The 144,179-nt window shown below is 43.5% G+C and overlaps 3 protein-coding genes across 6 annotated transcripts; all 3 read right to left on the reverse strand.

The window, feature by feature from the left end:
- Positions 1-2,705: 2,705 nt before the first annotated feature.
- Positions 2,706-17,600, reverse strand: IL13RA1 (interleukin 13 receptor subunit alpha 1; the record flags this gene model as incomplete). The annotated part of the gene is made up of 10 exons (XM_080352516.1): positions 2,706-2,825; positions 4,419-4,503; positions 5,100-5,196; positions 5,721-5,853; positions 7,076-7,227; positions 7,569-7,753; positions 9,906-10,026; positions 11,932-12,067; positions 14,125-14,282; positions 17,522-17,600. 10 exons carry the CDS (start codon positions 17,598-17,600, stop codon positions 2,706-2,708), a joined length of 1,266 nt encoding a protein of 421 aa, XP_080208642.1.
- A 7,742-nt stretch (positions 17,601-25,342) lies between these two features.
- DOCK11 (dedicator of cytokinesis 11) lies at positions 25,343-104,020 on the reverse strand (the record flags this gene model as incomplete). The annotated part of the gene is made up of 54 exons (XM_080352520.1): positions 25,343-25,577; positions 28,146-28,284; positions 29,518-29,618; positions 30,273-30,463; positions 30,797-31,007; positions 32,091-32,237; positions 34,020-34,133; positions 35,054-35,176; positions 36,122-36,228; positions 37,673-37,730; positions 37,812-38,027; positions 39,721-39,834; positions 40,504-40,686; positions 45,706-45,843; positions 47,445-47,560; positions 48,231-48,373; positions 48,600-48,671; positions 48,875-48,922; positions 49,635-49,701; positions 49,868-49,979; positions 51,981-52,084; positions 52,385-52,460; positions 53,171-53,287; positions 55,314-55,492; positions 58,629-58,740; positions 59,152-59,235; positions 59,743-59,889; positions 60,348-60,419; positions 60,978-61,103; positions 61,181-61,250; positions 63,412-63,530; positions 65,009-65,098; positions 66,317-66,403; positions 66,850-66,971; positions 67,604-67,727; positions 68,132-68,224; positions 68,392-68,457; positions 68,559-68,743; positions 69,720-69,796; positions 69,978-70,100; positions 71,576-71,658; positions 72,553-72,675; positions 73,031-73,240; positions 74,924-75,064; positions 77,109-77,192; positions 77,765-77,844; positions 78,295-78,472; positions 79,649-79,783; positions 82,790-82,885; positions 85,023-85,092; positions 86,228-86,310; positions 87,019-87,108; positions 87,331-87,447; positions 103,919-104,020. 54 exons carry the CDS (start codon positions 104,018-104,020, stop codon positions 25,455-25,457), a joined length of 6,288 nt encoding a protein of 2,095 aa, XP_080208646.1. The 3' UTR covers positions 25,343-25,454.
- An 8,811-nt stretch (positions 104,021-112,831) lies between these two features.
- Positions 112,832-137,189, reverse strand: WDR44 (WD repeat domain 44). Of its 4 annotated transcripts, none has more exons than XM_080352655.1 (20): positions 137,006-137,189; positions 130,999-131,032; positions 127,991-128,065; positions 126,845-127,475; positions 126,105-126,235; positions 125,918-126,010; positions 124,895-125,031; positions 123,759-123,842; positions 123,349-123,455; positions 122,548-122,699; positions 120,956-121,094; positions 120,796-120,860; positions 119,471-119,584; positions 118,766-118,888; positions 117,680-117,871; positions 117,413-117,514; positions 116,084-116,199; positions 114,570-114,697; positions 113,761-113,892; positions 112,832-113,320 (listed from the first exon to the last, which is right to left on the reverse strand). In XM_080352655.1, exons 1-20 carry the CDS (start codon positions 137,080-137,082, stop codon positions 113,226-113,228), a joined length of 2,727 nt encoding a protein of 908 aa, XP_080208781.1. In that variant the 5' UTR covers positions 137,083-137,189; the 3' UTR covers positions 112,832-113,225. The 4 variants fall into 4 exon arrangements, with proteins under 4 accessions (XP_080208781.1, XP_080208783.1, XP_080208780.1 ...); XM_080352657.1 differs by having other exon boundaries at positions 113,803-113,892; positions 114,570-114,727; XM_080352654.1 differs by having other exon boundaries at positions 114,570-114,727.
- Between the last annotated feature and the right edge of the window lie 6,990 nt (positions 137,190-144,179).

Here is a 144,179-nt window from a genome sequence, read left to right on the forward strand (position 1 = left end):
GTTCTGCATGCCTCAAATTTAGTTTCGCTCTTCCACCTCAGTTTATCTTCTCAACCCAAGAACGAAATGTCATCCAATTATATCGAAAAACATTCAGACATATTTATTCATTCTTTAAACAAACTTACAGATCAAGTAACTGCAATGAAGAACAAACAAATGATAGCAAAATTTGGGAAATTTTAAGCTAAAAAAAACCCCTAACCATAAACAAGACACTTCTAAGATAAAAATATATTCAGATACTTTACATGCCAAAACACAGGCTCAAGAAATCCATCCATTAGGAAGTGTGTCAATTACTATTATTTGGGAGACAAAGAATTACCCCAAACATTTCTATATAATGATCTAAACCATCCTCTGCATTGAAGTCTTCCTTTTGGCATAAGACCATCTGTTTTTTTCCACTCCTTTGGGTGTATGAATTTGAACAAATAAGCTTTGGGATTTTTCTACCATAAACACCAAAACAAAAGTCAAAAGAATTTAGGGTAAAGTACCGAAGATCATCTTCCTGGATGGCTTTACTGAAAGCCACAATATTGCACTGCTGTGCTTACTTATCTTGAAATCATACATTTCTGTTTGTCTAGTGGTCTATGATGAGCAACATTCTAGATGAGGTAGATTTGAGAAATATTTATATTGCTGTAATGATGTAAGTGTTGCCGGGGAGAGGGAACGCAGCTGGCACAGGAATTCAGTTACCCTTTCACCCACACTATTCCTTTACCTCTGGAATATCAGATAGTGCTGCTCGCTGACTTTGTATAACCTGAGTTTTGCTTTATCTCACTGAAATCCCTGAGGCTTTATTCTCATTTTGTCTCATTAACCAATTTTTTTTTTGTTGTTAGCCTGATTGTAATTAGAAGATTGAAGCTAATATTGGGCCTGCTAGTTCTGCTACATTTCTACCTCTTGTTACTGGTAGTAGAAAGGAGATGAGAGACGTGGAGGAATTTGTATTTGAACTGCTCAGGGGGGTTGGTTTATTGAGAAAGAGGGAATAAGTAAGAGGGTAAAGGATGTAAATCTGTAGCTAAAAAATCAAGCTCTATTGGTTCTACTTCTCACAGAACAGTATGTTCCAAAAATGTAGCATTTCATTTCAGATTTTAGATTGAATAGGGTTTGAGGACATGGCTGAACTTTAAAAGGTTAATGACTATAGAGTTTGTTCTAGCAAACTTCTTCTCAGTCTGCTTAGACTGACTATATCAATGACTAATGGGTCTGCATTTATCTTGGAGGAGCAAGAAATTCCTGAAGACTGACCATAAACAGCTTGCATGGAGCCCTTTCTCCCCATAATATTACTCCCTGCCTCCAGCACAATCAGGGTACTGCTGTTAACACCCCTGCTGCACAGGGTAGAAACTAATGCTCAAAATTCAGAGCAATGTCACAGTTATGCTAGAAAATACCTGTTGAGCTTTGCTGGGTAAAGCAACCTCAAAACAAGACCATCAAAAAACAAACAAGAAAATTCATGAATTAACAATGACCAAAAAAAAGTCATCAAGCTGCTGCAGTAAAATACAGAAGAAATTCTTTTTAAAAAAGTCAAATCAGCACCTTGTGTTACATTGCTAAGCTCTTAGAGGGGAAGGTCAAATCACAGCCTTATCACTACAGAAAGAATAAAGCTTATCCCTTAGAAAGGGTTGATTGTCATCCCCTCTTCCCACAAATCCATCAGCTCAGCAGTAAGGATGGGTCTTGAAGTCTTTGAATTAATTCAGTTTCAGTGGTTTAGCACTTGCTAATCAATTTGACCAAAGCTCCTTAGACTCATCCATCCATCCTGGTAGTTTTGCTGGACAGATTCAGGATGACTTAGCTTCCAAAAATCAGGTGTTTTCAGGCCAATATGGCCAAAGTAGAATCACAGTCTGGTTAAGACTCAATACAGTTATGTGCCACTGCACAACACAGGTAAAAAATTCTATTTATCATTTTAAACAAAACAAAATTAACCCAAGAAGCCCATGAAGGCACGATGTCTGAGGACAGGCACTTGAAAGGTTAAAAAATCAAGCTTTTTTTGTAAGTAGTATGAATACCAGCGGGAAAGTAGAGAGGCTTTTTCATAAACACTTTTGAAGAAAAAACAACCCTCTTCCATGGGGTTTGAGCAGGCCACAGCTGATGCACATCATCCAGAAGCGTAAGATGGTCAGTCAGTAAATGCCCTCTGGGAAGGCCATCCACAAATGGTCCATGCCACCAATAGTCCATGCTCTGGCATCCTGCTGGGCAGCAGTTCCATGTAGTAGCACTAACGAGCCATCTACTGTAAACAAACCTCATCTCATCTGCAGCAAAACAGAGCCGAATACTTCAGAGAAGTCACAGTGCTTACTCCAAAAAACCCTTTTACAGTCTAATGTGAGGCACAAACACAAGAGCAAATGACAAATAGTAAGGCAGAGCTGGCTGGAGCCAGAACAAGAGATACTGCTATGTCGTCAGATGAAATTTATGTACAAGCTCATCTCAAGTGATCCAAGATGAGTATTTTTAGCAGAGATGGAGGAATGGCCACTCTTAGTGATGTGTCTCCTGAATATCAGAGAAATAAGACTTAGAAAGGACTCAGTAAGGTGAAAGTTGGTGAATGTCTTGCAGGCCTCTTCACATCTACTTTGTCACCTGAGCAGGAATGAAAGCTTCCTCATCTTTCACTGGTAAAGCAGAGTTTATCGGTTTTCTTTCTCAGAATTAGTACACTCTGGAGTTTCTGTTAAAATTAAAGAATGAATTTCTTCTTCTTTAATAAATCTGTCAAAAGCATTCACAGAATCATCCTTTGCACAGCCCTGAAAAAGAACAACAACATTTTTAACAGCACTTCTTCATGCGAGCATTGTTTTTTCAACCCAGCAGGACAGACCCATTTCACAACATACAGCCTGTATTATGGTGAAAAAGCCACGGTAGCTGGGCAACAAATTGTGCTTTTTAGGGACATAGATTGGGCCTGTGGCTGACAGAAGAGTTGTCCTCTCTGGAGATGAGAAATAACTGAAGGTTGGTCCCCATTTTAAGAGTGCTTCCAACTACAGCTAATGGGCAGGAGGATGGAGAAGTGAGGATGTACACCCTTAGTGGAGTTTTCACTGAGACCCTGAGCACATAGAGAAGATCAAGATAATACTCAGAAGCAAGAACGTAGCATTACTAGGGGCAGTAACAAAACACTTCTCAAAGCATGACAAAAGCTACTATGCTTATCATCCTCATGCTGAAATATTTATCTAAAAGGTAATAAACTAGGAAGCAAGATCCATGCTTTCCACATAGTTCTGGTTTATTATTTGGTGAACTCAGAATACCCCTGTGGAAAATGGGAATACCGGATTTTGGGCTCTGGACTCTGGACTCTGACTCTACTTACATTTGGAAGTTGTGGGAGGCCACAAAAGGAGATTTATTTTCAGAGTCAGTGATTCCTGCAACTCCTGCTCAACTGAGAACATCCAATGCATGTGCAGCACCAGACAGCCAGATAGTTATTATCCTCTACAAACATTTCACAGGTGGCATCAATTTTGACATGCCACAGGGAGTCAGAAGGTCCCTTCCATACAAGGACTATGTTAAGAGAACGACATACTTTATTTCATGCCCAGGTTTGAATTAAGGCTTGTCAGTGTACTTCCCCTAGGATTTTTATGAAGAGCTACTGAGTTAGATTTGTTTAGAAATAAGGGTTTCCATAATCAGTACTATGTTTATTTTTCCTGAAATAAGGGCTCACAGCAAGCCTTTAATCAACAAAAACTTGGAGCGGCTGTAGTTAGTTCTGTTGTTATGCCAATGAGAAGCTAAGTGTCCTGATTTACTTCATAGCTAACAGGCTGTGATAAATGTGAGAGTGCTAAAAGTACAAGTTGCTGGAAGTCAAATATGAATAGCTTTATTCAACATCATAAATATGAGCAATTAGCAGAGGAAGACCTATATGTTCAGTATAAGCCGTTTAATGGAGTTGGGGGAAAAAAAAGCCACAACCAAACCCAAACCAAACAAAAAACAAACAACAAAAAACCCACAAACCAAACAAACACTAACACCACCAAAAAAAAACCCCAACAACCAGACAACCCAACCTCCAAACCAACCCAAAACACATTCAAGGGACCAGCAGTCTGTGAAATAACAGAATAATGCAATTCTACTAATGTTTCTAGAAAAAAAGTATATGCAATTTGAGAGGAAAAAAAATCCCTCTCAGCTTTGGACAATTGCTTCTGTACAACTCTTATTAGGTATGAATACTTAGTCTTCATATGGTATACTTACTTATGTACAGTTGGTTTTCAGATAAACATAGGTATTAGGAAAAAGAAAACTAGAAGCTTACAGATTCCAGTTCAATAGATTAGTTCACCCAACAGCTTCTTACTAACCTGGGAATCGTCATTCTGTTCTCCAAACATGCGCTTAAGAATTTCTCTAGGGTCTGGAACTGGTGGTAGAATTAATATCTTCAGCCTTCAGAAGATGAAAAAGAAAAGCTTTAGATGAAAGATGTATTAATTTAAGACTCACCATTTCAATTTAATACTCGGGTGTGCCAAAGAAAATTTATGGCATCAGCTTCAACATCATTGCCCAGCGTTCATTCTCTGTAATTATAGCCCGGGTCCCATTTTTACTCCCCAAATGAAAATGGAAATATTCAAACAGATTCTAAATAACTTTTGCTTTTGTCAAAGACAGCAGCAAAAGCAGATTTTTTTTTTTAATCTGGTAAAATACACTTTATACATAAGCTTAATTTTAAATGCAGACTTAATTGCTTAAAGAGAGGGGATGCAATAGCTGTGCAACAAGAATCTAACTGTAAGTATGCATAACTGATGCTACCCAGGTGAAAAGCACGTATATGAATGATAAACCTAATACTAATGACTGAGGCACAATGGTGGTGCCATTTTTGTTATGCAATGCATGTTACAGATAAAACAGATGCTATTGAAACATGCCACATCATGGACAGTTACCTGCAGAAGTGATGAATTGTAACGCAAGACAAAGACCAATCAGAATTAGTGGCTTGTAAATAAAGGGAGATGATTGTTATTTACCTTTTTAGATAAACTAGTAGAATTATTGTAGACACTGCTACTGTTACTGGAATGATGATTATTAAAACAAAATAGAATGTAGAGTCTATCTTCTCACCTGGAAAACAAAAGTTAGAAACTTAGGGGTGTTTTGGAAGGCTTTTTAGGAATAATTACAATTAATTAACTAATTCTCTAACTAATTCACAGGCAGAATATTCTTCAAATACACTAGCACTTTTGTAGGTGAGGACTCCTTTTTCAAAGCATATTATAATACAGATACATTAGGCAATGAAAATGATTTTTAAAAAGAAAAAGAAAAAGGAAAATAAATAATAATTAAAAAAATAAAATAAAATAAAAACTAAGAAAAGAAAACCAGCAAGACTCGGGGCTGAAGAACTAGTAGCACTTGAAAGGTGTTGTTGCACAACAATCCCTTCAACATATATAGCAGTACAGGCAGTAATCGATGGCACTGCTAATGGACTAGAACTCTCTTGCCCTCTTTTCACCTAAAATGAAATAGATACATAGGGAAGACGATCTTTGACTACCATTCATTTAGCAGACAAAAGGTATTACATGCCTTACGATGAATAATAGAATGCAATAAATTGCAGTAACAATTGTTCTCACCAATACTCTTTTCTTCGCTCCAATCACTATAGAGTTCGCTGCTGTAACACTCAGGCTTTGGTTTTGCTCTCACTTTGAAGATGTACTTGCTATTAGGATCAACGCTAGGAATTGACGTATAATTAGTTTCGACCTAAGGGAAAAAGAAAAGGTAATTTGGTTTGTTCAACTACCAACGTATTCTCAGTCACTTACAAGCCCATTTTCATTGTGCAGTTAATGTATTCGGAATGTTTTGATGGAAGATCTCTTTGTGAATACTGAACTTCATAAAAAAGGACACAGTAGCATTTAACCAGTACAGTCTGCCTAAATAGAGATTCCAAAGCTAAGATTTAATCTTATTCATTGCTACATGTATCATACAAGATTTGACACCAATGATTAAACTAAGTCTCTGTAACAATGTGCTTTTTCTTTTTTTTTTGAGAAATGTTTATGACTTACGCTGCCTTCCCCTGTCAGCGCAGCAAGGCTGATCCAACTTTGACCATACCAAAGTATTCTGTGATGCCTCTACAGAGAGGCGCACACACACACACACTGGCTGGGATTGAACTTTTATTTTTGATCCAAAATGCTGGTTTCCTGAGGAAAGTTGATATTATTCAAGTTTGCTAAATTTGGGGTAGGACAAACAACTACATATGCTCCGCAGGAGAAGACTGCCACCTCACTTTTAAATTTGTCACACTGTTTACTGTTCTGATCAAACAGTGTTGTCAGTTTGGCTATACAGATACAGGCATGCGCACATCCAGACACTGAAGTCAAGGCTTTTCACATGCACATTAAAATCATTTTATCTAAGAGCGCACACCTTTTTCTTTCACCCCATCCTCAGCCTTTTTATCCCTTTGCTTTCCTGTATAAAATTCCGTGTCCTTGTGTGCACCAGCAATTAATTTTGCTTTACAGTAAACAAGTCAGGTCATTCAAAAATCAAGGCAAACATCTGACCGAGCACAGACCAACACCACCAAACCTAAGTCCACGGAGAAGCAAACAGATACACGCACTGCAGTGTATTTCCTGGTGTGTGTTGTTTAGTCTAGTGTATACATCTTGGACTGTTCTGGCACATTACTGCTTTGCCATAACAAACGATGGGCCGAGAATTCAATACTTATGTGAATTGTGCTGTATAGATATTACTATCAGAAACCTACTGTATGGGAGAAAAATCTGAAGTCCACACAACACTTCCAGCTAGTGCACCAGACCTGTTCACATGCAGATTACATGACTTTTCATTTTCAAACATCCAACATTTGAGTTATTGTGAATATCAACACAAATTACAAAAGATACATAGAGAAAAAAAAATCAGTTAACCGTAAGTAATGAAAAATTACTTTAATCATCTGAGTACTGTCCACATCACCATTGTGATATCCAACTTCATAAAATAAACAATTTTGTGGAAAGGTGTCTGATTCACTCCATTCTAAATATATTTCATCATTGATCTTTGACAGCTTAACCCATCTTGGTGTAGCAGGTTTTACTGAAATGCAAAATGAAAAAAAGTAGTTAACAGTATATGTCACTGCTCACGAAAACTGTTCAAGTCCCTTATTGCATCATATTACACTTATACCAGTTTAGGAAAAGAAAAAAGCACAAAAAAGCCAGGAAATAATAAAAACAACTAAAGAATAAGAGCAAAAATGAGTGGAAAATCACCCCCTCACCCCTCAACCCCACCCCGTTCATATAATTCTCAAATAAAAGATCAATAGAAGAAGGGAACATCTAATGTTGTCACATCCACCGCATATGAGGTGCAAGCTTCTCAAACACAATTTCTTTTTAAAATTATTTTTTATAATGTGGTGTTAAACTTACCAAGGGTGGTAGGATTTTTACTTGTACACACAGGCCTAATTTCTTCAGAATCATCCCTAACCAAAATACTTATAGCTGGGTAAGTATTGGTGAGTTTTGGGAAGCTGAAATTGAAAATGCATCCAAAGGTTCCTTGGTGCATAGAATAGTTGTTGCACTTCTTATGGTTTTTCAAACCATCAAACCTATAGGAATAAAAATATATTTTTTTAAACATCAAAAGAACAGGAGGGCAAGGAGCAAGCTTGTTTTTAAACCTCTTACAAATTCTAAAGACTAAGCTTGCATTAAAGCTGTGCTATAGCATATATAAAAGTAAAGCTATGCAAAGTAAGAAGCTTCTCATTTATCTCAAGCTTTAGAAAGAATATTTTTTAAAGAGTGTCAAAGTAGCAGAAGGAGGGGCAGGTTTGCTTTATAGCTAAGCACCAAATATAACAGCTGCTTTTAGCTTTGCTTCACATTTTCCACATGGAAAAACAATTTCAAGGAACAAAAAAATATCTATTTTGAAAGCAAACTGATTTGGATCACTTCCTGCCAACAGAATGTCACTTCTGTGATGGAATGAGCTGACTGATCTCCTTCAGCAATGCCTCAGGTATCGCAGCTCTTGCTTGAGATGGTCGAGTTTCACCGATTACCTGTACTTGCTTTCCAAAATGTCCGTGTTCACTTCCAACAACAGAGAAGCTATGACAACCTTCTTCTTTCCTTCTCTTTGTTCCCCAGGCCCCAGTGAAAATATGCTGGTAGCTCTTCCTCCCAAGAAAAGTGATTATTTATTTACATAAGCGTGATAGAGAGTAAATCAGAGCTTCACTTAGGAGCACTATAGGAGTGACATTCTCCTACTTCATATCTCAATATATAGGGGCTGGGGAAGCCCCAACTGTCTGTTCTGTTTTCAGGACAGACCCTTTTTATCCACCCTTCTGAGGTCCCCACCCTGGGGCTGATGGAGCCGGAGGTGCTGGGAGCAGACAGCACCGTGCCCATGCACCAACCTGCTCTCTGTGCACTGACTGGATTCCCTTGCTCTAACCTAACATCATAGTCATGTTCACTTCAGATTAGAAGGCAGTGTTTTAGAGGAAAATATGAAAGAAGAATATGAAATGGAACTAAGCAATAAGTTTTCCGGTAACTGTTCACTCATTTCTGAGAAAAAAAACAAACCTCATCTCCCCTGCATCATGGAAAATGTATCTTTCAGTCCAAAAGTCAAGTGTTTCCTTAGTTTTCAGCTTTAAAAATCAAAAAGTATTTTTCTTTCTAAGCAGCATGAATTAAAACACTTTGCTGTCACTGCAGCTACATCTTTCATTAAAATTAAGGGGTAAGTTGAAAATACATAGCTCTAATCTAAAGCATTATTGCAGTAAGTATCCATATACCCACAAATTCAGATCTTCATTGCCTCATTGGTACTATTCTTGCAATTAAACAAAAAAATTATTTGAGTAGCAATTTAGAGAGAGAACAGTCCTCCCTGCATTTAACTAAAGCAGCACGTTTTCTGCAGTCTGCTGTCCAAATGCATTAAATCGAACAGCCAGCCCATGAGACTGCCACTGGAGAGGAAGAGGAAAACATTTATTTAGTTAGTTCAGATAAGACAGAAAGATGCTTTACAACTACTACAAGGAGGCTTTCAGAAAGAAAACTTCAATATTTCTACAGAAGCTAATGCAATGTGGCATTTCACAAGCCCCATCGACATACAGAAGTATGCATAGATAACTGTATGCAGACCTTGCTGCCAAGATTTTGCTCACAGCTCTGTTCCTTTGGAACAAGAGTCTATTTATGGCAGTCAGCTGGCAAGCATGGATGATGATAAAAATCCGTTCTCCGTAACATTCAAGATCAATCGATTATTTATGACATAGAAGATAAAAACAAAAGTATTGCTAAATGTTATTAACGCTTTCATACTGTGTCCCAATGATTTAAGAGCTGACACATTAGCGAGTGATTATGACTTAAGCAGCCCATGTTTTTGGGGCTGCAAAGAAAGCAATTAATATAACAGTCTAACCTCTTTGAATCCCTAATTAGAAAAAATTAGCAATCATGGCTGCTTGCAAGTGGGCTACAAAAAGCAGCCAGTGCTTCACAAAATAGTTACATCAACTTCCCAAAAAGACTCAGCAACAGCAACCTCTTGACCCTTCAGCAGCAAAGTTTTCTGTTGGACAGGACCCAACACTAACTTGTACACAATGCCCTGGGATCTTCCAAAGCAACAGGAAGCAGACAAGCAAAATGTATAACGTAAAACTAAACATTAGAGCTAAAGCACGTTAGAGTTGGGAATAAAAAGTTCATACAAACCAGTAGAACAACGAATAATTGGTATCACTGCCTGCATTCTCCCCAGGACGCCATGTACAAACCATGTACTCCAGATTGTGCCAAATGCAGCTTAAGTCAACAGCAGCAGTACCTGGAATACCTGCAAGGCAAGTTGGAAATGTCTCTTTAAGATTTATTTTTCCAGCAAAGTCTTCTCCTCAATTTCCAGGAGTAAATGAACATTTTTTACACAACTAAAACTGTCTGGAAGGCAAAGATGGGCTCCCAGCCTGCCTGTCTCAGCACAGCAAGGGATGAATTCCAGTTGTTTATCATTTGCAATAGCTGAAATCTCAGTAGAGTAACTTCTAAATGCAAACCAACCATAACAGTGAATCTCAGTTTCCGCCAGGTCTGAATGACTACTTAGAGATACCTGATGCTAAGGACAAGGTGTTGAGTCAGGAAAATATTTTGTCCTATAAAACTACAGATGCTTTGAAAGGAAGCTAAAGTAACTGGCTATTATAGGGATAACACTTAGCTTTGTTACAGTTATTACAGCCATCAACATTAAAAATAGTCAGCATTTAATTATAGTTATCTTCTCCAGACACAATACTAGTTTCTCAGTATTCTGAATATGGAAATACCTGTAGATCTTAAATATGGACAAAAGCAACACTGGGTAAGTTGAATTTTTAATTGAGAGCCATATGCCTCTAGATATTCAACTTCTTCAACATATTGAAAACCCAAATTACAGAACAAAATACAAAATAGTACATAGCAATTGGGAATACAGACATTAGTGTATCTCCCAGGCAGAGCAATTACAGAATAGTCTTTCATATTCAATCCCGCATTTTTGTACAGTACAAGTTCTTTATACCGTATTATCATATTACAGCATATTAGGTATTTCTTCCTTGTAACAAGTAGCAACATCTCCACAAACTAAAAAAAAAGTGCATGTTAATTTTATCAATAGTCCAGACTTATTGATGGCAAACTCCAAGCCAACTTCTACTTCCAAGCTTGCGCTCTCACTGAATTAACGACTATGTAAGAATGTAGGAAAAGGAAACTGGTTTTCCTATTCCAATAAGCATTTAAAAATATTTTATCTGCAAGCAGACTTTTAAAAGCCCCAACCCATTCAGTACATGCTGTCCTAATGATCTGCTTCCCCAGTTTTCCAAAATACCCTTCTGACAGACATGCAAACAATTCTGATATGGTCTCACATTCTCCTGTCCACATGCGATTTTCATCCCCGTCGAGTCACAAGCCTGGGTTAGGCAGACTTTTACTCCTCAAGGCAAGAGGCTCTATTTTCCTTGCCCTAACTCCCAGCATCCAGCAGAAAACAGCATGCCTTGAAGTCTGCTTCCTAACAATGTTGCTACATAGCCCTTATTTCTGGATGTCAAGAAACAACAAATAATATTTTTTCTCTATTCCTTTTGCTATGCACAGCTTTGTAGACCCCACACATATCTCTTGAAAAAGAGAGAACCCTACTATAAGAATTTAATTAGGCCACTTATTTATTCCACAAGTTGTTAAATTTACTAGATTAATTCCTCTAATATTTACAAATGTAGGTTTATTTTAGAGACTTTTACTTGTATAGAGAAATCATACAAAACAAACTGACAGATATTAGTCATGAAGGCTTATTACAACATACGTTGTGTCTTATCTCACAAGCATGACAGGGACAAGAGGAATGAAGGGAACCACATTGTTGTGTTGGAAGAGCATTTACATTTTACAAGCTTGCTCACAAAGTTTTAAGTGTCAGAAGACTGAAGTTGTATTTTCAAAGTACAGGGCATTTCAAAAAGATGGACCCAATTTGAAGTTGACTGTGACTATGCTCAGTAGTATAACAGTTCTGTTGAGGCTCTACCAATTGAACCAGCCCTTGTGCCTGCTCTCTCCCTATTTCTCTATGATATATTTCTGTGATATTTTGACACAATAGCAGAGAAAACAAGGCCATATCTCCTCAGGCCAAGACGGGCATGTCTGTTCCCAGTCTGGCCGCTGCACATGGTACCTTTTGGCAGGAGGGAGGTCTCCACCCATCGGCTGGGCTCGCTGGTGTTGTCGTACTTGCATTCACTTCTCACTTTGAAACGCATTTCCTCATTCAAGAATGTATCCGTCACACGAAAGTGATTCTTACTCCATTCCTGGGTTTAGATGTGGGGGTGAAAGAAAAGCAGAATGTTTGGCATACCATATCAGACACATGGGAATTAGTATTAATGTAAGAACATATTACGGCCCCTTCGAAAGACTGCAACTCAAAGGCAAATGAAATGAGGGTTCAACTACACTGGAAACCTCAGCATCACTTAGATTTTCTTTTTCCTCATCAGGTACACTCAGAACTCAACAAAGGAAAACTCCTTCTACTCCAGTGACCTGTAGACATGAGCAATGACCATACAGGAATAATTATAATGTGGAGGAAAACAGTTCTAGAGTAAGTCTCCATGGATGAAACAAAATAAGCCTGTTTATATTACAGCTATATAAACAGGAGCTTACAGATCTCACCTTTGTCTGTGTGTGTGCACGTGAGTGTTTGACAAACAGAAGAAAGAGCATTTGAAGACAAAACCAAAAAGCAATGAGAAGAGTTTGCTTTGATCTCAGGAGCAAAGGAAAAATTTATAAAAACGAATCCACAAGTGGCTATTAAATAGAATGACACCTCATCCCCCCAGTAGCTTATAAGCTTCCGTTTTCAGAAAAGAGTATGTGTTTGTGTGAGAAAAAGCCTTAACCTTTTCTCATACACTTTCTTGAGCACCTTTTGTTTGGCTAGGGATGTGTCTTATATTTAACTAGAAACAGGATAAAAAATGATCTTTGTGATTACCAGAGGATGGTATAATCACTCTTCTGTATGCAAAAAATAATAAATATGGGCACTAACGAGAGGGTAAGAAAATCAAACAGCTATGAACAGACTAGGTTCTACCAGTTGTAATGCAAAAAGATGCAACAAGATGATGCACAGTCTGGTTTATTGTGACATATGAAGCCACTGTCTCACAGTTCATTCAACACCACTGACCTTAACATCTGTAAGACCCTTCTAGAAACTCATCTTGGTAACCAAGTAGATTTTCAACTTGTTGATTTGTTAATGAACCCATCAGACAAGGTAAATAGGTTTCTGTGCAGTTAGTAAGTTTGACTGGCTCATCTAAAGGTCAGATGAAGTTCATTAGATAAGGTGGCGTCAAAAATGAAGTATCAACCTTTTAGCACTAAATCAGCTCAGCTGTTTGCAAAACCAGGATATCCTGGAGTTGTCAGAAAGAGTAGGGTGGTCACTGTGAAGAGGCCACTGTAAACATCAAGCCATAAAATGGTAATAGAGCTCAACAACAAAAGACTGTTTCAAGAGGTATCATATAGATTTTCATCATATCTGTAATGACAGCAATGCTGATTCCACAGTCGGTGCATATTCGAGGCTTCAAATTCTGACTGTTTGTAATTTTCCTCTTGGCAAAGAATGGTAAAAATATTTATCCTACAGCCCCTTCAGCATCATGGCAATGCTACTCTCAGTCCTCACCAAAAAGTTGTTAATCCACACCAAGGATCACATCTGGGCTGCAAATCATCTAACACAGAATAAAAACAAAAGACCAAAACAAAGAAGTTTTACAATTTCCATTCCAGGGAACAAATGTGTTCCATGTTGTATTCATAACACAACTCTTGTGGGTAACTGTATGTGCAGTGTTGGGATGGGGCAAATGTGAGAATACATTAATACTCAGCATTACCTCCCAAAGATGCTATGCTGACAAATCACAGCTACACCAAGTTTTTTTTGCACACCTCTTTCTTAAATTGATTTCAGAGTGAAGGAGATTGGCCTTTGCAAATTGCCATTCAAGTCTTAAGCATGTAGACTGCTCTGTATATATTTCAGTTTTTCTAGAAAGCTGCATAAGCCAAGACCGAAACAAGTTCTTTTCATGTTATTATTATTATACTTCTGCGTTATCAGTAGCAGCTCAATTATCAGAGAGCGACAGACAGATTTTTCCGATCTGAAGATCCCACAAGCTGGTATGACTAGTTTTTGAGGTTTTGATCACACAACAAGAATTGAAGACTGTATTAAAACTGTAGATATATATGTTTCTATGTTTATACACAGACAGGTTTATCACAATAAGACACAGGGGCATAGCAGAGTTTAAAGAGGCGATGCACTTACTCTTTTGTCCTGAGGGATCTCATCAATCACAATGTCGCTGGAATACTCCAGGTCGCAGCTACTGCTTACGTTCTCTGGGGGGTTCCACGTCCAGTTTAGGGTGCAGATTTGGATAAATGAGTAGTCCAGGTTGGATGGAGGTGGAAGAACTTTTGCTCCTAAAAGAAATAAGAAATTATCAGCATAACAGTCCTGTTGCTGTACGTTTTGCCATTAGCAATATGGATGGATTTTTAATTCTCCAACAGAAAAGAACACAAATGATTTCTCAACTTTGTCAGCTCATATTTATGATCAGATAAGCTACTGCTCACTAAATTGTTTCTACTCTTTTGCTATCTCAGTCCATTAATCATCTAAATAATTGTAAGAAACACACACAAAAAACTTTTAAATGTAACTTTTAAGTAATCACAGTATGTAATAATCTAGTGGCTGTGGTATTGAAACTTATGCTCATGAAGAGGAGACTCATTTTCCAGGTACTTTCTGCTGCCAGTTTGCATCACACATACTGAATCTTCAGTAAACATAGTATATACATTTTGTGGAGCAATTAACACTTCATTCTACCCCAAAGTTATCCATTAATGCAGCTTTAGACAGAAAACTTTAAAAAGACAAGTGATTACGTCTTGCAAGCAACAGCTCTATGTTACAACCACAATTTAGCCCAATGCAAGCGAAAACGAGAATGTTAAGAAACAACGAAGAAACCACAATGCTTTTTCAATTACTCACCTATTAAAATTTTAATGCTATGCTCTGGCACGGTGAGCAAAACCAGTGTGGGCAAATAGTAATTTACTTCTGGCACACTTCAGTAGTACATTTTTTCACCTCTCCAAAAGCAAGATAGAAGCAGAAGAGTCATGACTCAGAGATAGTTGTTGGGATAAATCCATTTGCACATTGACCCTTCCGTACTCTTGTGCACTGAGTCACAGCCTACTCAATACCCGGTCACACAGCTTGAAGGTTGTATTAGATCACAAAGAAGGGAAATATGGCAGAAAACAGAAAACTGCCAGGAAAAAATAAAGTACGTGTCAGACTCCAGTTCTATAAAAAAATTAAGAACTGGGAATTTCCTGAGAAAATGAAAGCATATTTAGTTGTTTTTTAAAGAGCTACTGAAATGTGTACTATTAGAAGGCATTAAATAAGAGGTCAAATGAGACTGCTTCTCAAGTGTCATCACTGAGGCACCACCACCTGTTCGTGTATGGAAAGCACCCTTGTTACGAAGTAGTTTTCCGAGCACTTCAAATTGACATCAACTAGCACTGCAGGTCTTGCTCATTCCAGGAAACCAGGTTCAACCTGCCCCAACATTCGGGGGAGCGCATAGGGAAGGGGCAGAATAATCCCCCCAAGATCGGTTCTCCCATACAGGTCACAGTGCAGCCTCATTGCCTTCAGCTAGCACAGGGTGGAGAGCGGATGGCAATGCAAACCAGCTTCTTTCCACAAGAATTCAGCTCAAAGAATCTGTAACACCATTATCTTACATCTCCCGAGAGCCAGAGCTGCCAAAGCTTGAAGAAAACTCAAACTCTTGGAGGATTGTCAGACCTCTGCATAGTTAAAGGACAGGCAATCATAGCAATCAACCATGATTACCATCTGTGTGTCCGTGTCTATGTGCAGATAACATATGCTTGCACAGAAAATGAGAATTATTACTAAGATTTACTGTTTTAGTCTGAATATGCTTAGCTTTTTTTATTACTTAAAACTTTGGGGATTTTTGTTTGTTTGTTCAGTTTTACAGCTGACCTGAGGAGCAGAGAAACTTCTGTTCTTACAAAAATGCAATCTCCTCTGGAACAAGTGAACTTAGCCAGAACATCTTTGCCTAATACCTTTTCCACTAACAAAACTTACGATAGGTTTAGGAATAGCGTCGGGGCATTAAGATTTCAAATACAATCCTTTGGATGATGTAAAAAAAAAGAAATATATTTATTTAACAAAATGACATAGCTCCGAGCATTCTGTTGTTTCATGATCACTCTTCTAACTACCTCCAAAAAGCCACAAACTGTTAAAAAATGTCTCACCCTTGATTGCTGTTCTGAAGTTCTACAGATTTCCTTTTAACAGGTTTTATTAGAAGTAGTTACGCTAAAGCTTGCAGATTTCTAACCACACAAAGTAAGAGCTAAGTTTAGAACTAAATGAATGATTTGTATTAGCCTAGAAAATTGAAGTCTAGTAGGTTTTATATTAATCTATACAATTCTGAAGCTCGTGCTTTAATGCTGCATTCAGCTGAAGATTTTCTCTTCTTCATAGGCTTGGCCAGTCTCATACTTTTGTTGTATAAAATATACACAGTTTAATACTTTTCTTATTAAAATCTCATCACGAGATAATTGAGCAGAACAACTCAAATACCAATTATGAACCACAGCAAAGACATTATTCCACTCTTGAAAACCAAAACCACATTGATGCTTCTAAGAAAATAAAAGTGCAGCGGGAACCAGAAATTAGCTGAGACAATCCCGCATAGAAAATATTTTATTTCGAAAAGCCATAATGTCGAAACATCGAGTATTTTAAAAGTGTTGCAACACTTTGCATTTGTATTTTGTCCTCCTGTATTTTCTTAAAGTTGATGTCATAGTTATAAACCAAATTGTAGCCAGCCTAAAAAATAACAAGTCTCTAATGGCTGCAATTCTATTTTTGCATAACATTAACTAAAACAGAATTTATAAGGCTTCTAGCCCCACCTATAAAACCCTCCGAGGCATACGCATCTCTTTCCTGCAGCTAAACGTTTGTGCTTCCAAAAGCAGGGAAACTAAAAGTAACGGCAAATGTAACGTTACAAAGTACAGAGCAAGGGAAATTAAAGCCCAGAGCCCCCGCAATCAGCAAACCCGCTCCCGCAGCGGGACCGGCGGTGCCTTCGCCTGATTTCCAGGAATCTGCCGCAAGACACGCACAGAGAGAAACGCGGTGGGCTTCTGCTTCGGTTTATAAGGCACGGACAGTCCCGGGAACCGAAGACAGAGCTTAAAAGGTTTCTGCCAACCCTGTCAAACGCTGCCTTCCAGAGAGAGAAAAGCAGATTTTTAAAAGCATCCCCGTTCCTCTGCCCGGGAAGAGGCAAGGCGCACTGCCGGCATTGCTCTTGCACACAGCTGACGCGCTTCAGGCATTTCTGCTACAAAATGAAAGCATTTCACTTAAATACACGAGGGTACCCGCACCGAGCGGGCAGCGCGGCTGCCGGACCCACGTCCGGGAAGGTCCCCGTGGCGGCTCCCCCGCGGGTGTCCCGGCTCCCGCTCCGCCGCCGGGACGAGCGCTCGGCAGAGCCCGGGAGCGGAGCGGGGCGAGCCTGGCAGCCCAGCGGTGGTCCCGCTCCCCTCCCCGCTCCTACCTGCCGCTGTCCCCGCGGTGACCACCCAGCAGACGGCGAGCAGAAGCCGGCACGGCAGCGACGCTCCGGGACGATCCATGGCTCAGGCCGTCCCAGCGCGGCCCCTCGCTCCCACTTCCCGTCGCGGGGGCCGGGCCAGACGGGAAGAGCCGCGGCGCGGCCCGCCCAGGTAACCCGAGCCGAGCGGGGAGCGGCGGGCGGGGGCAGCGATCCGCCCCGCTACCTGGGCAGGGCCGCCCCGCAGTCCTGCCCGGGGCTGGGCTCCCGGCCTCTGGCGCCGCTGGCACAGCTGGCCCACGGATGCCCACTTCAGCGGGGCTGGGCTGCGTCTTTGTTGCGAGGGGAGCTCCCTACGACACCCTCCGGCCCCACTCCCTTCCCTGCGTTGTCCACCCCTTGTGTCACCCCATGTGTCGCCTTCCTTCCGGTCTCTGCTGGCCATCGCTGCTCCTGCACCCACACCATGGAGACACTTTGCTTCCCCATGGAGCCTTCTGTGCCTCTCAGGGACCCTCTCCAAGCCCCACCACAGCCCTGTCGCAAAACCAGGGCTTCAGTGAGCGCTTCCCGCTCACCCTTTGCAGTGGCCACCACCGTGGACCACGCACCTCACTGTGCTGCTTGCCCGCTCCAGGCCGGTGCCCCACCGAGCCCTCCTGCAGCACCCAGCCAATTCCCCTCGCATTGCACTTCAGCACGACCACAAACTTGGAAGGATCCTGTTTTGGGAGTCAAAGTCATTTTCCTTTTACAACCAAATGTATACTCTGCTCCTGCAACTACTGAAATGTGCCCAAGACATTCGTATCCTCTCACCAGGAAATCAAACATGTGAGCACAACCCCTGCTAGTTCTCTTGTTGTTAGACCCCTGGCAGAAAGTCCTCGTTTCAAATTCCCTCCTGCAAATTCAGGTCATTTTTAGAGTTCTCATCTGTACTAAAAATGCATATAGTTCTTTTTCTGACCTGCTACTACAGAACCTTCTTCCTACAAACTTCCCCACGCACCCTCTGCTTCAGCCCCTGCCCAACATGATATGGTCACTTGCAGTTTTGCTCTCACTTTTATTGGTGTGACGTGGCAAGTAGTTTTTCCAAATTTCCACAGAATTGGCAATATCGAGTGATATTTTTATACATTCCAGGACAAGAAAACATTTGGGATAACGCTTTTACTTCTGAACTAGATTTTGTGGTAGCTAGCAAGCTTGCTCCTTGTTGCCACCCAAATATAGGTATTATAAACATAGTACAGATCCAACAGAGAGGAAACTTTGGCTGAGTTTCAAGGCAAACCAAACTTTACTAGTGAAAATTATTTATTCTTAAGCCAACAGAACGTTTCAGTGTTTACTCAGCTCTTCAAGAAGTTTTGCAAGAATTCATCTGCTTTTAAGACACTAGTTTTAGAAAACGGGAAGTGGATCTTTTTATGATAGGGCGGGGAATATCCTGTGTTGATTTTTTTGTTTTAGTTTGGTTTGTTTGTTGTGTGATTTTTATTTTTTTTTCCCTGCCTGTTTGTTTTTATACTCCTGGGAAAAGAAGAGGATTTAGCAAATTTCCTGGTTGCTATTAGTAAGTGCCACAGGCCTTGCAATGATAATCAAATAAAAACTGTGGCTTAAAAGTTCCAGGACATGGAACATTGAAGCTGTGTGACTGTGATCCGAGTGTACAGTATCTATAGCCAGCATGGAGCACACCTGCCAGTGATGACCTTTGTCAGTAAGGCTGATCCGAGATATTCCGATCTCTCTCCTGCTTTTGGTTTCCTTGCTAATTTTTTTTCCTTCCTTCCTTCTTTCTGTTTCATCCACTCTCTCCTGGGAGAGCCAGTGCCAAGCACACATCCAATGGTTTGCATGCTTTTGGCTGCCTGCCCATCGTCAGAGGCAGCTGAAATGTTTTTCCCCAGCTCTCTCCCTCCTCCCCAAGTGCTCGGCTTGTCATCACATTCCCGTTACAGTGCACGGCAATCAGAACTCCTGCCAAAGCCCAAAGCCTTTGATCCCTGCCACCTACCTGTGACTTGCCATTTCTCAATCTCATTGAGTCTTGTCCTGCATCTTTCTGCCGCAAACCTCATGCTCGCTCATGTTCTCAGACAATACGCCTGCGCTGTTGTGACGGGAAAACATACAGACACACCTGAGGTATCTTTAAAATAATCTGTTAAATAAGTACTTGGGATATGGCTTCATGCTTGGTGTAAACTGATTTATGATCATGCTTGTGATCTGCCCTTGGCCGAGTGTTCCTGCCGTTTCCACCCACACAACCAAAGCTGGTGATCGTGGGGCTGCACATTGAGTTTGCTGATGCATTAAAAAAGAACAACTAGCATTTTTTTTTCTGTGCATATTCCCTATCTCAGATTAAGAAACGATGCTGATGCACGGTGTGGCTGCATGATCACCAGGTCCAACAAGAGGCCGCGGTAATTAGCAGCATGACGCTGCGGGGAATTGTCCCTTTTGGGACCAGAAGAGTACTCAGTTGCCACACACTGATGGCGAGATTCCTTCTGTACCATTTCTGATTTTGTGGCAGCTTGTGTCAATATTTCAGATCTCAACGGACATAATTATGGGCTCTTCAGAAAATGGCTGGGGTCAGTTCAAAAAAGGACTCAGCCAATTAGAATATATCTGGATCCGAGGCACAAAAATCCAAAATCATGAGCTGAAAAACCCCGGTCTGACTCATGGGGCCTCTCCCTTTTCGACCTCAGTGTTCTTTGGGGAACATTCAGAGGTTTGTGATAGGTGTGTTCAAAACGGCCATGAACTCTGCCAATTCTCTCTGAGCTGCTGCCCAAGCATCACCAGAAATCAGAAATTATGCAGAATAAAAACTACGTCCTTTGAAGAGCACTTTAGGGTAGATATGGAACCATGTAACCCTCTCCAATAAATTGCTATTGCAAGTCTGTGCATTAACTCTCCTGCTCACCGTTCCCTAAACACCAAGGTCTATTTAATTCCTCTGTTTATTCAGCGAGGGAATAACTCCTTCACCAGTCAGCAGAGGCAGGGCATGAACCTGGTTCTACAGCTGTTTGGCCAAGGCTTGTGAGAGCCCCACACAGGAAGCCTCAGAGGTAAAAACAGCAGCAGAAAAAGCAGTTTGTCCTTTATCCACTGGTGAGGTAAATAGCAACACTTATACCTGACTTCCATCACATCATATAATAGCCAATACAACTGCCTGAGCTTGGCATATATATATATATTAGTATACATATATATATTAGTATACTGGCAACCGAATCTAGTCATTTGAGTTAGTTGGAGTAGAGCAACAGTAAGTACATTCCCAAAGGGCATTAGTCTGGGTTTGAAAACTGGAAATACAAACCAGAGCAAAAACTTGATCACAAACTTACTGAATATTCTTTAGGAAGGCAGGGTGATTTGCTATGACATTTCCTCACTGGTCATTCACATGTTATTTCTATTTATAAATTTGTAGGCACCTCTATGCTCGTCTTTGGTTTCCCAATGAAGTATGTTTTGGGATCCTCCGAGCTGGATGTGCAAATGCCGCACATCAGTGTTGTCCTCCTTCAGTATTTCTGAATCAGCTGCTCATATTTGCTGCTGAATATTTTAGTATTAGCAGTTTCATTTGGTGTACTTATCAGTTTGAAGACTTATTACAGTCATCTTTGGAGGCAGTGTATGTGGTAGCTCATTTGACTGGGTTTTAGTCCCATGAATCTTACACTGGTATTAGCTTCAGATCACTCACCCTGTTTTGTGAAGAGAAAAAAACCCCACCCTAATCAAAACATGTTTATTACAATGCTCATTTTTCCTGGTTTTGTAGTCTTTTATTTTCACCTGGAATAAACTCTCTTTTATCTGAAGTGACTGAAATGTGATTTTGCTCTGGTTTCTTGTCCAAGTCATTGATTCTTCAAGAAACACAAACAAGAATAAACCCAGTAATATAGGATTGCTGGTCTCAGAAGCTCTGGAGTAGCATTGTGTATTACTCGGTGTCACGGGTACATCAGTCAACAACCAAGGCAAACAGGATGTACCAGTCTGTTGTCACACACAGAAGGTTAAACAGGACTTGTACAACACACATATATACAACACACACAATAAAAGCACTTCTGTTATGAATAGGTAGTAGCAGGTGTCAAATTTACAAGAAAATAGAGTAAATTACATCAAGAATAGTGGAAATATTACATGTATATCATGAGTGGTTCACCATTGCTTGACACAAGCATATTATTTAAAGGTTAAGTACTACAGTCTGTGGTTTCATATTAGCTGTACTCAGTATTCCTAAATCCAGTAAGAACCTCTGGTTTAATTAGAAGAATTCAGCTCACTGAACATCATGGGCTCAAAAGTCTCATGAAAATGAAACTACATGCTACTCCCCTCAAGTGGGTAGACTGAATAACATGTAGTTTCATTTTTATGAGACTTTTGAGCCCATGATTTCCACTTAGGTTTTCCTCCATTCCTTTTGAGCTGCATTACATCACATTGTAGGGTCATTCTGGAGCCTGCTGTGAAGTCCGTGGGGCTCTGTCTGTACAAGAAGGGAAAACGAACATGTTTTATCTACTTTGCTTATGCAAACTCTCATTCTATATCAAAATACCACGTGGTATATGTTCAAAAGGCTTCTGGAACAAAATAAACACGTTACACACTACAAGTATCCTCACATCCATGCTTTTGCAATTGTTGACCTATCTCATGGAAATTTCAGTTATCAGAAGAAATTTAGAACATCGAGTAGTATATAGAAATATACCCCTGAATGCAGTAAATTCTGCATCCCAGATTTTTTGGGAAAAGAAACATAACTCTGAAGTTATTTGTCTTAACATACTACTTTCTAATCTCTGCAGAGAGAAAAGCAGTAAGGCAAATAAGAGAATAAATGTTTACACTTTACTTACTCTGTCTAGATGTACAAATCTCTAAATGCATGTTCTTGTACATAAAGTGTTGGCAGACCCTATGGTGCTTCGTATGTCCTACTTGCAAACAATCTGTCTCTGACACATCCAGAATAGTCCTGATAATGAGAGTAGCCAAGTGCTCTTAATCCTCATTGACAGATACTTTATCCTGTTTCTTCACCTTTTATGCAAATAATTGTGTGATTGCAAAATTGCCAATTCATCACTTCTGGAGGCTTGACATGTTAATACAGCAATTTTACAGCAAAAGGAATTGAAGGTGTATATAGAATATATACATATGTGTAGCTATATGGATATAACTAAAGAGGGCATGTGAGGTTGTAATTTGAGATATGCCTGCTAGTTTTTACAGATGAAAATCTCCCACCATTCCTTAGGTAGTATAAGAAAAATAGAAGTGTTAATGAACAATGAACATTTATATTCTTCTAAAAAAGGTAGCAAATAGGAATTACCCAATGTGAGTACCGGCTACATAAAATAGGGACATATACATTACGCTCCCTAGGTATATCTGTCAATTAAGCTATTTCAACTAGAAATAAGAAAAAATCTGGAGGGCTTCTTTAAATTGAGTCAATTATGGAGGAAAAGGATAGGAAGAGAAATGTGAACACCTTCTTGGCGCTGTTGTCCAGATACAGCTGTAAAATATCTAATGACCAGTCCCTATCATGTCTAGATTGGTGAAAATGTAAAGAAAAAACAAGGCTGGTTTGTTAAGAGTCTTTACAACTTATCTAAAAAAGACAATTTTTTCTTGTGAGATTTTTCTATGAAAAATTCAGTCAAATTATTTACCTACAGGACAGAAGATAAATCCTTAGGGCATGATCATTTTTGTTCTTCCTCAAAACTGCATGTAAGTCTGTATTCTGAACTGTACTGACTGTATATATTCTAATTGGATGGGTATTCAATATTTTCTTTCTCTTTTCCTGAATTATTGAGACAATTTTCCAGTATATTAAATTGAAGTGACAGGATGGCTCCAATACCAACAATAAATTGAGAAGTTCAGACAAATTCATCTTGGACCATTAAAGATATCTGAAGATGTAAGAATTTCACTGGAATACCAGCAAAAGTAAAGACTTGAAAATTCACCCAACAATGTTATTTCAGTACATTAAAGACATCACAACACATGAATAACAATTTCACTACAATTCTAGGGAAACTATTAGGTTGCTGTGGTATTTAAAAGAGCTACAGAGCAAGAGCTTTTGGATGTCCAGATCACATCATTGCTGACTGTATTCAAGATACACCTTTAGTACTGATATTTAGAGTTTAACTAACTCAAAAAATAATTTTGTAAATGTATCCACTATTAAACAGCTTCATAATCTTTTAGTAATTTGGAAAACTCTCACTATGTGCCTTTAAATATTATTTGTTGAAAGACAAAAATCAATAAGGTAGTGACCATATTTAAACAGACTAGTCTCTCTTCCTCTTTCTGTTAAGCTAAATTTAGAGCCTGCCTGGCATAAAAGTGCATACAAGCAGGAACGTGATCTGTTTGTTACATTGCCATGTCTGTGTTTTGGTTACAACAGCTAATAGGTGACTTCACGGATCACAACATTATTTTCTCAGCAGACCATTAATTTTAGGTATTTAGAATCACACATAAGAAACATTTTGGAATGTCATCCGGTTACTATTTGAGGATAATTTTTGTAATGGAAATCAGAAGCTTAACATTTTATAGACACTATTGCCAAGCTGAACACCCAGCTGGAGTCCTTTTATTATGACATTTTGTTACAGATCCTTAAAAAACCCACCCTTCCCATATGAACTACCGGAACCCTATTTACAATTGACATGATTTTGAAAAACACAGATGTTAAAAATGTTGCTGGATAAAAGAATTACTGATCTGCTTTCTTCTTCCTGCATCTACAAATGTCCTATTAAACGAAAGAGAGATACTGTATTAAAGATTGGCAGGGGGAAAAGGAATAAAAGAATTGTGGAAAATACATTTTCTCCAAAGACTTGAGAGATAAAAATAAAGGGCTTTCAGAAAATAGATGTGTTTAACAGAAGGGAACATGCACGTCATATGTGGTTAAAAAAACCCCTCAATTTTGTACGAGTTATTTTGATAAACTGCATTTTTTTAAAGCACGTCTCACAGATTTTTAGATTTTTTCTGAAAGGTGTTGAAGCACTTCGTAATTCTCAACTCAGTTTAAGGTGTCTTCAGATTTATATCTGTGTGAGACCATGAGTGGTAAGTAGAAAAATCATTATCAAATGCCAGAGCTCTTGGGTTGCCCTCTGTGACTACAACCCATCCTCCTGCAGCTGTGAAAAGCCAAAATTGAAATCAGCTCTAGTAATCTCAGCTCTCATGGGGTTTACTTTAGAATTATTTGTTCAGAGGCTGTACAAAAATTATCATTTCTGAATTAGGTTTTACTTATTCCAGACCAGGGCGAGTTTATTCTCCCTGTGTGCATGCAATTGGGCATCTGGACCTCAAGTCACTTTTTAGAAGGGGAAGGTCTCTTACTAGCAACTACGATTTCTCCTTCACGTTCCCTGTCCAACAAAGCTTTTAGCAGCAAATACAATAAAATGCTAATTTCTATATACTCTATGCTTCTTCTATTTACAAAGTGGTTTTACATTTTATTATATTCCATTGTACAACTTTACATAGTACCATTATCGTTTCAATTCATAGTTCAGCAATTCAATACACACTTAGATAACTGCCTTTCCATGTCCTGTTATACATTTAGCTTAAAAAAAAGAGTAGAAAACAAGCACAGTGGTGCAATGTCCAGGCACTTTCAATGTTGCTCAGCAAAATAAGCAAGCACCCTGTTTGAAAGCATGGCAACCTTTTTTGAAAAAAAACACATTGAATCTTTGCTCATCACGGATTCTTTTAAACATCCTTTTTACAGTTCCAAGTATTCCTGAGAAAGCTCTGTAAAATATGACTGATATGTTTATATTTCAGCAGTGGGTCTAAGTGAACAGTAACTTCCATCACTAGATGTTCCGCTGATTGCACAGAAGACGTGTAGGGAGTCGTGCATCCATGGCGAATGCATTGTATCTTCGTGGTAGATCTAGAGAAAACAAAACAGTCACAAATTCAGTAAAACTATCCGTTCATTACTATAATCAAGCTGTTTGAAAAGGTATGCAAAAGAGATATCCAACCTTGTCTTCAAAGCTGTTTCGCAAAGGCAGCATAATAAAAATGAGAAAGAAGAGTAATTTAGAAATTTCTGTAGCATTCATATATACACTGTCCTGTGCACTATTAGATGATTTTTAATTACAGCTATCCAGTATAGGAAAGAAACAATTCTCTATATAGCAATTTTTTACTATATCTTAGCAGCAACAGAATTTTAACCATTTCTTTGGTACGCATTTGGAGTATGTGCGACTAAATACAGCAAACACTCACTACATCCATGCCACGTGGTGAGATTTTGTTGTTTATAACCTGAAGGATGGTCTTACAGCACCGGTGGAGCTGCTCTAGAGCCAACTGTGTATTTGTTTTTCACCCTGTGGTTCACCAGTCAACAAGTTAGTTAGCCTGAATTTACATTAGTGAAACTGAGATCACTGGCCATCATAAACAGTGTCTGGACATCCGGTCTTCCACCACTCTCTGAGGCTTCCTGTAACTGTTCTGCTGCAGTTTTACCATTTTTTGTGTGTTTACATTTCTCCAACTTAAAACATCTGTAGACAGGTGACAGGCTGACCCAGTGAGTTACCCATCTGCCCTGCCAGCTCACACTAAGTACACTGCCCGTGTTGTTTTGCGGCACTGACAATATTTAGAAAAACATATGTTATTTTCAATGACAACCCTAAATTAATGCAATATGCTTTTTGTGTTTGACTGAGTAATTTTTGCAGAAGAGGAAAACATGTTCCAGTAAGTGTAATTTGTTAGATACTTAGGTCATTTGATAGCAATACAAAGTTCAAGTCAGCAGTTATCTACATCATTTGTATAACCATAAAGGATGGTGCTCATAAATGCGATCTTTTAATCTGCCTTTTGATCTAATACAAAAAGAAAGTGAAAAGTACGCCCTTCACATCGACATTTCAGTTGCTATAATATTTTGCTCATTAACCAAAGACAACATGACAGTGAATTTGCAAATCTAACAGGATAATAGGGAGTGTGATTTAACAATGCTTCTTTGTTCTAAGATAACCTTAACTATTGTACTGCGACGGTGCAGAACTGAGTGATTTGGTTTTGATTTGACTATTGCAGAATACAGAAACCAGAAACGTTCCAACAGCTGCATGCAAATTCAATGTCTTGGAAAGGTTTACTTTTGAACAACTTAGAGTAAGCAGGTGGCAACTCCTATGAACCAACATTGCTGAACGAAATTTGTATGCATGGTGGGTAATGTACATGAAAAACACTAGTGTGCAGAATGTGCAAAATTCATAGTTTGCACACTGAGAAAATGGTGGTCATGAGCAGAATAGTAGAGAAATCTAATGAAAGGGGGATGAAGCAGTCACTCTCAAATGGATCCTCTCTTATACTCCTACAACAACATTCAGCCCCATCGTAAGACTGCACATACTGTTTCCCTGAAATTAGATTGTAATCTTCCAAAGCAAGACTTCATTTGATTCCAATAAACATTATTTTATCGTAAACAAACCTAACTTACAAATATCAACCTGGTGCAGTTGTATTATTCTGCCACTTGCACATTTTTGCATTAGTGTGCAAAACTGCTCACCTTGTTGTGGAATCTGCCTACATATTTTTAGTCATTTAAAGTGTTGCATTTTTAATTAATGGTCACACATGGACTGTAGGTTGAGTAACTGGGAGATTCTGAAAACATTGTTCTGAATTTCAGGTACTGTGAACCACAATGCAGCCTGTACTGTTCATTTTATGTGCTTGATAGTGTAAATCTACACTGAGCTTTCTTTTGTCATAATCATGGCAAAATTAAAGAGCAGAGGTACAGAGATCACTTCAGAAAGCCAGTTTTCATCTAATTTCACAGCACAATACCAGATAGATGTGCAACTGTTGTTTGGATCTCTCACATCTCTGATGCTACTATTAGATCTATTTTCCTAGAAAGACTCAAGAAAACGTTAAGATATAGGTCAGATAAATGAGCACAAATGTTTTAACAGTGCCTATAAATAGTGTATTGGCATCAGGCCAAAATTAAAATAAAACATCCTTTAGGGAAAAAAATAATTAAAAAAAGGAAATTAAGCTGGACGTAACTGAGGAAATGGAAATTTTGGCAGAGAATTTTGACCTGTGACTTATCACAGGATTCTTACAATGTAGAAAACATGAGGAAAAATGTGTCACAGGATTTCTGATGAGCAGAGCAGCTAGTAAACTAATGGTTTGTGTCAGCAAAGACTCCAACCTGAAGCACACTGTACACCAACACCAGGCTGAGACCTTCCATCAACAGAAGCTGCTTTTAAGAATCCACCAAGTGCTTAGTTTACTTTTCATGTCCAGCTACTCGCCTTTTAATACTATATTTCATTAAATAACATGAAAAGTGATCAAGTTTTCAATTAGTTTTCAGTGAGTTTTGAGCATTAGCTTGTTTTCAAGCACGGAGAACCACCTCTGTGGGCTCCCGAGATGCAGTACGTGCCTGTTCGTGGATGATGTCAGAAAGCTCTTTCACCATGTCCCGGAAGTTTGATTTTAGGCCCTCATGGTACTCCACTTGATCCTCCTTAATGAGCCGCTCGTTGAGCTCCAGAGCAATTCCACAAGCTTGTATAAACTTCCTGGGGAGGAAAGGAATGAACTTTGGGCATTTGAATAACCCAGTCTTCTGCTAAAACAAACAACCAGATAGGCAAATATTTCTGTTTTCTTTTTTTCCTCTCTCTCTCTCCCCACTTTTCTCCAATGTTTGAGACAAGTCCCATTCTAGAAGCATTGCTAGCACAGTGGATCGGGGAATGGGGAGCGACTGCAACACAGGATTGCGCTTTCTGCTGGAGCTCCTTCCAGCTTGGACCCTCAGCAGATGGGACACACACACCCCCAGTGCAACACTGTGTTGTCACACCTTCTCCCCAGCCCGTTATGGTTACTCAGTTTATTTCACATGCATATTTCTCCCTTTTTACAGAATATAATGAAAATACAAGCATGACTTGGATTTTTTGCATGAAATAGAGATTGTGTTTGTCCTTCTGGTTACACTGCAAGGCTAGAAAGTAAAACAGCCTTTCCACTGTCCTGCATCCATGCACAGGATTGCAGGGATTGTTCTCTTATTTGTTTCATGGTTTGCTAGGTTACTCGATATAGTGAAGGAAAATAGGATTGGCCCCAATGCTGCTCCTTCCATACAGTAACCAATGGACAAATTGGGGTCACCAGCACCCAGTAACGAATGCAGGAGCTGATGGGCAACCAGTTTCTCCTGAGACGTCCAAAAAGTAATGTGGTGGGACCATCTGATTATATCTTGGGAGACACTTTCATGTGGGGGGTAAAACCTACCCTAAGGGACAGAAATTGTAAAAACGCCTGTGCAAGTTGTATAGTTTCAAAAATTAACAAAAGAAACAAGAATGATCATCACCCATAAACTGGAAAGGCATTTGCTTTAAAATATTTCAAGTTCATCATTATCAAGATAAAAAATCTCCCTTTGGAAAGACTGGGAAACAATGCACAATATGAAGGCTCCTCGAACACAAGGTTTTCAAACCCACTTTTTTCACACTATAACCTCAAATACCCACACAAACTATTGAAGCAGGCGGTCAAGCAAATCTTCCTATGGAGATCACAGCCCTAAGCATGGGAACTCTTGACATATATAGTTATATTGACTTTTTTCATATGTCTGAGCACCCACAGATCTTTATAAGATCCACCCTGCATCTTTATAAGGCACATCTGAGCATTCAGCATCTGCTGATTTTGGAGACAGGCAAAACATAAGCAAAGCAGGTACCATGTTCCAGCCAGCTGGCAGGTTTTTATCACATTAGAAATCCTACCTGAACATTTCTTTTAACTCATTCACCTTCTTAGTGGGATATTTGCTGGACTGGCTGTCACTTAAGAAAGCTCTGGCATAGGCCAAGGGACCAGCATTAACCTAGAATCAAAACCGAAATAAATAATTTATGTTGGAACTTCTGTTGATTTGCTAAAAGCAGTTACGAAGGCAATATACATATTATTTTTTTACAAAAACATTTAGCATACTATTTCAATGCCACCAACTCTGCATGAGTCATGTCGCCGGAGGCCCCTGAAGGTTCAAAACTTGAGTATTTGTTTCTCTGTTTAGTTTTTTTAAGACCAGAAGATAAATGGAGATTAAAAGAGGGATTCAATTCATTTCCTCATGCTTTCACCCTATTTCTGTTTGAAAAAGCAGTATGGTCTGAGTCCTAAGGTCATTTATCCAGCTTGGGAAAGATCACGTTCACAAAAAGGCTATTTGTGCTTGATATTTACAGAACAATCTTTAAGAATTAAGTATATTTCAGCATTCACCCATGGCCAACTAATGTATAATTACACTTAGACTTGACAATGTAAACATCAATGGACAAAACACTAATTACCATGAGCCACCCGCTAACGTACCACTGCATGTGGCAGGGCAAGCTGTGCTGGCAGGCTGACTGCTGCCTTGCTGCAGACGAGGTAGTTAATGATTTCTGGAGGGTAAATGTGTTATGCTGAGATGACTCACTCAGAGATGTGTAAATAAATGTAATTTTGAAAGGACGTCAAGCCTTACCTGCACAGAAACACAGCCTTGCAATTTGAGTTGCAGCTGGATCATGTCAACATCACCAGCAGAGCAGAGTTTCTGCAGCTCTGCTGTCTTGTCTCTTATTTCATCAGTAGCGACATCAATTGGTTTTAAATTAACCTGATGTTCATAATTAACTGGAATTCTCTTCTTTACGTATGGAAAGGAGTTCGAAGCTAGCAGAAACAGCAAAGGAAGTTTATAGACTGAAAAGTCATGCAGCGAATAGGAGTACTCTTCATAGAACATACACAAGCAGATCCTTGCCCTCAGGATTTTATTCCGTGTTTGTGAAATCCTGAACATGCCTATAATTACCAGTATGACTTATTAATTTGTAAAAATTTGCACACAGAAATATAAGGTAAATTCCCCTCCCAACCAGAATATTGTATCACAATTCTGATTAAGTAGCTCAGACAATTTCTCTAGGGATATTTTCATGAACTAAAATAGTCTAAAAATAGTCCCTGATACATACTGTATCATGTTCAGATGCTTGTACTTACTAGTTAGAATGGTCCTTTTTTTACACTGTTCTTCCACACTGCCATGCTTCTTTCCAGATAAAGTGTAAGGAGTTTCAAATACAAATCTGTTGATGTTATGATTTCTTTCAAATTCTGTCTTTCTTTCAGAGATTTCTTTGTCTTCGAAATAGGGCTTCACATAAGTCACTTGAATATGGGCATACTTAGGATCAAGGTCTTTAATGTTGACCTGTGAAATAACAGGGTTACTCACTAGAGGAACCAATGTTAATAACTCAATGTACAGTTGCTCAATTATCTCCAGGGATCTGTTTTAAACTGACTCCTTGCTGAACCAGCCCCGTTGCATGCAGGTGGATGACACACAAAACACTCCCCTTGACCTTAGCTGTGATGTCTAGACCACTTGCTACCAGACAGACAAGACAAGGTGGTGTAGCACAAGAAACATCTCATCTGGTGCCAAACAAGCTGCATCTGGAACAGATAGCCATCCATATCACCTCACCCATCAATGTAGCACGTGCCTGAGCAACTTGGTCCTTCTAATATGGCCCTATTGGTTCCAGGCCATGTGCTAATGTTCATCCAGTACTGGGCCACAGCAAGCAAATCTGAGGGCTTGCACAAACCAAGCTTCGGGATCACCAGTATCACCTTTGGTAACCCAGACATATCAGCAGTTGCATCACTTTTGGTAACCCAGACGCATGTGAACAGCCCTTGCAGGGAGCATTAATGGATATTCCATAGAAAAAGGAAGGAGCTACAGCTATAAGGTCACAAAAGATATTCTTTTAGACATGCAGTGTCAAAGCAACAAATAACTCTACTTCAAATCATCTGCTCCTCTGCATTGGCTCCTACTGCCTCCCAACAACAGGGTTCCTTGAGATGTGGATTGTAATTTTCCATTCATAATTCCAAATTCAGTTATTTCCACCTTGGAGCCAGATCAGCGCCAAAACTTATCCAGCTGTGCAACATGTCGACAGAGGAGCATGAGGGTGTGAGGGGCAATTGGATGCGAGGTGCCTGGAGGACGCTGAAATACGGGGCTCGCTCCTCTCTTTCTACTGGTAGAAGGAAGGGATGATCTGTTTGTTATCTCTCAGCTTCAGCTCCACAGAGCAAAGCTCATCCTTCTGTGCTCCATTTGCACAATGCTTAGAGCAGTGCAGCCCCCGGCCCTGAACAGTATTAAAATACAATCGATATTTTTGTCACGTCTGTCAGTGCCCTCTCTAGTATGTGACTCTGATGTTCACTCCTAATAGCATTTGGTTAGCTTGTTCATGCAGTGTAACTCCACCTTGTTAGAATCCTGGATAATTTTTACAGTCTCCGACCCGAACTTTTCACCATAAAGCTTAAGAAGTCTGAAGGAGATCTCTGAGAGGCCTGTCAGCTTGGGCTCCTTATAGATGTATTCCTTCCCATCTTCTTCTTCAAAGAATGCCTAGAATTAATCACAAACAAGTAGTGAGGAATAGCTGGGCTTCTTTGCTGGGAAAACTTTATTTTAGATTTGCTACTTCAAAAGCAAGTTTCTACTAACATTTCAGAAAGTCAAGAAGGTTTGGCTATAGCTTGCATAAAGTCTCATTGAACATGGCCTGTTTTAATGGGGTCCTTCAAAAATAATGTGAAAAAAAGAAACAGAAAAACCCACCACAACAAAATTCCTCAACCAACACAAACATGTCATTGCTGAGCACAAATACTTGAGTATGACCAGTGAGAAAGCTAAACAATGTGGAAGAGGGGTTTGGCCAGCAGTTGACTTTTAGGAAGGTTGGCAAGAGGCAAGCAGAAGAAAAAACACAAAAACAAGGCCCAGAGAAGGAGCAGAAAGACACATATATTGAAGAAGCTCTGATAGTAAAGCCACATGAACAGTTTAAAGAGAAGGATTTTGTGTAGGTTGAAAGGGCCTCTAGGCAATAAATAAAGACATGTGTTTCCTCTGCTTTGATTCCTCTTGTATTCAGGGAAGTGGAACTCTGTGTATTTGCTGTAAATAGAGACAAACTTGCAGGAAAGGTCGTGTCTGCATCACCAGACCTTCCTGTAATGAAAACAACAAGAAAGCTTCATGCTTTGGCAAACTGTTCCAGTCAAAAGTTGTTAAAACTATCTCATGTGTATCTGGCATACAAAACTGTCTAAAGTGCAAAAGCATGGGTTGTCAGGATGATACGTTAAACAGCTTAATTTTAGGGGCTGATCCCGTTATTTCTAGAGCTTCTAGAAAATTAAGCCAGCAGTTGTTCCCTTTTATCTATTGTTAACCTTATTTTTACATAACCAAAGTCAAAGACAAGATGAGGACAATACCAGAATGTGTGTTTGCTGCAGCCAAAGTCAATGCTCAGATACTTTCTGTGTGTAACGGCTGCGGTGTTCAAAGGCACAAACCTAAGATGGTTTCAGGGGATTCATCATCTCCCCTAAAAGAAGGAACCAGGAAAGGCACAGCTAATATCATTTACATAGCATTTTCTAAAGAGGAGTCCTGCATCACCCCATCGTTATGGGTCCACAAGCAGAAGCAGATAGTTCAGAGACACAAGGGAGATGAGAGGTAACACACTTTATTAGATTAACTGGTATAGCTGGAAAACAAAACAAAATAAAAACCAAAACAACTGCTTTCAGGCTCAGAAGACTTCATCAGATATAAGATCATGCTCCTTCCTGGGATTCTGAACTCCAAATCTTGTCCATTTTCCTGGCTACTTCAGCTAACAAATAATGCTATCAATCACTACAAGTATGTAACCAACACTGATAGGTATTTTGTCTCCAGTTTCTCCAATAACCTTTTACTCTACTAATATCTAGAAGGGAGCAGCAAACGTCTGCAGAAAAAGATGTGTTACAACTGCTGTTTGCATGCGGTGGTTATATACTGTTACTGGCTGTATACTGTACACACTAAACTGTGTTTGTGTAACTTATAATAACTATAACTAAAAAAAAGCCCTGGTGTTTTCTGAACTCACTGAGCCATTTCCTAACTGCTTAGTTGTTTTGTGAAAAGCCCACCAGCAGAATCATAAACTTGGTAAGATATCAAGCACTCCAGGAGAGAGACACAAACCGTCACCTCAAGGGTGCAATGTAGACGTGGCAGTGGCTGCACCAGAAGTGGCAGCAGGTTTTTCATCTCCAGGCCTGCCGGAGCAGTAGTTTTAGGGGCCAGAAACTAGGTAACTGCTGAGCTGGTGTATATACTTACTTGTCCATAAAAGGCCACTCTGAAAAATGTTCCAAGAAGTCTCTTCCTTGTGTGCATTACTTCCAGTATCTTAGCATACGCTCCATGAAGCGTTCTGTATAGTTGAGTAAGTTTCTGGAAATCAAATCTTGACATCATTAAAGCAGAATTTTGCAAGCATGAAAATCTAGCTAACACTTGAAGCTACTGAGATATCTGCACACAAGCCTTTGGACAATTCAAGCTTGAATTTCTAAAGAGGTTGAACTCATGCAGTTTTCTTTGAAAAGCCTCAACCTTAAGCACGTGCTTAGCTTCAGGTCTGAAAGGCACCACAGACTTCAATAAGACCACTATCCTTAGAGGGAAGGCTGAGTCTACCATCTCAGCATGCCCTGACTAAGTCTCTAAGGGTAGGGCAGCTTGCAGTATTCTACCCAGAAATTATTATTATTTTTTAATTAAAACCAGCTTTATGGTAAAAAAAAAAAATAGATCAAGGCTTCCCTTAGCTTCAATTATATAGCTGGATGATGTTCTGATGTGGAGGGGGTCACGGGAGAGGGAAGGAAAGAGGACCGCTGCTCAGCAGTCCAGCAGCAGCCCCAGCAAAGCTCGGGTCACAGCAGGTTTGGGAAGGAGCAAGGCGAGGGCTGGGATCAAATTCCTTCCTTCCTCTCCACTTGCCCCTGAATTACCTGCAGATCTGGTCCTTTCTTTGAACAGTTCTCACTTTGTTTTTAACCCTTACAATGCTCAAACATCAAAAAGAATCTGGCTTTGATGAGCATATGGAAGAACGACAGCTTTATTTTAGGGGAAGGAAGGTGGGAATTATTCACTAAATATGAGTCTTCTGTGTCTTTAGCTTTTATAATTACTGTCCAGAACATTGCTTTCACTAATTTGTTTTAAGGACCAGCAATGAAGCACAGTGTCTGCTTTACTGACACCAATTTGTTAACTCATCATTGCAAAAATAAAAAAGCCTCCTGTTTTTTGTTTAGCGATACAGGGAATTACCCGATAGATTCAAACTAGTTGAAAATGCGTACCTCAAATTCACGCCGCTTTTCATAAATAGGAATGATCAGTTTGGAAACTTCAGAAATCGTTTCGTAACGCTCTGCTTTCCACAGGCCATCTACACATTGCTCCAGCAGCTCCACCAGGACTTCCTACAAGAGCAGCCAAACGGGTGTTGTTAATAACAAAGCTAGAAAAGAAAACCATTTTAACTTCAGATACATTAACAGGTCCCAGTATAAGTAGCCACAGTTACATAAGTTTAAACCCTGTGTGCTCCTGGCCTTTCCAAAGGTATTCCAAATTTCTGGGAGAAAAAAAAAAGGACAAGTTATTTTTTAAAAGTGAATTCATTCTTAATAAATCATTAGCACAATAGCCAGCAAGTATGTCTTGGTTATTTAGCTACTCCTCCAGGAGAACGCCAAAACTCTGGGAAGGTATGGAGGTGACAGCACTGAAGTCAGAGGTGCATGTCTAAGAAACACGTCCAAGGAACACGTGTGCAATTGCAGTGGTATTTGATGCTAAGACACAAAGAGTGTAATCTTCATGAATGGGCAACTGGGCAGCCCGGCTGCAGGGCCACCTCACACAGCCACGTAGCCCACCCAACGCAGCTGTACAGGGATGGTGCAAAAGTAACTGTGAGACCTTGTGGCTCACAGGAGCATCCACCCACTTCCCCAGTGCTCTGCTATGGTTTCTGGATTGTTCTGCTAATGTGGTGCACAGCCCAAACTCAAGGGCAACCTAAGCTGACCTCTCACTTGGCACAGCTTGATTGCATTCTGTCCCTGTGCTGACAGAATTAGCATTTGCATAACGTGGCAGGCAAAGATTGTGGTGTAGCTTTTTCAGTCTCAGTGCCAGAAAAGCTTTTCAAAGGAATCAAGAATTTACACCAGTTCTAACATATATGACTTGTACACTGAAAATCCTCCAACGCAGATTTCTCATGGGAAATTGCCGTGGAACAGTCTTCCTTACAGATGTCAGTTCATAAGTGTAATTTGTTAGAGATCACATGAATGAAGTCTAAAACTAAATCCTAATCGGCTATCAAATATCCTATAGTCTGTACTACTAGACCTCACCTCACTATAATGTACATCCATCATCCCACCATCTTCTTTCATTGCACCTTCTTCATCTATGTTGGGAGTGATTTTCCTAAAGGCAGTGCAGCCACTGGGGAAGAGTTCTGTAGCAGACAAAAGCAAATTAGTGGAATAACTAACATATCTCAAATGTGTCATGCTTTAACGGCCAGGAAAGTAGTCTAGCTGTTAGCAAAGTCCTACAAGTAGCAGGGAACCTGACTCCCACTTTTGCTACTGGTTTGCTCTGTGAGACCAAACACATCAGAACTTCCCCAGCCATTTGCCATGGGAGTCATTCCTAGTATGTAACGAACATTGAGCACACCAGATTTCCCAGTGTGCACTCTGGAAATCATCTTTGACCAGCCTAACTGACTACAATGAAATGAAAGTCGGAAGGGAAGGACAAGAGTATGTTTTTGCATAGAAGATGCAAGGAGAAGGCTATTAACGGATGCTGGAGAGCTGGGTAGTAAGGGAACAAGATTATACACACCTAGCAGACATCACAGTTAGGTAACCCAAACCTTTGAGCAGTTCAGCCTTTACTGAACCCTTTTCAGCCTACATATATGTAAAGCGTGCCAGTGGCAGACATAACTCAATGTAGTCACTTGATATTCCTTTAGATTTGTTCCTCTTCTTTTTCAGAAGTTCTCCTTTACCACTTGGTTGTGGTAAGCAGCCACCAGGGTACAAACAAAGAATTACCAACTTTCAATACCCTCCCCTCTGCACTCACGTGAAATGTGTATATGTATCAGAAAAACAAGTCCCGATTTTTCCCCCTTATCTAAGAAAAAGTACAGGATTTGGAGGGACTCCAAGCCCACTGAACAAGGCACTAGAGACCTCTCCAGCCAAGGCAATGCATATAATCAGCTTCTATGCTTAAATTTCTGAAATGTTGTGTCCATTTCAACAATACTCCCTTACATGGAAATGAGAAATTAGTTCAATATATCAACCGTGGAACAGATATTCAAGGAAAATCTGCAAAGTGGTGTTATTTGAGGACACAAAAGTCCGTCCTTCCTTCCCGTTTTGCATTAAACCACAGCACTCTGATGTGTTATTTCTGATTGTTCTTTACAAATTTGTATAATTAGGCTATACTCTCATTTTTTTGACTGAATTTTGGCAAATTTTTGTCTGTAGCACCAACAGTGATACTTCTGTTGAACATATTGACAGCCAATTTTTAACACGGGCTTCCCCTGTGAGCATGGTGGCTAATGTAAAATACAACTGAACATTTAAATCGAGACATGATGTGTCAATTCTTATTTTACTCAGGAAGTGCTAACATGACTGTCTAAGCTGATCTGGCCAGTCTAGTAAATGCCTGTGTTTGAACTTTTGAATTCCTTTCTTAAAAAACACTCATCTTCTTCTGGCTTTGTCGACTGTATTATTTTTTTCCTTTTAGCTTGTTTCTAAAATAATCATTTAACATATCGAGATAAATTTATCTTTAAACATATTCTGATCTCTCCAGACCCCATCACTGCATCATTGTCCCTGTGCCTCTCAAACAGCACTTACTTTTCCTGTGCAGAAACTCTGCAACGAGGGCTGCTACATGAACATAACACATGGCTGCCTGCAAAGTACAAAGGAAAAATTAAAACGTCATCTGTACAGCTGTTTTGTTTCACATCATGTTTTTAATTAAATTAATTACCTCTGAAAAGTCTCCGTTTTTTACATGTATCTTTGCCATACTGTCCAGCCATGTTTTCCGGAGCTCTGGGGTACTTGCATAAGATTTGGCCAAACTGTATTGTAGATCTATCAACATTTCTGGATCTTTTTCATGTTCTTTCATTTGAGCTGTAGCCATAAGCACTGTACGGATTCTTTTTGTCAAATCTTTGACTTCAGAAGGAAAAGCAGTTGCCTGACACAAAACAAATCTAATTAGAAGTGAATACAGAAATAAATGGTGTTCCAGGCTTTGCCAACAAAAGACTGTTGCTGCCCTTTCAGCCAACACTCCACTTACTGCCAATCTGAAAATGTCGAGACCACAGGAGATAAGACTAACTAGCTTTTGCCTGTTGCACTCACACTGCACACAGTGTACAGTATTTCATCTGCAATTAGAGACATTTCAACCTGGGTGTGCACAGGGTCAGTCTCTCCTGGCCATGTGCAGGATGCCAGGATGGCTGTTCTCGTGCTACGGTGACGCAGGTGCTTTGGCATTCCGAGGATCTGGTGTGAGAGTGAGACAGATGTGCTTCGTGCATGCAAATGTCCCAGGATGGGACTGTAAACCATGCCCAAAGTGGCTTTCATGTCATTCAACATCCTGCTTGTTAGTCTGTGATGTGGTCACTCTTTAATTCCTAAAGCACCAAAGGCATTTGTAGAGCTTCCCACCACAGGAATGTAATAAACTGAAAAGGAAATGCAGGCTTCGGTCTGATCCCCTGCCCAGAGCAAGGCCATCATTGGGTTAGAGCAACGCTTGTTAGGCCAAGTTTTATAATCTCCAAGGACAGAAATCCCACCTGCTTTCTGGGTCCCTTTCCAGAGCTGCACCATATTCTTGGGAAATAATTTTTTCTTTAAGTAAATTTGGCCTTTCCCTTCTAGCAACGTGTGCCCATTGCCTTTTGTCCTGCCACCCTACACCTCTGTGAAGAGCCTGGCCTCCTCGTCTCTACAGTCTTCCTTTTCAGAAGTGGAAAGCAGAAGTTAGGTTCCCCCTCAGCTTTCTCTTTCATAAGCCTGGCTCATGTTCCCTCTCCTTGGGCTCCTGCTCTCAAGCTCTCCCGGTGCACGGCATCCTCTCCAGTGCACTGAAATCTCTTTTGTACTCTTGCACTTAAACTGGATATAATGATGGTCTCATGATGTAAAACACAATCAGCAAAGTGTGGCTCAGTGAAACCCTTATAAGCATCTGTGAAGAGAACTGAGGTTTTTGCCAGGTACACCCTAACTATAACTTTGTTATAGCACAACTCAACACCTGCGGGTCCCGTTCTACCTTTAAGCCATAGGGTAACCAGAGAACTGCAAAAATTCTTCCCATTTTCCCCAGTCCTACCTTGGCAGCTACACTGTGTGCTATGGAGCAAGCTGCAGTTATGATATATTGTTCAATGCATTGGGTAGAAGATGTTAATTCTAGCGCAAAGACAGATGATTATTTTCCAAACAAATATAACCATTGATCATCATGAAAGAGGGCTTCTTTAATATTACTGACACTGAATTAATTAAAATTAATTCCTGCTAATTATTACCTTCAGACGACTGAAGTACCAGACCCTCCCTTGTGGTAAGGAAAGCTGGAAATTCTTGGAAAGCGCTTTGGACACCCTTGCAAGCAGCACACTTTGCAAAGTATAACCTGAATTGCAGAGCTCCTTCCTCTTGGTGTGAGGCCTCACGGATGGAGCATGACCTGCCTGTGCAGCTGGTCCTATTGCTGTTGGCACAATACTTGTTTACTGAGCAAACACAGCGCAGTAGGAGCTTGTAAATCATAGTTCCAATCATTAGCCTTACCCTTAAACATGATTTCCTTGAGTGCATCTTCAGATGATAGCACATAATGTAATTTAACATCTCCAACTTACCTTCATAGGCCTGTCACTGTTTGCAAAGTTGTTAATGATGAGCAAGGAGTCCTGAAACCTTGTCCCACCGCTGAGTGCCACATCTGCTATTAATTGGCTCACTGCAATTATTATCTGTTGGGACAGGGTAGGTGCTTTAAATGAGTCCTGACAGAGGAGTTTTCTTGTCACAGTTACATAAAACACTCATTGGAAAACATCACATCTTTCCCACAATGTAAACAACTGTTGTTGTTGGATTTGCTGTCACATCTCACAAGGATAAATACTTCTCAGAGGACGAAACTGCTTTGCTGAACAGCAGCTTCACAGATTTAACAATATAACAACCGTAATACAAATCTCTATTTGTATATTAGTTACCTTTTTCCATGATTCGTTACAACCCAGACAGTATTCATCTGCTCCACCAGGTATCTAAATTTGCTTCAAAAAGACAAAGCTGCAAAAGCAGCTCCAGAAAAATCCCTCCTCCTGCCTCAAAGGCAGCTCTTCTTGCCATCCCTTCCACCCCATCCCGGCCAGCCGCTGGGAAACAGATGTGTCTTGTATCTGTGATTCCAAGGACTCGACAGCTTGGAGTACTTGATAGCAGTGTATTTTGCCCAAAGGGCCCCGAGCCAATCACTGGAAACAGGAATTAGGCAAAGCCTGGAAATCAAGAGGATTTTTGTCCATATAACACTAAGATCCTCTGCAGATAGGAGGTGACATAGTTATATTGATGTATCTGTTCACTAGGTCTAAGGCATCTTGCTCTCTACCTTTTCCCTGGTCACTGACCTGAAGATGGGTTCTCAGAAACGTTTTCCTTTTGGTGAACTCAAAGTTATTTCTCATCAGGAGATAGAGCAGAGCAGAGGCTTCATTCCTTGTAGAGGACACCTTGGAAGTGCAGCACTTCAGGATCTCATAGCAGAGGGCAGCGCACATGTTCACCCTTCCCTTGAAAAACGCTGAAGGAAACTTCAGAAAAGACACGCAAATATTAGAAAATACACCATAAAATTACATCCACAGGACAACACACTGGGCTCCAGCCTGGACAGCCGAAATAAAGATTCTGTCAGAGTTTTGAGCCTGAAAGTATTTGTGAGAATGAATTTGGGGCCTATTTTTAACATTGTTTCCTAGAGCAATGAGAACTTTGCTGTCACAGTTTTGGGGATGTGCTTGTGTATGTCCACATATCCGTCCCCAACAACTTTTGGGTTCAATGGTAAATTCTCACCAACTTGGACAGAAAAAAGTTATATGTTCTTACAAAAGTCATAAACAATGGCAGTGGGGCAGAGAGGAGAGGTCCCACGGACATTCCCACCAAAGGCTACCATCTAGCACACCAGAAAATCCACCAGAGCCCACCCAGATGTCCAACCCCACCAGGAAACATGACCTGTGATACTTGCACAGCTACTTCCATGTGTCCCTACAAAAAAGCCTAAAATCGTGACTTCCTTCAGGAATGCAAACAAGAGACTTGCTTGTCCCAGAGAGTCTAAAGTACACAGTGACCTCCAGATGGACCTGCGCCTAGGGAGTAGCAGGACCAAGCCAAGCTGCATTGTGAGCTGCCTCAGCTAGCAACGGGGCTCAGAAAGTTGCATCAGGGTGAAGAAAAGCAGAAGGGGAAGATCAGCACCTCATACTGCCATAGCACATCTATCACCTTACCAAACATCTACTTCCAAGCGTGTCTGCAGAGGCCAGCTCAGCCGTGCCTGAAAAGCAGACAGCGGCAGCGGTGCCTGGTCCTGGCAGGCAGCAGCCACCATGCAGGGCTCGCTGGAGCTGGGGACCACCAACATGCATCTGTCTGGCTGTGGTCATGGGCAGTGGCTGGTGGGGAGGGGGCACTGCACTTGGCTTCCTTCCACCCTGCCCGCAGTGGGCTGGGTGTAGGGAAGCAGAACAAGGAAGGGTTTTGTGCTGGCATGCAGCCACCTCCACAGCCACCACAGGGACCTGGCTGGAGAGGGGTGATGCTAACACCTCCCGGAGGGAGCAGAGGCTGCTCGGGCCTCACACAGCAGCACTCAGCTCCCTCTGCTGCAGCTGAGGACCAGCCCCGAGGGAATTTCCTGACACAGAGAGGTAATAGAGGCAACCATGTTTTTTGTCCATTCAGGGCAGAGATGTGCTCCATTCACTCAAGAGCTAATGGTCCTCATATCACACAGCCCATGAGCCACTACTATCTGCCCCACTACCTTCTCCCCATAGGAGATGACAGTAAATACTGTCAAGAGTATTCACTCACATCCTCCAAGTCAGAGCCTGGAGCTGTTGCGGTGACCCTCTAGTCCTTGCATTTAGTATATTTGATTCAGAAAAGCTATGGTACTACTGTGGCTACCACCATGGTGTGCTGGTGAAAGAGTCTCAAACAGGAATCTAGGAGCTGTAGCTCATGAGACTACACTGTTGGGATTACACCGAGACACACAGGTTCAAGGCAGTAGGAAGACACTGCCCAAATATTTGCTGTTCACTGCCTGTTGCCAAAAATACTTTCAGAAAAAAAAAAAAAAAAATGGGAGAAAGAAAAGAAGCAAATAAACATCATAGTAACACATGGCTAAGAGGATCATCTGTGCACTGGGGAAAGGAGCAATTAAGTAATTGCTGCCTGTCTGTAATGCAATCCTTCTCCCATAGCAAGATGGAGTCACAATCAGCACTGGGATTATTAGCCCAGCCAGCACATGGACACCTACAAAGACATGGCTGGCACTTGCTCCCAGCAAGGACCACTGTTCACCTGCTGAGGGTTTTCAGACATTTCCAACCCAATGCAAGGGAGAAAAATTTTGTCTGGGAATCTGCTGCAGAAGAAGCCCAAAATCTCCCCCTGCACACTCCCCTCCACACAGCACCAGCTCTGGGAGGAAAACCCGTACCCTGTTCATAGGGAACCTGTGTCCCCAGCCCGCTGCCTTCTGGAGAGCAAGCCAAGCAGATGCAATCACTCCTGATGCCGGGTTCGGGGTGGCAGACCCAAGGGTGTCTGTTTGCCTGCCGGAGATCTGGCCAGGTGCTGCCTGTGGCTCTCCAGCTGGCAGGAGAACACGAGCTGGGAAGAGTTGAGAAACAGCACGTGTGGCGATGACTCTGCATGTGCTGGAGGAGCACGTTTCTGATCCAGCCCTGACATGAAGGGCCAGAGCAGGAGTCAACACAGTGAGTAGCTCCCGAAGAGGCCGCAGCTCAGAAGGGATACGAGAACAGGGCAGACACAGTAGCGGACAGGCCAGGCCAAGTGCCCTTCACAACTGCATGGGAGGCTGTACTGGTGCTGCGTCCTGAGAGCACTGATGTCGAGGGAAAGCACAGCTTGGTGTGGTCAGGAGAACTGCTGACAGGACAGGAAAAGCATCTCAAATCAGCTGTTGCAGGAGAGGAGCAAGGCTCTGCTGCCTGGTCCTTCAGGGTCTGGGATCTGTGATGCTTCTAACATGCCCTGCAAGTGCCAACGCATGGAGGGATGCCGAGGCACGGAGCAGGCAGCTACATGGGGATTCCATCATTTTCACATCCATGTGTCTGAGCTGCTCTTAATTCAGTGCAAATTATCTTGGTCCCCTCCTCTGTGCAAGATTTTCTTTGTAACCCTTCATTTCAAGACCATTCACAAGCATGTAAATATGTAATAATCTCTAAGTTACGGTCTGAATGAAGGGTTTAGATGTTAAGAAAACTTAGAGTATAAAAACAAGAGCAATCTAGCTTCTGTTGCATATTCCTAGCTGGTAAAACAGAGATGGCTTCCTTTCCTAATTCCCAGCACACAGACATGCAAGCAGGATTCATTCCAAAACCAAAACCAAACATGCAAGCAATTATAGACCTTGTTTGTTCTTTGCTTTCTTGTGACATTTCTCTTTTTAAAAGTCTTTTGCCTATCAAGTAACCAGATTTAATGCAGAAAGCAAGCTATTTTTAAGAAAGATTTTGGGGTGCAGAATAAATCTCAGGAGTTTTTTCCTCTCCAGCAACCATTTACTGTGACCCTAGATAAGAGGGGGATTATTTTCCTTGTAGTTATTAGCTACAAAAGGTCATAAAAATGACAAATTGTCCACTCTAGCTGTACCAAAGGTATAACTTACTTTTGGTTTTCTTGTAGTTAACACTAATTTATAGCTAACAGTGATATGCAACACAAAACAAAGCAGTGCAGCTTTTATAGTTCAAAACAAACTTGCGGAAAAACATGCCATCCTTGCACTTGTTGTGAAACACAGTGATCCCTCCAGCTATTTTATTGTCGCTTTGGGCCTTAGAAAAGCCCTTCAGAGGACTTAAACGGAAGTTTGGGACTCATGTGGTTATGGAGTTAGCAAAGAAAACACTTCCTTATAGATACCATCTTCTGGGCTCATATCTTGCTTTTACAGAAGCGACACTGTGTCCTGCCATCCGGGAAATGTGAGAAATAAACTGAAATAATTCTTTCATATATTTGAAGACTCACGATGGCAAATTCAGCGCGGATTGAGGCTGGCATCAATCCAAGAAAATGAACCCACTGCCTGTTCTTGCAGCAGCTAAGAATGCAGTGTGCGTTGCTGTCATTGGCATTTTGGAAAGCGAGCGTGGAACCCCTGACAGGCTCCAGGTTTTGAAGGCTGAAGGTGAGATCAAGTTGAGCAGGTGTGCAGGTTTGGCTTCACGTTCAAACAACCACAGAACATTTGCCAGGGAGGCAAGGAAGGTCTCTTATTTACTCTAGGCACAAAATAAAGTCTTTCTGGCTAAACAAACTTTAAACTAGTAAGGGGAAGAGATGTGCAGAGAGACTGTGTCTGAGGGGAGTGAGTGCAGGTCTGCATCAGGATGCATCTCAAGGTTAAGTAGATCACAGCAAGCAGAAAACTCAAAAGAAAGGTAGAGCAATAAACATGGATTGGAGTCTGTAGAAAAACTGAGTGATTCCTGCCAGTGCCAGCTGCCAATCTGGCAGGCTTTAAGAAGCCCCCTGGAAAAATACCTCATAGGGGACCACAGTGTCTGGAGCCAGACAGGTGCCTATCGCAAGACTTCTACATTTTCTGCTCCTCATGTGTGTGCTTAGGACAAACCAAAATACTCATACTAGCTCTTAGCTTTGCCATGGAGTTATAGTAAAATGTACATAGCACGGACTTTTTCCATCTTTGAAAAACAGTTTAGCAGTTTCTTTCCTTAGTCAGGCTTTGCTTGAGAACTCATGCAAGGCCTCCCTTGGAAGTAACACACCACTGCTTATCATTGACATACTGTGCTCTGCCTGTCTGCAATCTCACACCACTTGGATCTACCTCATTAATGAAGTGTTGCACCCAAGTAATTGAGAGGTTTTAATCCATTTTGAATATATGATAACCGAGCAGCTTGGAAGGAATGGAGTTTGCATGTACATCTAGTCTCAAAAATGTACTTATGAGAAGTGGCAGGTTTTGAAAAGCACAAAGGGAAATGTCAGCAATAGCACCAGTCACTGCTCTTATGTGGTTACCTGCGGCTTTGACGCTGCTTGAGCTCAGGGGATTAAACAGCCTCACTGTGTAACAGGGCTCCGAAAAGTGTAGAAAGAGGTTCAGCCAGTAGTACCCTCTTTCAAAAGCAATGGGAGAGGAGCAGCTTGTCAGTACAAGCACTATTCACGCAATAGCTTTGTCAGCAATACCGACAGTTTGGGGCAAAGATTCAAGAAGCACCAGCTTTTGGTCAGATACTAATCTTTAACAGCAGTTTCGTGACCAAAGCAAGTGAAGCAATTCCTCATCATTTCTCCTTTTGTTTCCTGATACCCATCAAATAATAAATAATTGTTGAAATAAATAACTTAACCCAGGTTTTTTTTTAAATCCACGGAGAAGTTGTTTTCTAGAGCACATCTCCAAACTGCACACAATATCAATTTAACAGGAGTTTAAGCACACTGGTCTCTTCTGTCATACCTATATAAATTCTCCTGCACCTTTGGAGTCACGTATTACGTACCTTACTAATGAAAGCTCTCAGAGAGGCAAACACATGCTTAAGAGCTGCTTCTGATTGTCCATTTTTGAGAAAAGCCAAATGAATATCAAAAACCTTTTTCATGAGCGGATTGTGGCCATCGTTGCTTAAAAGCTGGGTCTGGAAAGCAAGAGGAGAATTTACTTTGCAGAAATGTTGTGCCCAAAGCTGGAAACAACAGAGATAATTTTGCGTAATTAATCACATCAGTTTTTAAGGCAGATAAAGATCAGTAAAAACATAACCAATAAATGTGACAACCAGTACAAACTTACACTAGTTGCTCAGATTATATTTCTCTGGCAGAGAACAGAACAAAAATATGTTACCACTTTTCCAGTACTACTTTCAAACCCTAACTGAATATTTTGTACAACTTTCACTGGTTGCCTAGAGTTATTTTAAATAAAACAGGCTGTTACCAACATAATTATCACACTGTTTTTTCCATTTCTTTATATTTATCTCAACAAGCGTTTCGTTTGCAGTCAAAAAGAGAGAGGGAAAAAAAAAAAGACTATCACATCTTTTCACTGGGCAGATTTGTAGCTGCAGTAAGTCAGTACACTCCCCTTGGCTCCCGCGAAGTTTTGACAGTTTGCACCTTTTGGAAATTTGGTAAAGTGAAATTACTTGGAGTAGATTAATACATCTTGGTATCAGAGTTAATGTGCCTGCTTGCAGCCACTGCACAGGGAGCCTGGCACAGTGTGGCCACTCAATGAGGATGTGCATACCCTATATCGATGGGAGATCAATAGTGCCCATGTCATTGCCAGTCCAAGCAATCCTCAGGTTTGTCTTTTGATATCCTGTAGACATCTTGTAGCAAGGTAAGATTAGGATCCACACTGTTAAACTGAACTCATTTACTCTGGCAGTAAGAACAGCATCAGCACTTTTACTGCAGCGCAGAGCACACTTGTGTGTGGTGACACTGTATGACCATAAAAGCAAAGCAGAAGCCCATTAAAGCGGAAGAGAATCCAGTCTATCCTGTGGTTTGAAAAATCACATTGTTTTGTGGTTCAGCGATATTCAAAAAGAGGCAACTGAAAAAGCCAAGCAAGTTTTAGCTCTTGCACGTAAATCCTTCTGCTGTTGCCAGACTTTTAAGGAGTAATTTTCTGGAACAGTATTTCAGAACATTGCTGCCAGTCTGGGGTTCTCTTCACCATCAAGTCTTTGAGTCCTATAGATGGCAATGACTGCCAGGAGTGTGAATCACTACATGGAAGAGAAGACTTCCACCAGTCCTACTGGTCCTGTCTGAACGGATAACGACAGCTGGAACACCTCAGCCCCAGAGACATTCATGTACAGCGATTCAAAGAAATCTGGGCCTCGCTTCTAGGCAATTTATGGTAGAAAACAGTGACTGTTCTAAGAATACTAGACCTTCATTTCCCTTTCCTCTAGTCCCTCCTTTCTGTATGAGGTACATTTCCTCTTACTCTATTTTTGTAATGCCTACACTCATGCTATAACATCCATGTAATTTTCACTGGTCTTGCAGTTTTGAAGAAAATACAAGATTGCGTAAGTGCATAATTATTCTGAGATCCTGTAAAACACTCAGCATTTTGGAAAATAAGCTGCAAATGATTTGGTTTTGTAACGCCTTCCATTATATGCCACTCCAGGAGAATGGATCATGAAAATCCACACACGTATAGAAATACAGCACACTTTTCTACAATACTTTTGATTTCAATGCTGACCTTGAAACTCTGAGTGAAAAAAGAGATGGTGTCCAGGACTGTCAGGCACACTTCGGTGGCAATATTGCCCTCCAGTAACGCCTGGTGCACAATATCTGCTTCTGAGGTGCCTGCATCTGTGGATAGAAAGCAAATCAGGAGGAAACAGTGTTCAACAGTCCAGCTCTCACAAGATCTCAATGCTGATATGGACAAGGTTCCCCCACTCACACTTCACTGGGTTTGGAAGATGAGGTAAAATAGCAAGTTGCTGAATTTGTCAGCTACATTAAGAGAAGCTGTATCAGCCTGATGCCAGCCAAGAAAACCAGTATTTGTACTTCCCCTTAATCTCACTGTCTTTAAAGCCAGACAGAGAATGGGGTGTCCAGGTTGCACCCACAGAGGGGAAATGGCAAGGTGCCTCAATGGGGTAAAACTCACCCATGCGAAGAGGCTCAGAGCAGGTCCTGGCCCAGGTGTCTGCACGGGGCAGCTCTCCTGCCTGCCCTGCTCACTACCCAAACCAAGGCATTGCCTACACACACCCCCAGCCAAGGAGCTGAGCCGAGGCAGGCGAGAGGAAAAAGTCACACAACTCCTAAATCCCACAGGTGATTTTTAAGGGGCTGGCTCAAATCTTTCTGGTGAACTAATCTAGGGATGCTGTAGGGAAGAGCAGTGACCACTGTAATTCTGCAGAGTTTCAGTATCTCGAAGCAATAAGCAGCATGCAGAAAATGGCTACATGCACTTTTCAGCGGGCTAATTATACTCCACGGTCCCATCTCGCTCTGCTGTACATACTGTGGTTGAGTGTGAAGGAGGTCTCCAAGCTGCCCAGATGCTGGAGCCGCACCTGCATCCCCCCAGCTCTGCTGCGGAGCGCTGGCATCGTCTGGGATTTCCTATCGGTTCCCGTGTGCTTGGATAACCAGGCATCATGCACCCTGCAAGGGGAAGCAAAGACTGCGGGTTTGGACGAGCAGCAGCGGCCACATCACAACAGGATTACAGGAGGCACCAGGATGGAAACCTGGCCTCCCTCCAGCGCACTAATCTGGCTTATCCTGGACAATCCCAGTGGGAATGACCAAGCTACCCTGCCTGTGCCAGATGGTCCTAGAGCTAACAAAAGAGCAGTGCTGCTGCTCGGGGAGCAGAGATGTGTCTCACCTGCAGCTGGCTGGGGGGGACACTGCCAACCTGCAACCGGGAGCGCGTGGGCCTGGGGGTCTCATGCAGGAGCTGGAGGGGAGGGAAGGGGCAGGGTGCTAAAGTGAGGGGACTCTGCTGGCAGCATTGGTGCTGAGCAGAGTCCCAGCCCCACGGGTTTTCTGCCTGTGTGGGTTCACCCGGTGTGGTTGTGCACACTCCCTTCGTGCCCTGGCTGTGGCAGGGAGCACAGGGATGGCCCCCCTACCTCAGCCCCGGGCAGAAGAATACAGTACCTGGCAATATTTCTCTTCCCCACATATCTGAAGTGAAATAAACACACCCTAGAAAGAAAATAAAATATGTATCAGGAATGATCCAGAACATAGGACAAGGGGTAATGGTTTTAAACATGAGGTAGAAATTTATTACAACGAGGTAATTGCCCAGAGAGGTGGTAGACGCCCCATCCCTGGAAACATCTCAGGCTGGGCTGGACTCTGAGCAACCTGATCTGGGTGAAGATGTCCCTGCTCATGGCAGGGGGGTTGGACTAGATGGGCTTTGAAGGTCCCTTCCAACCCAAACTGTTCTATGATTTAAAATCTACCCTATCCCTGTCTGCAGACACACTCCTCCATGCATGAGAGTTTGGGGTTTGTATTTACAAGGCACTTGACTCACACTCTTGGTTTCCAAACCCTATGGCCCACCCCTGTCTCCTCTCTCATCTGTTCCACCAACCTGGCTGCAAAGCACAGGTTGTGCTGGTTACGGCAGGAGGGTGGGCCACGAGCCTTGCTCATCCTGGGTGTTGGGATACCCTCTGCGCGGCATGGACTGAGCACAGGACACTGCCACTTCACCGTGTTCCCTCCATATACACCTGTTTCTCCTTAGAGGGAGGAAGAGCATTTCCTTACATCCTGCCAGACACCTCTCATGCTGCCCAGGACCATGTGTACCCAGCGAGGCACATCACTTTCATTGCTTTTTCTTGGCCAGTGCTGCCCACACAAAGGTGCAGTATTTGAATTTCAGCCTCATGATACTCACTCCAAAAGCACAAGGACATTGATCAGCTCCTGGGGTGAGAATTTGTTCCAGTAAGCTAAAAGAGTATCTGAAAGGAAAAAAAAAATAAAGAAAATAAAAGAAATATAAAACAACAAGCAAACAGTGCACTGAGATTTAAAAAAAAAAAATTAACATAGGACCTTATAGACCAAAACTGCCAGTGATGGTTTCTTGTCTTTCTGGCTGCCCTGCAGTGAGCAGGAGCCACCCACCTTCAGAAATCATCTTCACAATGTAGAGGTAGCACATCAGGAGCGTTCGGATCTCAAACTGGTCCAAGCGGCTGCAGTGTGACACGCTACTTCTCGTGGAGCTTCTGCGGATCTAAAGGCACAGGAATGTGATGCGGGGGACAGTGGCCCTGAGCGCATGGGCGCAGCAAACCCAGCACACAACAGATGCGCCAGCATTCCTCCTGTCCCCCGACATCTGCAGCCCCACTGCACCATGTGTGACATGCTTTGGAGACATCTCAGCTTCCAGGGTTGCTGCCCATCTGGTGATGGGCACTTTGGAAATGCTGGACGCATGGCTGAACACTTCTCTGCCACAAGAAAAAATGTCTGGGCAGAGAATGCTGCCTTATCCAGTGAAATGCACGGCAGCCCTGCTTTCACCTCCCCTGCTCTCTGCAGTGCCTAAGCTCCCAGATATTTTTGCAATCAGTTCTTGTCAAACAAAATAGTTCATTAGCTGTCACAGTTTAAAGCAAGAATATAACTTTTTGCTAAAGATGTACACTTCAAAATAAAATGTCGGTTACTAAAAAGCCTGGAAATTTCAGCTTAAGAACTTTTTCTTCTCTCCTGATTTTTGGAAGAGTCTCTTGTTTTCCCTCCTGCTTAGGGACTTAGACAAAGATAAGTGAAACCCTGCTGGCAAGTCAATCTGTGTGGGAAAGGCTTGGGCACTGCGTGGTGGGAAACACAACTTCTAAAGCTTTACCTTTTTTCTTTGTTTTGCATTCTCTGTGCTCACCCTAGCTGTATCCTCCAACAAATGGATACGATTAAGCTCTAAGCAGAACGCTTCTCTCAAAGCTGTGCCTCACATGTCTGGAGAACGATCCACAGATCTTATTTGTTGTTTATCCTGAGACAAGCTGTAGATATGAGTCATCATCCAACAGAATTAAACATTCAGTTTAGAGCCTGAGATACAGTGCTATAGCCAGAACTTTGCTGTTGACCATGCCAAAGTATCAAGTCACCACACAACGCACTCCAGCGGAACAAGCGATAAGCAACATGCCTGCCTCTGCAGAGCAGTGTTAAAACTGTGCTCCTCCACGGGGCATCGCCTTTCAATGGTTTTGTGGATATTACAATCCCTAACAGAAAAGCTGTTTTCAAGAGCTCTGAAAAACATGTCTTCAAGGACACAGAAGAGGCTGCCTAGCTGTGGAAAAACCTGAGCGGCAAGCAACAACGTTTTCTGCAAACCCAGCCAGGTGTTGCTGCCAGCAGAGTTGGAGCATATGCTCAGAGATTTGCTGAATATGAACAGTTTGATAGTCAAGTGTTTGGCTATACTTGGTCCTGTAGCTTTGTGATTCATGTGGGAGAGCTTGGAAGGCCACACCTCTCCTAAGCCTGTCAGGACAAAGCCAGCAGGAGCCCAGACAATCTTTGCCTTGCTTGTTGTAGGGGCCAAAGTTTTTAAGGATGCATCAATGATTCATGCCAGCCCAAGACACCTGGAAAGTGCCTTGAGGAAAACCAGGGGCTGGTCTGCACAAATACCTGATTTCCATGCCTACAATCTGCCAATAAGCAGAGTAGACGCTGTTTGAACAGTGGGGTCAGAGCTCTTTTTGATGTGACCGCAGTCTCCTTGTGCCAGCTTGGGGCAGTGGTTATTAGCCTGTGGTGATTCTCCTACAAATAACTCATCTTCTTTTAAGTCGGTGGCCACTGGCAATCTTACATCACCGTGCTTTGCCTCCCAGTCGTGTGTGGAAACCAGTTCCCAGCACTGCGCACTGAGCACTGGCCAAGCTGAGACCAATCCACGCACAGGGAGCGCATCTGAGTGTGGATAAATGCACCATAGGAGCAGAGATTTTCCCCACGGATTTTGCCTTTCATGTTTGATAAGTAATTTATCGACAGTTATATTTTTGTCTCAGAGATGTTTGAAGAGCGAAAGCATACCAGACCCCTGAGTCTGACCTCCTCTGTTAAACATGAATCTCGCCAAACAGAGGCATTTATAAGCTGGCCTTTGAGAGCATTACCACAGCAAACTCCTTTTCCCTCCCCTTATTTAACACAGCCCACAGACCGGTGCAGTGAACACCATTCTTTCTAACCCCAGATACGTTACATTTTCACTCTGATCTGGCGAACTGGTCACCCCCTCTGAGTTCAGGGATCCTTTCGAGTCCTCTCGCTTTATTGCATGGCCATTTGGAAGTGCTGCTCCACTGGCTGGGAAAAAACCAAACCCCACAATTAGCGCCTTTGCAGCTGCACTCTTCAGCGCATCACTGACAGCACCAGACAGCACAGAGAGGGATTGCCTAAACCCCATGTCGAAAGCTGATTAATCTTGAAAGGACAACTGGGTTGACACCGTGTTTGGGGAAAAGCATACAGACTCCAAGAGGTCTTCTGACAGATGGTTATTTCAGGTTTCAGGTAATGGGTCTTGGGGGCTGGTAATAGTTACTTTCAAATAGTTATGTTAAAAATAAATGGGAAAGTTAAAGTTTAGAAAAATTAATTTACCTGGATCTTTGTCTGCAATCAGGCTGGATCTGTTTGATGGGGATGCGAAACTGCACATGAATTCATCCCTGGATGTCTATAAAGCAATATAAGGTTTTTGTGACCAATGGAAAATAACACCTATTCTCTTCTAGAAGAGAATAATGAAATTAAAAAAGGCAAATTAGAGCAGCTTTTAAAAAACAGATGAAAAAAATCTGTTTTCTTTCTTCCATAACAAGGAGACAAGTGACTTGGGGAGGAATACAAAGAATAGCAGAACATATTAAATTAAGTCATAGTAGCCTTTTGCCTTTTGTTTTTCACCATTTGAGTTGAAATTTTGAATTGTTTTTTTCTCAAATGCCTTTTGTTGTTGTTGTTGTTGATGTTGTTTTGCCCAGAACAAGGTGGAACCAAGTCCAGTGTGCAAGGCTAAGCCTGCCTGGGAACCACACACAGCCCTCAGGCAGAGGCAGCTCCCCAGATCAGCTGCTGGAGTCCCAGCCTGAGCCCTGTTGCAACTCATTGCACTTGGAGGGACTTACCACACCTGATAGCACTACTCATACCATAAAGGAACACGTTAAACGACAGCAAGGAAAAGGGGGCAGTGCCAAGTCCGGAACCAAGTCACCGGAAAAGCCAAATTAAAAGAAACAAGTACATTTTGGGGCTGTGGGGAGAAGAAAAACACACTTATTTCTGCAGCTGAGCCTGGCTGCGGGCAGTGGAAGTTGCACAGGGGTGTGTGGGGAGAGGAGGATGGAGGAGAAGGGCAAAGAGGCTTCACTGGGCTTTACTCACGGGGCTGGAGGCGGCGGCGCAGGAGTAGAGAGCCTCACGGCTGGCCACGCGCTGCAGGTTCTCCAGCAGCAGCCCGAACAGCGGCAGGTACAGCTGGGCTATTTTTGCCTGCTGGTTCTGAAAAACAACAGGGAGAAGAATGTAGTTAAGAACCCAGGCTTTCAATGGGGTAAAAGGTGGAAAATATGGAGCCAAAACATATATATAGATATATTTTTTGTTACACACTTTATAGGGTGTCTGAGGACATGAATTGGCTTGGCTTCTCATCTCCACTTCCAGAGCTGCCAGGTAGGTATTACGCTTCTAGCAGCAAGCTTGGGGCATTCAGGGATTTTGGGAGCTGAATAACATTCTCAGCCATACAGGATGTGTGATAAACTAAATCCCGGATTTCCTAACTCTTTGATAGGCACTTCACTCACATGACTTGATATTCAAGTGCAACACCCAAGAGCAATGAAACAAAAATATTTGCTCCTTGCCTAGTGCTGGCTATTGCTTCCAGTCAGGAATTCTCCATAGCAAATGCTTCTAGGTAAAACAGTTTGTAGGAACAGATTAATTTGAATTAACTGATACAGATCAAACCTGGACAGGGTTGGCATGACGCAAGGCTCTCTAATATCCACTTCTCTTTTGTTAAAAACTTGTTATTCTGGACTTGATAGAAAGGTTAAAAAAATAAAGGTTTATGAATTGAATTGCATGTTTTAATTGATACAAGAGTTCAGTTTTTTCTTCTGATTCAGTATGATAAAAGATTAAAGAAATATTGAAAATGCCCAGGGGTTGAAAAAACCCTCTCTCAGCCATTGATGGAGCTGGTGTTTCCTTGGCTGGGGTGAGACTGCAGCACCAGACCCTGCCACGCTCAGCCTGTCCTGCCCGTGACATGTTTTTTTCACTTTGGTGTGCTGGGACACCAGCTGAGCATCCTGCCCTGGCTCCAGGCAGTTTCCTGCTTATGCAGCCAGGAGCACAACACACGTACAAAAATCCAGAGGGACAATTTTAAAGCCAGTGGTGTTTTTGAGGAGGCAGGAATTGTGCTGCATACCGAGGGGGCAACCAGCTCCTGAATTAGTGTGAGGGTTTTCAGGCACCCAGGAGCGCAGGAACAGGCTGCCTGTGGCTCAGGCTTGACAGACAGCTGTCAAATCTCTCCTTAAAGATCAAGTCTTGCCAACTACCACAGGTCGCAGCTTTGTTTTGATGGCAGTGCAAGTCACTGAGGATCATCATGGCAGAGAAAAGCAAGTCCAGCTCCTGCTCAGCCCTTCCAAACAGGCAGAGAAGGGAGAAAATGAGAGGAAAGAGGAGAGAGCAGAGAGGAGAGAGCAGAGAGGAGCTGGCTCTGAGTCCATGCAAAAGGCAGGAGCCCAGGGCACATTTGGGTCACTTCTCCCACCCTTTGTGTCCAGGAGGCTACCCACATTCCCAGATAAATCCCAGGAATAGAGCACACTAGGAGCAATTCAAAGAGCTGAACTCTGGACAGACATGTTTTCAGCCTAGAGCAAGGACAGGTAGTGTCTGCACAGGGAGCTCAGCCCTTTCAAGGACATGGGTCAGCAGAGAGCAGCATCAAGAACGAAAACAAGCACAACCCCAGGCTCTTTCAGCATCACCACACACTGAGCCTCTGACCAAAGAAGGCTGAAAGTTACCCAGCAGACACCCTCCATCTCATGAGAATCCACAGATCCTCTCTTCTGATTCCCTCATTAGTAAAACATGCAGCTGACTTGTAACAGGAATCAGTCCTGTTTCCTAATTACAGCATATTATTGCAGGATATTAATTTAAGTCCAAGACCAGAAGAACATTGATGTTGCTTAATTTTGTTGAACAGCCTCTTGGCTAATGACACTTTCAAGTTCCTTAATGGCTCAGGGTTTTATAATCTAAATGCTCTGCATAAATAAGAGTGCTGCAGTTATCTGATGGCATTGTTTGTGTTCCTACGTCACTTCTCAGAGCTATTACTGTAATGCCATAACAATCAGTTACTTACAACAGTTCCCTAAAAAATAAAGAGAATACCCTTAGTGTACCACACAAGACCTAAAGCTCTGACACATGCATTTTTTTCACAAAATTGAATAATATTATGTTTAAAAGCCAACAAAATATGCCTGACCTTGTGCTGGTATCTGTTGTCGAAGGCATGCTTTATCAGGAGATTTTTTAAGACTGAGATGGCTGTATATCTGATATCGTAGTTGTCCTGCAAGGCAACAGAGGCTTCTCTGAGAAGCATCCCCACCAGGAAATGATGTTTGCAATACTCATCAGTTAAGCTGTATTCAAGATTTACATCTGAAAGAAACAGCAAGGCAATGGTTAAGTGAATTAATTGTTCCAGGGATCTGTTCAGAGCAAGACATAATGGTCATGTAAGACAAAACAGCCTTCGAGTATGGTTCATCACTCTGTCTCCTACAGTGCATTGATCTTTTAATAAAGCCTGAACTGATTACAGTTTTCTCCACCATGAGTTAAGTCATATCAAAGAACTTGGCATCTTCCAGCTAATTAATTTCAGTCCTCACCACTTCAGCAGCATCTAACTGAAGGATTTGTGCAGTGTGATGCTTTGCAAAGACTAATGCTCTGAAGAGTAAAAGCCAGAGATGGATGAAATGGAAAAAGACGGCATGACTTACTGCATGGGGGTTCCTTTGCTCCTGACTGAGGGTGATCCTGTAAATCCCCCAACTGCCCAGGCAGCGGAGGTGCTAATCCCCACAGAGCAGCTATGAGGGTGGTGATGGGCAGTGGAGATGGTGGTTTTGTCACAGTGGCCCAGCCCTGGCAGTGCCTCTGCAGCTTGCTCCACATCCTCTGTGCAATCTGCATTCCTTCTCACCAGGTCAGAGAGCAGAGAAAAGGCAAATACTCCTGCTGGGATGAGGGATGCGAGCAAGGATGTAGCAACAAGTGATCGCTACTGCATCCTCCAGCAGTTTGCACAGCCGGGCTTGCCAGCTCCAGAGAGCCAGGACAGGGTTCTGGGCAGCTGTTTGCCAGAAACTGTGAGACTCCCTCAGCTTCCCACCAGCAGATATTGAACAAAATCTCCTTAACAGCTGCACTGACTGCCAGGTACTGCTCAGTACTTAATGACCTTGGTTAACTTGTACCCTGCATCTCAGATTCAGGCTATATACGGTGATCAAAGGAGCAGTTGCTATGAGGGTAAGGCGTCATTTTCACTGACTTGCCTGGATAATGCAGCAGAGAAGCGACAGAGACACAGATTTCAGCACAGGGTGTGTGCGCACTTAGGCTGCTATGAATGACCTTGACCTGACACCATTATCTCCATCAGACAATCCATATGTCTAACCAGAACCACAACAGGCACCATTTGACTGTTGCATTTTGGCACTAAGCCTCCCAGAGGGACAACCCCAAAGTGACTTCTTCCCCTAAAGGGTACAGATGTTGTTTGGTCAGCTCAGAATTTTTGATTTTTTTAACAAAAGCCCACAGATGTGAGACTATTTCTATGCTAAGACAGGATGCATACACACATCTTTGAAAAATCCCAGCCAAAGGGTTCCAACAGCTCTGTGGCTGCAAAAGGTATTTTTAGGTTTGTTGATTCATAAGTAGCATTTACTGGTTTGTGAAAGTCTGATTCAGAGGAAAGAGAAAGCAATCTGTAGCATTATCTAGCTTTCACTGTTAGTCATGTTAGCAAACGATTAAGTGTCACACATCATGGTTATCCCATTAGTTGGACACAAGCTAGTTGATTGGAAGCTGCATGTTTAATTCTACATTAGAAGATTCAGTGATCCCAGTTGGACCTACCTACTGAAGTGAACCGTTCCACAGCAAATGAAAAAAAATCTAATTCATGTGTAAAAAGAAAAGGGACAAATAAAAAGAGAGCAAAATAAACAGGAGTAAGTAATGTTCTAAATCTTGGAGAAACGAGACAGTACATCATGTTCTTACATTATCCATAAGGCTATTGCTTAACTCCTAGCTTCTGTCAATCTCTTGGGTTTTTTGCTATCACACAATTGCAAAAACAGTCCTGTGCTGCTGGTTGTGACGTCAAGCTCGGTGGTTTGCTCTGGCTGATGAAATACACATATGCCCCAGGCAAGACGGCGGGGACACAGACCAGGAACCAGCCCTATTACTTGAGATGTTTCAGAGAAACTGCTCCAGGATGCAAAGCTCCAACTGAACAGGATGTGGTCACAGGGATGTGCTCTGCCTCTGCTGCAGAAGCCCTCTTTACTCACCTTCCCAGGAGCTACTCCTTCTTTTCCCAGAAACAGAGTAGTAGGGAGCTGGCGCATCCCCTTTCTTCATTCGAGTAAGCTGACAAAGGGGTGAGGCATGCCAGCAGGATATCTCCTCACCTCTGAGCCTGCTGTCCTCTCTAATCACAGGTCTGTCCATAAAACCAGACAAGTTTGCAATGGAGATGCATCACTGCATGCCTCTGCTGGGCAGGCAGAGCACAGGCACCTCTGCAACCTGAGGACCGGCTGCTCTACTGTCAAGAGATGAGTGTGAATGACAATTGCTATCACTATTTTAAAATATGCACCTAAAAAATAAAACCTCAACTGGTAGGTCCCAGTCACAGTAAAACACGGGAGAAAAGATGAGCTACTCTTCCAGCTTTTCAGTTTAACCACCCCAAAATGCAAAGGTGAATGTTAACCAAGAAAGAGCATTCTCATGTTATTATGCCACTAGCAAGCAACGGGGAAGGCCTGTAGTTGTGTTTCTCTTTCTCAGCCTTTTCTAGCAGTGACTTTGTTAAATTATGTCAGGCAAGTAGCCAAACTGATGTAAGTGTAAGATTAGCAGCTGGTCCAGAAAGCTCTGAGTGGTCAGAAACATACCAAAATAAGGGAAACTTCACAGTTTGTGTTGCTTCTACCAACGGGATGTAAAAGGAACCACTGTGGGATTTGTATGGCTGCACCCTGAGGCACAACTAAATATCCCCTCACCTGCATCACAATAAATCCGCTGGGTTTTCACACGGGGGAATCCCAAACCTCGCTCTCCTCTCTGGTATTTATCTTGTCAGGCTATTAGCACCCAAACCTGGCAATCTTTACTGTATTTATCTAGCAGAGATGAGAAATCAGGACCCAGAGAGAATCCCCTGCTTCTCAGCGGATGCTGACACTCGCGGGGACAAAGGATTACACTTGCACAATTTGTGTATTTACTGAAATAGGGGTAATTTCTTTTGGATAGTCCCATGCAAACTTGAATATAGGAAATACTGAAAAAAACTGACCGCATATCATTCTAGAGCAAAATTGAGTAAACCAGCCAGAATAGCATAGGTTACTGTAAATCAGGCTAACCAGGAAATAAATCTCCTTGACACCAAAACAGATTCCATCTGCTCAGAAGCCATCAAGACTAATAAATTGTAGCTCTCTAGCCAGTCTCTTGAGAAAGGACATACCTTGAACTCTTTGCAGCTTGGGTTTAGAAAAGGTCATTGGTAAGTTCAGAGGAATGTAGTGCTCGTGATTGCAAATGGTTTGAAGAAATTCAAACTTGTATTCAACCAGCAGCTGAGGAAAAAATAGAAGGAAGACAAACACGAAGTATGTTTTCAGTTTGACTCTTTTGCTTCCAGTTCAATGTGTTTGCACAAGGATTGGGGAATCTAAATAGTGTTTGGTGAAACTCAGTAATAACTGGCAAATTTTTGTGTTGTTCCCCCTAAGTGTCAGTGCATATAGCTGTCACTTGGGACTTCTTTACCTTTTTAATCTAGACTATTAACATATCTCTCCTTTAGTTCTGACTCTTTACATTGTTTAAAGCTCTTGGCCCAGACAAAGAGGTCTTTGCCTCCAGAAGACTCTGCAAGAATAGTGTCTGAAAGGCCTCCATGTGTCACATAAAACAATCACTACAGAGTTTTGATGGACATACACATGTACAACTGCAAACCACCTTTCAAGAAACATACTCCTTACCTTAGGGTCTTTTGGGCTGAATCCCGAAATGTAATCATTTATCAAGTTAAAAACAAATCCTCTGTCCATAAAGGTCAAACAACGCTGGAGAAAACATAGCAACATGTGACCAATTGTTAAAAATAAAAGCAATCAGCCTAAATCATCTCCATAGTACCATCCTTCCAGCAGCCAGATTTGATCCTCTGGGCTGCTGCTGACTTTCCAAAACATACTTGATTCTATTTCTCTGAAATTATTTAGATGACATCACTTAAGTCTCCAGTGGACAACAGGAACACTTAAAAAGAGAGCATATGTATTTTTTTCAGGTTTTGAACAGTTGCTAGGCGTGACTGAAAGCCCTAGATAACATACAGAGTATCACTCTCTATGAGAAGGTTTCTTCCCTAGGAAGGTTTATCCCCTCCAGAGTTTTCATCATCTTTTCAGTTTCTTCAATGAAGAAGCACAATCACATTTGTTTGCTTGCTGCCTATTTCTAATTGTTTGTGGTTTTCTTTGTTTGATTGTTTGTTTGCAATTTTGTTTGTTTGTTTGCTTGGTTTTTTCTTCTGATAAAAGCCTGGGAGAAAGAAATAAACTGCTGACCTTCAGGAAGTTGGCCAAGCTAAAGTTGACATTCCTGGACTCTTCGGGGATTTCATTATAGCGAATGGTCACGTGAGGAATGATGGCGAGTAGCAAGGAATGCAGGGCGTGCTGGTAGGAGTCGGGGAACCGCTGGCCTCTGGGCAGCTGAAACCAAAAGCACGTCCCACACTCAGTGCTGCAAACAGCTGGGGAGAACCGCGCGCAGGCACGAGTTCCTTTTAGCATTCGTTTATGTTATTTCTTAATAAAACATCGGTACAAATGAAGTACTGGCTGAAACTGCAGTAGATAGTAACAGAAAAGAAGGCTGCACAAGCCCACTTTCGCTCTTCTCCTTTTCACTCTCAACTGTAATTTAAAAGTTCCAGATCTCTGTATGCCTCGTGCAGCCATAAGGAGATCTGGAATTTTTAAATTACAGTTGAGAGTGGAAAGAGGAAGAAGGGAAAAGTAAAGTGGAGAAAAGGGAAAGATCTGGCTAGCTGTTCAGCTTGTGAGGGGTTTTTTTAAGTAACAAGTTACATAGTTCTTCACACAAACTTTTGGAGGAGAGTTTGTTTGTGATGGCTCTGTAATGTAGCATCCAATAAATTTATTTTTACCTTGATTTTGTTTTCTTCCAGTAAGTACATTGCCATTGACTTCGCCAGTGCTTCAAAGAAAAACCACGAGTACTAGAATGAACAAAGAATACTATTATTTTTCTCAGCAGGATCAAACATGTTTGACTATGTGGGGAAACAGCAATGTGGGAGGGAAAGCTCAAATTCAAATGGCATTTTTAAAGCACGGCTGAGCTTGCACAGGGGGCTTGGCATGGGTGCATTTGCAGGAGTCCTGCCAGTCTTGGGGTGCGAATAACAACAATCCCCTCTGCACCCTGGTGTGCCCTGCAAGGAGCCAGCAGAGTTTGGAGTGCAATCCCTGTAAAGGCCCAGAGGGGCAGAAACTCAGTGAGCCACCCCTCATGTGTGGCTCAGAGAAAATAGATAAAACTGGCAAAACGAAAAGCCCTTTCTTTGCTGTGTCCTGTCAGGAGCCTTAATACAGCCAGGTTCCCTGCAAGAATTAATCTCTGCTATAAGGGGAGACCCTCAAGGATGTGGATGTGAGGAGCTGTCCTGGTAGCTTTGCTCCTGAGGTGGGTTTGGACGGGTGGAAGTGTTGGGCTTTGTACAGATCCCCTTTTCCTCCCTCGCACCCCTGGCAGCCAAGTACTGCCAATACTTCACCTTGAGTAGCTTATTGATGGCTAGAAAATCTGCTGACTGCTTCAGGATGGTGGCCATGGAAAGGACCAGGATTTCATGGGTCATCTTCGCCTGTGTGACACTGGGTTTCTCAGCTCGAAAGACGTACTGAGGCAAGAGAAACAGTGTTAGCAGTGTGCCTGCTCCCAGCAGGGAGTTTTGCAGAGTGGTGTGTCATGACTGACCTTTATGAAGGAGCGCAAGTAGTGGTCTAGACCTTCTTCATGGCACTTGGACACGATGTGCAGAAGAACCCTGAGGAGAAATGTGGTTTGTGTTCAGCATGCAATGGGAGGGCAAGTTCCTCCTGCTCGAGAAAGCAGACACCATCTGTGTCCTATCTTATCCAACCCCAAAAGCCTCACCACTGGCACAGCCTGATTTGCAGATAGCCAGTATTTGCTGGCTGGCATCCCTCACAGCTCCTGTGGCTGCCACAAGCACAGCCCCTCGACAGAGTGCTCAGAGCTAAAGTGGCCACTTTGGTACCAGACCAGATGTCGCCCACACCAGCTGCCTTCAGTGCTCCAGGCTCCCTGTGCGAGCAGCTGAGGTGGAGCATTTCTCTGTGAGGGACACATCCTCTTCTTTGGCCTGCCAAGATTAAAGCCTACAGCTACCTAAATTCACACTGCAGTGAACATTAGGCATCTGAATAGTGCTCAGGTGTTAGATAAGTCAAAACGAAAAATATTAAGTTAATCTGCTCTGCACTCCATCCTCTTTGGCTGCATCTATGGACCTGCTATATGGAGAACCAGCCCGTTTTCCCCTCCTGCACATGCTGCAAATTCATCCACACCGTACGGCTGATCATGTGTTGAGTCCATTCTCAGTGGGAGCCCTTTCCTAATGATGAAACAAGTGACAATTACTGTACTACTGCACCAAGTTTGCAAAATGAACACAAACCCCTACAGAATCTCTGTTGAGAAGGGAAGAAAAAATTCTCCATCATTATTTAATTCTGATATCTTCTTGCATCCCCTGAACATATTAATTTTGGAAGGCTCTTTTTTACTGAATTTGCAAAATTTGCTCCTTGTTACATGCACTGGGTTATTTTTGGGCTGTTGCCTTGCAGTTCACTCAGGACAGGCAGACCCTGGAGAACCTGCCAGCCCTTTGGAAGCACTCCAGGCTGCTGATGAAGGCAGCCAGTGCCTGGTTTCCCCAGCCAACACTGGGGATTTACATTCCAGTCCCAGACAGAGGGAACAACAAAGTATTACACATTGTCACAGAACCCACAGGCCAAACCACAGGGAGGAGCTTACAAGTCATTTATCAGATAAATGGAGTTTTAAATTTCACTCTGAAAGACTGGATGAGAAAACAGTTGTCATTAAACGGAAAGCTACTGATGAACTGGAAAGCAACAGGCTAAACTTTGAAAAAGTCTCTGGAAGTGAGGATGGGAGCTGGTTACTCAGGTAATGGGGGTCACTTGTTCTCCTGTCCTTGCCCTCTGCTGATTCAAGCCAAGTGGGATTAGAATGCTCCACACAAGAGAAGTCTCCACAACCTGCACTACATGGTATAGGACTGTGATTGCAATGGGCCCCGCATCCATGAGGGACCAGGGCTCAGGCTCCAACCTCTGCTTTCATGGGAGTGAGATGCTTTTGGTACACGGATGCACGGTGCCTCCTGGAGTCAGAGAAGATCTCCACGGAGTGGCATCCAGCATCTCCCTTTACACTGCAGCACTTCATCAAGGATGAGCCACGGGAGGAAGATGGATGTTGTAATGAGTGTATCCATCAGTTTAAGGGGTGTCATGGCCAGAGCTAGGCAGCAAAGATACTTTTGCACCTCTTGCTCCCTTTGGGCCCTGCACAAGCCTGCAGACAGCAGAAGCTTTCTGTGTGACCAGGCCCTGGTCGGTGCTGCCCTCTTGGGGCTGCAGGCACGGCAGAGCATCACTGAACAAACCCGCTTCTGGCTGTATGTTCTGAGCTAACACGGATGTAGTGGCTACTTGTACAGCATAACGCACCCAGCGTCAGGGTATATTTAGTAATACTTCTGACACAGGCGGCTGGTGTGCAGGGATGAGATCAGTGCATCGCTCCCATCCGCAGCTGGGTTGTGTCCGGGAGCTCTGAAGCCTTTTGACACCCAAGTAACTTGTCTTCCCACCTGTAAGCGCCTTTTCTTTGGAAAAACAAACCAGGATGACCTTTAAAATACCACATTTTTTCCAATGCAGCTCTCAGGACAGGTGCCCCATGCTGCCCCAGATGTGCCAGGAGAAGCCAGCAGCTGGTGTTTCACAGCAAGGGAGCCAGCAGCAGTGGACAGGCAATGCTGCCACTTAGCACCTTGTACCGGGAAACCACACCCTGCTTTGCACTGTAGTTTGTGGCTTTGTGTTTGTAACTGGAGAAAACTGGATGGTTCACCAGATACTCACATGGTACAGTTGACAGCTACTTCATCTTCCTGGGTCACATTTGTAAGGACTCTAAATAGTTGCATAAGAATTACAGGTAGAAACTGAATCATTACTTGGATCTCCATGGCGTGCAAACACTAAAACAAATGTTCAAAACACACTTTTAGTTCAACATTTTGCAGATGTTAAATATTTTCAGTGCACAGATATTTCTGTGGCAATAGGACAGGCATTAGCAAACGCTTCAGGGTGTGGGCTTCAGCCTGCGGAAGGACAGGAGAACTCGGACGCATAGCAGCACTTGCTGCTTGCCCTCCAGCTGCCAGATCCCAGCTGCGTGCCTTTGGGGAGCTACCTATATCACTCATGGCAGGTGTTGATCCTCCTATGAGTTAATTAGAGGCCACATGCTATTATTTGACCCCAATAACCCAGAATTTAAGTCTGAAGTTTTGCTCTCAACTCTTCTCATCACTTGTGACAGTTCTCTGAAGAGAATAAGTCCCATTTTTACAAATGCCTTTGGAGCATGGAAACCTGCTGGTCGATGACTTGCAGTGAGATTTTTCTCCAAAGGGCATAGCTTGCTATTGGAAACAGGATTTAAGTGACTTGATGAAGGTCAAGATCACCTGGTGCATACACCCTCCATGCATCTCACAGACCTCACTTGCCTGAATCTCATATAATGAGTCTAGGAAAGACAGTGTGTTTCATTTTCAGTTTTCAAATTTGCCAGTCTAACAAAAAGTTCTTAAATTTGTATCTAGGTATTTAAATTGCTGAAATTATTGCGGTATTGGTGGTAAGAAGCCCTCATGTGTGGTTCCCATGTAAACATCTCCCTGCCTGAAGGCTGCAGCGAGGTCGCTGTGGCTGCGCAGGGCTGGGACCTACCCAGTCCCTTCACGAAATGCTCACAAAGAAGTAACTGTTCTTTTTAGTGCTTGGCCTCAAAACCTGCCATTAATTCTATTTCTTAAAATATTTATACGTTATCTGAAACACATCAAATAACTTTGTGGTGATAAATCCCTGACGCTGGAAGCGAAGCTGTTGCTATGGCAGCACTCTGAAAAAGAGGCAGTTACAGGAGGAAACAAGGACAGTAAACAGCCAAGAAATATATTCCTTGAAGAAGCCTTTGCTGGACCTGCACTGAGGCCCTTACTCATGCCACAGTGATTGCCAAAAAGCTGGGTCTCGGTCACAGGTCATCTGTGGTCAAATGTAACTAATTGATAATCTCACAGATCTTTTTCAGCCTGAAAAGAAATCCTGTTTTGAATGGAAAAATTCCTGAAAATGTGAGATTGTGCTACAATTTGAAGGTTTGAATCATATCTAGGGCGGGAGGAGCGGAGAGTGCAAGCCCACCGAGAGGAGGGTTTGCCACCAGCATGGCAGGGCAATGCTGACTACTTATCGACTGTGAAAAGCGTCGGGAAGCAGCACACAGACAGCAGATCTTGTGTCAGTAAGCAAAGGTGAGGATCCTGCACAATGCACAGGTCCCCGTGCTGCAGCCAGTGTGTGCTCCTGAAGGGCAGGGGTCTGGGTATTTACTGGTGGTCTGTAAAAACACCAACAAAGCCCACTGATGAGAACTGTTCACCTTCAGGTATTTAATGAGCTCTCCTGGGACTTCCTTAGCTCCCCCCTGAACCAGCTGGCAGTATTGGAAGAATTTGTGCAAGTGCATGTCCTGGAAGAGAAGAAAAACCAGTTAAATGCAGCAGCCTCAATGTTTGTCAACATGTACTCTGCAGCATACACCCAAAAATCTGCTGACATACCTGTGGCAGTGGGCCATATCTCTAGCAAGCCCCATGCCACTACCGGTGGCACTCTTGGTCCCCAGTTGCCATCTCCCAGCCCTACAGTACTGCTCCATGCACTTTCCAATGCACCCAGCCACTGCCCATCCCCTGGCTCCCAACTAATCTTGAGATCAAGCACAAAACTGCCAGCAGTCGTAAAATTTTCATTTAGTTGCACTACCCTGAATCGCAGCGTCCATCCAACACTGGTCTGGAGAAGGGGGAGCCCTCCTATCCCAGCTGCCTCACCATCTGCCTCACCTACCTCCCACTGTCCATCTGAGGCAGAGTCTCCTTCCCATTCCTCTCCTTCCTCTTCCAACGTTAAATTTAATTACTGGGTTATTTAACTCTGAAAAGCATCTGGGAATGTAATTTGGTGAGGAGCGGAACTAGTGTGCTGTTCTCAGTGCTGTACAGAACCAGTAAGACCTTAAAACAGATTTAGATGAAGCTGAAAGTGAGTTGCTGTGAATGTAAATGCAGGTGATTCCATCCAGCACAGGACAAGCAGCCCTGCCAGGGGCATTTCCCCTGAGCAGCACTGACAGGAGGTGCCCCACAGCAGGTGCTGGGGATCTTTGCTGCACATCACATGAAGCTTGGGGAAGTCCATCACTACCATAAGATCACAGAACACAGGAAGACTTGGTAAAACTGCCTGACCGGTTTCAAAGGGAAATTGGGACTCTTGTTTTCTTGTGTCTGCTGTTGTCAGAAAACATTTTTTCCTAAACTTAATAAATAGTCTAGTATTTGGGGAAAACTCCCATTTCTACCAGTTCTTCTCTCTCTTGCATCATCAAAACAGGTCATTTGCTCAAATGTTTCCTTGGTCTTGCCAGTTGCAGTGCAATTAGCTAAGAAAACATCACCGTCTCCCTTGGTTCATTCATGTACACAACTGTCTCATCACGTCTAGACAAAGGAGCAGATTCCTGCAAGTAATCCCAGACCTGCTGCTGCATAAGCATCTCAGCCCTGCTCTGCAAACACAGGTACCTCTTTCCCACAGCACCCACGGCACAGCAGTAGTAGAGATACAGCAATTGCTTCCTCTGCTTTTGTGCTGAAAGTCTTTAAGAACAAAGTACTCAACTCACCTGGGTGTAAATGGTCGAATCCAAATGGATTCTGACTTTAAACAGTGGCTTTGCTCCATCCACCCATTTTGCATCCACACTGGGCTGCTGTGAACAGACAACATTCAAGTACTTGGTTTCAGATGGCAGTGAGACAGTGGCTCTGTGCAGACAGCCACCTGGTCAGAAGGTACAGGTTGGGGTAGGAGAACGGGACCCTCCCCAATGCAAACATCAGTGACCTCATTGCAGCCATGGCAGGGTAAAGGCATCACCGTGAGAAGGTGCACACAGAGCACGTGCCCACGCTCCTGCTCTGAACCACAAGCAACAGCCCAATCCAGCCTGCCACAAACATATACTCTGCAATCTTTACAGCCACACAAAGTGGAATTAGAAGTGTCCTGTCTCCCACCGCTAAGAACCTTAAGCTTTGGGGGCTGTCCTGCAGCAGGGATCTTTCCAGCTGCACAAGCCCAGAACTTACAGTGGTAACAAAAGCTCAGTTTTCCTTTTCCCTTTATGTTTAAGCCCATTTTAAATGGCCTTCATACCCTTCGTGACTCTGTGTCCCCAATACCCAGGTAGCCAAGCGGAAGGTTGGATGAAACGGGCAAATGCCGCTCCAGGGTGACAATCCGTCCATCTTTCAGCAAGGGGACCCAGGCGTATCCCACTGTGGAGGCAACCAGCAACAGGGTTAGCGCACACACAGTGATACATGTTTAGCTCAAGCTCCAAAAAGAGCTGTGTCATCCTGAGAAAATCCAACTCGCCATCATGCAAGTGGCTTGAATGCGACTGAAATCGGCCATGTCAGCCTTGTTAAAGCATCTTTTACCCGCTGACTCGGTGAATGAAATTCAGACACAGCGCAACCAAGATCAGGAGTGGGTTGGAGGTTCAGAAATGGTGTGTGAGTCTGGAGCATCATGACAAGGGTCCTTCAGTCGCCCAAGGACGAATCCCAACCAGTAGCACCTGGTGTCCCACACATGCCTTGTGTTGGCAGGATCAGCCTCTGAGGCCGCATTAAGTTTTTGTTGATGACTTGACTGAGAGTAGATCCATTCATACAAATCAAGGATATACAAAAACAGCTGCCAGATTGCAGCAAAAATTTGAGCTTTAGTACACACTAAAAACATTGTGTTTTACTCCAGTTTAGAGCCACGATTTGTATTAGGTTGCTTTCAAAAAAGAATTCAGATAGGTTAGTATTTCAATCTAATATTTTTTTCATGTTCCTACATTCATTTTATCTATACTCTTACACTCCAGCAGAAGTAATTTAAGCAGTGAACATACCTTGAGTTTCAACGGTGTCCTGTTTTTTCGATGTTGCCTTTGCATTAATTTCACAGCTGACATGATAGAAGGTGAAAAGCAAATGATGCTTTTGATGGAGGTGAATTGGAAGCTCAATTTTAATCTAAAATGATATCATGATAGATAAGTCTGTATTTTTAATTGTGGAGTAATATTTTAAGTTCTATTTTATTTCACAAATTCTATGTTGCATGCAGTTACACAAGACACATTCTTACCCATTTTAAATAACTCCCGGCTAACATTTTCATCATATTTGCACATTACTTATTAATGGCAGTGTGTGATTGGAGTGCACAAAGCGTGACAGTAAAGACAGCAGAAAATAAACTGGCATTAAAAATTGACAAAGTTTCTGGCTTTTGCTGAGCCCTTCTACTGAGGCAAAGGGCTCACAATTATTTTTATCTCTATTTCACCCAGCCCTGGAAAAAGAGATATCTTGAAAAGCCCCTCGGCTTTGTAGCATCCAGGAAAATGTGTTCTTTCCCATCATTTTGTTTTTACCTCATCATAGAACTCCGGACTCTGGTTGTGATGCAGCACAGCAGCGTATGCATTTGTGGTCAGGAGATGGCCTCCGGGTTTGCCATATATACACTGGAAACACAAACAAAGAGCTGGATTCAGGGTTGCTGCCATGCTAAATTAGCCAGCCAAATTAAAACAGCATGGATACTCAGTGTTTTCTCCTTGTCCTGCTCAGCCTGGCTGGCACAGAGCACACAGCAGTGAGCCCCAGGTCCTTAGAAATAACAGGTACCCACCTTTAATGGCTTGGCGTCAGCTTCATCTGAATCCCTGAACTCCACACAGACAGCAATATTCCTTGCCTGAAACAAGGGAGAATGGGAGGATGAGACACTGCCAGAGCTCAGCAGTATCACCCCAGACTACACCAAGTCCAGCTGCAGTGGCTCTCCAGGTTGCTCACCTTTGCGAACACCTTCTGGTTCTCATACTTCAAATGCAAGGGGTAGACATAGAGGTGGTTTTTGTAGACAGTGAACGGATAACAGTATTTTGCAACTTCTGGGACAAGTTCCTCCACTTCAACTGCAATGTCCTCACAGCTCTTCTCAAAGGGCTTTATAGGAATGTAAGAAGCTGTGACACAATCTAGAAGAGAAGGAAAGCTTGGGTAAGTGCATGCCCCACAAACATGGGAAGTACAGCCCACATGAAAGGGAATTTGTGGACTGGAATCCTGCCATTGCTCTCGAGCATCCAGTTCTGTTCACATCAGAGGGTTGTGCGTGTTGAGCAGGCAGCAGGACTTAGACCATTTCCATTGAAACGATTAAGGGAAAATTCTCCCCTTGATCATGCAACACCTGTGGTCCCAAACTGCATCAGCAATACTGAGAATAGACGGGTGCACAGGCACTACAGAGGCACTGCAGGGCTCTGCTCTCCTTGCCAGGGGAGACTGCAGAAATGGTACTTGCCTGTAGCTCTGGGCAAAGTCAAAGGGTCTTGTGAACTACCCATGTCTGGGCAAAGACGGCTGCTCTGTCCAGGACCTGCACCTTGGGACTTCCAGGAATTTGAGCCATTAAGTTACTGTTTTATAAATCACGCAAACATCACCTGACTGAAGCAGACAGGCTGCTGAGATGACGACTTTCCACGAGGAAAGCCTTTTGGACAGGGGACCAGACTATAGAACCTGTGATAGGAGCTGCAAAAGGTCCATGGAGTAACACTGAACACATCATGAGCGTTTTCTTTGCCTCAGTTTCTTAAAATGCAAAGTGAAGAATCATACTGACCATGTCTGTGAAGCCCTCTGGTGTTATGGAACAAAAATACTATATGAGCTTGGTGTAAAAATAACAAAAAAACCAGGCAGGTGCCTTCCTTTACATTTAGGATGTGACGGCCAAACTGCAAAGCAGATGCACCCCTCAGGTAAACCTCAGAACTTGGACCACATCCCTCCCCAGAATCCATCAGAAAGATGAGTCAAGGCTTGTGCCGATTACTCATTGAAACCCCAAATGCTCTTGTTAAGGTAACAGCAAAACTCCCCCTAGAAGCATTAACTACTGAGGCCAGAGCCATCAGTGTTTATTTTAAGACCCAAGATCCTTACTTGTGAAGTCCAGTGGGATGTCTTTGATGACGATATTTAACTGGGCTGGAATGACCTGTAGTTTTGTCTTCTCTGGTCTGCATTAGGGAGAAAAGAACAAGAGTGTGAACATTGAAAACTCAGGTGCTGAACACACCAGTAGGGCTTTTTGTTACCCTCTGTGTATTTTAGAAATTGTCGTCTCATGCTTACACTGAACTGTTTAAAAATGTATATTAAAATGCCTGCTTAGCCTCTGCACCAGCCTCTTACACTTACTTCTTATATTCTGCTAAAAGCTTCAGCATATCTTCATTTGAGATTTTGCTGCTGTCTTGCTTGTACAGAGGTGAGAATTTTCCTTCAGCATCGAGAGTGCCCTGGGAGTCTTTGAACACTGGTCTGCAGAAAAGAAGAGACACTTTTCTTAAATGTTGGTAAATATACAGACATTGAGGTCCTTGGCTCATCAGGTTGAAGGGCAGTTTATCAGGCAAGAGGTTCACTGGCCTGCGACAGCTCTGCACGCTGCCAGGTCTTCCGATCACCCTCCACACAGACTGCAATCCTGCACCTCACACAGAATTACATGGGACATCACCCATTTCTCTTCTCTCCACCCAGGTGAGAAGGACACACTCAGCCCAGACCCAAGCCTGGTCCACAATCACGAGCACCTTCAATTCTCTTCCTCTAAAACCAAGTGGTAAAGTATCTTCCTATTTGCACATAGGCTCAGAGCATGGAAATCCTCCTAGAAAAGGAGTGCGCAGTAAAGACCATTCTCGGGACATACATCAGCTTCCTCCTGAACGTAGAGCAGGAGATTGGACTCTGCCCTGGATGAATATCAGCATCTTTGCCCTTGAACAGAAAGGCTGTGGGTATCTGTATACAGCAGGAACATTAAAGCATCTGTACCCCCTTTCTGTGCAAACAGCTTCCTCTCAAACCCACAGGGATGCAGAGCAACACAGCTTGCTACATCAGGCTGTTTGCTTCTCAACTCCTTGGTCTCTAAATGCAGCTCTTTACCCAGCAGGAACAAATCTGAAGCCTAAAGAAGCCCACACAGAGCCCACAGCTATGCTGAGGCACTGCATAGGCTGTGTGCTGGCTCCCGGGAGCAAGCTGCATCCCACAAACACGATCTTGAAGCTGAGCGGCCAGTGTCACAGGAAAATTCAGCTCAAGAATACACACTGCAAGCTGCATACTACCAAATCCCATCCCATTGTGACAGCCATCTGGTGTTCCCATGTCATTACCATCCCTTTTGTCAGCACCAAACAGCAATTTAGGACTAGGAAGCAGTGGCAGAGGGATGAACTTGCCTCAGGTCTTCCTCTGATGTGAGATCTAATGGAGTTAGCACTGATGTACTTTATGAGTCCCAGTAAAAGAACAGCGAGGGAACAGGATCACTATCTCCAGTCATTCTCAAGGACATACATTAGAGTCTAGGATGGGAAACCAGGCACAGCTGATTGCGACTGCCAGGCCAGTGCATCCTCTGCCCTCATCCTGTCCCTGGCAAAGGCTGGTGCCAGGAGGGAATTTCTGCACCAATTCCTGCAGTAGCATGGGACAGGGTAATTCACCCCCAGGAACGTTCTGCCCTGATAGCAGTAGCTACAGGTCAGCAGGAAGGTTACTGCCTTCCCAGCACTGTTTACTTCTTAATATTTTGTTTCTAATTCTAGGTAGAGCATTTCAGGCCAATCCACATTCTGCCTTGGGAATGGGAGCCAGATTCTGCCCTCAGCTGTAACTTCACTGACTTCAGTCACTTGGCCCTTCGCCACTCGGACGGATCGTGTCCCAGACAACTCGCAGCAGCTCCCATCATGGCCAAAGCAGTGTCTGAGGTCACTAACCTGGCAGCCCAGCCAAAGGGCATCCTGTACTGCCCCAGACGGCTGCACACCTGCTTGGCCACCTTATGGACCTTCTGAGCAGTCTGCAAAACATAAGAGAGGTTAGTGTGTGCCCCGGCTTCTACGTGGCCCTGGAAAAGGCGTAAAGAGCACTGCACCCTCCAGGGAAAAGAAACTTCAGGCATGCAGTGCAACAGTCACCAAAGCAGCTGACAGACATCCCTGTCGCTTCATACCATGCACATTTACTACTTTTGCAAAGCAACAGTGAACATGTTGTGGGCACAGTTGTATTAAAACTGACTGTAATTGGCTCATCCTACACAAAGTGTGCTGAGGCAATGTCATCACATATCAGGTGCTCCATACATTGATTTTCCAGGGATTTTGACTGGCTGCAGCAAGGCAGCATCAGTTCCATCTAGGATGCAGAGACTGATGCCAGCAGCACCAGGGCCCCTCCCTGTACACCCTTTGCTGCCGTTCCCCTACGATCATGGCTCCCTGCGTGGAGCAAGAGAGAGGCAGGGTGAGCAGAATAAAGGGTGAAGCCCATGTTTTGCTGCTACTAAAACATCACTTTTCCCAGCTGGTGTGATCTGGGACCAGTTCAAGACACTGTGTGCAGCACTGTGTAGCAGTGCAGCCCCTTTCTCTGAGGATGAAAGGTCCCACTTTTTTACTGCCAGATCAGGCTTCGCCTTCTTGAACTGTAATGAGGAAAGGTCCCCCTGCCCCAACTGCTTGGATTTTTCTAAAAATCCTCTGCCTCCTCCCAGGGGAAGGAATCAGTTCTCCAAGGCCAGCTCAGCTGATGACAGTCTGGGAACAGCATGAGTAGCAGAATCAAAGAGAAAACAGTATTTGCCGGAAAGCAGCTAAAGAGCAGCAGAAACAACCCATGTTTTAGACTACACTACCCTCCACAGCAGCAGACAGCATCACTAAGCAAGTACTTTCATGGCCCCATCCAATACCTTCCCCGGGTCCGAGTTTTTCATATACGGTTCTGCACAGTGTGTAATGCTGCCCTGCAGCACCTTCTCCACACGGGCCACCAGGAAGATCTCCACGTGTGGGTCAGTCACAGAGAAAACACCCTGCAATAGATACAATAGGCTGTCAGAGAGCAGGACACTCCACCTGCACCTCTGGGTTTGTCCCTGATCATCTCACTGTTTCCTCCCACAACCCACACAGACCCAGCCCTGGTTGATGCAGAGGACGGGCCATGGGGCCTCACAAGGCTTGAACATGGTCAGGTCCTGGTGTTTTGTCTATGGCTGCCAGTCAGCCCGAAGTGGCAATTGGCTTGAGACACTGACCAAAACCTGCCAGCTCAAGAGAAAAGCTTACTTCTGCTTCTCCACAGGGTGGATAATAACACACCACAATGCTACTGAACAGCTACAGCCTCAACAGAGATACAGAGCAAGGACAAAGTCAGTTCTTCACCCGTTTAATGTAGCGCAGGCAAGACTCGGGGACTCCATGCACGAAGCTCTCGCCCAGCGAACGTCCCTTGGTGCTCTCTGCTCCTGATGGGGAGTTATCCAGCAGCATGTCACGGACAGATGGTGGGTTCAAGTCCACGTGGAAGTCAGCTGAAATCTTGCAATTATTCTTCAGGTCAAATAATGCCAAGCTTAGGAAAAAGGGCTCAACCTGGAAATTTGATTGAATATACGTGTCAAAAAAAATTGCATGGTACAGGCTCAAGAGTATCAGCATGCATTGCTTTCCCTGCTAGGTTTGTCTTCTGCATCTGTTTGTTCCTTTAGTTTTGTACACCAGCATTTTAGAGAATTCCTACAGACAATCCATGTTTATTTGCTTTATAAACACATAATACTATTTTTTCCTGCATGTTCCTGCATTTTGATCTAGTCAATTTGAACAAAGCTACTTTAAAACCATCAGTGAAATATAAAGAGTGAAATCTATGGGTTTGTTCATATAAGTCATAAACAATGGATTTAGGAAGAAAAGATGAACCCAATCCATCAGACCTGCTTATCCTTTGGAATGAGAAAGAAATCAATTCAGGAGTGTTTATATTCACATGCTAAAGACCACTCCAGTTATTGTCCAGAGCCAATCAGCTCTGGATGACCCGACTCAAAATGTTCCTCAGCTGCTACACACTGGGTGGCACAGGAGCAAAGTCAAGTCAGCTCTCCCAGCCAGGAGAGCTCAAATACAAGGCTAACACTGCTGAGGAGCCGCATGTGCAAAATGTGCCAGTTCTCTTGTAGCCACTGACCTTGATGGCATAAGCCAAGTGTCAACATTTCCACATATTTTTAATTCAAAGATCCCAGCAGGCATGCGTCCATGTAAAGATAAAAGAGGAGGCCTGAAGATAAGGCTGTAGTGAGTCCAAGACATTACAGCATAACTTGGAGGCATTACACCAATACTAAAAATGTGCTGATTAAGTCTGACTCTGGGCCTGATTAAGGATGAATAACAAGAATCTCTGCTATCAGCAACACATTCATCAGCTGGGCGTTACTGAGAACGAGCCTGCTGTACAAGCCATGAGCTGCCAATATGAAACCATCACAAAAAAAGCCTTGGCAATTCAAACAGGCATCAGACAAAGTCCCATCAGCAGAGATCAGTCGGTGCCAGCACTGCTGCTGCCCCTGCGATGCTCTCTGCTGCTCAGGCACCCCTGTCTAACAGCTTGACTCCAGCTAAGAGCAAGTGCAGGATGTGATAACAGGGAGTATGTTTTGGGAGGAAAGACTGGAGGGGCCTGGTCTATTCAGCCTGGCAGGACAAAGGCTGGGGAGAGATGTAATAGTTGTCTGTAAATATCAGAGGCTCAGAAAATACAAGGAAGAGCTTTTTAAGCTAAGGCACAGCTTTGGCACAATAACAAATACACATAACAAAGTGGCTGTGAATACAGTCAGCCTGGGAGTCAGAAGAAGGTTTCAGAACAGGGAAATCCCTTGCCATTAGGGGAAATGAAATAAAACACAGCCGTGAGTGGTTTGGAGACGGAGCTTAATCATTTACCAACAGGACTTTGACAGGGACCCAGAACATGGCAGACACACACTCTCCATTCCCTACACCTCTGAACTGCTGGCTTCCCAACAGCCCCAGTTCCTGTCACATCAGGACAGATCCTGTGTCCAAACATATTTTTGAAACACCAAAATACCAAGGCAGACAAACCCTGCAATGACTTGGGGCCAGCAGCCACCACCTGCCCAGGTCCCATCGGAGCTCATGGCAAAATTGGCTGGTTTTGTCCATCCAGATTAATCTGTCAAGGGCTTTTCTTGCTGCTGAGGAGAAAGAAGACAAAGCAGGAAACACCAGAGCTTCCCTTACATTGGTGGGTCCTTCTTCCGATCTGTCGCTGAGCTGAGCGAGAAGGTTGAGGGACAAGTCCTGGCAGCACACCACGAAGCGCCTGCTGCACTTTTCCTCAAAGGGCTTCACGTCAGGCTCGATCCCTGAGAAGTCTAGCCTCTAGACAGCAAACAAACAAATCTAGTCTCATTAAAAAAGAAAATAAACCCCTGAGTAATGTTAAGGGATCACATTACAGCCAATGCTATCTTAACTAATTGTTTTTTAAAGTGGTACAAAAGGTACAAGACATTCACAAATGAGTGCCATTTGGTGATGTTACACGAATGTATTCAAGACATGAATTCATGGGGATGTATCAATTTTTAGCAATCTGGTTTGCAGAGCACAGAAAACTAAACCTCAGTATGATTTCAGTTCCTTCCTGCTTTGCTGTAACCCTGGGGATCTTCCCAAACACCATTTAGAGCTTGGGGAAGAAAGCGGAACATAAAGCCGTCGTTACACTCGGAAAAGTATCTTCCACTCTGAAGATTTGACTAGTTTAAGAGATGGTCCCTGTGCCTGAAATAGAGAGAAGGCACATGCTGTTGGGATCGTGAACATCATCTCGAACTGGAAGGCATTTCTAGATGCACAGCAATAACTGGTGTGGTTAGAACCAACCAAGACTGTCTGTGGAGCCGGCTGGGAAATCCAGACAGTCTTGATTATAATCAGCTCCTTCCTAACCCAGAACACCCATGCCTGGTCTTGACATCGGCTCTTCCAGAGAGCAGACGTATGCGACCAAGATACCATCAGCCAGACAAAGACCCTCAGCCTTCACCACACGCATTGTACTGGCACTGGGGACAGAGAGCTACTAAACACCCCTAAATACCTGTACATCTCTCAGAGACAACCTGCCACAGTCCTATTCATTTTTCCCCCTCAAATCCTGCAGAAACCTGCATGCCAAACTTTGGCCGCTGATACCTCACGATCAAGTAATTTCAGCAAAATGGGCTGCAATTGTTAATCCCATTCTGGGAAACTCTTCCTATTTTTTCCCCCGTTTCTTTCTGAGGAAAGTACGTTGTGGATACACGTTCCTGCTCCCAGTTTCCTTAGCACTAAGCATAGAAGCACTCACATACACGCCAGCACTGACTGGGGCAGTGACTTTGAGTGCCCAGTGTTATAGCAGATCTGACTGACCCACAGCAGAATGAAAAGCTCTCAGTAGAGAGGGAAGGCAGTGAATTCAGCCTAACCATTTGGTTATGTAAAAATATAAATCTTAGATGCTCCACGCTGAATAATATTTCCATTCTTATTATCCGAGTAGAACATAGGAAACTTCTCAAAGCTTCTCTTGAAAAAAAAAAAAGCAGCCTCCTGGATGCTTATCTTCAAAGAAGTGCCAAGAGAAAAGTTCATTTTGTACAACTAAACCTTTTAAAGACTAATTACATTTCCTCGTTAAACCAGAATGTTCTTTTTGACAGGTGTGAACAAGCCAAAGCATGCCAGAAGGAGAACCAGAAACTATGAAGTAACTGGGAACAATTCTTTAAGACTGTGTTGACAATTGCAGCTCATTCCACTGAAATCGCACACCTGGACCTTGGCAGTGAGCTCAGCCAAGACATCAAAGTTGACAAGAAAACAAGCCAATAGTCAATGAACCTCTACTCTATTCATTGCATGAGAACAGCATGGGGTGGGTTTTTTTCCTGTTTGTATGTCCCCTACATTTGATAACTCGCTGAAGACTGAGGCTGTCCCTGTAAACCCTTGTCATGGCCTTTAGTATCACTGCTCCCTGCTCCAGACGCACTGAGCCCGCGCAGCATTGCAGGTGTCCTTGCAATATCACTTCTGCTTCTGCAACCATGAGAACCTCCCAGAGGCCCAGATGATGGCTTTAAAATCCAGTAACATCAAGATGCATCACAAAGAAGCCAGCAAAGCGAGAGGCAGGCCATGTGTGGGGCTGCTCTGAGTCCTCCCTTCATTTGAGTTATCACCTGAGCACTGACATCTTGTTCAGTGCTCACTGACAGGAACGTGGGCTGCACTTCTGTTCTCCAATCCACCGAAAACCATGTTGCCTCTGCAGGCAAATGCTGTGGTCAGACAAGGGAACAGGAGAGGGACCACCCCAAGAGAGCTCTTACAGACAGCAGAACCTCCCATTTGCAAACATGGGGATGTTTACCTGGACTTCTGGGTCAAAAGAAAAGAGGTTTTGTCTTCCTTCATTTCTGCTCAGTTTGTTCAGCTGATCTGTTTCTCTACCATACTAGGACAAAGGAAAGCATTGATGTTAGTGCCTGGCCACACAGAGGCAAACATTCATTATTTGAAAAGAATGGAAGCAAAACAAAATAAACATATTTCAGGTTCCCTTTGTGACACGTCAGACGATGTAAGGCTTCTCAGCTGCAGTCACCAACACGGTGCAGTGATGGTAAAGCGATGTGGCTCTGCCAAATGTGAAAGCAGACAGAAATAGGCAAGCACACTGTTGATCATGAATAGGAGGTGGCTGTCACCTAACTGCCCCTCAGCTCCCATGGCCAGGACGGTCACCCCTGCTGAGCAGGGACAAGCACTACCGACCACAACAGCCCTTCATTTGCTCCAAATCTGGTTCTTCCTTAAGGGCCCCACACTTGGAGGTGAGGAGCATGCAGCCTCAAAGCATGGAGCTCCCTCCATGCGACAGGCAGATGAGACAACAGAGAGCTCACAACACTTGCTGCCTGCCCAGCTGCCCCAGAGCTGAAAACAACAGAATGTGAAAAACATCTTTTAAAAACAAGGTGGAGAGAATGGCTATGGGCTGGGCGAGCATCTCTGCCAACACGATACCTTCATGAGCTCCGGATGCATGCTTCTCTCCAGGCTCTCCAGGATGTTGTCTGATTTTCCCTGCGTGCTTGATTCATCATCTGCAAGGACACAAAAAACAGATGTCCAAAACAACTGCAGGAGCACTGTTCTGCCAGAAAGCATCCTGCAATATTTGCTTACAATAGCATAGAAACATTTTATGGAGACTTTTCCATTCCTCACAAGAAAGATTTTTCCATATATTACTAGTACCAGAGTGTACTATTACAGCCCACCAGGTCCTTCCAAAGCAGAACTTCAGCACAGAGCCAATTTTCCAGGAGTCCTGAAACTCTGCCATGGATTTCCCATCCAGAGGAAGGGTCATGTTTCCCTCCACTTTTATTCCTCAGACTATTGTCTACATTATACTAAGCCCTTTTGCATGATATCATGTGTCAGCCACAATTCTTGCTATTAATCCAGAAAGAAAAGTATTCACTTCTCCAGGCACACTGCTTCCATCCTGCTGGAGAAGGGTGAAGGTAGGTGTTTATTTATAAACTGACCTTGCACAGATTCCACAGTATCTTTCTTCTCTTGCATCAAACTCTCAGTATTGCTCTGAATGATCTTTCTCAGGGTTACCAGCCACTCTTCCATCTCCTGCTCAGTCTCAGCTGCCAGGTAGTGGCTGTACTTATCTATTGTCTTCAGTTCGAAGGCATAACGGCGCATTTTAGGACACTGAAAAAAACGAACAAGAAAGAGCAAGATTTTTATTATACTTTCCTCAACGACTCAGCACAGTACCTGCCTCTCTATGGAAGCACCCTGAACTGAAATACCACCACACAGAATGCAAGCGCTTTCCTTCACACAGCAGTTCTCCTGCAGCAATCACAACGGGCTTCACGGCTGCATTCAGACAGTACTCAGCTCCACAGTTGCCAGAGTGGTGGAAAGCGAGACTGAACCACGGACATTGCACTGAGGAGCAGGAGCAAGCTCCTTCTTATGTCATTAATATTTCCCCAGAGAAGCCAGGAACTGGATTTGTCTGACACAATAAGTAACGTTGCACTCCAGGACACTTAGAGGCTTAAAAGCGAGTGGTTTCTTTTCTGAGACAATTTTCTGAGGTCCACTGGCCTTCAAACAGCATTTTCCAAACATAAGCCGAGGCAAATCTGATGCAAGTTGGGAAGCAGATCCTCTGCATCACTGAGGCGTGTGCACTACTGCTTTTACTGCATTCAGAAAGATAAATGGAAACGCACAGCTCTGACTCATCCATGCTGAAACAAACCATTGGAGTATTTGAAGCTGCCCTGTACCAGCTGCACCACACTCAGTGCTTGAAGCTCCTGCAGAGACAGCAAAGGCAGAAGGCACAGCAGCAATCCACTGCTGCACATCACTCTCAGCATAAGATTTAAGCCCCATACAAATATCTGCTCCTAAAACCTTACAATCCCTTTACAAGTCCTAAGACCCAAAGGGCTGCATGTTTGCATGGAGCTATTGGGACGTAACTTAGGAAACAAGAAGCTGGTGTGAGCAGCAAACAGAGGAGGAAGGTGCCCAAGATCAATTATTTACTGTCTTTCAAGCCTCAGGTGTCCTGGAAGGCACCTGACCTACAATAAAGGTAAAGGAGATGGACAGAGCAGGGAGACAGCAGAAGAGGTAATGAAGAAACGCTTCCATTTTACTCTGACAGCAGTTCTTCCACTTGCTGTCTTTCTAGACAAAAGTGTGAAACTCCTTGCCTGTCTTTTAATCAGACTGGCTGACAGAGCCCTGGGTTAGTTTGTAAGTCCATGTTTTCATCCCTTGATGGCATGGACCTCAAGAGAGCATGTCTGTCTTGGAGCCGGCAATGTATAAGCCCACGTACAGCCATGCAGAAAGCCCACCTACCTGAACAACGTCATTGCAAGCATCCAAGAAAATACAGCCTTTGGATTCTTTTGAAATTTTCTCGTCTTTGTAGGAATTAAGAATATAGGAACCATCTGTGAGTTGTGACAAGTAGAAATATCTCCTCTTGAATACCTGCAAAGGAACAAAGTCTTGCTCATGCAAGTAGTCACTCTGTCATATATCACAAACCACAGCCTTAGTTTCAGTATCTGCCCCCCTGCTATTGAGAAAATACCGTAACAAGAAACACCGATGACCCTAGTGTTGCAGACTCACCTCTTTGAGTATGAGTTGTTTTTGTAAAGATTTCGTCATTTTCTTTAATTTTAATGTCCTTGTTATTATTTTAAGTTTGCCCATCTAAAGGAAAGCCCCAGGGCTTCCAGCTCATCTCTCAGCTGCCTCCAGCCTCATTTATCTTTACCAAGTAATGCTGCACAGCAAATTCAGATCAGCACATGGTTTGAAGATTCATCCCACCCTAGAGAAGGTATTTCCAGAGCCTTTTTGATAAAGACCTCAATTAGAATTACAAAGCAACTCTCCAGAACAGACATGTGGAAATTCCTAGCACTCAAATGCAAGCCAAGGGACTCTGTTTTTTTGTGAATTTGATTCTTTTTTTAATACAAACCCATTTTTATGATCTGGCTTTAGCTTAGTGTTTGATTCTCACTCAAAAAGCAATGCCCTCCTCAAAAAGTGAGTTTGGGAAGAAGTGCTCCTATGTTTGAGCTACTGATTTTTATGAAAAAACAAAAGTTCTCCAGTATCTCAGAACATCTTCCTTCACATTTGTCAGCCAAAAGGCACTGGACTGTAACTCAGGAGGCAAGTGGGACCGTGAGTATTTCCACCACTCTGCATATCTGGAACATCTATCTATCTATCTAAACACAGCATTTTTCATCCCAGATGGGAGGCTACTAGCAATTTCCTGCTCCCATCTTTACTGACACTAGCACATGTTCAGTAAAACCGCTCACTTTTGCACAGAACTGGAAGGGAGCACTGTGCTCTGAATGGTAACCTAAGCCCTCTGAAAAGCAACCTCTGGCACCATTGAGATGAGTAGTTAACTGTAGAGGTGCTCCAAAGCTTGTTATGCTTTAAGTTTTATAAATTTAACTAAACCTTTAGTTCAACAAAGCATAAAAATACATGGAAAGCTACGTATGCTACGTGTTAAGCCAGCTTTAACACTGATTTAACACTTCGCTGAATCAATCTCAGAAACTTTGGCAGTGGAACCTGCAGAAACCCATGACAGATCTCTCTCTAGATAGCACAGCGCTGACATCCCTCATGGCTATGGCATTTGACGCTAAACTATTTGCATCTTTTGAATTCTGTTCAAAAGGAAATGCAGAAGCAAGCAGCAAACACTATTCCTATGATCTTCTCCCCTTGTAAACACCGCTGTCAGAAATAACTGTCAGAAGATTATGATGATTTGAAATTAATACTATAGACCTACGAAAAGAGGGGATATCCCCTCTGATCAGGCTACAGATGCTGTTGGTGAGCATTGCAATTACAGAGGGATGGCCAGAGAACTGGGCAAGTCCATTTGGGCAGAGATGGAAGAAAATAAAACAGGAACGGAAAAGGGAAAAGGAAGAAAATCCCAATGCCATGGTTCCAACACAGCATAGTGACACGCTGCAAAACAGACAGCAAGGGAGTTGGGCCAAACTGGGGAAGTTCTCTGCAAGGAAAGGTTATTCTGAAATAAGTGTTGGCAGCTGTAGCATAATTACAGTTTACTCGTGGGCTGTCCCTCCACAAAATACACTCTGCATGTGCTTAGCAATAGTGTGAGGTACCAAGAGCTCGGCACATCACCGCAATGAAAGAACCAGCACTGAAAAGACTGACGTGTCTGCCTCTGCAATAGCACAGCAGCCTCTTGAAGCAGTGATAAGGCTGAAGACGTTCAGAGTCCTCATATTTCTCGTGTGTGCCTTAGGAGGTATTTTGCAAGACACAGAAGCGACTAGGACCAGCTCAGAATATGGCTACCGATTTGCAGTACTTTGATATCCGAGTTTCATGAGAGACTCGATGGATCTTACTAATTGAACTGAAGCCAGTGTAGTTCAGACATCATCTGTGAAAGGTGGGTCTGAGGTGCTGGGCACTGAGGCCAACAATACCACAAAAGGTTCAATAATGGACCCAAATAACTGCATTGAGCAGGTATGATACCTCCCTCCAGCAGTTACAGGAGCAGAAATGGCTTCAACCTTGCTGCTCGGCAAAGCAGAGGATTAGAAACCCTGGTTCTGTCTATCACCTCCAAGCTCATGAGGAATCATTTTAAAACTCAACTTAAAATTAGCCCTATGAACTGTCCTGTTTCACGCCTCATGAAAGCATAACTAGTTGAATCGAGCCTCAGAACAACTGAGTTGTTTGAGATTTACTAATATCCTTGCAAAGCATCAAGCCTCACTGCAGCCAGCCTTCAGCTGCACAGTTGAGTGTGAGTCCCTCATGTTCTCTCTATGCTGTAATAAGGCAGCTGTGTGGTGGAGCAGCAGACGGGCTCATTGCCACAGCAAAAGCTCTGCGGTGGAACTATCAAAACCCTCCATTTCAAAATCTAAGCAATGTCATGCTGGATTATGTACAGCAGAGAACAGGAGACAATGCAGCTGTTGATTCTAGGTTGGTAATGCTCCATCTCCTCAGTGATATCACCCCTGCTTTTAAAGACTTGTCATTTTGATTTAAAGCTGGCCTCTGTACATATTTCCTACCAGCAAGGAAACTATCAATTCAGAAAGTCTTCTTTGCAAGGCAGCTGTTTCAGCTATTTGAATTGTTTTCCTCTTCTGGGCCTCAGCTGCCCATGCAGAAAACAATCTTGGTTTACTAGAACATGCCTAGCCTTTTTGCTCAGCTTGCTTGAAATGACTTGAAGTGTGTTGGTCTTATATTCTGTGAAGGGAAAGAACAAAGGCTGTTGCCAGACTCGATTTTCCAGTCCATGTTGGGAGACTCTACAAGAAGGACAGATGTCCATCCAAACCCAAACCCAAACCCACCCGCTGCAGTCCTGCTCGCTTTCGAGACGTGGTCTGAACTTAACCTGGTGCCTCGTTCACTGTTAACATACTGCTGGATTGAACTCACCTTCATGGTAACAGTGATTGTGCTATTTACATTTGCTTTGTGCAGCCAGCCTTGCTTTATCACACCACCCTTCTGGGAGCACAGGGACGAGGAATCCTGAAAGAGAGCAAAAGATCAGAAAGAGAGAAGGTCAGGTGAACTGCCTCCCATGCAAAATTCCCCTTGCACAGAAGGAGTATGTCTGCCATGGGAAGGAATACTGTTTTAACTACAGCAATACAGTAGTATATATGTGTAACCTACTGCTACACGCACAGTGTTACCATAAAAAATTTCCAGGTTACCTCTTTCCAAGAAAGAGGCAAAACTGACTAGTTTGAGTCACCTTTAAAAAGAAAGGTTACATCTACGCTGATAGAGCTGCACAGTAATTTTGCAATGAGGAAACACATGCTGGTTCTTAGGCAGTATTTCAAAAACCTGGGGAAGAAGGACATTTTCAAAATGGTCTGTTTGAACAGTTGCAAAATACAGAACTCCAGACTTATTTAGTCATTTCCTTTTGTATAAATCAACTCTCCATTTTAAATTTAGGCAAAACCCACTAAACCCCAACAGCTGAAATGGAAATGACTTGTTTCACATTTATTTAATACTGAAAGTTTCAAGTGACCCAAGCAGGCTGTTCTTGGTGCACCAGCTGGGATTCACACCTTTACTCCTGCCCTGTGGTCCCAGAAAGGGAGAATGGTTCTCGCTCCATACCGAACCGTGACCTCCGCTGGGGAGGCAGGGAAATGAGATCCCAGTCTGATGAAAACCACTCACCCTGGGACTTCCAGTGACTCAGCAGCAGAGGCGGACCTGGACTGTCTGTCGATGAGCTATGGGGGACTGGTTTATATCATCTCCTGCATCCCAAATGGCAGGTCTTCACCCTTTTCTTGTCAAACTTCCAAAGACAAAGCAAATTGTCTAATGCTTTGTTTCCATGGCTAAAACACTCCATGATTTCTCCTTCATAATGGTTCACATTTTTTTCATCAAGAGCTTTCTTTTACTTGAATTTCCATTACAGAATTCTAATGTAAATGCTCTGTCAGGAAACTGTAACAGAATCCTTTAGATATGGCCTTGCCAAAAGGTACAAATGCCAAAATATCTGACAAAGCACTTGGAATAGTCTTCTGTAACCAACATCAGTAGCTTCACTTGTTTGAGTATTCAGGACACTGACCAGAAGAAAAAGGTCTCTACTGAATTTTGATAGCATATTTTTGTCCTTTTACTTTCTCAGAAGCATGCTGATAACATACTGCACAGCTTTGTCTGCAGCCCAAATTCAATATTATTAGAGGTAACACTCAAGTTAACGACATAATGCAAACCATCAACACAGCCAAAAAAAATTAAGGCCAAACTTGAAGATACCTTTCCATTTAGACCTGAGGTGCACTGGGACACACACAGCAATTGTGAGAAATGTACATGAAACGGCTCCTAAAAATCTTCAGCTCTTCAAGCTTTCCTCTGTTAGCTCCTCAGCAGCAGCATCTTGGTGCCATGTGGATTTTAAACAGCTAGGCTAAACCCTTCCCACCATAAATTAAACCTTCTTAATGTCTCATGTGTGAATTAATCTTCACAGAAAAATGCTACCCCCTTTTATAGCAAATGCAATATGCACAGGGAAATGTGGCATCTGCATCATCCAATCTGACCATCAGGTTTGAGATGCCTCAGTTGTCCAGGGCTGCAAATCCTCCCTGCAATGAGCTGAGCACAAACATGGCAGCTTCCAGAGGAAGAAAACACCTCAACATTTGCACAGTATCTACAGAACGGGATTGACACTCCGTGAATAGAGTGGAGAAAAGTGAGTGATTAAGAATTGTTGGTTATGTGGCAGAGCACAAAACTTTTGAAGAGAAGGATCCTGATATTGCTGTACAGTTGAAAGTGAAATTGCCCTATTTCACTCTGGATATGAAGAATTTGACTTAGTAATTGCTTGGCTTCCTTTTTTTCCTCTCCTGCTGCTGCACTGTTTCAAGCAAAAAAGCCATAAGATATATTATGGTTAATGTTCCAGAAAATTTAGGAGATTCTTGGCTCTAAGAGGTTATCTTGTCATACTTTGAAAATAATCACTGTCTCAGTTTTGGTCCCATCTTCACTGTACGAAGCATCTTACAAGAAAACCACTCCTGGGAACTGAATTCTGACTTTGCCTTGTTAAATCTGCTTTTTAATAGATCTTAGAGTGGAATATATTAAAAAAAAACCTCCTTACCTCATCCTTTTCAAAGTCTTCATCAATTTCAAACACATGGCTTGGAATCTTGTCTGGCCTGAAGGATTTGCTGAAATCACAACACATTTTCATTTTTAATGCCTGGGAAATGAGGGTCCTTCAAGCCAGCATGTGGATGCTGGATCCAGAACCAACAGCCAAACTATGGACTACAGAGTGCAGTAGAACTGTCCTCCTCCAGAAGACAGACTTCAAGAGACCTACAGCCCCTTACAGCTAGAGAAAGCTAATTTTTGAGTGCATTTCATGGAAATTAAGCACAGGCAGTATGTAATTAGCTATCTCCATATTAGCTGTCTGATTCTGCAGTTTTTGCTGACTTGTAATTATGCAACACAGAGATGCAGCAGGCTGGTCTATCTTCCATCTTGCTATAAAAGAAGCAAAGTGAAACCGCAAGGTTACTCACAAATTTTAATATGATTTGATTAACAGTGTTGCCCCATTGGTGCCTTCCTTCCATGTGAGATCCTCAGAACAGACCCACTCAGCCAATTAGCAAGAAAAAACATTGTACAAGCTGTCAGCATACGAGCAGTCTGAACAGCGGTCCAGACGTGCATGGAGAGCAAGAGCAGAGCAGGCGCCACCACTGAGAAAATAACAATCCAGCAGAAATGTGAGATGCGTAAGCCCGTCTGAAAAACCCGATTCGCTTTGAGGTTGGAATCACTGGCACAGCCCAGCATTTCAGAGCATATAAGTCTCCAGCCAACATTAACAGCAATACTGGATGGGAGTGGTACAACTGTGACAAGGGGCACAAGGAGGATCTGCTCAGCACAGGAACCCCGTGTCTAGCACGCAGAGAACATCAGCTCAGGGGGACAATGAGGCTCCTGATTCGGGATGAGCAGACACTGCCAACACTATTTATCCTGCCACATGCCCAGATTGTAGTCCGTCCTCATCCCAGACGGAGGGGGCTGTTTGCACAGCAGTGGGTAGGACATGAAGTAACAACCCAAGCTGGCAATATTGTCAGCGTTTTCCTGATGGAGCTGAGCGACAACAGCATGATAACGTAAACCTCTGGCTCTTGAGTTTTCAGAGTGACATTCCTCTGGAAGGGAGGCTGCTTGTGGGACAGGCATCAGGAAAAAGGGCAGATTGTTTCTCCTAAGCCTGATCAAATTCCAGCCCTGTGACCATGCATTAGTATTCCAAGGGAGCGCGACACTTACCATGGCAACATCCGGAAGTCTCCTGAGTATTCCTCATACTTGTAGTTTACCACGTGCCAGTCTGAGCTGTAGGTTTTAATGCACTGAAAGCAAAACAATACAGATCTTTGAAAGCTGCACCAAGCAAAATAAAACCATGCACAAGTCTGAAAGGTTGCGGACTGCTGGGTGAGATAAGCACAAGTGGAAAGGGTCTCAACAAGCTGCTTCACTCTTTTTGCAGTGCAATAGAGAATTTCATAAGGAACCTTTTCAGCACAGAGACAAAACCACACAGCATCTGGTCTGCCGCACAGCTACTGGTTTTGTATTTACATTGCTCCGAGGCTTTAAAAAAGTAGTGACTTGAGAAGGAACTGTTTTCCAGAGAGCACCAATTTTCTGCCCTCAGAAATGTATTGCCTCTAACTCGACACTGCCCATTGCTTGGCATTTAGTTCCACTGCATTTGGCAGGAATGATCCTAGAGAGCAGCACTTTACAGAACAAACGTGGGGCACTCAGGATGCCTGTGGGGCTGGGTAGTCCACCCCTGCCCTGCTGCATGCCCGCACCTTGCAGCTCAGGCAGGCAGGGCAAATCCACACGCCTTGTCTGCTGCCTACAAAACCCACCGGAAAGACGCACCGCACAAGAGGTGTATACAAGAACTACCTTGTGCAGCCAGCCTGCCAGTGACTGGTGCTTCCCACACAGGAAAAACTAAGTGATCTGCAACCTCACAGCCCAGGAGCTGCAGCAGAGGATCTTGCCTAAGGCAGAAATTGCCAAAGACAGACTTTTGCTCCCACCTCTTTGACAAAGAGACTCTGAGCTTTCTTTAGAGCGTCTTCTGGCACTGTAGACTGGACAGTCCTTCTCTGTCGACTGATGACGGAGATCTGCGGGGAGAAGTAGAACATGGTTTCAGTGCTTGATGCTTCAGGGCTTGATACTTGCTTAAAATAAATGTGGTAGGCCCAAATCACCAGTGGGACATTTCGGTTTTATGTGTCAGTAATGCAGCCAAAACTAACATGTGGTTAACAGTGGAAATTTTCCAAGGTAAGCGGGACTGGAGATGAGTGAGCCTCAAACACGAGAAAAAGCCAGCACGAACTCACAGATACATCTTCAATGGGAAATATCAGCAGGTCCCGGAGGGGATCACTGTAGATCTGAACTTTGCGTTGAAGGATCACGTTCTCATAGTCCAGGGGTTCCACCACTTTAGTTTTTTCCTGCAGGAAAAACAGAAGATGATAAAATGTATATATATATATGTATATATACACACACACATGAATATATATAATAACTAACATGCTGTTCTTAATTTGGCCTGACAATTTCAAACCGTTACCTTGTTACTGATGGACTACTCGTTAATTCAGACATCTGATATTCACACGATGCAAGTAACAACTGACGTGCTTGTTTTGCAGAGAGGGAAATGAGGGGTTAAGTTATGTGTGCCTGGTAATAAGCTATGGGAAGAGACAAAGCGCTGTGCTGCTCTCGTCCAAGCACAGTCTCTAATTTCTTAATGGAGCAAGAAATCCTCCTGGACATGCCACAGCTTTAACAGCTGCAAGCTTCAGCATCTTTATGTTTGAGCAGCTCATCCATATGGCTGAGAAGAAATACGGCCTCCCACCCTGGCTGCGCTCAGCTCAAAGCTGGTTTTGCTGGAGGAGCTGATGAGAGTCGTGTTCTAAACGTGCTGTTGGCGAGATGAGAGCGAGTCGGCGGCTGTGACCTCCAGAGCAGGGGTCTGACCCCATGGAAGGAAGAGCAGCATCCCTCTGGAGAGGCAGGAAAGCCCTCTCCATAAATCACACCTCAGCCACAGCCAAAGGCTGGAAAAAATCTGGGACCTGGTTTTGCTCGCACTTACATTTCTGGGAAGCAAGAGGAACTTCTCCAAAATCCTTGGAGTCACGAGTAAAAACTATTAGAAGAACACTATTACATTCACTATCGCAGCACTTTTGTCCATGTTACAAGTCCAGAAAACAGAACTTTAAAAAAATGTGAGAAAAACATGAACTTCTGAAGTTGGAAAATGTCATCTCAGCTGCCCAGCCCTACACTTCACATTTCATAAGCAAGAGTCAGGCACTCAGCGCTGCAGTTGTGAAAATTAAACTTTACATCAAAACCAAACCCATGACTCTGTATAAATAGGAATTTTCATAATAAATCACATACATACATCGCTTGTCCTTTTGTAATAGGCCCTGCTAAAATGGCCAGGACCTGAGCTGCACAGGAATCTCATAAAAGAGACAACCTGAAAAACAGAAGTCTCTAAAATTCAACAGCTAGACAGAGAAAAAGAACCCATTTTCTCTCAGTCTCATGCTCCTTACGTGCTTAATTGGATTCAGTTAATCATCTGGAACACCAGTCTTATGTTAAGTTAACATCACGTGCTTCTGAAAGTTTGCCAAGCTTTGCAAATTATGAGCTGCTCTCCCATTTGCTGGTCTGAGGCTAGGCATCCCCAAACCTCCACCACCCCACAAGACCAGGCAGGACCCTACAGACCAGATGTAGGCTCTCTGCTGCCCTGTCCAATTTACTTTTCTCACTGCCAGTCACCGCAGCAATCCCAGCAAAACCCAGCAGCCAAAGCTGGTCAAAGCAGCACCGTGAGCCCGAGCACTTGCTTACACCAACTCCCCTGGCTTGCCTTGCCCCAGCAGCAGCTGTAACAGTAAATTAGATTCCCTCTAAAAGCCTTTCACATCAGTATGGCATTAAACAGTCGCTTTGGGTACACAGAACTCAGGTTTTCTAATTACACAGTATTTTCAGTCCTTGTTTGCAACATGGTCCTGAAACTGGGACTGTTTCTAAAGTTGTTCTTTTTAAAAGTTGGGGGTTTGAAAAAATTTATTTTCTAGCTTTGGCGTCTCTAATGACCAGCAAGACAAAGAATTAAAGTGCAAGGACTGAAAAGGATCCCACATCCTCACATGAGAAGTTTCAAAACCTGCACAGCACTGTCCACCACAGGTATGCAAAATCTCCTAAAAATAACTCACTACAGCCCTTACACTCTTGTGGATTTAGTGATATTGGACAAACCACTGGTGCTGTGATGTGCTTCCCACAAGCCTGTGCTGAGACACACAGTTGATGGTCCAGGGAGCTCCAGGACAGAGGGACATGCACTTGCAGGGCTGCCGAGAGCTGCCACCCAGATGGGCTTTGCAGCACCCACAGACAGGCATTTCTCCTTCAGAGCTGTTAGAAATGCCGTCTCTAGAGCTCTCGTTACCCAAGCTGTGTGATTCCCCTGCTTTAGCACACTGCAGGCCTCCATCACCTGCAGCACCGCGTTACACCGGCTGTGCTTGCACCCAGCACGATGCAGCCGGGCTGTCACAGGCCATGACAGGAACCACAGTAATGTCTCTAAGTGAAGGTAAAAGATGTAGGTCAAGCTGCTTGTGACCCAAGCAGCTGCTCACGGAAGGATGTAACCTCTCCTCTGCCTGCCATCGAGCAAACACAGACTCCTCCATCCACCCCGAACCGCAGTGGCTGCCGGCAGGGCCAGGCACGCTCGTGTCCCTGCAAACAGACCTGTGGAGTAAGGAGGGAGCCATCGTAAATATTTTTCACCCTTCGGCCCACCCTCGTGCCCAGTGTGCCAATAGGACTGGAGGTAAAGATCTGAGCCCTGAAAATGAGATTTCAAAGTCTTAGTTTTCCTGACAAGCTCGGTTAAAGCACAGACCTCCCAGCATCCAGGGCTCAGCCTCGCACTGCCCTGTGACTGCTGTCACAACAGCAGATGGTACCACCAAAGTCATTATGAAAGCAGAGGAAAAACTATTATGCTAAAGCAATTAGAGTCTTAGAAACCACAAATTCCTCCACAGGGAAAGCCAATATCCAAGTACAAAGAAATGCTGACAGTCTAGCAACAAAAACAACCGATTTCTGCAGGAAAAAATGAGCCATGCTGCCAAAGCAACCCTGTTCTCCAGCACACACGCAGCAGCTATTCAAGCAGGGCAGGCAGACAGGTGCACTGCGATGTTCCGCAGGTTCCTCCGACCTCTTGTGCAACAGCAGTGTGGGCAGGTTGGGGTGAGCTGCTTCTCCCACAGCCTCCATGGTTCCAGCACCCCGAGAACACCCGGCAGCAGCTCCCAGCCCAAAGCAGTGCAGCCCACTGCACAGGGATAACGGGGCCTGTGGGAAAGACCTCAGAGTGGAAAAACATAAATAAACACAGTTTAAATCAAAAGATAATAGGAGAGCAGTGGACCCTGCCAGCTGAGCCCACTCACCTCTCTTCGAAAAACAACTGGTTCAAGCCCCATGCCTTAGCCTGTTCCCAAAAACACGTTGTTCTTTCTGTCTCTCTGCTTCTGCCCGGGGGCTGCTGCTCCCCGGAGCACAGGGACATGTGGACCACGAGGAAAAGGGTCGTCTGCTGTGCTCGAGTCCCCATTCAGACTGGGTCACGAGGCTCCGCTTGGACCATGGCACAGGCAAAACAACAGCTTATCTATTAGAGTAGTGACTCTCCAGCAGCGAGCAAGTTGGCTGGCATTTTAGCAGGAAATTCAGTGAAATGACTTCAAGAGAAACATGCCCACAAACACCAACGCAAGGCTCTGCCTTCAACCAAGTGCAAGCACAAAGGGCCTGGCACAAGGAAAACCCCCAAGTAAAGGTCCTTGTCCTCAGTGCCCCGCTTGTCCTACTGTCCTCTGCCAGCCTGAGCACAAACCCCCACTGCATAGAAACCACCAGAGAGGGTTTGAAGGAAAGGGTTAGCAAGGGAATTACCCATTAACCAAAAGGAGGGAATCTTAAGAAGTCAGATTAAACTGTCACTTTTCTGTGTCCATTTGCAAAGCTTAAAAAATTCCTTATACTTGCTCTATAAACAATGGCTCACAATGGCAGCTGGAGATACTCACGTGGGGAAGTACAGGAAAGGACACGTTGAACTTTTATTGCCTGAAAAACAGTAGCCACCTGCCTTCTAGCGTTCTGCATTTGTATATCATACAAATGTGCCAATGTTTTTATTATTAGTATATAATTAATGTTATTCTGAGATACTTTTCTCCCAGAATTACAACAGGTATAATCCAAGTGATGTGAATGTACAGAAAAAAAAAATAAGGAAAAATGTTTAATTCAAGGACTTTTTAAAAACAGCAACCAAAGGAAAATTATCAGAAAGCTTTTGTATTTTCAGTCCTTTGAGGCTGGCTCTCATTTAAAACAATATTCAGAGCAGAAAATGGCAAATCCGACTGGTTTGGCTCTGCCTTAACCAATGTGTTGGTCCCTTTGCACTAACACAAGCCCTGTGTGGGCAGAAGATGAGCCCAGAAAAATTGCTGCACCACACTCGACTTTTGCTTCTCAGGGCACTCAGAGCCAGCACACACACCCGCTGCTCCATCCCCACCCGGCACTGAGAAACTTACGGGTTCATCAGCACTCGGGACTTGGTGTTTTCCCACTTCCTCAGAAACGAAGCTCAACCCAGCACATGCACCATCCACACTCACTCACAAACCAGCTAGAGAGACACAAGCAAGCCGGATACTAAAAGTGCTGGTTCTTCAGAGTAGCTAAAGAAAGAAGAGGAAATAGTCCAAACCACATGTACATGCATATGATTGCCTCAGATTGTACAACTGTTCCCCAAAACTTAACGAGCATTTTACAGCCTATTTACTGCCTCATCTGTTGCAACCCTGTAACGCACTTCTGTGAAAAGCCTGGCAAAGCTCGAGTTTTAAAACAAATGCCAAAGGACCAAGTAGGTGAAATACACTGAAAATAGGAGGCAAAATCAGTCTGGGGAATTAAGAGCTAAAGGCGTGAAAAAAAGCAAGTGTACAACTACCCTTTGGACATACTGGGCACGGTCACGTAACTTCTAAGACTGGCAACAGCCCAGGGCAGAGAAGGGACCACTTACCACCACAATGCACAGATACCTCACAGACAGCAAAGAGAATTCCTAAGTTTTTATTTTGCTCATGAATTTAAATGGGAACTGAGAAAACTCACCTTGCAAACTGTATGGGTACATGGAACTGAGGAATTCCTATCCATAGAAAATCTTTTCCAAGGCTAAAGATCTTGGATCAGGGCTCTCTCAAATAGTGTGGTCTTTAAGAGTTGTTTGTTTGCTTGCTTTTTAAATAGCACATTTGTGACTCTTCACTATTTCTGCACTGCCATCTCATCCCATTTACATGCCCTAACTCAAGCTTGCAGGAAAGCCACTGAGCTTCATTTTTAAAAGCTGAGATTCACACATAATCCATCATTCCAGGAACTTGGGCATGAGAAAGAACAATGAAAAGTGGCAAACCCTAAGCTTGACTATCCAGCACCTGGAGCTGCCATAACCCTGTGCAAAGCTGGAATAAAGTCTCTGCCCCCAAGAAGTTGCATTCAAAAGCACAGGAGAGAGAGCAGAGGTGGAAACAGAAGTGGGGAAGGAGGGGCAAACAGGGAGATAAGACAGTGTGAGTCAGCACACATGGCAGCAGTCACAACACGACGCAGCCTTGCTGCTGCCAAGAGGTTTGTGGGCTTCTCAGCAAAGCCACATTTTGGGAGGAAGTCAGAAGAGAGGCAATGAAGCAGGTGACGAGGAGCTTGTGCCCGTGAGCCTGCTGCAAACCCAGCTCTTAACTGAGGTAACAGCCGGGCCCAGGGCAAGATGCAGAGATGGGCTATGGTAAAACCACAAGGATGAAAAATAGTCAATAAAGCTGCCTATGAACAGGCCCAAAGTATTTTTACAGTGGCCAGAGAGAAGGAGGTTTAAAAACACAAGAGGAATGCCCAGACAGGAATCCTGGCTGTGCTGAAGGCACAAAAATGCTGAGCTTGAGACCACAGGGGAAACATCTGCACCTGGGACAGGGGAGGGAGGTGGGCTGTAGGGTGGACATACAAACACACTGAGCATTTTGTGAAATGCCAAGGGAAGAAACCTCCCAAAGAGATGAAGCAGGGAGAGGGAAGGGTGTCAGGAGCTGGTCCAAGGCAATGCAGGGGCAGGTGGGATGTGGGATACAGGTTTTGCTCATCTGGGAATGGGGCCACACTGGAGGCAGATGAGTGGAGAGGTGATGTGATGGGAAGTGGGGCTTGTGGAAAGGCTGGGGCTGTGTAGCTGCGAGAGGCAGAAGATGGGGACAGGGAGGCCAAGAGGTGACAGCGGAGTGGGTGTGCACTGCAGACAGGAGAGAGGAGCCCCGTGGGCAACCAAAAATGATGAAGGATGAGGTGAGGAAAAGGGGCTTGAGAAGGAGAGACTGGGTGCCAACATGGCTCAGAGCAGTGCCCTGCACAGCTATCCCACGGGTAGCAACTGAGCAACCTCCAAAATAGCACCATACCTGACAGCTCCAATGTGCCTGTCCAGCGGGCGCTGCCTGCTGCTAGACAGCCTGTCCTGCACCCCATTCCATGTTCACTCAGATCCTGCATCCCAGAGCAAAGCTGGCAGCACTACCTTGTGTGGCTGCTCATAACACACAGTTGCAAGTGGATGCTCTGTAGCCCAGAGCAGAACGATGAAAGCAGGACACAGGTGTGCACCGACCAGACCAACACGGGAACAGATTTATGGCATGTCAGACCTCCAAGGGCTCTCCTCTCCCAGCAGCAAACAGGTCCTTCCTCAGGCGGCATGGGGTCCCCAAGGAGTTGTTAGGTGATGCCTTCAGCAGGGTACCCCAGCACCTCCTTTCTCCCCTGCAGTGCTCATGCTATAGTCTGGAAGGAAATGTTTCCCCAGCTGCAGTCCAGGCAGGCAGGTTCTGCCTTCCTGAGTCCCCACCACCCCCACAATAAGCTGCAGGACTAACTTTGCTTCTTTTACACCCAGAATTGGGTACATGGGGCTAAGGGAGCCCAGTGGCTGGACAGCACAGCTGCAAGTGCATCATTTCCAGGAGTCTCATTAGATGGGGACCTGGGTGAGAGCCCCCACACTCCCACCTCCATACAGGAGTTATGTGCCTATTCGCATCATGCTCCAGCTCCTAAACATGGTGCAAACAGCACAAGGCAGAGCTCTCAGAGAAATAACAAGCCATGTGGCTGGGAAGGGGAGGATGGGTGCATAGTCTTGGCACCCTGCAAGAAAACACTTGCAGTGAAAATGACTCACACTTTCCATCTGAAAGTGCAGAGCAAGAGCCTGCCCCCTCACCTGCACTTCCCTCCACCCCGCTCAAGTCCTGTCCAAAAGCATCTCACTGACCCACACCTCCCTCCTCCTGCCTCGATGGCCCTGGGTAGCAGTAGAACCTCATCTGAGCACTAGAAATGGCAGACTGGGTTCTGGGTATTTTGTAAGTCAGATATCTCCTTTTTCAATGGAATGCCCAGTTGTCTAGTGGTAAAGTGTTTGCAGTTATCAGCTGTGTCTCTGAGAGTGGCACAGCACCAGTGCAAGATCCCAATTCGGATAAACAGTCAAAAAATTGATGTCAGTGTAGGCATACAAACATTTACCTGTCATTACTGCTTAGGCCTGGCAAATAAAACTAATTCAGGCCTTGAAACATCTTCAAACTGGCATTGAAATTACAGGAAGTCAGGATAATCAATGTATGGCTCTTCATTTCCCTTCCACTTATTTAGAAGTGGACTCCACACTTCACAGCCTTTAGCAGATCACATTTTGAAACTTAGTTCTGCAGCCATGAGGGCCAGGAATGCTGTTTTTTCCTGAACGCTTGAGATTCTTGCATAATCACTTAAGCAAAGGAAACAGCCCTTAGAAAGAAGCTGCATTGCAATGAAGCAGTGAGAGTTCCCAGCCAACCTGTGAGCGGCCCAGGCTGCCACTCCAGCCCACGTGCACTTCACCTTCGCACACCCTCTCTGAAAATGATGCCCTGCACAAGTGCAGAGTCAATACGTAAAGCACCGCCAGGGGCAAGTGGTAGCTGGAGCCATGGCCCATCTCTGGCATAAGCACCTGCTCAAGGTGATCCAGCACCGCTCCTGCACAGGGCAGTGAATTAGGGCAAGAATCTGAGATTGCTTTCAGTACCCCTGTCTTCTGTGCCCTGACCTTCCTCAGGATCGCCAAGTGCTTCTGTGTGAGAAACAGCTCAGTACAGACTGCCACAGCATCTCCAGTCCCCCAGCAACACCTGAAGTCCTGTGTGTCCCTGCCCACATAGGTAAAACCTGGCTCAAACCCAGCCCTTCTGCACGGGGAGCAGAGGGAGGGATCAGCGCATCTCTACGTCAGCGGAGCTGCACCTGCATCCAGCTGAGCATCTGCCGCAGAGCATGAGAGGTATGAAAACACAGCACAGCTTTGATTTTCTCCTCTGAAAATAATAGCGTTAATAGAAATTGGCAAAAGGGTACTGGTTTCCATGGGACAGCTGAATTTCTGCCAGATATGACTTCTCAAAACATTCTGTAAGCACAGGCATGCTAAAAAAGGAAAACAGTAATTACAATGACAATAATACGTGTTATTTATATAAGTTCTTAACTGGAGCATCCCAAATTGCTTTTCAGATGTCACTGGTATTTCATCATTTATTTATGTTGTATCAGTTTTATATTTAGCATCCAGCTCCAGAATAGCCAGCTTCAGAACATCTTAAAGCAATTAATCGCACATAAGTAGAACCCCTCCCTTTCCTGCCTGCCCTTAAAAACTTGTTTTTCACTCAAGAAACCACTTGTGCATGGGGCCAAGCCAACTGCGCAGCTCCTCCCAGGAGGCGAGCAGGCGAAACACTCCTTGGCTTCACCGGGGCGCAAAGCAAAGCCAGGCAACGGTGGAGCAACTTGCCCAAGCCCATACAGCAAAAAACAGAGCAGGAAGTCATAAGACGGTTTTGGGTTGCCTTGGCAATTGAGCAAACACACCCAGCAATGAAGTCAAACCCCGGAGATATGGGGTGGTTTAACCAGCTCAGGAAGTCAATTGTTCAACCCCCATCTCTGCTCTGGCTTGGGGCTGGAGGCATCAGCTGCAGGTGCAGACGGCTGCAGTGGCTGCAAAGTTAAACTCTTTTCTCCCCAGCGAATGCAGGAGGGCCTGTGGACAGGCTCTGCAGTGATTCAACCTACTCACAGTCAAAACGCTGCTGTCAACAGAAGCACCTCAAAGTTTCCCCCAGGTGAAGATGCCCATGCAAGCTCCAGCATTATGCAAAGGGACAAGGGACTGCTCAGGGCTCCCCAGGCACAGAAGAAACGGCAAAACCATGAAGGGAAACCTGTCTGAGTTGAATGCAACTTTCTTGGATCATTAAACTGCCACAGAAAACGGCTGTGTGTTAGCAGCTGGGTTTGCCTTAAAACCAGCTTTGTGGGCATTCAGCCCACCCCAGCCAGTATCACCTCTCCCTCCAAGAGATGGAGGCTCATCTCCCAGCTGCGCCTTTCCTACCTGCCCCTGTCATAAACCCAGCCCCTGCCAAGCCTCTCACCGCCCTGTGCCCTCCACCCCTGTCCAGCTGGCACAACCCTTCCCTCGGGTCCCCATACTCGCCAACCTTGTGTCCCCAAGGGCCAAGCCGCGGAGCCGCAGGCTTGGCAGAGCCCTGGCAGGCAGGGGGCCAGCTGCCATCCCGAGCTGTGGCTTCCTCCAGACCTGCCAGAGATGTGTCCGGCTCAACACAGACACCACAGTGCAGCTCCAATGCACATCCCAGGCTCCTGATCGCTGCCAAAATACAGTTATATATAAGAGCAATGGACAGCACTTTGACATGACCAGGTCCTAATACTGCATAGGAGAGATGTCATCTTTCTGGCTGCACCTGTGTAGTGTCCCTGCCCTGGTGATGGAGGGAACGGGCTGCAGTGGGGATGTCACCCTGCACAGAGCCAGGAGCACGATGATGTAGCAGGGACCACTCTGGATCAAAACAGGCAGGGTCTCCTTCCGCACACTCCTCAGGGACAGCCCTGCGGCAGAAGATATTAATAGGGGAGAGAAAAAATTCCATTTCAGCAAGAAAGAGAGAGGGGTGAGAAATGGGTCAGGAACGAGCAGACCTGACCCCATTAGAGAAGCAGCGGGAGGCAGGGAAAAGCTGTATAGATAAGTCACAGCCGTGCTGAAGCAAAGAGGAGCCAGCAAGGGAGAGCTTTGATTTGTACTTTTTAAGGAAATGAAAGAGAAATAGGGAGATGGTGGCAGGGAAACATACTCCAGCATTTCTAAGATGATAGCAATGCCCACAAAGGCATACGAGACTACCCTTTTCTTCCTTGGACAGAATAGGAGTGAGGAGGCCAATTAACCAGGGAAGCTAAAGCACATGTGTACCCTGAGCCTGGCTGCTGTTCAGCTGCTGTATGTGACTGTGACTTGCATTCTCAGGTCACAGAAATGTCAAAAGCTTTGTATAACTTTGCATCATTAGAGATAACAAATCAGTGTGCAAAGGGCTGAGTGAAGTGCTCTAAGAACCACCAGGCTACATATATAAAAGGATGATACAATATGCACTAGAGCAGGTAGTCCAGGTTCAAATGTTTCTGGTCCTGGGGGGGCACTCCACAAAAATCTTTAGATAACTGAAAAGGCTGAAACAAAGCCTGAGAACCATCCCCTCAATGAATTTTGAGTGCACCAAATCCCCAACCGCATTGCTGGCATTAGCTGCAGGCACCACCACCAACCATCTGTTCCAGGCGTTTCGCTGCATTGACGGTGGCAGACTGGGGCAGATGCTGTCAATGCAAGGACACCTGCATTTTCATAACACTATCCCTGGCAAAGAACAAGCCACTCTCAGCCTGGCCCAGAGAATGCTAAAACCCCAACAACGTAGCTAGCAAAATGTGATAAGAGGTATATGCATACCTGTGTAAGGGCTGGATGCTTTACTCCCTTCCTAGAGCTTTCCTGTAGTGGGTAGGAGGACACGGATATTTAAATGATGCCTTGGGAAGGACAAGATTTAGTGCCCATCAAGAGCTTATCATAAAAACCTCAAAAAAATAGACGTATTGACTACAGCTCATCCTATAATACTCGTTCCTCAGTGCACAGGCGTGTGTGGAGAAGCTTCATCTCTTCTGGGCCGGGCAATAGTAGGAGACATGCCAGACATTTGCTAAGTGGCCCCAAATAGCAGCACAGTGTACTCGGGGCCTTGCTCCTCTCCATAAAACGATGCATTTCATCCCCTGCACAACCGGTGTGTGCTCAGGCAGGAGCAAACGCGGCCATTCCCATGGCACGTGCTGCCCAGGGCCGTGCCACAGCACCCAGCCGGCGCTGAGCTAAATTCATCTCCTCACAGCACACCAGCCCCAAGTCAGGAAAGCATGTGATTAATTTCAAGAATGCGTTAAAGTGTTTTCTTGAACAAGCCCTTGTGAGCAATAACCTCTCCACAAGCACTTCCACAGAAGTCACCCGAGCCAGCTGCGGTGGCCGACTCCAGAGGCCGCCTGCCACAGCGGGCACAACCTGCCCTGCTGAGGCGACAGCACAACTCCCACCCACTTATGCAGGGGCAGAATTTCCTCCCATGTCTCATATACATCTCTTTTTCTATGAAAATTATGCAAACGCAGCATATTGACTACACCCGAGGGGGAATGTGCATAAATTCCATGTCTCTCTTGAGCACCGAGATCACTACAAATGCTGCATATAAACAGTCTTCACATTGATCAAAGTGAATTTAGCTTATTAAAAGATGATTCTATGCAGAAAGCTGATTTCCTCTGCATGAGTATAAATTCAGACATTAATAATATAGTTTAAGCTGAAAAAACCCACAGAAAGTACAAAATGCCTTTTTGCCTCCAGTCAAAACCTTCACTAGTAAGGAGCTTTTTATCTCCTATTTTGCATCTGCCTGAAACTGAGCCACACACAAGCCCAGCCCAGCCAGGATCAAACAAAACCCATCTTCTCCTGGCACGCTGCCCCCGTCTCACAGCGCGGTTTCAGGGAGCACATCCCACAGCACCACGTAACACAGGAGAGCAGACACTTGGTTTGAATACCTCTGTATAGCAAGAATCAATGAGGTTGTTTGCAAGGAGAGGTTCTCCCACATTGCAATTGTTGGGAGTTCTTGTGCTGGCAGATGAGTGGCCGAGGGCTGTGAGCGTGCCTGGGTGCCACCAAGCTGTGCCTTTGGGTGCCACCAAGCTGTGCCTTTGGGTGCCACCAAGCTGTGCCTTGGGGCATCTGGGGATGCACCACAGGGCTGGCTGACACTCAATGTGGACAAATCCTCTAGGGCTGCTGCTTCTCAGATAAGATGCTCTGGGTCTGCATCCTTTGTAAATCTCAATGGCACAGCAGTAAATGTATCTTCAGTTAATCTGTACATATATGAACTAAAAAAAATCCAAGCTATTGCGGGAGACTTAAAATTGCCACCAGATGCCTAGTTTTGGCAGCACTGTGGGAAAATGGACTGTCTGGGTTTTGTCAAGTGTTTGCTCCTCTGATCTCGTGTCTCTCACACATTTTATTTCTCTGTCATAACACAGAGAATGACACCTTTGGAAAACTTGCAACTGGGTTGAGATAGAGCCCTTTCCTTGCAGGGGCCCAGCCACTGCTGAGCATAATGCTCCCAAAGAGAGAGGGGAAACACAGGGAGGCTCTGGCTCAGCCTTGGCCTTACATGCACACAGGGAAACAAGTGACCATCTGCAGCTGATTCGGGCTCTGAGGCAGAAGGTAGAACCTTTGCTATTTTCCTGGCAGTGCCACAAGGCCAAAGATTATAGATCTCATTCCCGTGCATGTGTGCAAAAGCAACAGTGGGGTGGAGGAGAGGTGCACAGGCATCTCCATCAGACCAGAGGACCATGCACCAGATCACACGTGTGCATCCTCCTGGCGAGGCCTGAGCTCTGTCTTGCAACGCTCCTGCAGCTGCCAGGTCCCATGCCAGCCAGTGCCTCAGTGCAGGTTTCTCCTGGCTGGCCAGGTGACTTTCCCATTGATACTCAGCAACATCCCAAGTGTGGAGAGGATGGGAGGAGGGAGGTTGCACTGAAGGTCTGAGCCAAACATCACCCGGGTCTATCCAGTGCCAAAAATCCCTGGCTGCTCTCCTTGAGGCTCAGCCTAGATATTTCTCCCAGGTACCATCACCACTTTGTGCTCTGGCTCTGAAGTTACACTTCTAACACATTATTTTATGGTTGCTGCCCAAGGTTTAAGCTGCAGATAACCTCTTGGTTAAGAATAGTTTAAGTTATCACACTTAGGCTTTGACTGTTCCTCTTCTTAACCTAAACTTGCAATTTTCCTTCGTCTTTTAGCATAACATTTATCCCACCTGCCAACTTAAATGCATTTGCTACATTTGTCTGTTTATTTAAACAGTGACCTCATCTGTCAGTTATTCTGCTAAAACTCCATCCATGAGTTACAATCACTAGCACACATCAAGGACCATGCAAAGCTGAAATTGACACAAAGCTGTCCTACAGATTTACAATTGAAAGTGCACAGAGACAACCAGGGCTCACACGCGCTCTGGCTGCCTGTGGCAGCCCCGGCTCTCCCAGCTCCGCTCTGCAGGGCTGTGCGTGTTTTCAAGGGATTCTCATTGAACTCCTTTTCCTCACCAAGACCTCCCCTCCACAGCCTGTCTGTGAAGGTGATAAAAGGCCAGAATGACAGCCAGGATGCTGGGAACACCAGCGCAGTAAGAGGAAACAAAAGAGGCCCAAGCGAAAGCAGCATTTCATCCTTCCCCATCCATGGGGACCAACAAGCCCATGAGGTCCCCACCACAGCCCATGCTTACTTTCACTGCTACAGCTCCAGATTACAGCTCTGCTCATACCATGACGGGAACAGCACTGACTGCATCCTAGCAGCTGGTCAAACAGGCAATAAGTGGGACCTTGGTATCCCTGGCCACCTTGGAAAGAGACAGCTGCTGATGTCTGACCACCACCATATGCAACGCGCCCCTTTCACAGGTACGAAAAAGCAAAGCTCTGCCAGAAGTCACCAAACTCCCACCAATTTCACTCCGGCTCTGAGCACCAAAGAGAAGTGTAAATATTCTTCTGGTGCTAGACAAGCATAAACAGAAAACCAGGAACAGAAACAATATGCCATGAACTTCCCTGCACCTGAAGGACAGCACTTGCAGAGCTGCATCGAACCAGACATCACACTTGCTCAGGCTGGCTGCGCAGGAGCCCAGTGCTCCTGGCTCGAGACGCATCTCCTTCAACACACAAATTATGGCTCTATACAAGCCGACCACTTCCATGACACTAAAAGCTTTCCTCACTGACACGTTTTCATTTATCACTGACTACAAACGGCTTCTTACTCCAGACAGTTCCTTGTCTCAAGGGAGTGCCTTGAATGCCCAAAATGCCAAGCTTAATCTACACACTGGGAGAGCCTTACTGAAGTTGTGTGCTCTGGTACACACAGCATGAACTCCGCTCCCCACTCCTTCATCTCATCCATACTCACCACCGCAGATTCTCATGGTCTCAGCTACAATTTTCCACTTACCAAGCACTAGCCCTTGCTCCCCCAGTATCCATCAAGCGGCACCTGTCTCCCAGGGGCACCAGTGAGCTTGGATCTGCCCCAGGGTGGGGCAGAGCTGGGACTGCAGCCTGCTGGCACACACCTGATACCCAGACCTTCGGTCTCCCCCACTCTGCCCGTGGCAAGAAGGGGGCAGACAGGTGGGGCTGTGCTCACTCCATGCTCTGCAGCTGCCCAGCTCATTAGTGCCAAGGCTGAGCCTCGCCTTGGGAGCACAGTCAGAACCTAAGGCTTTTCAGACTCTCCCTCTCTCCACCATCATTTCATGGGATGCCCTCTCCATCCTCCCAGCAGCCAGCACACCAGCACTGAGACATCCCTTCCTCACAAGGACGATGACCTGGTAGATGGAGAGGAACCACCTTTTTCTTGGAGCAACTCGGAAAGCATGACTCTCATCCTTAATCACTAAGGTGGCAAAAGTGCCACCTGAGACAGTCCTATAAGCTTATGCCACCTCCTTCCCCGCTTCCTGAACACTGCAGTGTCTTATGGCTCTTCCTTGTGATGCAGAAGGGCTGGGATTTATCCCTTACTGCTGAACTGTCAAAAGCAGGAAACTCTGTCAAGACCTAGGAATCAGAGACACCTGCCCTCACCCTCCTGCAGCACTTGGCTGCAAACACACTGAGCAGCACAGCAACTCCGGGGGATTTGCCTGTCAGAAAGGGAGAGAAGTTGGCAGGGACAATGTGGACAACGAAACCCTAGAGAGGACCAGAAAGAGAGTGGCTGCTGATGGGTGCTGAACTCGGCTGGCTCCTTTGGGTTGCTGTCAGGGTTTTATTTATTTTCATCTGCAGTCCCACCCATCCCTTCCTTCTCTGACAGGAGCCACCTGGCATCGGTACCAAGTAACCATTTGCCTGTAGGATATCAAAGGTCTTCAGGTCCTGCACAAACAATTTCATTTTTAATGAGAGGTTCCATCAGCTTTTACAAAGCATTTGTTCCTATGTATTGTTGATGAAAGAGGGAAAGCTAATCACACTGAAGCCTGTAAGGATCCCTGAACAGCTGCATATGGGAAGCAATAACCACAGCACTAGGAAATTAGGCTGATTATCACCATAGCTTTTTTTCAGCTTTAGAAATCAGTAGATTTACAAGAAAACTCTTTCAAAAAAGAGTTGTTTAAAAACCTCCATTTATTTAACTGCACACACTGGCAGTAGAGAACTAACAGGAATTATTCATTGAACCTGTACTGCACTTTCTGTATATCCCATTGACTAACCTTCCATCAAAGTCAAGGTCAAAGTTGATTACATGCTAGAGTAATTCAATGAGCAACACTGAAATACATCCAACAAAGCCCAGGGAAGCTTTGGGCTGACCCCAGCCTCCACCCAGGGTACAGCAGCTAACGTTTGCACAGCTGTCAGAACAACAAAGGCAACCTGCTGCAGCATCCCACATGCAGGGATAAAGCACATGATTGTCACCCCAGACATTGGAGCGTGATTGCTGGGATACATCAGGCTCCTGGCTTATGCCAATGCCCACATCTCCCTCTCACCTTGCCAGGCCATGCCCTTCTCCTGCCCTATTTATTTGCCCATTTTACATTGCTTGCACCCTAAAAAGGGTGAGCTCGGTTACCCGTTTGCTCAGTGTTCTACACAGATACTCGTTAATTCCTGCTCCCATCACACAGGCACTAACTAACCCCAGGCGTGAAAAGTGCCGGCTCCCCGCGATCCTCACGTGTCTGAACGGCCCTCAGCCGGGCGCCGTGACGGCAGGTGGCAAGCGGGCGGAAGATGTGATAGTGTGACACAACACACACGGAGGGGAACCCAAAGAGCGAATTCTGCCCCTGTCCTGTTCTTCCCCATCTCAGCCGCGCCCTGCCCATCCCTTGCCCAGCGCTTCCCAGCCCCTACCCAGCCGTGCCCTGCGCATCCCCCGCTCAGCCCAGCCCCGACCGGGCTCTGCCCCCTCTCCATCCCCTGCCCAGCCCCTTCCTTTTCCTCTTCCCGCACTCTGCGCACCCCCTGCCCAACTCTGCCCCTTCTCCAGCCGCCGCCGCCCGTCCAGCCCCGCACGGCCGCTCCCGCGGGCCGGGAGCTGCCCAAGGTACCGCCGGGCCGGGCTGGGCTGGGCTGGGGCTCCCGGCCGCGGCGCCCCCTTCCCCCGAGCTCCACCGCGCTCACCAGGACGAAGGAGCTCCGCACCGCCTCCGAGACGCTCTGCCGCAGCTCGGCCGCCGTGCCCGGCTTGCTGAGCCGCTTGGTGAACTTCCTCACTTCCGACATGGCGACATGGTCCGCGCCGACCGCTCGGAGCCGCGGGTGCTGCCGCCCTCCCTCCCTCCCTCCCTGCCGGCGGGCGCGGCGGGGCCGGGCGGAGCCGCTGGGCGGGGACGGGGAGGGCTCTGGTCGGTCCGCCCAGACCCCCGGTCCGGCCCCGCTTTGTCCCCGCAGCAGCCGCTGCCCCGTGTGGCGCGCTCACCCGGACACCCGTCCTGCTCCGCGCACAAAGGCCGGGCTGGGGATCTGCGGGGGCGCGCAGCAGACCCAGGGCACCGCCGGACCGTGCCTGCGCCGGGGAGGCGCGCCCTGGCCCCACCAGAGCCGCAGGGGCTGCTCCCTTGGTGAAGCTCCGGGGACGGAACAAGGGCAGAGCGGTGCCGGGGCTCACCCGAAGGCAGCCAACCTCTAGGTGAAGTTACCGGACATTGTAACAACACTGCTCCGAGGAGGCTGGTGGTCTCCATGCAGCTCTGCCCAAGGTGTGTCCTTGCTGTGTTCATGTAAGGCTAAGCTGGATCCAGGACAAGATCTTATTACCAAGCATCTCCAACCTACCGGGTTTGCTAAAGGAAAGCGCTTTGATTATAGAGGCCATGGTCCCATGTGCCTGTCTGACTGCAAAAGCAAGAAGTAAGGATGTGGAAGGAAGGTTCCTTAGGACTGAAATTAATTCTTAGTCCTTGTTGCTTTGTCATTATGCACTGTTTTTAAGAATGTTGATTTTGAAATTATAATGGAACTAGAGAGAGCCATTAATCCTTTATGTTTTATACATTAAAGCCTTATTTTTAAAACCTTTTACTTATTTTGTGTTCTGTGTCCTCACAGCAAGATACTGAATTAGACAGAGTTGCCATACTCTTAAGGAATTTACACATATTGTGCCATATGGCTGATTAAATATTATCTACAAGGACCTCATTGGAACTACAGGCATGCTGTAAACCACACAACATATAGAGAAATTGTTTCAATTATGAAAGGAAAGCTGTAGGGGATAATGAATACAGCTATTATGATCCAAACCATTCAAAATGTTATTTGTGACTTCTAAAGCATGCAAGCCAGTTATTGTTCTGCTTTTTAGCAGTTCACTGAAGGGGCAGCAGACACCATTTCATATTAAACATTGCTCTGATTTTTTACACCAGAGGCAAAACAAATTTAAAAGTTCATTGCTAATTATCAAACATCTATTAGATGAGGGACGGGCGGGGGGGAAAAAGAGTTTATGAGCTGAAGAATTAGCTTTTCCACCAACACAAAGCTTTTCCAAATCTGTCTAAATTAAGAAGCAAAAAAACATTGTGAGGCACAACTCCAGCTGCAGTGCACTGACGTTCTCCTCCTTATCCCCACACCCATGCCCACTCCTGCAGATATTTTACCAGCCACTTCGAGCCACCACACTACGCAACTCCAGTGATTACACTACAACGAACTGGGCTATACTGGTAAGTCAAATCATTCAGTCTCATTCACCTGGTTGCAAGCGAACAGGTACCGCAATGATCCCTGTCACAGAATGGGGTAGCCCCATTCATCCTGCATGCTGTGTAGAGCCCCGACCCCAGCGGTTCCTCCGAGCAGGCTGGGCACTGCAGAAGAGCACACGCCAGCACAACACCAGTGACCAGAGGCCGACAATGAGGGCAGTGCCATTTCTGCCTACACTAGGAACAGCTCCGAGAACCAGCGTGTTTGCCAAGGGGCTGAGGAGAAGAGAGCTGTGACAGGTCACTTGACAAGAAATAAAATCATCCCTAGAGCATCCACCCCTTATTTATCCAGTCAAAAGCAAAACGTTCCCAGTAGGGTTATGAGCTTGGTTTGGTGCCAGTGAGGGATTGTCTCCAATCAGCTGCCCATCAGCATCCCACTCAACTGAGCTAAGCAGCCATGGGAGACCAGTGAACAGTGAGGCTGTTTTTTGGAGCTGAGCATGAAATCAAAAGGAAAATAGAAGCAATGGGCAGGACACATCACATGAAAACAACATGCAGAAAGCTATGACTCCCTCTCAGGAAAACCAAACATCAGAATAAGAGTCTCAAGCACAAGGAGTACTAAGGCAAGACAACAGCAGCCACAGCATCACTGTGAGAAGATAAGCCCAAGGTTTGCAAAGACTGCGGTTTTCATCTCCTTTTTCACAGGGAAGAAAAGCCAGGAGTGGTTTATCAGCATAAGAAAGGCACCCAACATGCATGGGTACTCTAGAGATGCTGAGGAATTGCACTGCCTCAGATAACCAAACTTGCTTGAACTCAGCCTGCTATGGGGAACTCACAGACTCAACTCTGCTAACATCTTCACCCCTTCGTTGACACTAGAGTCTTGAGGTCCCTGATGTCATTTTGATCCCAGGCCTTTCCAAAACACAAGCTTCATTGAAATTGCTTCCACTTTCTTCACACGTACATGCAGCTTCTCTTTTGCCTTTAGCAGATTCAATCTAGAGCAATGGAGAGCATCAGGCTCTCCAGCTGACATGCTACAGCTGATGGATTGATTGCCCTTTTCCCGGGCACGTGCATTTATCAGAAGCCCAGGATCAGCAGTGAACACCAATTCTTGAGGGAAAGGAAAAGGGAAAAAGAGGCGGGGGGAAAGGTGGGAAAGGACATGTGCTCAGAAGTCCAGTTGTGGCATCAGGACAGCTGTAAACACTATGCAAGGCTGGATATGGCAAGAGCAGCTGTTGGGACTCCATAGCTACTGCTGTGACTCTGCCTGTGCCATCTGTCCTGTCTCCTGACTCATGTCGCTGCTGCAGGTGACAATGGGACTGTCAATGAGCAGCTACTTATCATTGGCTTCTCTAGGCCTGTGACGGGAGCATTCTCCAGCTGTGCAGCAATAAACTGATGCTTAATTCAAGGCTACAAAGTCCTTGCTGTTAAAGGGCTGCCCTCTGCTGATCCAGCCAGGACTGCACAGGCACAGCTCCTCAAAGGTGGCAGGAATGCCGAGTCTAAGCACTGCCTTCCCCGTCACCACCCAGGTGAGCACCCGGCCCACTCGGCAGGATCAAACCCTGCTGCCAGGGCTGCTGTGCTCCTTGCTTCACCTGCCTCAGCTCCTGGGGATGGGAGTCGTGGCAGTCACATTGACCATAGCTGTGGGTGCATCCTGTGAGCTCCCACCAGCACCCACCTTCATGGAAGCGCAGACAAGGGTCTGCAGCCCACTTCAAGGGGCAGAGGTTTGGGTCTGTTCTAGTGTTTGACCACCCCGACGGGAAACAACCAACCAACCAACCAGCAACCCACTTTTTCCTATGTTTAAATGGAATTTCCTACATTTCATTGACGCCCATTGCTTCTTGTCTTTCCACTGGATACTACCAAGAAGAGTCTGCATCAGTCATCTTTACCCCATCAGGAATTCATACACATGGGTAAGATCCCCCGAGGTGCCTCTTTCTCCAGGCTGAACAGCCCCAGCTCTCAGGCTCTTCCTGTGTGTCAGATGCTTCAAGCCATTTATCACCTGAGTAGCCCTTTACTGGACTCTCCCCAGTATATCCATATGTCTCTTGTACTGGGGTACTCAGTACTGCACGCAGAGGAGATCATTGAGCTGTAGCCTCACCAGTGCTGAGAGAGGAAAGACCATCTCCTCTGAACTACCGGCAATGCTCTTCTGCATGCTGGCTGTCTTTTCTGTACCCTGGATCACAGCTAAGCAGATGGGAGTCATGGTATGAAAGTCGAGAATTTGGTTTAAGAAGTAGATCAATATGGTACTGAAGCAGAATCCAGCATATGAGTATTCGCCTATTTATCCTTCTCTGCTTGAAGTCTTTAAAGATTATTTACAGCAACTGTCACACAAGGGGATTATTAAGATCTCACACAACTCCCATGAGCATCTCTCTGGCTTGGACAAATACAGCAATTAAGAGGAAGATACACACAGCTGCTGGACATCTCACTTGCGGTCAAAACGCCATTGCTGCCTGGTCTCAGCCCAATATTTTACAGGACAAGTCTGTGTGAAAAGGCAGAAGAAAAAAGTGGTAAAATCTCCTTTATATTTGTTTCCTTGTACAGATATGCTAGGCCAGCTGGAAAACAGCATGAAGAGGTCACCATCCTTCAAATAAATCAATTTGGCTGTATGTTCTACAGTATGAAGTACTGCACACAGTTCAGGTCTATATAAGAACCTTTCACCTTTTCAAAAGCTCTGAACTCTGTTACTGCTCTTGAATATCTGTTTCCAGGCAGGAAAACCAAGGACCCACAAAGGCAGCTGTATGAAGAGCTTTTCCTGAGCAAGTACATACTGTAATAGTTAACAAGGCCTCCAACTGCTGAACCCTTTGACTGACAACAGTTTAGAGGAAGCTCCAGTAGTGCTGAGTATGAGGAAATATTGTGCAAGGTCTTCCAGAGATTTCCATGAATTGAAGTCCTGAGGCTAGAAACACTGAAAAGCCAGAGATGAAAATGAAGTGACTGCTAAAGACACCGATCAATACTGATCCCAGCCTTGTGTCAGACCATTTAGCAGTTACTTCCATGAAAACAGAGCCTGTTGAAGAACCGAACAATTTGGACACAAAATCACCTAAGCAAAACACAGGAGGACTAAAAAAGGCAAAAATGTCATTGGAACATTTAGATATAAAAGCAGAGGAAATAAGTGGAAAAAGAATGAAAGATGACAAGAAAGCACTTACTGTGAGGCTGCTCAAACAACAGGACAGGTTATGGAGTCTCCTTCTCTGGAGACATTCAAACCCGCCTGGACATGTTCCTGTGCGACCTCACCTGGGCGTTCCTGCTCCAGCAGGGGGATTGGACTGGATGATCTTCTGAGGTCCCTTCCAATCCCAAACATACTGTGATACTGTGACAGGTTACCTACAGAAACTGTGGAGTGTCCATCCCTGGAGATATTAAAAGCCCAACTGGACACGGTCCTGTGCAACCTGCTCAGACCCCATGGGGGTGGAATAGAGCTCCAGAGGTCTCCCTGAACCTTAAATAGTGTGTGATTCTGTAACAAGCTGTTTTGATAATCACCGTAATCTAATGACAGCCTTTATTCAGGAGGGTACTTGAATTTTTGCATGAACCCTATAAAAGTCAAAGGAGTTACAGTTATTGGTAGAACAAACTTATCAGCACAGCTCTAAGCATATGCTCGTCACTTACTGTGGTTAAAGAAAAATTTACTGACAGGCTTAAACAAGTGCTCAGGTTCTTTTCTGAATGGTCTTTTGTCTGTTCTTTTGTATGTAGCACTTGGCTTCCCTAATTTTTTGTGCTCCATTTACTTAGCATTACATTCTGATCAGATGTACACACAGAAGCTTGAAGCACTCTCACTAAAGCACGCACAGGGGCGAAAAAAAATCAACCAGCTTCTCATCATGTGAACTGAAAAGCCTCCATAACATCTCGTTAGCAGGCCAATACTATTGGCAAAATACAAGGAAAGCTGAAGCAGCAGCTGTAGCCATTAGCATAAAGAACCTGGAAACACAACCCCAGTACCACATCCTCAGAACTAGTCAACAGTTCCCTACAACCTTCCAGTTTGCTCCCACGTTCACAAAATGAAACAAGACATCCACCATATACGTAATCAAGGAGAGAAGGCACACAGAAAACAGACATTGACAAAATACAAATAAATTTGCATTGCTTGATAATCCAGTACAAAGCAGCACGCATGTTTTCTTCAGAAGAGAGCAGCTTAGCATTCCCCCACACTCAACAGTTCACTCTTCAGGTTTGAAGATGGCCAGCTTCCAACATTCCCCTGAACACACGTACAGCAAATTGTTAATGGCAGGCAAAAAAAAGCATACAGCGGCTTCCTGTGTCTGAAAAAAATCAATTCTGCCCTGCCTATGGCTAATGTCCTTATATTTAATAGTGTTAGCATCACATCAGCGGCTGAGTTCAGCACTGCTTTAAGTTAAAAAAGAAACTCAACAACCAAAAGAAACAAATACCCTTTTCCTTTTTAACATGAGAAAACATGACTTGTGCAGCATTTAAAGATCCAATTTTAGCGTTACTCATCTACTTGAACTGTCGCTATTGTCCTCTGCACATGCACTGGGCTTGGTGCCCAGTTCTGGAAGAGACAAAGGCAGCAGCGAAGCAGCTGTTTCATTCCTGGCTGCTTGCTGCCAGAACCAGCCCACAGGAGCCACCGACAGAGACGTGAGGTGTCCAAGGGAAGAGTTCAAGTGATCCACGACACTCCCATCAGCTCATTTTATTGATTCTTGGGAAGTGATTGAGTTAATTCAGACATCTCCTGTGCCAAGGTCCTGTACAATGGCAATTCCTCACTTCTGCCTCCTGGGAATCCTCAATCATAGTCTCTAAGCAGAATTTTGATTAGATAAATGTCACCAAATTCTGTTACAGGCCATTGGAAGAAGCAGTCCAGAGAGGAACCCTCCAGCACAAGGGGGAGTGTTCTATGTTAACAGACCCCCAACCCAAGCTTTTCTTGTGTTTGAGGGAACATCACTTCCCAGTGCAAGGGGATACCTGATGTATACATCACAAAGGCATTTGATTGAACAGAACAGGCTCAGCAGAGCAATTGATATTTACGTGAAAAAACAGGGGAACTTAAAGCTCTAGATAAAAGCAGAACCCAGGTGTGTATGATACCAGACAAACCTTAAGATCCAGCAGTGGGTGAGATTAGACAGGACACAGCACCACTCACACCAGAGTACCACTAACCTCATGCAGCTTTGGGAAGCAGAGAGAAAGAGGCACTGATTTCTGAAGCACAGTTCAACTGGGGAAAAAGCATAGAGTACCAGAGCACTGCAGAGGAGCACCAGACCTGAGTGCTAGAAGCTAACTATCAAGATAAATGGAAGTCAAACATCTTCCTCAAGATCAGCTTTGTTTACTGCCTGCACAAGATCCTGGATAATGAAAAACAACAATAACCTTTTTTTTTTTTATGATCACTTGAGTACTTTAAGAGGTCCAGCACAACACCTTGAGAAAGCTGCTGGCAGCTACACGGTGAAACTACAGTTCAACTTCGGTTTCCAAAGCCATAATCTTTACATCCTAAAAAAACCCCAAACATTCAAGTCACTAGGAAGTTAGGGAGGAGGCTGTTTTCATAGAACATCTAAACGTTGCAGGATCCCCCCTGAAGGCCACTGTGCTGAATTGAGGCCATTTTCCATGCAGCTACATTTTTTTTTCTTCTTAGTAGCTAGCATGGTCATTTGTTTTGGATTTAGTTTGAGAATAACGGGATAAAACCCTGGGACAGAGTTGTGTTTTCTTCCAGTAGCTTTCCAGTGTTTGGGGTTTGGTACTAAAAGAAAGTAAGAGCTCACCGATATCCTGGCTGTTGCCACAGGGATGAAGGACTTTTCACCAGTCCAGCTGTAGGTGCAAGACAGCAGCTGGGAGGCAACATAACACACCCAGATTGACATCCAGGTCGCTCAGTGAAGTATTCCATACCATCAACATCACATGCCATATGTAAGCAGGAAGTTGCTGGGGACAGTCCTTCTGTGATGGTCACTGCCTGTGACAAGTCCTGCTCCCGCTGCCAGAGCCTGATTCCCATAACTTCCTGCATCCGCTGCCATCCCTACATTTTACTGGAGTCGCTGTGCTTGCAGTGTCCGCCCTTGGGTGTTTATTGCCAGGAGCACGTGTTCCAGCATTTAAGTATTGCTCTGTATGTTTGTATACCTTTGTATTTTATTATATTCATGTTATTAACTTTTATTATTGTTTAATTAAATGTTTTGATTTCAACTCACAAGTCTTTCCTCCTTTTCCCTTCCTCCCTCACAGGGAAGGAAAGGTGAGAGAGAGCAGCTGTCTACTGTTTGGCTGCCGGCCCAGGGCAAATTCACCTGAGTAAAATCATATTAATAGAAGAGTAAGACTCATCTCCTGCCTTTCCACGTCTTCATTCTCAAACAAATAGGAAGGTGAGATTTCTTCACACACTTTCGAAGTCTCCTCCTCAAACTGAACTGTCATAACTACTCTTAATTCTGCTTAATATCCAGTTTCAGTGCCCCATTCCCCATTATTTCAGAAAGAAAATCGTCATCAAAAAAGTGAGAAGATTAGGAAAAGTAAAACTCAAAAGTTAACAAGTGCATGCAAGAGCAATGATCTGAGAAACAGGTCAAAACTACTTAGATAAAAAGCAAATTTATGAATCAAAATGGAAAAGAAGCAACAATTTCCAAGTGTGTGACCCAGTTTAATGATACATCCGTTCTCTGAAACACTTGACCATCAATAACATTTCATGGGTTATGATGCCCAGAATGTTACTTCATAGGTGTTTTATACGAATATTTACAAAGACTTTCAAAATTCAGTGGCACTAAACAAATGAGAAGAACTTAAAACTTTAAGCTACAATGCTTAAAAAATGTAAACAGTTTATTTTTACATAGTTGTAAAATATAAGAACTTTCTAATGCAGCTTAATTTTATCTGGAACGTGAATATATCCTGGTGCCCGTGAACAAGGAATGAGAGAATTTTTACACAAGTATTGTGCTCCAGTGTGCAAAAAATTGTATATAAGAAAGAAATCTAAAGTCCACAACAATTAAAAGACAACAAAAAAAATGTCACGTCCTGAAGTTGAGAAATTTATAAAAACATTTACACATGGTTGCTGACCCATCAAAAACTTGCATAACTTAAAATTCTGAACAATAGCTACTACAAATTCAAGATCTTTCTCAAATGGAATTTTGTGCAAAGATTAGACTACATCATTCAGCATTTTTCCAGCCATACCTCCAACCCTCCCTTCCCATTCCCATCCCTGACATCTAGTGGCCACAAGCACCACTAAAATCCTTTTGATATATAGTCAAATTAGTGCATGTAACCAAAAGGCACACACATGTGTGAATACGTTTTCGTGCAGAAACCTGTGCAGGTTCACAATTACGTTGCAAAACAACTGTTCATAGAAAGTTTAGAGTCTAATGTTTGGCAGGATTATTCTTACACATTTCTCTCCGTTCTACAAGCCCAGGTGTTAATAGGTAGACACAGCTTTCCAAGGAGCCAATATTTGAGTAGCCTTAAAATAAAAGATTTAAAAATAAATCACCCTGTAACATTATTATATTAGATACTTTGCTTCTGCCCACATTATTTATGGAATTTTAATCCCACAGTACCATAGCTCTATGCTGTCAGTTGCAAACCAACTAAGATACGCATTTCTTTTTGTTAATGAAGACTTTGATTGCTCCAGTAAAGTCAGCCGATAAAAGCACTTCTGTGTGATCTGTCTTCAAAGCTCCTTTTAATAAGGAAAGAGAGTAAACTGTTAGTTCATTACAAATAAATAAAGCTCTCATTAAAAGATAAACTGTCCCTGTGACACCCTTCTCCCTGTATCCCACTCCTGTTACCTAGCCAATACTTCAAGAACACATTTGCATTTCTAGGAGATGGACTTTTTTACTATATATTGATACGGCTCTACCTCCTAACAGCTCAGGTGTAAGAAAAATAATCCTAAAGTACACAGGACAACAGCTACACCCCTCACTTTGCATTCTTCCAGATTTTAAGAATGCAACAGCTGCCAAAGTGTTCAACTGCTAAGGCAGGAAAATATATTCATGCCACTGCAAGGACTTTCATCTCAAGAAACCCCCCTCCCTAATTCAAAGTGTTCTTCATAATCTTTTCCTTCTCGTACTGTGGTATCAAGCAGAGATCACCTTAAACGCCTACCAGAGGGTATGGTATCTGATGTTGCAGAATCTTCTCCCTTACTTTCAGCTTCTTGCTTTTCAGAAGTTTCCAGTGACACCATCAAACCAGGATTGGGAGCAAAAATCGCTGATGTGACCACTGCATTGTGCGCTTCAGAAAGACAATCCAATTTTTATTATTTTGTTCCAATGAATTGCTAATTTTACAAGAATAGCAGGCATAAATGTTAGTAAATATCCAAGAATCTCAGTGCTTGTGGCACTAGGTAAGCTCATCGTGCAAGGAGCTACTGTCATTGCTTTGGAAGCTTAGGGATCTCAGAAGTTTCTGTAAGTGCCCAAAACTAACTCTCAAGAGCTCCAAAACATGTTTAGTATAAACATGGTCCCACATTTCCCCAAAACTGTGTGTAGGAGGTATGAGTTGCTTATTTTGTTTTTAATCTTGACACAAAAATTAAATGTTTGCATTTGTTTTCCCGTACACTTTTCCATAAAGGATCTAAGGATTGATAATTATTTTGATTACTACACTTACACAACCAAGTTCTGCCAGGGAAACATTACATTCATTCAGAATCTCCTACTGAAGCTGGACAAACTCTTAGCTACTCTGTCTCTTGCCATCCCAATCATGCATCTGTAGAGAGTTTCCTGTGGACAAGGTTTTCTGACAGTCTACCTATGGAAAATTCAGCAGTTACAATGCATCTTGCTAATAATTTCTTCAAACTAAATGAATTGCACTGCTGAGCAAATAAAAACTAGAAAATAAAAATAATTAATTTTTTAAATAACATGACCTTCAATAAACAACCTGATTTTTACCTTTAATGCCTTCCCAGAAATCATTACGGTCTCTTCTTACAGATGTAAACTTGCTCAAGTCATGGTATGTACTCCAAATATAAACGTATTTATCTTCTGAACCACTTACAATGTAGGTAAAATCATGGCTAAGGATTCGAAGAAGGAAAAACACATCACTTTTCTTAGCTGTGCAAGCAACTGTTACAATAACTCCTCAGAGGACTTGTAGCTTTACAAATGCAATCAGGCTAAGTTCACAATTCAAACTGATCCTTTATTTTAGTGACTGTATCTCAAAAAAAGCACACAGTTCCTAAATGAGTGTGCATGCAAGCTTCCCAGTCATGAATAGCACATACAGAAGCTGTTCTCCTGCAGCTTCTGACATAGAAGAGGGTTAGTCTAACAACCATACTTAGTAAGAACAACAATCTTTAAATGCAATTTGCATCTGTTTGAGTCTGGAACCTGTCTGAACACCTGAGAGAGTAACAGAAATTGTTTACAATATAATCACAGGCAAAAAAATCCACACTGGTGTAAGATAAAAAGCATTCAACCAGATTGTAACCAGATGACTGTATAATGCACACTGACAGAGACAAAACAGTACAAGTCAAATATTTACTTTGAATTTACCTACTGATGAATATGCTACATAACTAAACTCTAACTATGCTACAGCCCTGTATCTAAAGATGACTTAATGTGAGAAATTTATCTTTAGTTTGAGGGCTGGACAAGATAACCTCCGGAAGTCCCTTCCAGCGCCAGCCATTCTGGGAAATACTGGGTTAGCCTTAAAGGGGCTTTCAAAGGCCAACAGCTGACAATCGAGATTGCATTTGGCATCATTGCTTAAGCACTGCTGCCCTTCTCTGCTCAAACATCCAGGTTAAACAGATAACCAAACATTTTTTCCCCTTTGGCTTCTGCAAGACTCAAAGAGTGAATAGAACAAATATTCTCCCCCTACTCCCTTTCTTCTACTACTTTAAACACCAGTATCTCCATGACAGTCATAGTAATATACTCAAACTCAGAAAGGCATCTTAGGCCAGCATGGAGAAAGAAGGAAAAATAATTCCAGCTCAGATTTGCAGGCTGTTTCCTGACAGTGACGGTACACGGGCAGTGACCAGCCACCTAGGACAACAGGTGGGTGACCAACACACCAGCAACAACAACTGACAAAATTAAGGAAATAAAACCTATTTATCACAGATGAGAGAAAAGATGCAGCATCCAAGCCCCACCTGTTCTAGCACAGTTCCTGTATTTACAGCAATAGTAACGGACGTGCATCATACTATCAACAGAAAAGGATTCACTTGTCCACAGAAGCTCCCTGCTCACAGGCAGCTGTGTCATTCTTGACTAGAGCCTTTAGTTACATTTGTATTGCGAGGCAAGTGACATTTCAGAGGCTCAGCTACACACTAAGGTAAACAGATTATTTAAACAAAAGCCTCTGTACTTCAGCCACAGCATTTCCCAAATCCAACAATTCCACTGCTGTAACACTGACTTACCTAAAGCTGGCTTTGATTTGGCTGCTGCTGTTGACATAACCTTTGTATTTCATAGACAAAGACAGATCTCTTAGGTCATACAACCTGATTCTGGAATCATTCGATGTCACTAGTATCTAGAAAAGAAATAAATAAAATTTAGAAGTGGAAACCATTAGCATGCCTAAGGAAGAGGAACAGAGTTCATTCAAACAGTCAGAATTCCCCATTTTTTGATTTAAAAAGTGACATAGACAAAAAATAGGTCAAAAGAAGCAAAACAAGATTCAGGACAATGACTTTTTTCTCTCTCATCTTCTGGTTTGAACCAGAACAGCTGCTCTTTACTGAAGTAAAATGGGGGCCCTAAGAATAGTCATCAATTTGCAAAGGATATTTTGGAACTCATTCCACAATAATATGGCAAAACAGCTCTTCTAGTGAGGTAAATTTCTGGAGACTCATGACCATGAAGCACAGATCAGAGGCCATTATCTGCTATATAAATGTGGTGGTTTAACCCAGCAGGTAGCTTAACACCACACAGCGCTGTCCACTCACCCTCCCCACAACGTGGCATGGGAAGAGAATGAGAAAACAGGTAAACCTCGTGAGTTAAGGTAAAAAGTTTAATAAGAGAGAAAGGGGAAATAATAACAGTGATAGTAAAGAAGTATATTAAAAAAATGATGCACAATGAATTGCTCACCACCCATCAACTGATACCCAGCCAGTTCCTGAGCAGCGGTACCCCCAACCAGCCTCCCCCAAAACATACACTGAGCATGATGTCGTAGGGTATCAAATATCCCTTTGGCCAGTTTGGGACAACTGTCCCAGCTGTGCCCCCTCCCAGCTTCTTGTGCACATGAACAGTGTGAGAAGCTGACAAGTCTTTGACTACTTAGCAACAACTAAACCATCAGTGTATTATCAACGTTATTCTCATTCTAAATCCAAAGCACAGCACTATACCAGCTACTAGCAATAAAATTAACTCTATCCCGGCCAAAACCAAGACAATAAGCAAACTGAGCTTTTCTTGGTTTATGTAAGTTTCACGTTTTTCCAAATGAATATAAAATTCAAGAGGTTGTTTATGCTAAAGAAATTTTCACTGAAAGCCATCTGTAAGTATTTTGTGACCTTTAGATTAATCAGAGTGTGTCATTTAAAAAAGTATATTTTACCACTATTTAGTATTGTATTAGTCTAAATCAGCAAAGAGTCGTGTTCATTTTAGTAGTGTTAAGATGCTGATTTAAGTCAGTGACTACAAACAAGACGTAGCACAAGCTTATTAAGCATCAGACTCCAGTACTGAGCCAAATTTGCACTGAAAGACAGTACCTTATTCTCTCCAGGCAAGGGTTCAATGCCAGTAATTTTTCTTCCAACTCTATTTCGGCCTCTGGTAGAGCGCACATGTATTTGTGTATGGTACTTCAAGTGCTGAAAAGATATTAAAATGCATCTTGATTTGAAATAATTGTGTAAAAGCTTTAAACTATTTTGCTTCAAGGTCAAATGGTTTGTTTCTTGATATTTAAATAAGCATGACTTTTAAATGTTTGTTATTTAACATGAAAAAAGAAACAGTCTCAAAAAGCTTTTTACCTCTGTGTCATAGAAGATGCATCTTCCATCATATGTGCCTATGACTGCGTATTTGCCATTCTGACAGAAGTTCGCAGCTGTAATCAATTTTGTCTGCCCATCTACTTCATTCCATAATGCCACTTTTTTGTCAGGAATGTTCCAGAGTCGGAGTTTTCCATCCAATGAACCACTTAAGAAGTACCTGTCATCCTGAGAGGACAAACTACATTAATCTCAGCTTGTGCTATGAGTATGTCCCAATTTCCTTAAAACCTTCCCGTTCCATTTCCAAACAGCTTCTCTCCAGAACCTCCCAAATAAGAGCTCTCAAACAAGTTCATCATAATGTTTAAGAAGGCTGAAAAGACAATGTTAAAATCACTGGTAAATGAAGTTCAATTTCATAGAGCTTTTTGAAAAGATTACACACATACAGTGTGTATACCTCAAGTTCAAAAACTGTTCACTGTTAGCACAATTACTTTTTACTCTCTCAAGACAAGTTAGAAAAATACTAACTTTGTCAGTGGTTGAAAGCTCCTTTCAGAGTTCCTGATGCATCTACCAGTTACGTATGTTCAGGGAACATATTACAGTATTTTTTAAAAAACATCAAATAAGACAGGTTGGAAGTAATCCGTGGAGGTCTCTGGTCCACCTCACCTGCTCATAGCAAGGAAGGCCTCAAAAGTTTGATCAGGCTATAGAGAGTTACATACTCGCAAGTTTTAAACATTCCCAAGGATTCTGTGGTTTTTGGACCATGTGCTATATTTCATTACATTTTTTTCCACTAACATTTAGTCACAATATCTGTCATTGGAAATTCAGACTTTTCACAAAGCTACTCAAAACTATATCAGCTATAATGTTATAGCCAATAGATAACTGACTTTCCAAATCATGCTTACAAGCAGTTAAACCACAGGAACACTCCTGGTGAAGTTTAATGAATACTTAAAGTTCCAGAGTGTTATCCAATAGGGATATTTTTAAAGTGCACAAACTCTATTATTCATTTTTTAAAAAACTAAAAATAAAGGGGGAATACTCCTGTAATTTCAAATTCTGCCTCCCTAGAAGTAAGACAGCAACTACACTTACCCTTGGGTGGAATGCTATAGCGGTGACAAAGTCTATATGCTGGAAACAGCAGAGACATTCTCTTCTTGATATGTGCCATAATCTGACAGTCTTGTCCATAGAAGACGAAAGCAAGAAGTAATTCTGTGAAACAAGACCATTCCATCGTTATTAATAGACTCAAAAGTAACAGAAAATACAGAAGCAATCTGATCGGCAAAGTCCATTAACTTCTCTGGTAGTTTCTTTGTTGCCATGAAATTTAACATTTTAACCTTTAACATAAAATGTTTTATCCAAATTATCATTACTAATCGGTGTTTTCCCTAAGCCGAGCACACTAATGCTCAATCACAGAAAGTCTTCTGGAAGAATCTCAACAGAAATGAATACTTGGAAAGTAGTTAAAGTATTTGGAGAAAAAAACTGGCATAACAGGCTTCTAAAGAAGAGAGGGTCACTCCCGCCTAAGATCCTTCAGCCAGACTGTTCTTAAAATTAAAACTGTATTGATTTTTTTTTTAGAATGCTTTTAATTAGAGAAGTCAGAGAAGTTTGTTCATTTTATTCCAATTATTTCAGCTGGAATAAGCATTGTCTTGAAAAATCTTTTATCTTAACTTCAATATGTTTCATATTGTTTAGATGCATGGTTCCAATGGTAATTGACAAAAGAAAACAATGAAAATACAGGAGAACCGTGTAGGTTGTATTAAGGTGCCTTACTTTAGACCAGGAAAGATCAAGAAGATCTGCTGTATGCCCTTTGTATTTGCAAAATGGTCTTTGACGAAATGGGGCATTTTTATCATCTGGGTCTTCATCAACTCCACTGCAAATCTATGAGAGAAGTGTATAGAAACGTTACAAAATGTTAACTGGAAAAAATAGCAATAAAGCAATTACTGCTTATGAAAAGTATAGGACTAATAACAATTTAAAGAACAACTCTTATGACTTTAAAATAAACAACACTGCAGTAATAAACAACCAAAGTAGATTTCAAGTAGATTTCAAGTCTGTGAATCATCATATTGAAATTCCAAAATAAAGAAGCTCCACATTTCCCATCCATACAGCTTTTATTCTATGGGACAAGCTTGACAGCAATTTAAGCAAACATTTGAAGGTAAGCTTTTGGGAAAAAATGTATCAATCTTGAAAACTGCATTCCAATTTAGAACATAAACTGCAGTTAAAGTTTCCATGTTTCTAGTGCATATCAAGAATGATAACGTCCTAATAAGAGACCCTTTCAGAATAAACAGGTGCAAAATAAAAAACCCCCTAGAAATTCCTATACAAAAGCTCTCCACCAAAAAACCACTCAAGATGACACCCCCAGTGTGTGTGCCTAAGCAAGCCCATTCACTTACCTAAGGCAAGGAAAGACTCTAGGCCCTCTCCTAGCCCCCCGCCCAAATAGTGCACATTAAATAATGCTGTTGCTTTTTCATCTATTTCTTACACTACTGGAAACCAGAAATAGAAAAAAATGTAAATAAATTAATTTTAATGGCAGGTTTACTAAAGCATCTCAACACACTACAACGAACAGTGTCTTAATACCTTCGGTCAGTTATGTTCCATTTTATTCTACACGGATGTGAAAAATTGTAAAAATGTCAGGTTTTATTATGTTTCTGAGTATCCCATTGCTGAGTTTGGCCTTCCTCAGAAAAGACATCATCAAGTCAGATGTTAACTGCAAGTAATGCTCTGAGGCAAAACATTAAGACAGGAAATTCAATAATGTAGGTTTTTCCCCTTTAGCATTTCACTTGGAAATCTACTCTGGCAAAGGGCCACAGAGAAGCTATGCACCTTTTGTAATGCACTAAGTTTAGTGTTGTACTTTCTCACTTGCACCCCATACACATGGAATAACAGTATTTGACTGAATATGTCTTTGGATAAGACAGTTTGTCCGTGCCTCAAAGACAAAGGCCAAGAACTCTTTAACGTGCGTTTGGATAAAGCAACAATCAAGATGTGGCATTAGAGACCTATGCGACCCCTCACCTCTTTCCCCCAACACCCACTGTACGTACCCCTGCATCAGTGTCAGACTTTGAGGAATTCAGACTCTCTTGAGATGGGGAGGGAGAGACACGGCCTACAATACAGGCAGAAACACCGTGGTCAACTCTACGTTCCCAAATAACTAGATTTTCTAGTGTTTCAGAGCTCTAGTGATGCATAGAAAGATACCTTCTGTGTTGTATTTCATTCGCATGTTATTGAAGTAGTCAAAAGCATTCTTTAAAACCCATATTCTTACTACGTTGTCTTGTCCTGCAGACGCAAGTAACCGACCGCAGTGAGAGAATTTCATTGTCCAAACAGCACCCTGCCCAAATAAAAATATTATTGTTTAAGTTACATGAAGAGCCTTTTTCCATACAAAAAAACCCCTTTGTGTTAATGTAAACTGACAAGATTTAGGACATATACAAGATACCACAAGTAAATAAATTGTAGATCAAAACACTGAAAAGTAATTATTAAGACAGGTGGATTGTGCAACATACTTGCAAAGATAGTTTGAAAGAAACAGCTCACAAAGCAGATTACTGTAGGAGAAGAGTTAACGGAGCTCAGTGCTACCACAGCATTCTACATAAAACTGGTACAGTTAGTAACAGTCAGCAAGTCAGGGTTCTGAGTGACTTACAACCTGCTACTCAATTAGTAAAACTGGCAAGTACTTGCAGCTGTACATGAAGTTAGCACTAGCTGTGCAAACACTCTTTTTTAATAGAAATTGTGCTTGGTTACATCAATTCTAGCAACCAACATGAATACTACATTGGTTAAATTCAGAACTGGTATGAGGATTTCGCAAAGCCTGTGAAGGCAACAATTCTTTCTTCATTGCAAAGTCCAGAGTTAGTAGTCACTAAAACACAGTACCACACAAGCAATATTCCATTTCCTCCTATTATTTACTGAACAGCTATTAGACATTTGACTCCACCAACCTACCATTCTTTTAGTATGTTTTTGGGGAATTTCCTAGGTTTGAAGAAGTCATATACTGGTATGATAGAAACTAACACAGATGGATTACCAGTAGGACTGGAAACTTAAGTTGTGGATGACAAGTTTGAACTCTCCAGTCACCAAACAGATTGCCGTAGGTCATTATCCTTAGCCTAACACTGAAAGATGTGGAACTCTTTCAATTGTCAGACAGTTGCTGTCAGCAGAAGTACCTGGGAAGTCAGGAATACTAGAATGTGTTTCAGACTCTGCAGGGGAGCTTGCACACTTCCAACAGTGATGAATAGGTAGGTTTTCTGCCTCATTCTCCACAGGCATCTCTGCGAATATCATATCCCACTCTCTCCCCTCCTTATCATCCTGATCCACACACCCTATTAATCTTTCTGCACTTTTGCCTCTAGAACCTGTGTATTATTTCTGTTCAATACGTGTGTTCACACCTCTAACAGGCAGACTAGGTCAATACTGTTGCTCTGTGCTCAGTTCTAGTAGTGGAACATGGCCTGTTTCGGCCTGAATTTGTAATTGCAGAAACTAAGAAACCAAGCACCACTCAATACCAAAACTCTTTCTAGGAAAATCTCTTGAGAATCTCTGAAGCCTGAGTATTTACAGACTTCTTTTTCCTGAAGATCTGATCAAACCAGCCAAATTTTAATTTCTTGCCAGAATGAAATTGCTCTTGAAGAATAAACTTGGCGGTAATTTCTGGAGGTCACCAAGCAGATGAAAACTAAAAGCTGAAAAGCACACTGAAGAGATTCAGTAAAACCACCGATGAAATTTCAGAGACCTACCATATGCTCTCCACTGAGATCCTGAACAACTTTAATTTGTTCAAAATCATAAGGTCCCTTGAAGCCATGTGCTGCTTTGAACTTAACTGGTCTTGTATATGGCATCCCTTCATCATCACTGGAAGAGGGGTCGTCTTGATCTGTGTGAAAGACTAAGAAGAACACAAATTCAGATGCACATATCTCAGCACACATTTAATCTATTAGTAAGCATTTGCCAATACTTTTTGGTAGCAGATTACTCTTGAATAAGCAAATTTTTATAGGCACTATTAAGCAAAACAAGAATACCAAGGTCTAAAATACATCTACACTAATTTTAGGTTGTAGTGAATCCAAATATTGAACATTCAAAGTAAGAACTGCTACCCATTTTTGTTCTGCCCCTTTCTTTACACTGGGTTTTAAATTTGGCAGATCCTGCACTAAGTGATTTACGTCAGTTTAACGTGTGCTGAAAATTATCCATTTCATTGTATTGGCTGCTTTTTGGAACATCTTTCCAAAAAGGTTCACATATTGCTACCCAGACAGCTTTCTAACAGCACGGTAAAAATTATAGTATTCAACTGGTTTAGCTGAAAAGGTCTCTCAACTAGTACTTTACAAGAATTCATCCTTGTAATTGGCAAGTTTCAGAATGCCTACCAAGCTACAAGCTTCAACTCTAAAAAGCCACCAGCTGTACAGTGGTAGTATACAGCAGCACGTGTCCCTCAGACACCTTTGAATCCTAGAAGCCCAAGGATAAACAGATTTATCCTGTTAAAAAAAAGAAATTAAAAAGTCAGCATCACCAACCTTCATCTCGAACACTCTTAACTTTGTTTACAGCACGTTCACCATATTCTTCAGCAAGGTGCTTTGCTCGCTTTACAGATTTGCCAAGGAACTTTTTCAGCTGGGTCCTTAAAAAGGAATGGCACTTTTTCAACAAATAACTCTGGCAAATTCTCATTTTTTTGCTATTATGAGTCAATAGTTTTGATTTGAAATGCAATATTATCTCTTTCCATTACTGCTCCTTAAAATAAGCATTTAATTTGCCAGCAGTAATGTAATGTTCAGTTTAACTGTAGGGCAATGGGCTTATGTAAATTCAGGTAGCACTTGTACTTAAAAGGTAACTTGTTCAAAAGTCAGAAGGAGAGCTGCAGCTTAGAAAAGCAAACCCTGCCTTTTCTTTGTAGGGACATGAAACAGCATCTTACGTTTTTTGTTTTAACCTTCCTCCATCAGAATCAGTTTGCTGCGTCTGCATTTTGTCTTCATCATCAGACTGTGCTGCATCATTACTAGGAAATACAGAAGCGATTGTTCAATATGAAATCATAATTTAACTAAATTGAATAAAACATTAGTAAAGTAGGAGCTGCATTTTAGGATTCATCTTTGTTCCTTCATGTACCACATTGGAAATACATGGATATGATGTTAATCAAGTAATAAGACACATCTTTCAGTTCTAAGGTATCTTGATAATAAAACTGCATACATACTCCAGATGCCAAAGATAACTTATTCCCATAAATTCAAAACTTTAAGCTTATTGTGATGCTCTGAGAGATAAGAGGAGATAAAATATACCACATTACTAGGAATTGGCAACATGCCACATTGTTCTCATAGATCAAATTAATACTGGTTAATTCTGAAATGGAAGTTTGTACACAGAAGAGTATAGCTCTACAGAAGTGAGCTTGCTTTGACAATACAACAAGGCAAAAAAATTAAAATTATAATAATAAATATATAAATAATATATAAATATATAAATAATAATAAAAAAATAATTCACACAAATCTAGGTTTTGAAACAAACATCTCGATTCATACAATTTCCTGATCATTAAGAAACTGTATTTTGCTACCAAAGCTTACAGACTCAGTTTTAAACATTAAAAGAGCCTAAAACCCTGTTAAGCATAGGAAAACCTCAAAGCAGTTAGCTATACTGATGACCACAGATCTTCAGAGCACTGAAGTCTACTAAATTAAACACTGAAAAAGCTGCAGGATGTGGTAGAATGAACAACATATAGTACTTGAACATGAACTCTGTTTCATTCAGTATAGAAATGACAACATTTAACATATCAATTGCTAACTGCAGTTCAGCTGGTTTTTCAGAGATTCTTGCCTATCGATTTCAAGCAATATCATCAACTTTCAGTTAACTTAAAAGAACTCAATTAACAGCCTAGTTCACAGGGAAGTGGCATTAGCAGTAAATTTGTCAGATACAAATGGATTGGGACTCTTTATTTGCGTAAGAGCTGTCTCCATGTATGCAAAAACTATGAGAGCAACAGTATCAGAAAGAGCTGAAAGCTATCATCATTCATACCTGACGTATTCTTTAGTTCTCCTCATGATATGCAAAGTTAGGGGATTAATGCCTGTTGGCAACTTTTCTTCTGCCAAACTCAAGGGTATTTCCTCACCTGTATCAAGGTTTTTTATCATTACGCTTGCTAGAATTTCCTACAGAAAAATAAGACAACTTGATCAGACTCCAAAACCTAGGGCAAAATATAAATCATCCGATCTTACAGATTTATTTCACAAAGTCTAAGTTAAAATTGCCTTTAGCATGTTAGTGCAAACATTATCAACCACTATACACAGATGATCAATTACATGTCATCACAAGCTTCGACTTCATAAATCAGAAATGCAGCTGTACAGACATGAGCCACTGCCCAACATGCTAATATCAAACATATTACGCAATTATTAGATATTTGAAGTCCTCCCGTTTCAGATATTCTAACGGCCATAGCTTAGATTTAGTCAAAGACAACCTTCACCTACAGAGAAAAAGCATTTAGAGCTAACTAGTTCTACACAAAAGAAAAGGGTTTGAGCATTTAATGATCTGCTTATGATCACACATCTGTATAGTAGCAGCAAAAAAACAACTATACACAGATATACATAAATTGGCAGCAGCTCAATAAGATCATTAGGATTAATGGAAGTTACTAACTAAAGAAACTATTTCTTAATAATAGTAAAATTATTCTCCTATAGCTGACTTCTCCTTTTAGAAACATGACAAAATGCCAACTTTGCTGGTGCTCCCACATGTTGAAATCTTGAAACATGTTTGCATAGCTACAAACACAAACTCCTGGCATTTCAGATCTACTACAGCTCACGCTTTCAAACACTAATACTACATATGACTCAGGGACCACAAAGCACCTAGGTGGACAAAGCCAGCACATCATCACTCCTGTTTGCATCCCTCATCACAACACGTAGCGGTGCAGAGTGCAAAGAGTGACGTGTGGCTACTCCAATCCATTTGACAGGCTGGAAAAGCAAGCACAAGAACGTACTATGTAGTGATCACATTCATTAATACCTCATCTGTGAGTTCTCTTCCAGAATTAGACCTGGGTCTTTGTGGTCCAAGTACTTCGTTTGTTGTCTGGCCATCAGCTGCTTTCCCATTTTCCTGAAATTTTGCAGACAGAACATGTTATCTCCAGCGTAACACTGAAGTGATAGAAAACTTTAAAGTTACTGAACTTAAAATCTTTTCCTGATACCTGTGCAGTGACTATTTTATCTCCACTAGTTGCACTTGCCAAATCCAAAGAAGGCTGAGAATCTTTGGGCATGCCTTCTGTCACTGTGCTTGGAGTTAAAAGACCACCAGCTGTGAAGTTCTCTCGAGAAACTAAAAAGACATTCATATTAGAAAGAAGAGCATAACACTTGATATAGACAGTCTACAGATAGCTAGAATCCTAACATCATACTCCTAGAACACCCTTTCTGACAATTTGCATTTTTTTTTTAAACATCAACTGTCACCAAATTTGCCTTATCAATTTTGTATTTCATTTATAGCTGGAGGCACAGGCACAATTTCACACCGAGTCCTCTCAAGTTTTATTAACAATATTTTTCTTAGTCATTCCCTACTAACCCAGGACTACTCATTTTCATGAAGCCTACACCTTGAGTTGTATTTCCATGAAAATACAGATTGCACACATTTTATTTGAAGTAACTTTTAGTTTCTGTATTGATGAGGTAATTTCTTCTTGCTACAGAAGTAGCTATTTTGGTAGGAAACATTAGTTTACAAGAAAGTCTATGAATTAGGAACACTTGTAATGCAAAAGGATATTCCTCCACTTTAAGAAGCTGAGATTGTTGAAGAATTCTTTTTCCTCATTTAGACATCAACTAAACTAAAATTACAAGATGGAATGATTCTTCCCCAAAAGACAAGAATAGTAACCACGCAGATAACTCAAGCCATCTAAAATAGAACACTTGCCTTCTAAAACAGGTTTTTGCACTTCAAAATCCAGTTCACTCTTCTTCTTCCGGGGGGGTGGAGCTGGCCTTGCAGGCGGTGGTGGTCTTGGAGGAGGAACATGTGTTGGAGGTGGTGGCCGTGCTGGAACAGGCTTCTTTGTGCTCGCAACTATATCAGGTTCTACAGTAAGCTGCCTCGGTGGTTTTGCCGGAGGCATTTCTTCTGCTGTAGAAAGGTCTTTGGTAGATAAATCTGAAACCGCTTGTTCTAAAGTATTTGCTTCTTTCTTGTCTGTTATGTCCTCATTTTTTGATGTTTCCTCCTGTGCTTCAGTTTCATCCGTTTTGTGGTCAGTTGCATCAGTTACTTTTGTTAGTTTATATGTTTCCTGTTGCTCAGAAGCAAACAAAACCTTCCCTGACTCCAATTCAGTGTCCTCAAACACACTCTGATGTACCGGTTCTCTAGAGTCTTCTTGTAATGATGTTTGAGCAGCTAATACTTCTGGAATACTACTAATGATTCCTACTCCAGAAATCCAAGCATTTGCATCTGAACTTGGAACGGTCAGTTCTTTTTCTCTAGAAGCTAAAGAATCATCATCCAATTGTTGTGACTTCTGGCTTTCTTCTATAATACTGTCAATAATCTAAAAAAAAGAAAACAAACCACAAACAAGCAAAACACCAAAGCATTCTGCTGTTAAACAGCAGGCAACTGTAGGGTACACTTACCACTCAGTCTGTACAAAACCCACAAGAACTCTTCCACTGAAGAGTTGCTTTGTGTACAAAATATATTTTGTTTAAAAATTCTGGAGACCTAGGTGTAGAAATAGGTGTAACCGACAATTGAAACCAAATTACTGATTTCCATTCCCCTACAATGTACTTTGAGAAAAACTTATGAAACAAGAGCTGTTTACTCTTCAGAGTTCTCATGCGCTGCTAAATATGACCCCGTAAATTACACAAATAATTCACCACTGCTGAAACCCAAGTCTGTTTTTAGAATTCTTAGTTTCATATTTACATTTTAGATGGACACTCTTACTAACATTAACAACAAATTCTAATCTCTGTTAGTTTCAGGATGAACACTGATTATGAAATTACTTAATATTTCTAGCGTTGTGCTGGCAGCACAAAGCAATATTTAACTAACCTCTTTTGAGTCATCTTGTTTCATTTCTTGCAGAAAGGTTTCATTTCCAGCTTTGTGTAGCTTGCTGTCCATATCCTATAGTAAAAATAAGGTAGATATCATAAGACAATTGTAGTAATTGTAGACAATTTTAGTGATCTTCAGCAAGATGATCTAACAAAAATATATCTACAGCTAATTACATAGAACAAAGGACAAGAATTCTGCTACATTTTCACATATTACTGTTGTCAGATAGATGTTTAAACAGTCATGCACATGAAGAGTATTTCATCCAACCATAGATACAGAGAAAGCCTGCACACTATTAAACAAAAAAGGCAGTTATCTTTAAGAGGCTTGAATCTTAACTGAAATAAAACTGAAGGTAGCATGAAGTTTACAGAAACATACACATTCAATAATCTGCAGCAAGGAAAATCTATATAAAATAAACTTTCCTAGAAATTTCCAGGTTAAATCAGGCAGATCTGTCAAGTGGCCACAAATATGCTTTTGATGTTCTAACATGGAATCTTAGTTTCTACAATTTATTCCTAGCACACATTGTATATTTTTGCCTTCAGTCATCTTCATGCAGATCCTTCTGAAATCTAAATAAATTGCAGCTGAACAAATGAAACAACTGGATTTAAGCACCGAACAAGAACATTTTCAGCAGATTTGGATGAAAGACTGCATGAATATTCAAAGCTGAGTGTACTATTTATTCTTTATATATGTAAAATCAACACTACCAGGATATCATGCTAGTGATGTGAAGTCAGCTTGCAGTTTCAGAAGTGTATTTTTGAGATGCACAAACAGCATCAGCACTTTAGTATATCCTACCAAATAAAGAATTACGAAAAACAGCTCACTAAAGGTGGCCTTGCATGCCAAAATAATGTAGCAAATCTTAGTAATAGTTTTAAGTCTTATTTAATAATAATTAAAAAAATAAATAAAAGCATATACATTAGCAATATCTAACGGAGAATAGGATAGTATGCTTGATGTTGGAAGGGACCTGTTGTGATCCTGTAGTCCTTAAAGCAGAGCCAACTAGAACAAGTTGCTCAGAGATATGTCCAATCAGATTTTGACTATATCCAAGTATGAAGACCACACATCATCTCCGTGCAACTTGTTCCACTGTTTGACCATCCTGCACAGCCTATTTGGTGACCAAAGCTGCTCATAAAAGCATGTATTTGTCTCACAAAAAACTCCTGACAACTGGCTCAAAGAATTAATTCACTGAGTTTAAAGCATTAAGAAAAACAAACAAAACTCAGCTGGTTCCGAGTTTAGATATAGAACTGCTGTTCTACTCCTTCCTGTGAGACACAAAACTCTCTTCTGCTGAGGTCAGCAGTCCTCACCTGTCTCTCAATGTTAAAGACCCCAAAGGCTGGCTGTTACCATTATAAACTCTTTTTGTTAGGCTATTAATTTAATTCTGCTTATACGGTTTTAGATATGCACAAGATATCCAATCTCCATAGTAAACAGGTATTTTTCAAAACATCTCCATATATTTTTGGACCTTGGCAAGGTTTAGAGTGACTGTCCAGTACAGATATCAAAGAAATTTCTCCTTAGACTTTTTTAGACACTTAGCTAGTCAAACAGAACCTTTATGGCATACTAACATACTATAACATGTTTGAAAAAACCCACACAAATCTTGTAGACATCCATCTTCGAGAGTTCTGACCTCAAGAAATATAGCATATCATACAGAGACAACTGCAGTTCCAGGAAAATTCTTCCTCCCTGCCTACTCCATCCCCAACCTTCACATTTTTTTTCTAATCTAAACGCAAGTTCTACTTTGCCTTATCACTAAAAGGTATCTTCAAAGGTATGATTAAACACTTAAGTGTAATCAGTGTCTACAGAAGTCCATGATATTAATTTCTAATTTTATTGACATTAAACTCGCACACCTGTTAAACTTTGGACTTTGGAAACATTTCTTACCCATTCCAAGGCAAACTATACCATTAGTCACACATTCACTCAATGGATATGGTACCAAGTAGAGAAGTGCTTTTTCCACCTTCAAAAACTTAGCTTTGAACAAGTGACTTATGAAATACTTAAAATTAAAAAACCTACAAGCAACATACAGAACTTCATAGCTAATACAATAATTCAGTCAACAAGATATTGTACTGAGTTTAGTCAGAATAAGTGACATTTCTTGAAAGGCTTACACATGTAATACTTAATCATCTGGACATGAACCAGAACACAAAATAGGGGATAAGTCCCTATTGCATAACAGATACCATAAGATATGGTATCACTGTAAAAATGTTATTGATTACAGCAGAGTGCTGTTGACAAATCAGAAACGCTGTTTTCACTACGATTTCCCAATACCTTGCAGACAAAACATCAAACCTTCTGTACTCTGTCTAACAGTGTTGCACAGCATCACCTTTGGCCTTTTCAGACCGGGAAATGAGACTTAATTGTACAAGGTTCCAACTCCTCACTTAGTGACAGCGCGGCTCAATCTGGCACACACTATGTGCAGATGCAGCATACCAATTACCTGCGTGGGATGCGGCAACGCTGTCTCATTAAGCTAAATATAGTGTTTTATCTTCACATAACCCAGAGGGAAGGCTTTTGAACTACAAACACTAAGATTTTTCTTATTTTGAAGCCAGAAAAGAGCAAAGACAACTATTTCATATAAATAGAGACCAAAACCCAAGTGCTGCAGAGACTTGTTCACTACTCACAAATCATTTGAAAGCCGATAGTCTAGTAATTAAGTAGAGCTCAATTAAATTGCACATATATATTTCAGATTAAAATTAGCTTTGGGATGTTAACATACCCTAAATAAAAGTTGGAACTTCAAGAGACAAACACAATTGCTACCTGTGACAAGAAAAGCCTATAATTTCCTGTCTGTGCAGATGTTAGAGCTACCACAGCACATCTGATTTAGGTAGAAATGCTCCACATTTTGTTAATCAACAAGTATTTGATTTGAAGAAGAAACTCACCTTTAGTACACAGGATCCAACTTTTGTTGGTGATCTGTTTGAAAAAGAAGACAGACTTAAATATTTAAATAGAGCTCCAAGAAAAAAATTCCCTTGACAGTAAGTTTCAAATTAAATAGTCCAGAGTACAGCCCTCCCTTATGGTGCATGTATACTTGATACATTAGACCAGCAAAGTGAACGCTTCTCTTGCCACTCCTTTACACAAAAGGCTCCAAATAAAGCGCTCAGCTATCCAGAACGCGCAGATCCACAGTTTCTACAATCCCTGAAAGCTTCTCAGCAGAATCTTCTAGCAATAATATTTCTATCACCCTTTTATAATAAACTGATGCTATTCCAAGTACAGATTTAAAAACATTTAACATTACATAGAATTTAAAGTTAGCGTATACAGGTACCACAGGGTGGACATCAAAGAAACCAAAACTCTCAGAGAGCAGAAGCACAAATACTCCAGGAGTCTGCAAACCAAGTACCTGAACCCTACTCTGTAAAGTCAACACTATTACAGCCACTCTGCCCTTCAGCCTCTCCAGTAAACATAAGGTCTTGTTTCTAATCATGACACTGGGTATAAACGTAAGTATTTACATTATAACAAGAGGGAACTAGTTTTGCACTACTTTCCAAAATGCATACTCTGAAACAGTGAATGTGCATTAGCATTCACTCACATAACCTCTCATTTCACTAATTACATCAAAGAACAGGGTATCTTAGGGGAATGCTATCAGATAATTACTTCTCTTCAAGTCACCACTCAATCCAATCAGTGAATGATCAACTCTTACTATAACCTGAACTTACATTTCCCACAAGATTTCAAGAATTCTAGAACACGTTTAAATATTGAGTTACACTGCTTACTCTGACTACAGGATCTTACTCATATATAAAAGGCTGGACCAGATGATCTTTCAAGGTCTGTTCCAAACTGGGCTATTCTATGATTCTATTAGTTTGGCAGTCACAAGCAGAAACCAAATTACAGATTACTTCCTTAAAAGCTTCCTAGTTAGTAGGTCAAGAGAGGTTCTCCTTCCCCTCTACTCTGCCCTGGAGAGACCACATCTGGAATATTGTGTCCAGTTCTGGGCCCCTCAGTTCAAGAAGGGCAGGGAACTGCTGGAGAGGGTCCAGCGTAGGGCAACAATGATGATGAAGGGAGTGGAGCATCTTCCTTATGAGGAAAGGCTGAGGGAACTGGGGCTCTTTAGCTTGGAGAAGAGGAGACTGAGGGGTGACCTTATTAATGTTTACAAACATATAAAGAGTGAGTGTCACAAGGATGGAGCCAGGCTCTTCTTGGTGGTAACCAGTGGCAGGATAAGGGGTAATGGGTTCAAACTGGAACACAAGAGGTTCCACTTATATTTGAGAAGAAACTTCTTCTCAGTGAGGGTGACAGACACTGGAACAGGCTGCCCAGGGGGGTTGTGGAGTCTCCTGCTCTGGAGACATTCAAACCCACCTGGACATGTTCCTGTGTAACCTCATCTGGGTGTTCCTGCTCCGGCAGGCGGATTGGACTGGATGATCTCTTGAGGTCCCTTCCAATCCCTGACATTCTGTGATTCTGTGTAAATGAACTTCAGCCTGGGCTGTACAAGTATACCAGCTGGCTACCAAGGTCAGTGACACTCAAAAACTTTGAATATGACCTTGTACCAAGCAATACAGACAAATATAGACTTCTCAGACTAATTGGCCCCTCCTGCCTCCAAAATGATGGTTTGAAGGGACAATAGCTTCTGAAAAAGAAAACTATTTCAATTTCATCTTTAAGAATTTCAGTTCTTCTTTTTACTATCTAAAAGCATTTCATCACAAAAATAAAATCACACTTATATAGCAGAGTTAAGTAAACTTAAAGTACAGTGGACTGATATATATGATGACTTATCATTCATAACTAATTTAATACCTTAAACCTAGATGATTCTGTCCAGATATTGACACTTAAGATGTACAATATTCATAATACTGTTTTGAGGCATAATTTTCCTAGAAGGTGCTAACAACAATGTGCAAAAAAAAAGAGCAAAATCAGTATTTTGATCTGAAAAAAACAAACACATCTTTTGTCTTCCAAAATATACTGTAGGGAAAGGCCATAGCCTGTGCTGAGTTTCTGGTTACTGAAACATTTTCAGTTCCACTATGAACTCTGATTTCCTTAGAAAGAGTGGCAGAAATGTGTGTCAGTTCATGAAATCCACAAGATGACTTTAACAATGAGTATTTATAATTACAACATTAATGCCTTAGGCTTCAGCAAGCTATAGGGTCCTATTCTACAAGGCACTGGTGCAACTTTACAATCTAAATAAAATGTAAATCCCTCAAGTGCAAATAGATAATTTAGGTTTCTATTGTGACACTCAGCCCCAACTAGAACGTCACTTGTGGTACAAATAATTCCTCCACTGGTAACATAAAATATGAGGTTCAAAAGACATTGTACTCTTTCAGACCTCTTTAGTTAATTTGTTTTGTAGAAAATCAGCACTCAAACTGAGACAAATGTTATTTCCCACTCTCAAGCTCTACCTTGGGCAAAAGCTGCTCAAGTGATGAAGGTTACAGAGATAGTAGGTATAGAATATAACATAGCTGTGATAGCTATTGGGCAGAACATCAACACTGAGAGATGCCACAGAAAACTTAAGGCAAAACTTAATTTTGTTGTCTAGTAAGACTGTTTAGTAAATAGTGGGATTTACAAATTGATAACAATAAATCTTGTAGACTGCATTTCACATAAAACAATTCTAACAAGTTTTCTTACATAATACCACTGTAACACCAGTTTAACAAAGGAGAAGTTCAAGGTTATCCACAAAGATCAAACAAAAAATCCCATTTCACCTGCACAAACATAACCAGATGCCTGATTAATCTGAAAGCCAACTAAACTCCTGAATATTTGTGGGTTTTTTTGGTATTTATTCAGCTGTCACATTCATCCTAATTTTGGTATTTATTCAGCTGTCACATTCATCCTAATACTGACTAGACTATAGGAAGCTGACATTCCCCCTATCACGTAGCTCCCGCCTAGTACTTATTTGAAAAAAGAACTTCATGCTTTCACCACACTGTTGCTAAGTTTTATGACCGAAAACAAAACATTTAGTCCATAAAAAAAAGTGAATGAACGGCCTTGGTCAAATCCCAGGAGCACACTGCCTGCTTTCCTGCGAGGATGTACATTGTTACAAAGCAGGTGTGCTAACAGGAAGATGAAAAGAGGGTTAAAGTGTATGTATAGTAGCAGCACACTGCACAGAACATACAGGTTCAGCAACCAGACCACTAACCTTATTTACTGTTGTACTTCAGCTTGCAAAGGCAAGTCACATTTTCCTCCCTCTAACCTATGGCTGGCCTGGAAGCTACAATTTTTCTTGATGCAGCCCTCTGTGGCAGTCCACACCTCCCAAACCACAAGGACTCGTTACTGCAATGCACTCTTTGGGCTGCCTCTGCAGAGCGATCGGGAACTTCAGCTAACCAGAGGGCAGAACTTGTCTGCAGTGCTGCAAGTCACTACAGCAACATAACTGACGCTTCACACTCCATCCGTTTGCTGCCAACGTCAGTTTTGCATGTTGGCTAAAATACACGTCAACAAACAAGTCATATTATACTAAGAAGGGCTCATGTGTCAAGAGGGCACAACTTAATGTTACCTAACTTCCTACAAAGAAGAAAACTAGATTCTTCAGGAAAACAAACAAACAAACAAACATTGGTGCAACTTCACAAAGATAGAACTACTGGAGTCAGAATTCAATAATTTAACATAGCAGAGGATATTTCTCATTAGCTACACCAGCTCTTGAATTCAGTGCCTTTTGTTTGGTTGCTCATAACAATCTTTAGGATACGAGTACATTAGGAATAAACTTGCCGCTTACTGTCAGGCATATGACATTCACACTATCAGGTTTGGCAGTTCTTGATTTCAGAGTGGGTGGACAACTTTTCTTATAAATAAGAGGGTCTGCCACATGCCTGCATCCAAACAGGTGTGCCTTACTTCATGTTTTCTTTTTAGAAAAACTGACTTCCCTCTTAATGTGTCAGTTTATTCCTCTAAATTACAGGATGGCTATAGCACATGCTGCTAAAAAGGATTCCCAGGTGTTTCTGCTGATCATCAGAAGATTGAGTGCACAATGAAATGTCTCACACTGCAGAGGGCAATAAGCACTTATTTTCGGTTGCCCTTCCTCCCACAGGAAGGTTTTGATTTTTCTTGTGGGTCCCAACTCCACATCATTACACATGCACAGGTCTCAGAACTACGTTCTGCAAGCCTGCTTCCAAGAAGTGTCCAATGTAAACGTGAAATTAGCTCTTAAGAAATCTCAAAGCTTATTTAGAGAAAATACTAGCTAGCATAGACCCAATAGCAGGCTGAATTACAGATTCAGTATCTGTATTGCAAACTAAGCCCTCTGAGATCACTTCATTACTTGACTCAAGCTGACAGAACTTTATTGAGTCAATGATGCATCCTTATAGGTTATGGAAGAGCAACAGAAATTTTAAAAGCATCTTTCATCTTAATTTATAGTGAACGACTTCATATGATCAAGTTCTGCTTAGATACAGGTGGGAGAAACCTGCAAAGTCAGGACATACGGCATTATCTGTATTGAAGAGAAGTCAGGATGTGTGGTTGGGCCAGATTTAATAGCTCACTTCCACCAAATCGTCTCGCCCCCCCCTTTTGCATGTGGCTTCTAACCACACAAATCCCACACCTTCACCCTCTCCTGTCCCCACCCTGACAGGTTCCAGCTGTTCTAACTTCCAGAAACAGCTAAAACGATTCTGTTTTTCAGCTGTTTTCAATAACTTTGAGTTGAAGCAAATCACAGAACAGTCTGATGATCACTAGTGCCAGAGCAAGGAAAGCAGTTGGAGCAAAACCCCATTTTGGCACAAGCGCTGCTAATTTGGCTTACCACATCTTGTGGAACTGTACGCCAAGATACACTTTTCACCAGACTACCTAAAAAGCTACTTTCTGAAAAGCTTTGATACAGGATGTGTGGGTGAGGAGAACAGATCTAGTCTTTCCTTTGTTCTAGACATCCAGTGACCACTGACACACAGATTAAAACAAGCCCTTAGTAAATTATTAAAGCTTCAAATGGATGGATCCCACAATCCATATCTTATTGCTCTTTGAATAAGCTACATGAAACCTCATCTTGCAAGGTCATAAAATGGAGAGGTTTAGTCCAGACTACATGAAAAACAGAACTGATACAAATCATCAGCGGTTTAGAACATAACTAGAAAGATATATTTACAGTTTTAAAAGAGGCAGTGTACTTTGCTAATATCAACAATACGGTGACACAGTTTTATGTCAGTAGCACGGTATAAAATGCTGTCAAAACTTTGTTACACAGAGCCATACACTGGCTAAATACAAAGAGCATTGAAACAACACCGTTAAAGACATAACAAAGCACACCATAAGTTGTTTTACACAGAGAAACTGCTAGCCTGTTGCTGAAGAAGCTCACTCTCTTATTTTTCCTCTGAAAACTCTGTTGATTTCACCATATTTCAGGGATTAGTTCTGCCGGTCCCCATCTCGTCTGCGCACATCTTTTCTAAAAACTACATGTTGCCAGCCCGAGGTAGGCAGATATGATCTCATCAAGATCATGGCTACTGCCATCCCCATCCCCACAAGCCTCACGGAATACACCGACAAACGGCTCCATTTCTTCGCAGCCTCCTGACTTTCGGGCTCGTCCAACCCACCCACCGCCGGGGCAGCCCCGCCGGGCCGCGGCCAGGACGGCCCAGCGCCCGCTCCCCCCGTGCTCCCAGGCGGGGTCACCGGGCTCTGCCAGAGCCCCATTCCCTCCCCCCGGCCGCTCCCCAACGGCCGCAACGCTCGGGACCAGCCGCGTCTCCTGAGGGCCGCGCTCAGGACGGGGAGGGCAGGGGCGGGCGGCGGCCGCGCCGGACTCACGGCACGGGGGAGGCGCCCGCCAGGTGCACGTCCTCGGGCGCATCGTAGAACTCCTCGGTGTCGCTGTCGGAGGCCATGACGGCACCGAGCCGCGCCGGGCCGAGCCGCCCCGAGCCGGCGGCAGCGAAGCGCAGGGTGGCCTCCGCCACCTCCGGGCAGGACGGGCGGGCGGGGGCCGCGCGGTTCTCGCGAGAGCGGCGCTGGCTCCGCCCCCTGAAGGGCGGAAGTGCGAGAGAGGCTTGAGGTTCGCGGCGGCCCGGCCTGTTCCCGCCGCGTGACGTCTGGGAGCGGGGCGCCCGCACCGCGTGTCCGCGCTGCAGCGCCACCTCGCGGAGGGCACACGGACAGGGCCACGGCACCGAGCACCTGGACCGGACTGTGCACCGTCACAGCACCGAGCACCTGTACCGGACCGTGCACCCTGTGCAGCACTGTGCACCTGTACCGGACCGTGCACCGTCACAGCACTGTGCACCTGTACCGGACCGTGCACCGTCACAGCACCGAGCACCTGTACCGGACTGTGCACCGTCACAGCACCGAGCACCTTTGCTGGACTGTGCACTGTCACAGCACTGAGCACCTGTACCGGACCGTGCACCCTCACAGCACCGAGCACCTTTACCAGACCGTACACCCTGTGCAGCACTGTGCACCTTTACCGGACTGTGCACTGTCACAGCACCGTGCACCTTTACCGGACTGTGCCCCCTCACAGCACCGAACACTTCTGCCGTACTGTGCACCCTGTGCAGCACCGTGCACCCTCACAACACCGTGTACCCTGTGCGGTACAGTGCACCCCAGCACCCCTCACAAGCTTTGGGAGGCAGGAGCCATGCAGCCCTCAGCATGGGGGGGTGACAGTCCTGCTGTGGGAGTCCCCCATGCATCCCCTGCCAAGTGGTGATGGCAAACGGGGCAGCCACAGCTCTGCAGCACTTGGCCCGTTTTTCTGCGTCTGTCACAACTGCTCTTTCAAGGAGGTTACCCGACCAAAACCATGCTGACTCTGACCTTTCGGATGACAGGCAAAATGAGGTCGATAAATCAGATGCAAATATTTATCTGTGCTATTAAACACTGTCAAAACACTTGGTAATAAAGGCAAGCAAATAATACAGTGGAAAAGAAGGAGAAAATCTGATTTTTTTTCTATTGGTCTGGCCATACAAGGAAACCAGAATTAAAGTAATAGAATCAGATTAAGAAAAATTAAGATATTCTATTACATTAATTGCTTGGAAATATTTAAAGGATTTTTTTTTTTCTCATTAACTTCTGTAATGAATGTTTGAAACTTGTAGCAGGAATTCAATTTCATGGTTCTCTGTTGACTTTTCCCCATATTTTTCCTTCCAATAAATTGTCATTTTTCTTCTGCCATTGAATTATGCATGATCAGACAGCAACAACTCACGGAAGAAAGAGGCTGCCCTTTGAAACCTGAAATGCTTTTCCTTTTAATATCTACATGGCAATAAGTACCTGTTTCTGAGCCAAAGCAGTATTCCTTCGTTGACAAGTGTGATGGTGACAGATTGATTATAATTTTTGGCTTCCCTCAACATTCTCTGTGTGCTGACCTCCCATCCCTGTTGCTCTCTGGCACCCTTAGCTGGGCTCCAGTTCTTTTTCATGTGTCTTCTCTGACTTCCAAAAAGCACTAAGTTTCCCAAAGCGGTGACACAAACTAGAGCTCTCTCTATATGCACTTATTTTTGTGAGACGGGTAAAAGCTTAATATATTTGAGGCACGTGCCCTTACACATGCACGTGGTGTGGGGCCAAATCCTCCTGTTCCCTTAAAAAATCATGAGGCTTCTCAGCCAAACCAACAGAAGGGCTGGGTGACAGGAAGGAGATGAATTGGAAACCCATGAGCAATTCTTCTGATTCCTCCTAAAGACAAGGAAGGATGAGCCTAGCGTACACCTTAAGCTCTTAACATTGAAAAATTTGGGCAAATAAGTAGTACAGAAAATTACTGACTTGTGATTCATTGCTCACTGTTCCTGCTCTGACAGCCAAACATGACAATTGCATTAGCGTAAGTAGGGTGGTCTCTAAATTATTAAAGACAACAATGATGTAACATTAGCTGAGAAGGCAGACAGCTCTAGAAACCGAGAAAAAATGCTATTGAAAAACATCTTGAATTGTTTATCAGTTTGTCAGTAACTAATGGCAGCTGCACGACTTCATGTTTTGTTAGGCAGAGGAAATTATATAGCTAGAATTAAGAAACGTTCAAATAAAAGCCCAATTCTGGCATTTATTCAGGTCTGCATGATTATTCAAATTCAGCCTAACTGCAATGATCTTGACCTTCACACTCCAAACTCACGTGCCCTTCGCACTCGAGAGGCTTCTCAGGGGCTGATAGAGCCCCCAGACTAGGAGGATTGTAACCACGGCTCCATGGTGACACAGCCCAGCCTGCCTTCGACCATGGAGGCAAATGTAATATTACCTGTGAAGGTGTGCTCCAGTGTCACAAAGTGCCAGGAAACCCACTGGCCAAGACAGAGGCTGAACAAGAAGGTGTCATGGCCGGTGGCAGGTGCCGATGGGGTTACGTTGGCTTCTGACTGCAGGCGTTGCTGGGGCTTTGCAGAGCACTGCCTGGGCTGACTGCTGGGATCTTTGCCGCTTGTAGAGATCTGCAAGAGGACAATTGGGTGTAAGAGGGACAAAGTTTCCAGAGAGAGAAGATTAAGGCTATAATTAGTGTTTACAAATGACCCAAGTGTTTTCTCCCCAGGGTGAGCACAGCCCTTTCCCAGCTGCGGGCAGGGATGAGCACTAGGGCGGCAATGGGTGTTCACAAGGGCTTGTCTTGCCTTGGCATGCATGTGCCTTGCATGCATTGATGACAAGTGGCATGCTTTGGCTTGGAGCGGCTATGGTGGCCAGCTCTTTAAGAACTGGGCTGTTAAATCCTCAAGCTTATACCTGACATTGCCCCTGGGCCAGTTGTCCCAAAAGCCAAGCCCATATGAGAAACAAGAGGAGGTCATAGGTAAAAATCCTTATGAATGGCAGACTCTGGCATAGCGGATAGTACATTTGCTAGGATTTTCTAACATAATGTAATACACAGCTGAAATACTTGAATTACCTTCTGACTTCTATGTACTGCCCAACAGGCAGTCTATGCATTTAACACCCCAGTGAGCAGCCTGGTCCCGTTGCTTCCCCAGCACTCAGTGGCTGACCCCTGTGCCCGCTCTGCTCCTGACTAGTTGATGATAGGTTTTTTTTCTTTGGCTTAGAAGTGAACTTCCCCCAAGGACTCCTATGAATCAGAGCTCACATGTCAGCTTGTCCCAAGCACCCGGTGGTGTCAGCAGGACCATTCTACCAAAATCACCGCTGACGTGTGGAAATTTCTGTGTTTTGCCTCTGCCAGACTGACTTCTAGGATAAAGGGTTGTGCCTGCTTAAACGAGTGTGTTGCTGCTTTCTAGATCAAAAAGCACAGAAAGCAAAGAAGTCCCTCTCCATTGTTTCCTACCTCATTTGCTAGCAATGCTGATGTTGGCAGACGGATCTTGTTCCCACTAAATCTTAATATACTCACTGCAGACAGATAGAGGGTAGATTCGCAGTCTCTGCAAAATATTGCCAGTCTCCTGATTCATCTGGTCACCTAGGGACATAAGCTCTTAAAGCAAGTGTTTAGAGAGAATTTGGAGCTGGGTCCCTCACACAGCAATGATAAAAAGTCATTTTGCTTTAAGAGGTAGTGGGCAATCTCCTGTGTGCCCTCTGGGGGCAGAGAGAGGCAAGGGGGAGGTGTGCTGGAAGAACTGCTGGTCCTGCACCACCCATGGGTAGACGAGGGTCAAAGTCAAGCCCAAAACATGCAGCTAAATGAAGAATGGAACTCAGGTCTCCTGCATCTCTCATCCCAGAGCTTATCTGTGTGACCTTGCTTGTCTGGAATATAGAGTGTGGTGAGAGCAGGAGAGACAAAGATGACCAGTGGTGATGACTATGTGGAGCTGTGATGTGGCTTGGGAACAGCACCTATGGTCACATAAAAGAGGATGATTCCTTCTGATTTAAAGTCTTAAGCACCAAACTTGTGCTGGTCTGAGAGAAGCAGGAAAACAGGAAAAGCTGCATACCTTGAGCACGCATGCAGGATCATTTATCTTTGCCAACATATTTGACAGTCCACTGATGTAAATAACGATTTCTGGTTCTCTTTGTGAGAACCGCTCCTTCCCAGCTCTGCAAACCGCTGCTGACTCACCGCAGCCACCACCGCAGCCCTCAGGTGGCAGCGCTCCGACCCCTGCACAGTCGCAGGAAAGGAGTCGCGGGGAGGTTTACGGGGGTCATGACTGTGTTGCACAGACAGCTTTGTGCAAAGGGTGCTCACACAGGATAAGGTTTAACTATGGACCGAGCTAACAAGAGCCTGGCCCTGTCCTTAGATATATCCCATGGCTTTTGCTGCAGCAAATAACCTCCCGTACATGCATGTGTGCACGTGCACAGGGGCACACACAGACATACACACGTGTAGGTGAGCAGACACACATGCACACAGCATGTTGTAGCTGACACACCAGGAAAAAACATCAGGGAGCAGGGCAGCACGATGCAGGATGCAGCAGAGTCTGAGCAGAACATGAAGAGCTGTGGCCCAGAGGTGCTTTTGTCTTTTCATCTGGATTTCAATCACTTGTATCTCCTTTTGCTTTTGTTTGATTTTTCTTCCACGGTTGTCTCAGGTGGAGGCCCAGCAGATATGCTGCTCCCTGATGTTATCCCAGTGTGCTGATATACCCCATTGCTGCAGGCTGTTACAGAGCCTCCAGAAATTACCACCACCCAAAATGGTGTGGGAGGACCAGGAAGGTCACAGGAGGATGTGGAGGGGTGAGCAGCTTTGGGAGGGTATCAATACGAGAGGAAACGGGAAACTGGAGGAGGGAGGAAGGATCCCTGTGAGCAGGGAGTCAAACGCTACAGGGGAGCTCAAATGATCTTGCAAGGTGGCGGAGTAACATACTGAGAAATGCAAACGCGGTGACAACTGGTGGAATGTGGTTCAGCACCTGCCTCCAGACACGGAGGAGTGGAAAACCTGCTCTGGGAAATGCTTTGTACCTAGCTAAGGGTTCCCACACAGCCCTCCCTGGGACACTGAGGTAACAACAGCAACAACCCTCCCATAAATACCAAATCAGATCACTGCAAACACACCAACAAAAATACATTAAGCCAAATGTCTCCTGAAAGAGGTGTGGCAGGAGGGAGAGATGTGGCAATGTCGGCTGTGGCTTCTACTGTGCATGGCAGGTATGGAAACAGAGACAGTGGCATTCACCAGCTGCTGATCACTAAATCACGCTGCAAGACCTATGCCTGGGCTGTTCACACCAGCAGCGATGAAACAGGTTTGTATCCATGCAGGTGATGAGGCTGGCAGAGAGCATGTGGTGCTTTAACATGTGTCTTTCCTGTCTGGGAGCACGGGAAGGAAGTGCTCAGCACCAGGCACGTAGTAGGAAAGAAAATATCCCATATAGCTGTGAAATGCAGATGTGGAAAATATTTTCCCTGAATGGACTGGGTAGTCTTTTCCTGTTGTGATTAAGAGGAAAAGGTGTTCTGACATATAGAGGCTTCACAGAGTTGGTTATATTGAAGGGTTGTGAGCAAGACAGGCTGTAGCAACCTTCTCTAATTGTTGCTGGTTTTCTTCTGAGGAGGTAGCAGATCTTCAGGAAACTCAGATTTCCCTTTATACCTGAGTTGATAGGTCAGAGGAGTCATGTTCCAGAAGGACATAACCTGAGGCACAGATGACTGCAAATGGGTGGTGAGACTTTCCTGTAATGCAGCTTTCCTGGTCCTCCAGCCATCCCAGTGCAGCCCTGCAGCCAGGAGAGGAGCGCTCAGTCAGGGCTGCAGCCTCCTTCCTTGCAGGGCTGTGTTTCAGCAGGGTATTTTTATGTAGTTGAAGTTGTTGGCTTGATTTTTCTCTTCAAAGGCCACTCTGGGAAAATACAGCAGGGAGTCACCTTTCCTTGGCCCAAGATGGGGGAGGAAGGGGGGTCAGTGACTGCCAGAACGCTGCGTTTTTGCTCTCACCACAGAGTGAGCCCAGACTGGAACCTGCCTCCATCCCTGCCTCCATCCCTGCCTCCATCCCTGCCTCCATCCCTGCCTCCATCTGCCTCCATCCCTGCCTCCATCCCTGCCTCCATCCCTGCCTCCATCTCTGCCTCCATCCCTGCCTCCATCTCTGCCTCCATCCCTGCCTCCATCCTTGCCTCCATCTCTGCCTCCATCCCTACCTCCATCCCTGCCTCCATCCTTGCCTCCATCTCTGCCTCCATCCCTGCCTCCATCCCTGCCTCCATCCTTGCCTCCATCTCTGCCTCCATCCCTGCCTCCATCCCTGCCTCCATCCTTGCCTCCATCCTTGCCTCCATCCCTGCCTCCATCCCTGCCTCCATCCTTGCCTTCATCCCTGCCTCCATCCCTGCCTCCATCCTTGCCTCCATCCTTGCCTCCATCTCTGCCTCCATCCCTGCCTCCATCCCTGCCTCCATCCCTGCCTCCATCCTTGCCTCCATCTCTGCCTCCATCCCTGCCTCCATCCCTGCCTCCATCCTTGCCTCCATCTGCCTCCATCCCTGCCTCCATCCCTGCCTCCATCCCTGCCTCCATCTCTGCCTCCATCCCACAGGTGTGGGGACAAAAAGCCTGGAGCTGCACAGGGGCAGCTGATTCCTGGCAAGGAGGAGCCAGGACGGGCTGAGCAAAGCCAGCAACATCTGGGGGCTTTCCCTGCTTCCAGAACCAGATCATCCAACTGGCTTGTTGGAAGTTAAATAGCCTTGTTATTTTCATGGGGAGCTATCCAAAGTGTGAAACAGGGTGGAATGCAGCTACTAAATCAAAGATGAGGTGCAGACTCAGTGCCTGCTGAATGGAGTAAGAAATGGTTGAGAAAGCCCCCTCTGTCTCTCGAAGTGCCCTCCCAAAACTCAGGCTGTGCATGGATTTGTATTCAAAGAATTTTCCTGCTGCTCTGACTTGCACTGCATCATCTGCTCACACAAATGAACCAATTTAATTACACAGACATGCTCTTTATTCATTCTTCCTGGCATACTGACGATTCCTGCATGTGCAGATGAGCTGTGTC

The sequence above is a fragment of the Nesoenas mayeri genome (genome assembly GCF_963082525.1).
Source record: "Nesoenas mayeri genome assembly, chromosome: 13".
Classification (NCBI taxonomy): Eukaryota; Metazoa; Chordata; class Aves; order Columbiformes; family Columbidae; genus Nesoenas; species Nesoenas mayeri.

What these genes read in the sequence shown, in the direction of transcription:
- WDR44 (XM_080352654.1), bottom strand. Translation starts at nt 137,082, where the DNA reads ATGGCCTCCGACAGCGACACCGAGGAGTTCTACGATGCGCCCGAGGAC. An exon ending in GCGGGCGCCTCCCCCGTGCC is followed by an intron (nt 131,033 to 137,005) that starts GTGAGTCCGGCG and finishes TTTTTCAAACAG; the next exon opens with ATCACCAACAAAAGTTGGAT. An exon ending in TAAGAGTGTTCGAGATGAAG is followed by an intron (nt 122,700 to 123,348) that starts GTTGGTGATGCT and finishes TGTTCTTCTTAG; the next exon opens with TCTTTCACACAGATCAAGAC.